The 138,056-nt window shown below is 43.6% G+C and overlaps 3 protein-coding genes and 1 long non-coding RNA gene across 4 annotated transcripts; all 4 read right to left on the reverse strand.

Annotated features, from left to right (window-relative positions):
- Positions 1-13,714: 13,714 nt before the first annotated feature.
- On the reverse strand, positions 13,715-14,357 carry LOC115356465 (uncharacterized). The gene is made up of 3 exons (XR_003927971.1): positions 14,258-14,357; positions 13,895-14,008; positions 13,715-13,749 (listed from the first exon to the last, which is right to left on the reverse strand). It is a non-coding gene; the product is annotated as an uncharacterized LOC115356465 (long non-coding RNA).
- Positions 14,358-21,097: 6,740 nt separating this feature from the next.
- LOC115356555 (NLR family CARD domain-containing protein 3-like) lies at positions 21,098-59,401 on the reverse strand (the record flags this gene model as incomplete). Its single annotated transcript, XM_030047769.1, has 7 exons — positions 21,098-22,811; positions 27,134-27,164; positions 27,390-27,525; positions 28,188-28,361; positions 46,252-46,425; positions 46,528-48,298; positions 59,383-59,401. Coding segments are annotated over 7 exons (2,838 nt in total), but the record flags the coding sequence as incomplete, so codon positions are not given.
- A 5,503-nt stretch (positions 59,402-64,904) lies between these two features.
- On the reverse strand, positions 64,905-82,750 carry LOC115356557 (uncharacterized; the record flags this gene model as incomplete). The annotated part of the gene is made up of 9 exons (XM_030047773.1): positions 64,905-65,442; positions 66,694-66,740; positions 66,912-67,085; positions 67,240-67,413; positions 67,516-69,266; positions 72,387-73,270; positions 73,357-73,651; positions 81,438-81,656; positions 82,679-82,750. Coding segments are annotated over 9 exons (4,152 nt in total), but the record flags the coding sequence as incomplete, so codon positions are not given.
- A 13,518-nt stretch (positions 82,751-96,268) lies between these two features.
- On the reverse strand, positions 96,269-113,875 carry LOC115356559 (uncharacterized; the record flags this gene model as incomplete). The annotated part of the gene is made up of 9 exons (XM_030047775.1): positions 96,269-97,583; positions 98,069-98,195; positions 98,857-99,030; positions 103,012-103,426; positions 103,848-104,017; positions 104,276-104,608; positions 107,336-107,418; positions 109,812-109,899; positions 112,206-113,875. Coding segments are annotated over 9 exons (3,570 nt in total), but the record flags the coding sequence as incomplete, so codon positions are not given.
- Positions 113,876-138,056: the final 24,181 nt, after the last annotated feature.

Below are 138,056 nucleotides of genomic sequence, written 5' to 3' on the forward strand. Positions count from 1 at the left end.
AACTGCAGCTGCAGCATCTAAACAGCTGAATGTTTGCTGCTTTGTGTTCAGGAGCCAAACTAAATCCACACTTACACTTCCTCAGACCTGGTTTCAACCACTGCTCTCCACCATGGTCCACCCTGGAGGAAGAAACAGAGTCAGAGCAGCAGATTCTCTTTGAGGATGGAAACATGGGCAATAAATAACCTTCCTTATGAAGGATTTAGCAGACCACGTCACTCATATCCACCATTAAACATGAAACAATACTCCTCAGCCCTCTGTAAGACACTGTGTGTGTCTCTCCATACCTGAGAGCCTCCAGTCTCCAGGTTGGATCCTCCAGTCCAGCAGAGAGCAGCTTCACTCCTGAGTCTCCTGGATGATTGTAGCTCAGGTCCAGCTCTCTCAGATGGGAGGGGTTGGAGCTCAGAGCTGAGGCCAGAGAAGCACAGCCTTCCTGTGTGAGCAGACAGCCTGACAGCCTGCACACCATCACAAACACAATCAGTCCACCACATCATCTGCTTTGGGTTTTCACAAAAACCTACACAGGTTAGGAATCTGATCAGTGGCATGAAGCTGCATGTAAATCAGGTCTGAACTGGTCATGTGTTGAGCAGGTTAAGGAATCCTGACCTGAGAGCCTCCAGTCTGCAGTGTGGACTCTCCAGTCCAGCAGAGAGCAGCTTCACTCCTGAATCCTGCAGCTGGTTGTCACTCAGGTCCAGTTCTCTCAGACTAGAGGACTGAGAGCTGAGAACTGAGGCCAAAGCTGCACAGCTTCTCTCTGAGAGATTACACACACTCAACCTGAAGAGGAAGTAATGGTGACAATAGTGACTTTAAAATTATATTTTCCTTGTGTAGAAATCATTTTATGTGTGAGCTATGTCCAGTTATCAATGAACCTACACAGATTTCTTGGAGGCTTTGACCAGTGGCAGCAGCCCCAGAAGAGCCTCCTCTGAAGCAGAGTATTTCTTCAGGTCAAACACCTCCAGATCTTCTTCTGATGACAGTAAGATGAAGACCAGAGCTGACCACTGAGCAGGGGACAGTTTGTCTGTGGAGAGACGTCCTGAACTCAGGTACTGCTGGATCTCCTCCACTAGAGAATGGTCATTCAGCTCATTCAAACAGTGGAACAGGTTGATGCTTCTCTCTGGAGAGGGACTGTCCCTGATCTTCTCCTTGATGAACTGGACTGTGTCCTGATTGGTCTGTGAGCCACTTCCTGTCTGAGTGAGCAGGCCTTCTAGGAGAGTCTGATTGGTCTGCAGTGAAAGACCCAGGAGGAAGCGCAGGAACAAGTCCAGATGTCCATTTGGACTCTTTAAGGCCTTGTCCACAGCACTCTGGTAGAGGTGTTTTAGTTGGGAGGTTGATTGTCCTTCTGACAGCAGATTGACTCCAGAGTTGATGAATGTCACAAAGACATGAACAGCAGCCAGAAACTCCTGAACGCTCAGATGGACGAAGCAGAAAACCTTGTCCTGGTACAGCCCACGCTCCTCTTTAAAGATCTGTGTGAACACTCCTGAGTACACTGAGGCTGCTCTGATATCAATGCCACACTCTGCCAGGTCTGCTTCATAGAAGATCAGGTTGCCTTTCTCCAGCTGCTCAAAAGCCAGTTTTCCCAGAGACAGGATCATCTCCCTGGTCTCTGGAGTCCAGTGTGGATCTGTCGCAGCTCTCCCATGATACTTGACGTTCTGAACTTTGGACTGAACCACCAGGAAATGGATGTACATCTCAGTCAGGGTCTTGGGCAGGTCTCCTCCCTCACTGGTTTTCAACAACTCCTCCAGAACTGTAGCAGTGATCCAGCAGAAGACTGGGATGTGGCACATGATGTGGAGGCTTTGTGACGTCTTGATGTGGGAGATGATTCTGCTGGCCTGCTCCTCATCTCTGAATCTCTTCCTGAAGTATTCCTCCTTCTGTGGGTCAGTGAAGCCTCTCACCTCTGTTATCATGCCAACGCACTCAGGAGGGATCTGATTGGCCGCTGCGGGTCGTGTGGTTATCCAGAGGCGAGCAGAGGGAAGCAAGTTCCCCTTGATGAGGTTTGTCAGCAGAACGTCCAATGAGGTGGACTCTGTAACATCAGTCAGGATCTGGTTGTTCTTGAAGTCCAGAGGAAGTCGACACTCATCCAGACCGTCGAAGATCAACACAACCTGGAACTGCTCAAACCTGCTGATTCCTGCTTCTTTGGTCTCAGTAAAGAAGTGATGAATAAGTTCCACCAAGCTCAACTTTTTCTCTCTCAGCAGATTCAGCTCTCTGAAAGTGAATGGAAATGTGAAGTGGATATGCTGGTTGGCTTTGTGTTCAGCCCAGTCCAGAGTGAACTTCTGTGTTAAGACTGTTTTCCCAATGCCAGCCACTCCTTTTGTCATCACCATTCTGATTGGTCGATCTCTTCCTGGTAAAGGTTTAAAGATGTCTTCACATTTGATTGGTGTTTCTGGTCTGGCTTGTTTCCTGGATGCTGTTTCAATCCGTCTGACCTCATGTTCCTCATTGAGCTCTCCACTCTCTCCCTCTGTGATGTACAGCTCTGTGTAGATCTGATTCAGAGGTGTTGGGTTTCCTGCTTTAGCAATCACCTCCAACACACACTCAAACTTCTTCTTCAGGTTAGATTTGAGTTCACGTTGGGACCCTGCAAGAGTTCCTGAACGAAAAAACGAGAAAAAACATGAACAAAAGTTAAGTACATAACTCCACATGTGTTTATTCATAGTTTTGATTCCTTCAGTTAGAATCTACAATGTAAATCGTCATGAAAATAAAAAAAACGCATTGAATGAGAAGGTTTGTCCAAACTTTTGGCCTGTACTGTATATATATATACATATTATATATTATATTATAGGCGAGTCAATTCGGGAGGTGGAGCTGCATGTGTCCAAGTGGACGTGTCACAAGGTTGTACTGATTGAGTAAAATCCCCGGGTCACACCACACACACACAAGAGGCAGAGGTGGAATTATGTGTAAACTAATTTATTGACAAGGTAGATTGGGCAAATAAAATATTAAAAATAAAAATATAGCACAGCTGCTGGCTTATGATAAAACAATAAAACGTGCTGGCGTAAGTGTCCAATTAAAACAGTCTTTCCTCTAAACAGTCTATATGAGTAATATACTCAGTCCATTCCGGCGGTGTCCTGGTATCAGTCCGACCGTGTGCGTGGCGAGGCTCCATCGGGGCGTGCATTGAAGCCGCCTGGGCACGCTCTCCTAACAGCCCATAGCGGGTAGCGGGTGGTCCGGACCACCCGCTATCCGCTTTCCCTAAAGTGTGTGCGCAAGATAGCAATTTTAGGGATAGCGCATGAAACACGCCCACGGACACACCTCCAGGCGCTAATGACGGAGTTGGCATAAAGGATAGCGGGTAGCGTGGGCACAAGATACCGTTTAGGGATAGCGGAACTTCCTAAATCCGCAATTTGCGGGTAGCGGGTAGTGGCAGCGGGTAGCGGGTGGCACAAGATAGGGCCCATAATCTCCACACTGGCCTAGTGTGGCCTGCCCCACTGGCCACACTCCTCCCAGCTGGACATGCCAGGAATACCTCCCTTGGGAGGCGCCCTGGTGGCATCCTTACCAGATACACAAACCACCTAAACTGGCTCCTTTCCAGAGGAGCAGCGGCTCTACTCTGAGTCTCTCATGGATGACTGAACTTCTCACCTTATCCCTAATGGAGACACCAGCCACCCTCCTGAGAAAACCCATTTCGGCCACTTGTATCCGAAACCTTGTTCTTTTGGTCATGACCCATCACTCATGACCGTAGGTGAGGGCAGGAATGAAGACTGGTAGATCGAGAGCTTTGCCTTCTGGCTCAGCCCTCTTTTCATCACAACAGTGCAGCACAGCGAACGCAGTACCGCGCCTGCTGCTCCAATTCTCTGGCAAATCTCACGCTCCAATGTTCCCTCACTCGTGAACAAGACCCCGAGATACTTGAACTCCTTCACTTGGGGTAAGAACTCATTCCTGACCTGCAGTAGGCAATCCGTTGATTTCCTACTGAGAACCATGGCCTCAGATATAGAGGTGCTGATCTTCATCTCAGCTGCTTCACACTTGGCCGCGAACTGGTCCAGTGAGTGCTGAAGGTCACACACCAATGATGCCATTAGGACCACATAATTTGCAAAAAGCAGCGATGCAATCCTCAGCCCACCAAACTACAACTCATCTCCTCTATGACTACACCTCAATATCCTGTCCATGAAATTCACGGGATTGGTGACAAGGCACAGCCCTGGCATAGTCCCAGGCTGCTTCCAGAATACCTGCGAGAGAGAAGAGCTGGTCTGTTGTTCCACGACCAGGACGGAAACCGCATTGTTCCTTTTCAATCTCAGGTTTGACTATTGGTTGAACCCTCCTCTCCAGCACCTTAGAGTAAACTTTCTCAGGGAGGCTGAGGAGTGTGATGCCTCTATAATTGGCACACACCCTCTGGTCCCACTTTTTAAACAGGGGAACCACCACCCCGGTCCGCCACTCCTTTGGCACTGCCCCAACCTTCCACACAATGTTGAAGAGGCATGTCATCCATGACAGCCCCTCAACAACCACAGCCTTCAGCATTTCTGGACGGATCTCATCAATCCCTGGGGCCTTGCCCCTGCGGAGTTGTTTAACTACCTCAGTGACTTCCTCCCTAGAGATTGACATTGATCCCCCATCATCCTCCAGCTCTGCCTTGAACCTAGAGGGCAGGTTGATTGGGTTGAGGAGTTCTTCAAAGTGCTCTTTCCACCGCTCAACAACGTCCTCAGTTGAGCTCAACAGTGTCCCATCCCTGCTCCCCGAAAGTCCTTCTCCATGTCTTTTCCGAACGTCTCCCACACATGCTACTTTGCCTCCAGCACAGCTGAGGCTACCACCCTTCTGGCCTGTCAGTACCTTGCAACTGCCTCGGGAGTCCCCTGGGATAACATATCCTGGAAGGCCTCCTTCTTCAGTCGGACAGCTTCCCTGACCACCGGTGTCCACCACGATGTTCGAAGGGTACCGCCCATTGAGCCACCGAAGACCTTCTGACCACAGCTCACAACTGCAGCTTCAGCAATGTAAGCTTTGAATATTGCCCACTCTGGTTCAATGTCCCCAGCCTCCACAGGGATATGGGAGAAGCCCCGCTGGAGGTGGCAGATGAAGGTTTCTCTGACCAAGGCCTCATCCAGATGTTCCCAGTTCATCCTCACTATATACTTGGGCTTGCCAGGTCTTTCCAAAGGCTTCCCCTGCCATCGAACCAAACTCACCACCAGATGGTGATCAGTTGAGAGCTCTGCCCCTCTCTTCACCCGAGTGTCCAGAGCAAATGGCCACAGGTCAGATGATACGATTACAAAATCGATCATTGACCTTTGGCCGAGAGTGCTCTGGTACCAAGTACACTTATGAGCATCCCTATGTTTGAACATGGTGTTCTTTATGGACAATCCATGACAACTAATCGGGTTCAGGACTACAGAGTCCCCTACTGGAGTCCCACGAAGGACTCCATTCAGGGTCTCCAAGAAGGCTGAATACTCTGAACTGCTGGCACCTCACCCCCTGGGCAACTCCAGAAAAGATAATAATATGTACACATTACCCCTTACTCCTGGATAGGGGTAATGTGTACATATTTTTGTTTATTTCTTGTTTAACTGTCTATAAACATAACATGTCTTGTTAATGGAGGAACTGATGGCCTGTAGACAGCCAATGGTAGACCTATAGCCTGTTGTACTTGTAGTAGTGTGGCAGGGTCTAAGCTGCAGGCCAGGTCACGTACTTGTTTGGGCACCGGGAAAAGGGTAAGAACCAGGCCATCGTGACCTTCGTGAAGGTGTGATTGCCAAGCCATTGTGATCAGTACTGACACCAAAACAAGGCAAGTATAGGCTAAGAACATGAGTAGGAAACATCTGGAGATTCTGGGAAATAGGCAAGCACACCACACACACACACACACTCATGATGTGGAGTAATCAGAGGAAGCTGGTTGGAGTCCAAGTTAAGCGAGGTCGGGAAATGTTTCCCCATTAATGGGAAGTTAGGTCTGCCAAAACGTCATGAGATACTGTCCAAAACAACGCATAACCAATACACACCCAGGGTATAAAAAGTGATGGCATGATCTGTAATGTGGGCTTTTGGAAGAATTGTCTCTGATCTATGTTGTTAGTAGGGCCGCTGTGAATAAAGAGAACTCCCCATCTGACACCTGTGTCTCGACCATTTGATTCCTTTGTTGAACCACCACTTTCTGCCACGACATACTTTCTATAACATTCTTAAGGCTGATTTATGGTTCTGTGGACACTAGACGCAACGTGCACGCAGTTGCTACGCAGATGGTGTGTGCCTCTCGTGCTTCTGAGTCCTCTCGGTCTAGTATGCTATGCAATTCCCCGCCGATATATTATTATCATATTGTTATCCACACTGACAAGCCTTTTCAAAAACCTTATTTGTGGCATTGTAAATGAACAGTCATGTTTTTACAAAACTTACTTGTTTTAGTTCCTCAAACAAATAGTGCAAAACAAGGTGCAAAATAAAAGAAATGCACACTTTAAGTACAAATGGTGCAAAAGAATTGAAATGCGCAAATCAATACAAACAAAAGGTGCAAAGTAGTGAGGTGAAAACTATTGGAATGTGGTACTACAACAGGCAGTGAAGCCGGAGGAGCAAAATGCCAGAAATGATGTAGTTCGGCGAACCAATCATAGCTCTTGTGGTCTCTGTAGGGTCTGCGTAGTTCCAATGCGTAGTTACAATTTTTGGGAGGTGCGCGGCAAGTCTCTGCAGTGGTTGTAGAGGGCCTGCAAGGGACGCATTTGCTACGCAAACACTCCCTAAGCTACGTGTACACAGAACGCCGATATATTATTATCATATTGGCCATAATCGGCCTTTAGAGGGGTCGCACATTACTTTTCAAATTTTTCGTAGTATAGGCAAGACAATGAGTACTTTATTTGAATGGCAGAGAGATATAGTTGAGGAAATGATCTCTTTGCTAATGACATTTCACAGACCAATTTAATAATAGGAGGAGACCTGAATCTTGTTTAAGACCCATAACTGGACCATTCGTTATCTCGTAGAGCACCAAACTCCAACTCTAGCATTTCATGAGGGAATACTTTGAAAACATTCCAATTTGGTTGGTTGGAAGATTTTCCACCCACAAGAAAGAGTTTAATGTGTACATTTGAATTGACTACTCCTTGAAGGATGCCGAGTTGTTGCCATACACTGGTAACATAAAATATTACGATATAGTAATTTCAGACCACACCACCATCTCTCTGTCTTTAAATTTAGATAATTTGACTTAGTCTGAAAAGACATGGAGACTTGATCCACAACTGCTGAAAGAGTCAGAGTTCAATAAGTACATTAAGGAACAAGTCTCATTTTTCTTGGAAATGAATGACCTTCCTGAAACATCTCCCTCAATATTATGGGACATTCTGATCAATGCTGTGAAGAAGAAAAGAAAACAGGCAGAGTTAGTGGATTGGGAACAACAAATTCATAGTTTGGATAAAAAATAATGCTGCACATTGCTGCAGCCCAGAGGAGAGAGTGACCTCCTGGTTCACCCACTTCCAGGAAGAAGGAGCTCAGGAAGAGATACCTGCAGTCCTCACAAATCATGAGATTGATGATGGCCCCTTTACAGCCATAGAGTTCGCCGCGGTGAAGTCCACTCTGAAGCAGGGGAAAAGTGCTTGGCCGGACGGCATCCTCCCAGAGGTCCCTAAGAACTGCAATCTCGACAACATCATATTGAAGATCTGCAACCAAGCTCTGATAGAAAATATCAAGCCTGATATATGGTCCCTCTCCAACATCATCCCGGTGCCGAAGTCTGGAGATCTGTCTAAGCCAGACAATTATCGTGGCATTAGCCTGACCTGTGTCATAGCGAAAATGTACAATCGCATGATACTAATCCGGATGCGGGATGCCATTGACCCTCACCTGAGGAACAATCAAAATGGCTTCAGAAAGGAAAAGACCACCGTAGCCCAGATCCTGGCCCTAAGGAGGATCATCAAGGAGGTGAAAAAGAACAACCTAACAGCAGTCCTATGTTTTATTGATTTCAAAAAAGCATTTGACTCAATACACAGAGGCGTGATGGTGAAAATCCTTAAAGCTTATGGGGTCCCTCCTAACCTACTCCGGGCCATAGAGGCCATGTACAGGAGCCAAAGTGGTTACCCCGGATGGCAACAGTGAGGAGTTTGACATCCTAGCAGAGGTGCTGCAGGGGGACACTTTTACCCCCTTCCTCTTCATTGTAGCCCTGGACTATGCCATCAATGGGTGGGAGCAGGAGCTTGGCTTCACAATCACTTTATTCGGGATGAATAAAGTATCTATCTATCTATCTATCTATCTATCTACCTAGGAAGTCTAGAAAAAACCCTGCTGTAGTCCTGGCAGACCTGGACTATGCAGATGACATCTGCCTGATGTCTGACCATGTGGAGCATAGCACAGGAGCTCTTGAACAGAGTGGTGGCAGAATGTGCCAGGGTTGGCCTCAGGTTGAATGCAAAGAAGACTAAGGCAATCACTTACAACATCCCCCGGACCACCCACCTCTCAAGACAGCAGGAGGCAATGCTCTGGCAGAGGTTAGCGACTTCAAGTACCCGGGTTCCTGGGTCAGCTCAACAGAACGGGACCTTAAGGTGAGAAAGGCGCTAGCATGGAGGGCCCTGAATGGCATGACTAGTGCGTGGAACTCCAGTCTCCCTCGACACATCAAGCTGAGCTTCTTCCATGCAACAGTGGAGTCTGTCGTCCTATATGGCTGTGAAACCTGGACCTTGAAGCCACCCATCCAGAAGTCCCTGGATGGGTGCTACACCAGAATGCTGTGTGTGGTACTAAATATCAACCAGAACGAGCATGTTACCAACAAGCATCTGTATCTGTATCTGCATCTGGCTATCAAGGCTGAGTGAGAGAGTGACATCCAGGAGGATGAAACTTGCTGGCCACTGCCAGAGACACTAAGAACTCCCAGCTAGCAAGCTGGTGCCCTGGAAGCCAACACACGGGCACCAATTAAGAGGACGTCCCACACCAACATACGTGGACATACTAAGGAGGGATGCAGGAGTGGAGAGTTCTGCAGAACTAGAACCAAGATAACTGGAGACTCCGTTGACAAGCTTGTCTGAGGACGACATAATGATGACCAATCTAAAAAAAAAAAAAAAAGAAAAAATATATAAAAAATCTCTCTCTTGCATTCTTTAAAAAAAAAAAAAAAAACATATTTTGAGTTTGGTGGAAAACCTCACAAGTTATTAGATACTTGCCAAAACTCTGGCTTCAAGACTCAGCTCTCTAACTGTTAACCTATCCTAACCTATCCCTCCTGACCAGACAGGCTTTTCAATATAATTTACTCAGAACAAGAGGACAAATGATCTGCCTCTCCTCTCTCTCTTTGCAGCCCCGAGAAGATATGATGTTGGAAAACAATTTGAAAGATGGCTAAAAATGCTCCATCATGAGCCTTGTGCTAGAATTGTGACTAATATAAGATTCTTTCCCCACCATTTCAACTGCACAGATGAATGAGAATAAGATTGTTCCTTATCTCCTCATCAATGATTTTTGCTTTGGCCTTTGAGACTCTTGTTCAAGTCATTAATTCCAATCCCCACATACATGGATACAGTACAAAAGATATTATAAGTAAAATCTCACTACATGCAGATGACATCCTGCTGTACATAAGAAGTTCACTGTCATTGTAATTTCTACAACAAAACTGAGTTTGGCACTCTCATAAAAGCAGCAAGGCACAAGATTAAAAGATTAAAAGTATGCACAACAAAAGTCTATTAGGTCTATAGCATGGTGTCATTATCAGGGAGATGTAGTCTGACAAGCCGAGGTATGGAGCTTTTAGTGCAGCTTTGTATGCTCCCGACATGTTTGTGTACACCTGGTCCTGATATTTTTTGCCTCTGGTCAAGAAGACTACATTTTTGAGGAGCTTGGGCAGCACTGCTTTCAGTTCTGCAGGGAACTCCTCATCTTTCCCTTCTATTTTAAATTCAGCTTTTACACAGTGGAAAAAATGGGTATCCAGACTGTTGGAGACCTCATTGTGGATGGGAGTTATGCCTCCTTCAGTCATCATAAGGTCCAGTCCAGGCTCCATAGCAACAACCTCTTAACATACTTGCAGATCAAGGATTATGCCGCGCAAAGGAAAACAGAACCAGCAAAGTCTGACGAACGCTTTGAGACGGGAGGCAGGGAAAGACGTCTGTTTTCTCTACTCTATAAACTCTATCTTTTCTCTATCTTTCTTTGTTTCTTTCTTTCTTTCCGTCGAGGATGTTGAAGACGTCTACATGATTGGATTTATGATAACAGGATTTCTGCTGTTTGGAGCTGGTGGATTCCTGATTTATCGCAAAGTTCAGAGGGTGTTGGCAGCGCTTTTGGCTCTGGAGAAGCTGCCAGCCATAGAAGGTTTGTGCCGTGCTAACAACACTCAGACTCATGCGTTGCGCGAATTGATTGATTGAATCAATTCGCAAGCAGGAAGGAATTCCTGGACTTTTACGCCAGATGGGTAACAACTTGGAGAAGTTGGAAGCTCGACTCTGAGGAAATGTGCTATAATTCGAAATTATTCAGAATCACCGAGAGAACCACAGAGACTTAAGGCTGATGGAAATTGCAGAATCAGCCTGACCAAAACAATCACCTTATCCACAATTCGGCGCCCCAGCGACCTTGGAAGGCCGCTATCTTCAGTTTCTCCTGGATGTTTATGCAGACAGCCGCTCCCCCCCTTCCCTCCCCATCTCCCTTACCCGGGAACTTCAACTCTGTGCAGGACTCTCGAGGCCGTCTCCCGGGCAACGGCCGGGGGTGTCATCTAATCAGACGGCAGAGACAATGTGTAGTCTGTATGGGGAAGATGGTCCTGGACGTACGCACACACATACACAAGGACACATATACACACATTCCTTGAAATTCAACGCCTCGTTGGCCCCCCACCCCCTCTCCCTCCCGTTTTCAGTGCAGCTCGTGGGTGCGGAGCACCACAGTGGATGCATACGCCCCTCGTCTGTGCTGGACATCTCCCCCTTCCTTAATCCCTCCCCCCTTCCACATGTGCAATGTCTTGAGTCATGTTGTTTATTATGTGCTCATTGTGCTGGGGTGTGTTTTTTTGCCAATGCCATGTTGTGCTCCCTTTGGAGCCCAGTTTGACATTTGACCTTTTTTTTCCCCCCTCTCCTTCCCTAATGTCCTCCTTTCTCATCTAATGTAAGGGGCGCCACGCAAGGTGGCTGACCCGAAGTTCTCCTGATCCTGTAACCCTGTATTTGTCATGTCTTTTGGTGTCTCTTGGACGGGATGTAACTTAAATTGGAATTTCCTCTTGTGGGATTAATAAAGTGTACTTAACTTAACTTAACTTACTTATCAGTCAGAACCTCACCTTGTGTGTAGGGCATAAAATCACACTGGGAACACGAACTTAGTACGGAGGCAGATGGTGAATTTTGGGATTAGGCTCTAGATAACATACATAAATGTTCTGCCAACGCTAGGCACTGTCTTTTCAGTTAAAGATTAAGGGGTGAGTTGTTTACAAGTCCAGTTTTTTAAATCTCTCTCTTCTGTTCTATTTTCTTTAGGTTCACTTGTTATGTTCTTAGACTTGGGGCCCTATCTTGTGCCACCCGCTACCCGCTGCCACTACCCGCTACCCGCAAATTGCGGATTTAGGAACTTCCGCTATCCCTAAACGGTATCTTGGGCTGTTACGAGAGCGCGCCCAGGCGGCTTCAATGCTCGCCCCGATGGAGCCACGCCACGCACACGGTCGGACTGATACCGGGACGCCGCCGGAATGGACTGAGTATATTACTCATATAGACTGTTTAGAGGAAAGACTGTTTTAACTTGGACACTTACGCCAGCACGTTTTATTGTTTTATTATAAGCCAGCAGCTGTGCTATATTTTTATTTTTAATATTTTAGTTGCCCAATCTACCTTGTCAGTAAATTAGTTTACACATAGTTCCACCTCCGCCTCTTGTGTGTGTGTGGTGTGACCCGGGGATTTTACTCAATCAGTAACCTAATCAGAAATCAGTAACCTTGTGACATGTCCGCTTGGACACATGTGGCTCCACCTCCCGAATTAACTCGCCTATAATATAATATATAATATGTATATAAAGCCACCTTGCTTTAGCCTCAGTAGAACCGCTGAGAAAACCTCCCTCTCTCCATCACGGGTTTAGGATTTAGGATTTAGGATAGCGCAGCCTGCCCTTAAAGGCAATGGCACCTGGCACACTGATTGGTTTAACTGGAATAACACCCAAAACACGCCTATGCATAATGTAACGGGTAGCGCAAGTGTTTTACGGATAATGGGAGGTGCGCAAGATAGCAACTTTTGCGGGCGAACGCCTCTTGCGCAATGCTAAATCCCTAAATAACGGGTTTAGGGACTTCGTCTTGTATCAAACAAGATCACAAAGCAGGCTGCAAAATAATCATACCAGGCAGGGAAGAGGAGGAGGACAAGTTGCCCCCTGCTGGCCAGAAGAGAAATATTCATGTGTAAAAAGTGTCAGAGGCTGATATAATCTAATTTAAAGGTTTACGGTGTTCAGCAGAGCTCAATTTGGCTGGTTTAGGTGAAAAACTGAATTAAAAAAAATCTCAGAGTTTAGGAGATCCGGGCATCGAGTGCAAAGCCAAATAGAGAGAAAAAATGAAGCAAGATTAATAACAGATTAAAGCTGAGATTTTTTTTCTCTGGGCACTTCTTGTCCCTCATTGTTAGTTCCTCAATCAATAGAAAGAGGAGACAAAAAGCAGAACTTAAACTTCACAGATTCTGAGGAGTGCCAGGTTATGGAAAGTTCCAGATTATCCTTGATAGTGATTTAGCTCATAACTGCTGGTGGAAAAATGAGTCCTGACTGTGTGCAGCCAAATGTGAAAAGCAGCATTTTTCATGTGACCTTTGTGTTCAGCTTTTTACACAAATATTACAAATCAACACTTTAACCAGGTTATCTGTGGGGATTGTGCTCATTTCCCTTCCAATCTGGAATGATGAGATCTCGTTTTAGAAATGTCTGTATTTACAGCAGAGGGTAGAAATACAAACATTTCCATTTTCCCATCATTCCTCCTTTCCATCCTGTTAAAGGAGTTGAAAGCCTCTTACTGCTCTGCAGACGCTCAGCCAGCTCCTCCTGCTTCATTCTCCTCAGGAAGTGCAGTGTGATCTGCAGAAAAGCCTCTCTGTTGCTCCACCTCTGCTCTTCCTCCTCACCGTCCAACACCTCCTCATCCTCCCTCTGCCTCTCTAAGCATTCTGGGTAATCTGGACACAGAGACCTCTGGAGGTTTTTCAGCTCCTTCTTCACAAAGGTGACCATGTTCTCCTCCAGCAGCTACAACAGAAACATAAAAGAATCAGACTTCCACATTAAAATCTGGACACAAAACACCAAATCAAATCCAGGTCAAAGAGGCTGAAAGATGTAAAGAGAGCAGCACGGAGACGATTCTGAGCAGAATGGTTGTTTTTCAGTTGGTATGTTGTTGTACATTTACACACCATAAATATGGAGGCCAGGTCTGTTTGATGCTGCTGGGCAGACTGAGCACTGGGAACCTCTGAGCTCTGCTGGTGGACTCTGTGGAGGACACACACACACACACACACACACACAGAAAACTCAGTCAACAAAGTCTGAAGGTTGGAATCAATTCTGTATCTCATGACTGTGAATCTGAAAACAGAAAAAAACATCTGTTTTATCATCAGTTTGAAATAATTACCCATAATCCACAGGGTGCTGTTTGTCTTCAAAGACAATAAGATGACGCATAGACCGTTCACTCTTCATGGACACACAGCTGGGCTCAGGGGAGTCTGCTCTCTGCTGCTGGATCCTGATAGAAACATCAGGAACACAGTGAAGGGATCTTCAGCGAGCGAGTCCTCATTAAAAAATAACTGTAACTTTAATTTCTCAATAAAGTTGAAATGCTAAGACAATAATGTCTTACTTATTTTTAGAGGCATATTTGTCTAAAACGTGTACAGAAAGTAAAGAGATTTTCCCAGAGATGAAAGATATAAAACTGTGAATTTTAATAACAGAAAAAACATCTGTTGTATCATCAGTTTGAAATAATTACCCATAATCCACAGAGTGCTGTTTGTCTTTGAAGACAATAAGATGACGCATAGACCGATCACTCTTCATGGACACACAGCTGGGCTCAGGTTCAGGTTCAGGTTCAGGTTCAGGTTCAGGTTCAGGCCTTCAACACAACACACACAGAGCTTTTCCTGTGAATAATGCTGCTGTGCTGATTTGCCTGCTGAGCTCTGAGATGGAGAACAGTCATGGACAGTCAGAGATCCTCGTCTTACCTCTGAGCTTTGGTCTGGCTGTCATGTTCTCCAGACAGAGTGGTTCTAGAGGCGGGGAACCTCCTCTTCCTCTTCCCAGCCGGTTCCATAGCAGAGCCAACACCTTGACACAAACACAGCGGCTGATTGATGACAACAAGCTTTCCATGACGGGATATACGATATTGATATTTAGTTTCCTGGAGTTACATTTGTGATAATTCTTAATTTAGGAATTATTTTTTAAATATATATTCTTTTAACTGCTTACTAATTTCGTGCTGCATTTCTCATCACCTTTTTTTTGTTTTTTAAAATCCTAATCCATTTGTTCAGGTTCCAAAGGGTTAAAACTGAAATAGCTCTTGGTGAATCAACTGCATATAAACAACTCCAGTCATGTTGATCTGAGATGTCAGACTGGTTCTGTAACTCTGTGCATATTTCATGGATGAAGAGTTGAGATTACATTCTACCTGACTCTGACTTCTGTCACCAAGAAAAAACACATTTAAAACATTTGAGACAAAACTGATTTTCTCATCAATGTCAGACATCAGTGTTATGACACAATGAATATTTACACGTGGAAACACAGAAATCAGGTTTGGAAAGACTTCCCAGCTCCTTGTGGTCCCAGTCTGCTCTCAGTTGTCCAGCTCTGAAACACAATGTAGGAGCCTGTTCATCAAACATCTCTAATGATCCCTGGTCGGCTCTTTACCTGCTGAGTCACATCTACATCAAATCCAAGAGACTTTCAGCTTCACCTGGAGAGGAAACCCAGAGAGAGAAGACGCTGCTGACTCTCCTGAGACAGTCCTGAGTGTGTGTGTGTGTGTGTGTGTGTGTGTGTGTGTGTGTCTGATCTGAGGGTGCAGTCACTTCCTCATACTGAGGCATCTGTCTGCAGCCTGCAGGCAGTTCAACACACACGCCCCCAACAGAGCAGGAGACGCCCACCCCACTCAGGTAAGGTGATCTGAGGGTGCGGTGACTTCCTCATAAATTCATCAGGTGATATTAAACCACCTGGTTCACCCAATCAGAGATGAGTTCATTTAAAGCTTTGATTAAAAACATACAAATTGTTATGACCCCATCTCGGGGTAACTGGGGACACAACACCTTCCTCCACTCCCAAGCCAGGGTAACACTAAATAGAATACAGTTGGCAAGTGAATCACACATGTTTATTTTACAGTTGTGAGGTGAACTATGTACAGATCCAGGAAATAAGGAGGATAGCTTTGGGGCGGACCTCGGCCAAAATAACAAACACAACAACACTAACTCAGAGACGGGAGATAACCTACAAAAGAAAGAGAAAAGAACAGAGAACGTAACTAATCTCCCTGACTTCACAAAACCAGCACAGAAGGAAACCACAAAGAAAAATGGCAGCCCATCCCTACTGTTACTTATCTCATGGTATGTTGAACAAGAACAATATCTAAAGCTCCCCCCCACACACACACACACACATACATGCCACACATGGCAGACAGTCGGCAGTCGGGTTGGGAGTGGAGGAAGGTTCCTCATTCCTCCTCCACTGGTCCCCTTTTATAATGCCGCCCGCTGGCTGGTCCAATCACAGCCATCACACAAATCACGACACCAACACACATACATTAGACACAGCAATAGGACCATAGGAATCAAACGCTGCCCTATCATGTTTAATTACAAAGAAAAGGGTCAGTAAACAGAAACAATCAAATCAACACAGGAGAGATCTGCCAACACATGATCAACTCCCTTTTTGTGGCAGATTTGCAAGTTAAACCAGGGGACTGTGCTCAGTAAAAACCTGAACTGGCTGGGCACTAGAGCCTAGATGCACTTCAAAATGGTCGACCACGAGCAGAAGAGCAAGGGCTTCCTTTTCAATGGTGCTGTAATTGTGTTTGTCAATTTTTTTTGTGAGAAATAACAAACAGGATGATCTACGCCCTGTGCATCATCCTGAAGCAGGACAGCACCGGCACCACAGCCACGAGCATCCACTTCCAACTTGAAAGGCCGCTGGAAATTTGGGGCAGACAACACCGGAGCGCTGCACAGCAAAGCTTTAGCAGCGTTAAAAGCACACTGACAAACTGGAGACCACACAGATTCCACTGTGGGGCTAGAAAGACTTGTGAGAGGAGCCACCACATCAGAGTAATTTTGGCAAAGTGCCCTGTAGTATCCACACATGCCTAAAAAACGGCACAGTGCCCTTTTGGTATGAGGAACAGGCAAATCAATCACTGCCTGCACTTTGAGCCTGTAGGACACACCTGACCTTGTCTGACCTGCTTGCCTAAATATGTGACAGTAGCTTTACCAAATTCACATTTCGCCAAGTTTAGCACGAGCAAAGCATCACTAAGATGCCTAAAAATCAGAAACAGTGTTTCCAAATGATCAGACCAAGTATCAGAGGAGGCCACAACATCATCTAAAAAAGCCTCACAATTTCTTTTACACCAAAAAGGACCTGGTGCATTTAATGCTGAAATGTAGCAGGGGTGTTTCTTAAGCCAAAGGGCATCACAGTGTATTGCAAAAAGAGGTCAGGCATAACAAAGTTAGAAATTTCTGATGCCCGCTTGGTTGAGGGGACCTGCCAATACCCTTTCAGTAAATCCAACTTTGTGACAAATTTTTCTGCACCCACCCTCCATCCATCCATCCATCTTCTGCCGCTTATCCGGGGCCGGGTCGCAGGGGTAGCAGTCTAAGCAGAGACGCCCAGACTTCCCTCTCCCCAGACACTCCCGCCAGCTCCTCAGGAGGAATATCAAGGCGTTCCCAGGCCAGCCAAGAGACTTAGTCCCTCCAGCGTGTCCTGGGTCTTCCCTGGGGCCTCCTGCCGGTGGGGCACACCTCCCCAGGGGGGCGTCCATGGGGCATCCGAAACAGATGCCCGAGCCACCTCAACAGGCTCATCTCGATGGGGAGGAGCAGCGGCTCTACTCCGAGCTCCTCCCGAGTGACCGAGCTCCTCACCCTATCTCTAAGGGAGTGCCCGGCCACCCTGTGAAGGAAACTCATTTCGGCCGCTTGTATCCGCGATCTTGTCCTTTCCGTCATTACCCAAAGCTCATGACCATAAGTGAGGGTAGGAACGTAGATCGCCTGGTAAATCGAAAGCTTCGCCTTTCGGCTCAGCTCCTTCTTCACCATCGGTGAACGTACACTGACTGCATCACTGCTGAGGCTGCACCGATATGCCTGTCAATCTCACGCTCCATCCTTCCCTCACTCGTGAACAAGACCCCGAGATACTTGAACTCCTCCACTTGAGGCAGGCCTTCTCCACCAACCCGGAGAAGGCATACCACCTTTTTCCGGTCGAGAACCATGGCCTCGGACTTGGAGGTGCTGATTCTCATCCCTGCCGCTTCACACTCGGCTGCAAACCGCTCCAGTGTCTGCTGAAGGTCCTGCTTCGAAGGAGCCAACAGGACATCATCCGCGAAAAGCAGCGATGAAATCCTGTGACTCCCAAACAGGACTTCCTCCGCCCCCCGGCTGCACCTAGAAATTCTGTCCATAAAGATTATGAACAGAACCGGTGATAAAGGGCAGCCCTGCCGGAGTCCAACATGCACCGGGAACAAGTCCGACTTATTGCCGGCAATGCGAACCAAGCTCCTGCTCCGGCCGTACAGGGACCGAACAGCCCTTAGCATGGCCCACCTGAGGCCACAGGTGAAGGAGCTGCTAGACCCTCTACAGTTGCCTATGAGCCCCATTTGGGAGTTGACGACGCCGTCATCTACCTGCTGCAACGAGCTCATATGCATCTGGATGGTGGTGGCAGCACTGTGAGAATCACATTCTTTGATTTCTCCAGTGCTTTTAACACCATCCTGGACGCAATCACCTGAGGCTGAATGTCAGCAAGACCAGAGAGATGGTGACTGACTTCAGGAAGAAGAGGATGGCTTCACAGTCACTGTGCATTCTGGGAGAGGATGTGGAGGAGGTGGAGGACTACAAGTACCTGGGCGTCAACATCAACAACAGACTGGACTGGAAATCCAACACCGAAGCTGTGTACAAGAAGGGGATGAGCAGACTCTACTTCCTGAGGAAGCTGAGATCCTTCAATGTGTGCAGCAAGATGTTGGAGATCTTCTATCAGTCTGTTGTGGCCAGCGTACTTTTTTTTGCCGTGGTTTGTTGGGGGAGCAGCATCGGAGCCAGCGACATCAACAGACTCAATAAACTGATCAGGAGGGCTGGCTCCGTGATTGGCTGCAAACTGGACACTGTGGAGGCTGTGGTGGAGAGGGGGACACTGAACAAACTGTTAACCATCATGGATAACCCTGACCACCCTCTCCACCACACACACACACACACACACACACACACACACACACACACACACACACACACACACACACACTGGACAGACAGCGGAGCTTCTTCTCCAACAGATTGTTACAGCTCCGCTGTCCAAGGGACAGATACAGGAAATCATTCCTGCCACAAGCCATCACACTGTACAATAACACACATCTGTCAGACAGAGACTCACAACTCTCTGCAGTATAGTTCTGTTTTTAACACTCCACTACCCAGCACCTTAAATTGTTTGTTTATTTATTATCCACTACTCAGCACCTTACTTACTTGTTTAGATTATTTTATTTTATTATCCATCACTCAGCACCTTAACTGTTATTTATTAGAAGTGGTGATTCCATGGGACCAAATCAAGTCAGTCAGTCGCCGAATCCCAGTACCGGGCGTCGGGTTCTGCCACTTGGTTTTCCTGGTTCCATGGTTTCAAGCTTACCCTGTGCCATACCATCTACTATCTGTATTTTTCATTTTTCATAGTTATTATTTAAACATCTCATATTCCCAGGCTACTTTATTGTATATACTTAGCCCTTATTGTCTTTAGTGTATATATTTCGCATATTTAGTCTCTATTGTATATACTTTTAATTTTAATTTTAATTTTTTTGTTTTTATTGATGATGCTGCTGTAACGTGTGAATTTCCCAGTCTGGGATCAATAACGTATACCTATCTATCTATCTATCTATCTATCTATCTATCTATCTAACACACCCTCCGGTCCCCCTTTTTAAAAAGAGGGACTACCACCCCAATCTGCCACTCCAGAGGCACTGTCCCCAACCACCACGCAATGTTGCAGAGGCGTGTCAGCCAAGACAGCCCCACAACATCCAGAGACTTTAGATACTCAGGGTGGCTCTCATCCACCCCCTCCGCCCTGCCACTGAGGAGCTTGTGAACCCCCCCAGTGACCTCAGCTTGGGTGATGGATGCTTCCACCTCAGGAGTCCCACAGGCCAACATGGACCTGTAGGACTCCTTCTTCAGCTTGACAGCTTCCCTTACTTCTGGTGTCCACCACCGTGTTCTGGGATTGCCGCTACGACAGGCACCAGAGACCTTGCGGCCACAGCTCCAAACAGCTGCGTCGACAATGGAGACCGAGAACATGGTCCATTCGGACTCAATGTCCCCAGCCTCCCTCGGGAGCTGGGAGAAGCTCTCCCGGAGGTGGGAGTTGAAGACCTCCCCAACAGAGGGTTCGGCCAGACATTCCCAACAGACCCTCACAATATGTTTGGGCCTGCCAGGTCTGTCAAACTTCGCCCTCCACCAGTGGATCCAACTCACCACCAGGTGGTGATCAGTTGACAGCTCAGCCCCTCTCTTCACCCAAGTGTCCAAGACATACGGCCAGAGATCAGATGAAACGACAACAAAGTCGAGGTGGTGGGCAGATTCACAACTGCCTCAGTGACCTCAGCTTGGGTGATGGACAAGTCTACCTCTGGGTCCTCAGCCTCTGCTTCCTCAGCGGAAGACATGACGACGGGATTGAGGAGACCCTCGAAGTACTCCTTCCACCACCCGACAATATCCCCAGTCGACGTCAGCAGACCCCCACCTGCACTGTAAACAGTGTCGGCAGAGTACTGCTTCCCCCTACTAAGGCGCAGGACAGTTTGCCAGAATTTCTTCGAGGCTGACCGATAATCCTCCTCCTTGGCCTTACCGAACTCCTCCCAGCAGTTGTTGTGTATATTTGTTATAAATAAAATACAAATTGACATTGTTGTATTTAAAAAAAAAAAAAAAAAGAAGAAATAGTCAACTGCAGATACAGATAGGTGGTGTTGACAATGAAAGAGTTTATGGGGGGAAACAAGTTTCTCGGTGTGATAATAGATGATAAAATAAGCTGGACATCTCACAAAACATCTACAAAATAAACTATCAAGAAGTGTTTCAATATTGAGCAAGGCAAAACACATTCTGGACCACAAATCACTTCACACTCTCTACTGTTCACTGGTCTTACCATATGTAAATTACTGTGTCGAAGTTTGGGGAAACACTTTAATGCACTTTAATGTTTAATAAATGTACACTAAAACCACTATCCATACTGCAAAAAAGAGCCATAAGATTAGTTTACAGTACCGGTTATAGAGAGCACACAAATCCACTATTCTTAAAATCAAAAACATTAAAACTCACTGACCTGGTTCATTTTCAAACAGCACAAATAATGTATAAAACAATAAACAACTCACTTCCTGGAAACATCCAGAATTGTTTTTAATAGACAGGGAGGTTATCATTTCAGTGGGGAGTTACATTTAAAACATCCACGTGTACGTACAACCTTGAAAAGTTTTTGTGTTTTTGTGTGTGGAGTGAAGCAGTGGAACAGACTTAGTGGGGGGATAAAGCAACGTCCAAGCATGCTCCGGTTTAAACAGCAGTACAAACATATGGTTTTCATGGGGTACAGGAAGGAAGAAGGGCTATGACAATCACCAGGTGTTAGGGTTCACCCTAACCCTCACAGATTATTTATTTATTTATTTTTGGTCTATTTTGCTCTGTTATTTTTTTTATTGTTTATTCACATTATTTTTACTATGGGTAAAAATGCACAAACGATCATATGATAACACGTTTGTGTTATCATATGATAACACAATACAATTCTGTATTGTTTTTGCATTGTGTTTTTTTTTCACATGTTCAAAATAAAGCCTTCATTCATTCATTCAAAAGCACTTCATCACCACAGAGGTCAGTGCTACAGGACGGCAGTCATTTAAGCAGGCTGAGTTGGTCTTTTTAGGCACATGGTTGACTTTTTGAGGCCGGTGGGGATGACAGAGTGGGACAGATTGAAAATAGAGGTGAACACTGGAGCTGGCAAGCGCAAGATTTTAGCATATTTGTAATATGTGGAGCCAATAATGTAATAATCAGGATCAGGATAAACTTTATTGTCCCTTGTGGGAAATTTGTTTTAGACAATAGTGCAACATGAGCTGCCAAACACATAATTTAAACAGACTGACAGGGGTTGAACAGACACAGAAAAAATAGACGTGTACAAAAAATAGGAGTCATGTACATATGTCACTTTAAACAGCTTCATTCCTCGGGCTGTCAGGCTGAACAACGGGCTGTACCCCCTCCCTACACTTGCACTCACACACACCCCACCCACTTCTGACAGTTAGTCATCTGTCAAAGGCAACATGGACAATATTACACAGTCAGCACTTTATCTATGAGTTGATGGTGTGTATTTGCATGGCATTCTGTTATTTTAGTTTATTTATATTATCTTGTTTTTAATCTTAATATTTTAGATTTTTTAACTTATTTTACTGACTTTTTAATGCACTGTCACTGATGACAAACAGTTTTTCGTTTTTCTCTGTGTATGCAGGTCAGTGAAAATGACAAAAAATAAATCTTAGATTTTGTTTCTCCACACTGGAGGTGACTCTCAAATGTCACACAGAGACACTGAGGCGCTGGGCCCAAATGAAATCCTGAACCCCGGGTACAGAGGCTCAGTGAAGGTGCTGTTGAAGGTGTGGAGGTGGATCAGTGTGTCAGAGGAGACGATGTAGAAGGACAGAGAGCCAGCTGGCCAGTCCAGATACACTGCCACTCTGTTAGAGGGGGGGCAGACAGGAATGACTTTTGTTCTGTTACTGTGTCTGGCATAAAAACCATCTTCAGAGCAGGAAAGACTCCAGGACTTGTCATTCCTACCAAGTGCACACTCATCACTGTTTCCTTTCCTGCTGATTCCTCTGTAAGTCACTGCCATTGAAACTCTTCCCTCCCACTCGACCTCCCAGTAGCAGCGACCAGTCAGACCATCACTACACAGGATCTGTTTCCATTCCTCAAACCTCTCTGGGTGATCAGGATATGGCTGCTCCTCTGTCACATGCTTCGCCTTCCTGTTGTTCTCAGACAGGACGAGGTTTCTGTTTGCTGTGTTTGCGTCCAGTTTGAGTTCACAGGAATCTGATGGAGAGAACAAGACACAACAGACCTGCTGTGGTTATTATCTGCTGATTTATTAACAGTTTGATTATTGATTTGTTAACACTTTGATGATGACATATTGTGTCAGCCAGCCTCTTCATTCACAGCAGGATCTGAATGAATGGACGTCACAAACTTGTGGGCCGCAGCATGAAGACAGACATCATTTTATTTCAATAAATAAATAACTTCAGTTAAAATGTAGGGGAGGAGTACAAAAAGCAAAGCAGAAAAGCTGCATCTTAGACACTTATTAACAGTTAATTCAGTTTAGCCCATGCACCACTCCAATTAATAATGAATAATAAAGAGATCAAAAAATAGAGATGTAATTATTTTTTTCTTGGTATTATTTTTTAGTTTTATTCAATTGGCATAACCTCTATGCTCAAAATGCTTCATGCATAATCCCAGTTGCCTGAAATTAATGTTCTTCAATTATCAGTTCAAAATTACAGCAAAGAGCTGTGATTGGCTGTCAGGTTTGTTTAATTTAGTGGAGAGAAGAAGCTGTTAAAGAGGGAAAACACCAGCTGCTGCAGTGCTGTATTGTTTTGTTTTTTTATTCTCGCAATACTAATTCAAAGTTTTTTCATTTACATTTGTCCAAACTAATATCTGGTCAGGTCTACCGGATCTGGTTGATTAGCGGCTCAGTTAATCGCGCTGCGCGCATTAAACTATTTTGCGGAGGCAGGAAGACGGCATGATTTACGTCGTATACACGTTCGCGCGCTGCGTGCGTGATCGTGCATGTGCTCGTGCATGAGCGCCCGTGCCGTGAGCACCCGTACCGTACTGGAGCACACCCCCTCCAACGGTGGTTAAGTTGATTTAATTAAACAGACAAATGTTACTTTGGTGGTCCGTGGATTAATTTTTATCATGTGGATTGAAGTTTGCATAGCCCATATAAATGCTCGGGAAATCTCTTGTTCAAATGAAATTAACCTGCTCCATAGGGGCATTTTATGTAAATATCCTACATTAAGATACTAATGGTATCACCCGTGTGCAACGAATTTTTTGATTTTTATTATTATGAATTTTTATAATCCTATGTCTGTTCTGTTGTAGGATATTAATGCAATGACCAGCAGTTATACAGCGTTAGTAAGAGGTGTAGGCTATTAATTCAGGCATAGGACTGTAGGCTATGCAGTACTATTGTTAAGGTAGGCATATGAAGTGGTTCACCCCCTGTGCCCCCTAGCCCTGTGTCTCTGCAGTAAATCCAGCCTTGTGATAATGATGGTGTGCAGTGACTGCTCTGCTCTTGCAGACAGGCTGTCTCCACTAGAGAGACATGTCTATTATTTAGAGCTGCTACTTTCAGCTAGGAACACGCTAGATGTCACAGGCACTCCAGATAGCCTCAGTCTTAGGCCTGACAGCAGGCCCTCTCGCGTTACCACTAGCTTAGCCTCGTCGGCAGAGGCGGCGGAGTTTGTCTCTGTTCGCCAGCATGGGAAGGCTCGCAAGAGCAAGCCATCGGTTGTGTGGCCTGCTTTGCAGTCACCCCCTCAGACTGCAAACCGGTTCTCGCCCCTCTTCAGGCCTCCAGCCTAAGAACTCACCTGCCGACGAGATTATAGATTATCAAGATCCAAATATCTATCATCTTGTTATCACGTATGACTAACGCCCCCCTTGTCTCTCTCCCAAATGGTTTGCTGTGAGTCTCCCCTGTGTGCTAGTGTAGTCTAGCCTCCATTATGTGTTCTGTTCTGTGCTTTCATCATCCATTGCACATCTGTTCATCCTGGGAACAGATCCCTCCTCTGTTGCTCCCCTGAGGTTTCTTACGATGTTTTCTCCCTTTTTTTTAGGGAGTTGTTCTAATCTGATGTGAGAGTCTAAAGACAGAGGATGTTGTATTGCTGTAAAGCCACTTGAGAAAAAATTGTAATTTGTGATATTGGGCTATATAAATAAAATAGACTTGGCTTGACTTGAAAATGTACAGATGGTGTAATAAAATGATCAGAGCATCAGGTGATTCAACAGTACTTACATTAGTTTGGAGTAATGTGAAACAATCAGTTGAGAAAATGTGTAAATATTAAAGGAATAAAGATTGTCTTTATGGTTGAGCATCAAATGTGATTTTGTTTGGTTCAACAGGTAAAAGCAGCTGTTTGCTGCTTTGTGTTCAGGGGCTCTATTTTCCCGGCGCAGTGCAGGGTGGCGCAGTGAGGCGCACCCCGCGCAAAGCTATTTTCGACCAGCGCAACCCATGGGGCGCACAGTTTCTTATTTTCCCAGACCGAGGTTCGCCGAGATGGGAGTGGCGGCGCAGCAGGGGGAGGTGCCGACAGATTCAACCTGGCGCAGTGACATTTTCGTGCCAAAAAGCTTCGCCGAGGTGCGCCAAAAGCTCACCTCCTGAAACCACGTCTACTTTCGGCGCAAGGCGCAGCGGGGCCGGCGCAGTGGAATTTTGGCTGGCAGGCGGGCAGTGCGCACACGTCACCAAAACCTCACAGATTGTCAGGCACAGTAACAATGCAATAAATAACCACAAAAAACACAATTCAATGCTATAATCTCAATCAGCACATAAATGTATCTCCATATCGACTGTCCCGACACAACTGATGTCAGATCAAAGGAGATTGGCACCGTTTGGCATGCGCAATGGAAACCCAACCTGATCACCTGTCAGTCAAACAATGTGTCCAGTATGGTGATGTCTTTTTTCCAGTCATGGTGTCTGGCGCTGCTCCTGTTAACTACACAGTTCTTCTTCCATATATATAAATATTCCACACTGGGTTTCCGTTATCCGGTAATCACCGGACTATGACTGGTAGCCTAAAATCAGCCAAAGTCCGGTAATTTTTAAATGCCCGGTGAAAATATTCCCTCTAAGCACAATTTGAATTTTATTAAAACAGTCAATTTTCACGTAATTTTATTTATTTATTTATTTAAAAAAAAAAAATAGCCTGCGTGATCCCTGTCTCCAATGTACCAGAGAGAGAGAGAGAGAGGTTTTTCTCTGCAGAACCGGATCAAAACAGCGCAGCAAAGTTGCCTGGGGGAGAGCAAGGTCACAAGACTGATGCCATTGCAAGTTGCGGAGTTGCTTGAGACTTTTGATTTTAATTCAGCTGCTGAATTTAGTTTTTATTGCATCTATTTGATTTCAAGTTGGCAGCAGCCGCGTTATTAAAATGGTATGAGCCAGTTTTTTTTTTTGTTTGCAAATTGTAGTTGCAATTGTATGCAATGTTCATGTTAAAAGAGCACAGGCTTGTGCAATATTTATTTATTTATTTTTTTTTTTATTTTAGACGTTACGCACTTGAGTCAATTGACGGCACTAATTTTATTTGATATAGCCTACTTTTCAATAAAAATATTACGCTATAAATTGACATGCCTTGATGTCATTCTTATGTAGCCTGCATATAATTTTAAGCTCAATAAATTCTGATAATATTTGACCGGAATTTCAAACATTTGTCCGGTAAATTGAAAACCTGCCGGTCACATTGTCCGGTGCCAATCTTTTTTTTTTCTAGTGGAAACCCTGATTCCACACATATCGAAAATGTAAAATGCATCGGTTCCTTGCCAGACTCTGGGCGTTTAGAACAGCGAATGTAAAAGCTTTCATGAACCGGATTTTGTTTTAATCTCTAGTGTGTTGTTGCATCAGTAAGTGATGGGAGTCAAAAGTTGCAAAACAAATATGTAGGCTATTTATATGAATATGGCGAGGATTATCCTTTGCGGTAAAAACATTCATTAAAAATGGGGGCTTCACAGTTAAATTTATATTTGCTTGTAAAAATCAATAACTTTAACAGATGGTGACAGAGCTGGAAAAAGAGAGATGCGAGGCAGGTAGGTAATGGAAAGACAGGGGAATTTAAGGATAGATGCATGGATGGATGGATGGATGGATGGACAGATGGATGGCAGGTAGCTCCAGCGACATTCCAGCAGCCAAGACTGGTCTCTTTGTCCTTAGTGTGTGTCGCGGCTGCTCTCTTTCTCCATGTCAATTGTGTGAACGTTCATTACGCCTTCGCGCAGCGCATTTTAAAGGTGAGGACAGGGGCTCATTTGATTGGTTTAAAGTGAATCGGCTGTGTCAAACCCACTCCACGCCTTCTCTCCTCCCTTGCGCCGGTAGGAGGAACGGCGCAGTAGTTGCGCCAAGGCGCACAGCGTGCCAAAATAGCAAAATCCACTTGGCCACTCCCAGTTGGCGCAGCGCAGCTGCGCTGCGCCTCCGCCTCGCCTGGTCTGCGAAAATAGAGCCCCAGGAGTCAAACTAAATCCACACTTACACTTCCTCAGACCTGGTTTCAACCACTGCTCTCCACCATGGTCCACCCTGGAGGAAGAAACAGAATCAGAGCAGCAGATTCTCTTTGATGATGGAAACATGGGCAGTAAATAACCTTCCCTATGAAGGATTTAGCAGACCACATCACTCATATCCACCATTCAACATGAAACAATACTCCTCAGGCCTCTGTAAGACACTGTGTGTGTCTCTCCATACCTGAGAGCCTCCAGTCTCCAGGTTGGATCCTCCAGTCCAGCAGAGAGCAGCTTCACTCCTGAGTCTCCTGGATGATTGTAGCTCAGGTCCAGCTCTCTCAGATGGGAGGGGTTGGAGCTCAGAGCTGAGGCCAGAGAAGCACAGCCTTCCTGTGTGAGCAGACAGCCTGACAGCCTGCACACCATCACAAACACAATCAGTCCACCACATCATCTGCTTTGTGTTTTCACAAAAACCTACACAGGTTAGGAATCTGATCAGTGACATGAAGCCTCATGTAAAGCGAGATTCAAAAGTACAGTGTAACATTTTCTTTGTTAAATATGAAAATGACCAGAACACAGCAAGAATGGTTCAAGAATGTCTCTGACCAATTTCAGTCACGCAACTATTACCTCTGCTCAGATTTCTGCTCTGAAAATGTCCAAATCGGTTTCGCACTTTGTTTTGTTTTGGGCAAAAACAATGTACATGTCTTGGATATTTTTCCTGCTGGTGGTGCTAGGGGAAACATCATAGGATGACGCAAACTGGGACATTTCATGCTCTAAGAAACATGAATGTTGTCACCAAGTTTCATGGTGATGCACCACAAAGCTTTGAAGATTTGCTGCTCTGCACCTAACTGCTGAGCGACTGACACAGTGACGTACAGGCCTCTGTTTCACAGCAGGGCAAGAAGGCATGAAGACAAAAACACTGAACAGATGATCCTGATATGGATCTTATATGGTTACACTTTGCAGATTCAGGATCACTGAGCTGAGACAAACTTTAAGTGAATGGACCTTAGTGTGAAATGTGATGAATCAGTCATCACTGTAAATGGACATTACCTGAGAGTCTCCAGTCTGCAGTGTGGACTCTCCAGTCCAGCAGAGAGCAGCTTCACTCCTGAATCCTGCAGCTGGTTGTTACTCAGGTCCAGCTCTCTCAGACTAGAGGACTGGGAGCTGAGAACTGAGGCCAGAGCTGCACAGCTTCTCTCTGACAGATTACACACACTCAGCCTGAAGAGGAAGTAAAGATGAAAACAATAATATTAAACCTATTTGTCTCTTGTGTAGATAACAATATGTTATGTGGTAAATATGCCCAGTTATCTATAAACTTACACAGATTTCTTGGAGGCTTTGACCAATGGCAGCAGCCCCAGAAGAGCCTCCTCTGAAGCAGAGTATTTCTTCAGGTCAAACACCTCCAGATCTTCTTCTGATGACAGTAAGATGAAGACCAGAGCTGACCACTGAGCAGGGGACAGATTGACTGTGGAGAGACATCCTGAACTCAGGTACTGTTGGATCTCCTCCACTAGAGAATGGTCATTCAGCTCATTCAGACAGTGGAACAGGTTGATGCTTCTCTCTGGAGAGGGATTGTCCCTGATCTTCTCCTTGATAAACTGGACTGTTTCCTGATTGGTCTGTGAGCTACTTCCTGTCTGTGTCAGCAGGCCTCGTAGGAGAGTCTGATTGGTCTGCAGTGAAAGACCCAGGAGGAAGCGCAGGAACAAGTCCAGGTGTCCATTTGGACTCTGTAAGGCCTTGTCCACAGCACTCTGGTAGAGGTGTTTTAGTTGGAAGGTTGATTGCCCTTCTGACAGCAGATTGACTCCAGAGTTGATGAATGTCACAAACACATGAACAGCAGCCAGAAACTCCTGAACGCTCAGATGGATGAAGCAGAAAACCTTGTCCTGGTACAGCCCACGCTCCTCTTTAAAGATCTGTGTGAACACTCCTGAGTACACTGAAGCTGCTCTGATATCAATGCCACACTCTGCCAGGTCTGCTTCATAGAAGATCAGGTTGCCTTTCTCCAGCTCCTCAAAAGCCAGTTTTCCCAGAGACAGGATCATCTCTCTAGTCTCTGGAGTCCAGTGTGGATCTGTCTCAGCTCTCCCATGATACTTGATGTTCTGCACTTTGGACTGAACCACCAGGAAGTGGATGTACATCTCAGTCAGGGTCTTGGGCAGGTCTCCTCCCTCACTGGTCTTCAACACGTCCTCCAGAACTGTAGCAGTGATCCAGCAGAAGACTGGGATGTGGCACATGATGTGGAGGCTTCGTGACGTCTTGATGTGGGAGATGATTCTGCTGGCCTGCTCCTCATCTCTGAATCTCTTCCTGAAGTATTCCTCCTTCTGTGGGTCAGTGAAGCCTCTCACCTCTGTCACCATGCCAACGCACTCAGGAGGGATCTGATTGGCTGCTGAGGGTCGTGTGGTTATCCAGAGGCGAGCAGAGGGAAGCAGTTTCCCCTTGATGAGGTTTGTCAGCAGAACGTCCACTGAGGTGGACTCTGTAACATCAGTCAGGATCTGGTTGTTGTTGAAGTCCAGAGGAAGTCGACACTCATCCAGACCGTCAAAGATCAACACAACCTGGAACTGCTCAAACCTGCTGATTCCTGCTTCTTTGGTCTCAGTGAAGAAGTGATGAAGAAGTTCCACCAAGCTCAACTTTTTCCCTCTCAGCAGATTCAGCTCTCTGAAAGTGAATGGAAATGTGAAGTGGACATGCTGGTTGGCTTTGTGTTCAGCCCAGTCCAGAGTGAACTTCTGTGTTAAGACTGTTTTCCCAATGCCAGCCACTCCCTTTGTCATCACTGTTCTGATTGGTTGATCTCTTCCAGGTAAAGGTTTAAAAATGTCTTCACATTTGATTGGTGTTTCTGGTCTGGCTGGTTTCCTGGATGCTGTTTCAATCTGTCTGACCTCATGTTCCTCATTGAGCTCTCCACTCTCTCCCTCTGTGATGTACAGCTCTGTGTAGATCTGATTCAGAGGTGTTGGGTTTCCTGCTTTAGCAATCCCCTCAAACACACACTCAAACTTCTTCTTCAGGTTAGATCTGAGTTCACGTTGGCACCCTGTGAGAGTTTCTGGATGAACAAACAACAAGAAACAACAACAAATGGATCTTTTATTAAATGTGAAACATGTAAATGTTCCTTGGAAATGTATTTGTTGGCCCCTTTCAGCTGTCAGCCAAACAACAGTCTTCAAAAACAAAGAGCTGCACATCCAGATCAGGATTTGGGGAGAATAAAGTTCATAGTTAAAAAACAACACAGCGTTGCCTCAGCCGGAGTGCTGCTGCTGCTGTCCTGGAGAATTCAGCGGGATGTGACGAGAAAACAGGAACTTTTCACCAGGCAAGCAGGAAGTGGTAAAGCCGCCCACTGAGAAAAATGCTAATGTGTAAAAAGTGTCAGAGGCTGAAAAAACTGAATTGATGATTTATGATATTCAGCAGATCTTGACATGAAAAAGTGAATTGCAAGGCCAAACAGAGTGTGAAAATGAAACAAGACCACAAAAAGAGAATTCCTTGATTTTAAAAAGGTTTGCAGTGGCATTAATGGCATTGTGTGCATAAAAAAATAATAATTTTCATTCTTTTGTTTTTCACAAGGTGGACATCAGGGTACAAACATTTAGCATTTTAGAACTGATGAATATGTTAGATAGAAAGCAGGTTTATTCTAATCATTAAAACAGTTCCTTACTAAAAATAAAAAGCTTATTTACTGCCTCGTGAAATTATGTTTTAATTTAGACACAGACATGAAAGCCTACTTAGGGTCACCTTACGGTGACCCTTTAACATAAAATCTACAACAACACTTGTTTTAGAAATGTCTGAATTTACAGCAGAGGGTAGAAATACAAACATTTCCATTTTCCCATCATTCCTCCTTTCCATCCTGTTAAAGGAGTTGAAAGCCTCTTACTGCTCTGCAGATGCTCAGCCAGCTCCTCCTGCTTCATTCTCCTCAGGAAGTGCAGTGTGATCTGCAGAAAAGCCTCTCTGCTGCTCCACCTCTGCTCTTCCTCCTCACCGTCCAACACCTCCTCATCCTCCCTCTGCCTCTCTAAGCATTCTGGGTAATCTGGACTCAGAGACCTCTGGAGGTTTTTCAGCTCCTTCTTCACAAAGGTGACCATGTTCTCCTCCAGCAGCTGCAACAGAAAAATAAATGAATCAGACTTCCACATTAAAATCTGGACACAAAACACCAAATCAAATCCAGGTCAAAGAGGCTGAAAGATGTAAAGAGAGCAGCACGGAGACGATTCTGAGCAGAATGGTTGTTTTTCAGTTGGTATGTTGTTGTACATTTACACACCATAAATATGGAGGCCAGGTCTGTTTGATGCTGCTGGGCAGACTGAGCACTGGGAACCTCTGAGCTCTGCTGGTGGACTCTGTGGAGGACACACACACACACACACACACATTAAATGTTGTTTTGAAAGTGGAAACTCAGTCCACAGAGTCTGAAAGTTAGAACCAATTCTGTAAAAAGAACATCTGTTTTATCATCAGTTTGAAATAATTACCCATGATCCACAGAGTGCTTTATGCTTTTGAAGTCATTACGATGACCCATTGACCAGTCGCTCTTCATGGACACACAGCTGGGCTCAGGTCCAGGTCCAGGTCCAGGTCCAGGTTCAGGTTCAGGCCTTCAACACAACACACAAAGAGCTTTTCCTGTGAATAATGCTGCTGTGCTGATTTGCCTGCTGAGCTCTGAGATGGAGAACAGTCATGGACAGTCAGAGATCCTCGTCTTACCTCTGAGCTTTGGTCTGGCTGTCATGTTCTCCAGACAGAGTGGTTCTAGAGGCGGGGAACCTCCTCTTCCTCTTCCCAGCCGGTTCCATAGCAGAGCCAACACCTTGACACAAACACAGCAGCTGATTGATGACAACAAGCTTTCCATGACAGGATGTGTGCTGTCTTCCTGTCAGCACCATGTCACATATACAGAGTGGACGTAACACTCAGAGCAGCCGCCCTTTACATCAAACCCACTGAGCAGCTTCATCTACAGAGGACTTTGAATCCTCTGGGACTCTTCACACATGGACTGACAACAACTGACAGGCAGAAACGTTTCATTTCATCATCTCAACAAAATTCACTTTGTTTTATTTTTACTTTTCCAGGAGTAACTTGTCATTTTCTTGTCATTTAATTTTGCATGTGCATCTATAATAAATATAAATTGTTGTCTTGTACGTTTTTTTTTAATGATTCCCTGATGATTGTGTTCATTTTCTGATTTCTTTGTGTACAACATTTTAAACCAGTTTTCAAAGATGTTTCATGTACCTGAGTACTAATTTTTGTCAATTTTTAATCAACCTTTTTTTTTCCTTGGTTGTTTTTTAAGATGCAGATGCTCAGGTTACAAACAGTTAGTACTGAAACAGTAGGTGATCGTTGGGTAAAAAAACAATCTATCACGTGAAACAACAGGTCATAATATTTCCTCTTTTGGTGTGTCGACAGCAGAAAAAAGGAACTTCAGCCAAGTTGATGCAAGGTGTCAGACCGGCCGTTTGCTGCATTTTTCATCAGTGAAATGAGTCCAGATCACAATCTGCCTGAGTCTGACTCTGTTCACCACTAAAACATGACAGCTACAACAGTTTAGACAAAGCTGATTTTGTTCTCAGTGTCAGAGATCAGAGATGAAGTGAGCCAGATGCAGCATCATTCTCTTCCATTTTTCTGTTCACAGGAAAAATAAGAGAAGTCGCCTCCAGATTCACCAAACCTTCTCAGCCAGAATGATGAAGCCCAGCAGGATGTAAAGTGGAGGAGTGTGTCTGAGCCTGTCAGCAGCAGAAGGAAACGCCTCCTGAACACAATTTAACGGCAGCTGTTGCTCCGTGTGCAAAACCCTCTGGCACATGGCCAGGAACTACAGACTGCAGGAACTCACTGCCAGGCCACATTTCACATTTAGGGATGTTATAACGTGAAACATTTCACTTTCTAATATGATAAATCATGTATTGTTATAACAAGAAAAGATTCTTGATTAAACATGAAAATATCTTGTTATAACACGAAAAACATCAATAAACTTTTCACATAATAACGTGATACTAATACATTTTTCTTTTTCTGGCGTGGCAGCGATACACTTCTGTAATAAATCACTGGATCACTGACAAAAAATTAAAACTGTAGATAGGAAAAGAAAACTAGGAAGAAATGTGTTGGTATGTCGCTTCCTGTATCAGGCTTACTTAGCGGGGCTTTTAGATATAGAAACACGGAAATCCAGTTTTGACAGATCTTGTGACCCAGTCTGCTCTCAGTTCTCCAGCTCTGAAACATAATGTAGGAGCCTGTTCATCAAACATCTCTAATGATCCCTGGTCGGCTCTTTACCTGCTGAGTCACATCCACATCAAATCCAAGAGACTTTCAGCTTCACCTGGAGAGGAAACCCAGAGAGAGAAGACGCTGCTGACTCTCCTGAGTGTGTGTGTGTGTGTGTGTGTGTGTGTGTGTACTTCTGATCTATGACATCACTTCCTCATAAGTTCAGCCTCAAACCTTCACACATGCGTACTTGATTCAGCACAGTAGTGCTTGCTGTGCTCTGATGGTAACCTTGGTACGGTGAGCAGAGACAGTTAGTATGGTGGCTGGCTCAGGTGTGACCAGGTGAGTCTCTGTGGTGTCGCTCAGGACGCAGCTCTTTTTCTTTCCCTTTACTCAACAAACTTGTGCATCCTTGGCAGGTGTGGTTTATGGAACAAATAAGGATATTTGTTTGTCTTCAAATCTCTATAATAACAAGGCCATTTAAATTACAGGCCATTTTATTTGCATAATAGTAACAGTACAACAGTAAGATAATAAAAATAGTACTACTTATACTGATGACAAAATGTAAAGGATATAAATTCTCTACACTCAGAATAACAACACCACTGGTCAACAGGCAGGAATAACAGGCAGTGCAGTGCACCTCAAAGCTTATAGGCATGAACAGGCAGAATTATCAAGGTCACAGTGCCCCCTTGTGGCGACACGTAATATAAATTCCACTCCAACTGAGCGATGTGTTTCCAGCACAAAACATTTTAAACTGTCTTAATACAGGAAGTAATGCACAGTAGATTAGTAGAATAATACGCAGAATAACCCAGACAGTGACTGGCGAGCTGAAAGGAGAATTATTCACTCGGCAGCAACAGATTAGAAAGTTTCCCCCGCAGCGCCGAGGTGCGCTCCTGAGGATTTAAAGTGCGTCACAGTCACAACATGGAGGAAAATACAACAAGGAAATATCGATTTACCTTCTGCCGTCTCTATGTAATTATATTAGCAACACAGGCCGATATGTAATATCTAACATCTGAAACAACATTTCAGTTTTCACAGAACTAAGTAAATAAACAACAGGTTCTTACTTAAAGGTCAGGGACTCACAGCGAAGGGAAAATATGATGCACCGAATTCACCTTCACACAAACTCATTACTCTAGCGGGCCAAACGACTAATTATGTATTCAATTAAGGAAACATGGACTACATTATATTTTGTGAGCACTCTTTTGAACAGAGACACTTTCACAAATCTAGGGTTACCGTCTGGACAGGCGAGAGAGACTGGGGGAGGGGCGAGAGAGAGAGAGATGGTAGAGCGAGGTAGACAGTGAACAGAGAGAGCGAAAGTAGACAAAACAAACGTCTTATTCAAAGATTTTGAGCCACAGCAACCAGGAGAGGTTCTCTCTCTCTCTCTCTCTCTCTCTCTCTCTCTCTCTCTCTCTCTCTCTCTCTCTCTCTCTCTCACTCACTCACACACACACACACACACACACACACCGAGCGGCCTGTCCTCACCTGCAGTGAGAGCGGGGAGTCCAGTGGAGTCCAGCTGCTTCACAGTCTCTGCTCTGCTCTCCTGTTCACTTTCTGACTGCTGAGCACTTTCACACAACTCCCATTAAAAAGAGTCAACTTCCTGTTTCCACACAGCGGCTGCTAACACAGGACACTTTGGAGTCAACTGGACAATCTGCACTTTGAGCACAGAGGGAGCGGCACGGCGGATTCAGAGCAGGACGAGGCTCTGCTTTCACTTTCCATTCTGTTTACAGAGCAGGAGCGCCACCAAGTGGACATGAAGGGAACTTCTCTCAGTCCTTTCCATCAGTCCAGACAATATAAACCTGAACACCACGCCTCTCACCTGGGTACGACGGTGTCCTGGAGTCACTGTAAGGGACAAAATGAAACTGGGGTGTGTGTGCAGAGGTGGGATGGGGTGGGGTGTAATATTCCTAAAATTATGAGAAGAAAAACTAAAATATTGTAAGATTATAAAGTCACAAATTTACAAGAATAGATATTTTTCTGTCCACAGGAGAATCAGCAGATTGTTTTCTTCTGAATCGGCCCAAGTCACAGCAACGTCTCTTCAGAGTCCAGATGCTGAGGAGGAGGTTGGGGTTCTGGACTCAGACCAGCAGGATTTCCCTCTGACTGGATCCCACAGGAGGAGAACAAACTGGTTCCATTATTTATTTATTTATTTTTGGTCATAATTTTCTGACTTTATGATTTCAGAATTTCCAAGTTTTTGTGTCATCATTTTTTTTTTTTTTTTTTTTTCATAAATTTAAGAGATTAAAGAAGAAAGTTTAGATTCTGGTGAACGAGGCCCCCAGCCAGAGGAGCAGCGAAGCCGCGCCCTCCACATGTAGGCCACCCAGTCCTGCAGAAAGTGCCGCTGTACAGAAAAAAAAAAAAAAAAAAACGGGGCCAAGGAAGGCAGGTGGGTAATATTCTGAGAAAAAAACTTGGATATTCTGTCAGATTAAAGTCGTAAATTTATGGGGCAAAACCTCACAAATATATGAGAAATAATCTCAAAAATTCTGAGATTATAAAGTGAGAAATTTTGCAAGAAAAAAAACAACAACAGTGAAACCAGTTTGTTCTCCTCCTGTGGATCCAGTCAGAAGGAAATCCTGCTGGTCTGAGTCCAGAACCCCAATCTCCTCCTCAGCGTCTGGACTCTGAAGAGACGTTGCTGTGACTTGGGCCGATTCAGAAGAAAACAATCTGCTGATTCTGGGCTCAGATCAGCAGGATCTCCTCGTTCCTGAATCCCATGTCAGAGTAGAATCTGCTGAGGGGATCAGCTGCAGGCCTGAGACACGGCCAGCAGGGGGCAGCACATGTGGAGCCGCCGACAGGAAAAAGATCTTTTCTTGTAAATTTGTGACTTTATAATCTCAGAATTTATGCCGTCGTTGTGTTTTGAAGGTGTTGCTAAAACTTTAATGACATCAAACTTTGATCGTCACTCTGGGAAACTGGGATTTGAAACATTGAAGCCTCTGTTGTTTCAGTCATGTACATGGTGTGTGTGTGTGTGTGTGTGTGTGTGTGTGTGTGTGTGTGTGTGTGTGTGTGTGTGTGTGTGTGTGTGTGTGTCGCCACGGTCCGCTGCCCAGTTGGCTGCCGTAACCCATGGCAACAGCGTCTCTCAGGCGTCCCGAGAGAGCAGCACTGAGCGGCGTCCTGACATTTTGGGTCTGTCATCCCGATGCTAGTGGGCGGTGCCTGGCGGCTGAGGGGTGTGGCGTCGTCCGGGCGGGGTGTCCTGCTGGACGGTGACGCTCGGGTCAGGACGCAGCGCTGAGGCTGGGAAACAGAGACGATTGGTCAGATGAAGAAGCTCCGCCTCCCACTGTGACTTAATTAAAGTGAATGAGTCTCTGTTTTATCCTCAGTGCAGCTCCTTCAGGCTCCAGGTCTCTGCTGCTGTCTGAACGCTGGAAACATGCAGTGAACCAATCAGAGGCCGTCTCCCGTCCCCTTTAACAGCCAGGTGTGTCACACCTTGGTGGGCTGCTGTTCTAATGGAGGATTCTCCAGGTAAGAAGGAAGGAGACGGATCTGCTCGTGCACCGAGTGAAAGCTCACGAGCAGATCATCTACGGCGACAGCAGCATCAACATTTGTCCTGTAACTTAAGTTTAAATATATAATTATAACAAATATAAACTTAAATAAATTCATAAACAATCCTCTTTTTTCAGTTTCATGGCATTTTTTCCTTTCAATCACTTTCTTTGTTTTTAGTTTTCTTTTTTTTTTTTTTTTTTTTAAAGCTAATTTCCAGCTCATTTTCCTTATTTATCATGAAACCTGTCGTCCGTCTCGGTTCAGGGGCGCCGCCAGGGATTTTGGGCCCCATGAAAAGAAATTTTACTGGGCCCTTGTATAGCCGGCCAATAGGCCGGCGAAAAAATTTGATGCTGTTTTATATAAAACTATGCATTTTAATGATATTTTTGATTATCATTCCCATATTTGTGAAAAGAACAACATGACAGTTACTTGGTTACTGCTCACTGTCTCCCTTGTAGTCCCGCATGCAGGTCTAATTTATCTCCAAAACTGTAAACTCACAGGTGGTGACATTGGATTTGGGGTGAAAAAATACATATATGAGGCTATATGGTCATTGCAATTTAATCTTCTGATTTCCAGAAAAAAAAAAAAAAAAAATATATATATATATATATATATATATGTATATATATATATATATAAAATAATTTAGCACCTGGGTTACAATAAAAATTCACAAAAAGAGTACAGAAATGAAAATTACAGAAACCCTAAATGTCACTGTGTATGTCATCTAGCCAATGACAGGCAGAATAATAAGAATCACTTCATTGTCATGGTTAACAACAAAGTGAGGTAGCTAATAAAGTAATAATCTCCTTTTGTGCGGGCGGGGAATTGAACCCGTGGTCTCCTGCACGGCAGGCGGAGACACTATCCGCTCTGCCATCAGAGCTTATATACATAAAGTATAGTTGGGCGGATATTCCATTCATGTTGATAACTTCGGAAAAACCGCCAAGTCCGACCAGCTTGAAGAGCTAGCGCGGCTGCAGGACCAAACCATTTCATGCAGATAGGGGGGAGGGTTACTTTGTGGTCAATGAGGATTTTTAACTTTTACTGCCAAAAACAAGTAAAAACAAAGAGATCATAATGATAGTATTATTTCTGAAATATATATAGGCTATATTTACTCGATGATGGTTTAATAATTTTATATTCGTTTTTACCTAGTTTTTGGGGCCCCTGTCAGGCAAGGGCCCTTGGAATTGTCCTAACTTTTCCCCCATATATGGCGCCCCGGTTCCAAAGAGTTTAACTGAGTTTAAAGGATTTCTTGCTCCTCTCTGTCTGCTGCCACAAGGTGGCGTCCTAACACACTGATGGACTCCTTCATCAAAGCACTTTCAAACCCATGAGGGAAAGAAGGCAACAGTTGGTTTAAAGTCGCCTGAAAGAGCCAAAACTAGAGGGGGGGTTACTTCTACCAACAAAATAAAATGTAATTAAAATGTATTCATACTGTGTGCATTCCACTCTCAAAATATAAAACTTTTTTTTTTTTTTTTTTTTTTTTTGCTAGTATTCTCTCCGTTTCAGCTGAAATACATGAGATCTGATGTTAACTAGTCCTTGTCAGCCAACTTGGGCTTATCATGTTTTCTAGACAGCTGATTTTTATCTACAACCAACTTATATTAACAGTTATATTTAAATACAGGCTACTGCTTTCCAGTGTCGGCACCAGAACAAACAATTATCTTTTCATAAACTCACCGGCAGATGTTTTATTTCAGCTGGGGGTGTGTCACTCCAAGTTAACGTCAGCTCCGATTAATGTGGCTAAGCAGCAAAAGTAAGAACAGTAAGCAGTCACATTAAGGCTGAACAGAGTTATAGAATCACCTTTTCAGGCTGTTTTCAATTTACCTCTGAAATAAAGACCACAGCTTTCACAGATGTGTTGATTTATTAAATGTTCATTTCAATGTACAGATGCAAACAAATTGACAAATTAATTAAATCAATGGCCTAGGAAACTCATAAAGAATAAACAAATTAATAACAATTAATAGGCTAATTAATACCTGATAACATTAACGCATTAATAACAAGAACAAAGTTATAGCCGCACATCTCCGTGGAAAATCTGACAGGTACTGTCCGTGGTGCTGAATCCACCTCAGCAGGCACTGTCCGTGGTTCTGAATCTGCCTCAGCAGGTACTGTCCGTGGTGCTGACTCTGCCTCAGCAGGTACTGTCCGTGGTGCTGAATCCGCCTCAACAGGTACTGTCCGTGGTGCTGAATCCGCCTCAACAGGTACTGTCCGTGGTGCTGACTCTGCCTCAGCAGGCACTGTCCGTGGTGCTGACTCTGCCTCAGCAGGTACTGTCCGTGGTGCTGACTCTGCCTCAGCAGGTACCATCCGTGGTGCTGAATCTGCCTCAGCAGGTACCGTCCGTGGTGCTGACTCTGCCTCAGCAGGTACCGTCAGTGGTGCTGACTCTGCCCCAGCAGGTACTGTCCGTGGTGCTGAATCTGCCTCAGCAGGTACTGTCAGTGGTGCTGAATCCGCCTCAACAGGTACTGTCCGTGGTGCTCATACCGGCTTCATTTCCTGATCTCTCCATTATGCAGGCTAACAAAGTTGACAGCGGCTTTGGATGCGAGTTTCAGTGTTGCCATGGAAACCACACAGACTTGGGCAAAAAGATATAGGCGGAGTAATATTTTCAGTGATGAGGTATTTTTCATTAGAGCACAGCTAGCCGTGCTGTCATGCTCATTTGAGCACATTCTAAACGTCTGATTGACCAATCAGATTGCTCGGTCGGATCTACGATCTAGGTTACTCAGGTTGTTGTTACTCAGGTCCAGCTTCTGGTCGTTCCTTCAGTCAACAAAAAATCAGTCGGCTGCAGAGAATTTGACCACTGAGCCCCTTTTCTCTGCAGTGGCCTCCCATTACATGTTAAGGAAGCTGGTTCAGTTCAAATCTCCACATCAAGACTGAAAATCTCCCTTTATTCACTTCAGTGCAGCGTATACCCAAGAGCTGTTATTGTGATGTGACAGGACTTACCCAGGATCACATGTATGAACTTAATAGAAGGAAACAGAGGTTTTTGTCCCAACACTCAAAAACTCTTTATAGATAAAACTGTAAAGAATGGCCATCTGAAAAGGCCATCTATATTCAGTGTCGTGTCAAAAAAATGTTTTCACCTCCAGAATCGTACTAATGACAGCCTGTGCCCTCCTGGCCTTAATGAGAATGGACTCACAGGGAGTCCACCAGAGCAGAAATTAGGATTCAGTCACATGCCTTTTCCCCCAAAATAGTTCTGGTTCTTAAATTGGTTTGGCTCAAGATTCCTGGAACCAAGGTGCAAACTAAGGGACTGGCCTGCATTTCAACCAGTTTTTGCAGCTGAACTATTGAATCATCAATGGAGGGCGTGCACGATAGAATGTAATACTGTGGCAGTGCGTGACCATGGAGTCATGGTGACCCTGCCAACCTGCTGTCACCTACAGCACAGAGCTAGAGTTCTCATCGGGCCTGAAAATTAAGACCCGACCCGACCCGGGCGCGACTGGGCCAGCCCGAGGCCCGACCCGACCCGACTAATTAGCCGAACTTTAGGCCCGACAGCCCGATAAAGCCCAAAAAAAAAAAAAAAAAAAAAAAAAAAAAAATCGCCAAATTCCCCATTATTTAGCAGAGCCGGTCGGCCGCGGCACCGGGGCACCATCAGTCGGTATGAGGCGGGCCATCAGGCAGCTCACCTGTCAGATCCGGCAGACCTGACGGGTGGGCGCGGTATCGGACGGTGCCGCGGCCGGCCCGCCTGATACCGACTGATGGTGCCGCGGCATGTGCGGGTCAATACGGTAGTCTAGAAAACTGGAGATTTTTTTTTTTTCTCGTGCGCCCCCAAGTAGATTGCGCCCTGGGCAGTTGCACTGCCCATAGCAAAACCCGTCCCTGCTGCCGAGTCTGCCAGCACAGCGGGATACTGCTGCAACTCTCTCTCACTTGTTTGCGCTGCGCTCGCACAGCTGGTTGTCTGTCTGTCACTGAAAGTTTAGCCTCCAAATCCAATCCAGTCTCTCACTCTCTCCACCAGTCACATAAAAATGAAACGTCATAATCAATAACACAACACATAATTCTATTTTTTTTTTATTAAAAAAAAATAATAATAAATAAAAATCCCCCACAGAACCCGAAGCCCGACCCGACCCGCCCAATTCACGTAAATTTTAGGCCCGACCCGACCCGAAAATGTCGGGTCGGGTCGGGTCGGGTCGGGTTCGGGCAGAATATGAGAACTCTACACAGAGCCCGACCCCTCATACGTGTTGGAATAAATAACCTATGCTATCTGAGCCTGATAGGGTTCAGATTGAGAATAATAAACTGTAAATCCTGCCAGGAGTTATTCCGCCCCTTAACTCTGTATCTGCGGAAAGGGCTGTCTATCTACGATAGAACTGAATCCATCATAAAAAAAAAAATTCCAGGCTGTTTCAACATCAGGAATAAGTTGTATCCTTCTCCAGTTAAAATGAGACAAATCTTGTAAAAATCCCTGCTCTATAAAATGCTTTAAATTTCTTTTATAAATCAAACAGGGTTTTGTCCTGGGGATCTTAGTATTTCTAATAGCAGCAACAACACAATGATCACTCAAATCATTGTAAAAGACACCTGTGACAGCAAATTTGTGGTCAAGATTAAATCAATAAGAGTCGCCTTCTCAGGGTATTTAAGATTTGGGCGTGTTGGTGCATTTATCACCTGGGACAAATGTACTGAGTCACAGTATGATTTAAATATCATTTGACACTGGTTTTAACCAATCCCAGTTCAGGTCACCAGCCATAATTACTTCATTATAATGCAGCTGAGACAACAGCTGAGTCAGGGATGATAGGCTATCTTTGATGGCAGATGGAGGTCTGTAGCAGCCAACTATAATTATACAATGTTCTTTAGCTATTTCAAGATTTAAAGCTAAAAATTCAAACTGCTTGGAGACAGATTTGGAAAGTATGATATTCACACAGAATTTTGACTTTACATAGATAGCTATACCACCCCTCTCTTAGGTCGATCTGTACGGAAAACATTGTAGCCAACAATAGCAATGTCATTATTTACAATACTCCTGCTAAGCCATGTCTCTGACAAAATGATAATTAACAATAACCAACTCAATTTTTGGAAGTAGGCCGCACACACTTAAATAAATTACTCCAAGTCCAGACCTACATTTAAAATCACCTGGAGTAGCACAAACATTTGTATAAAAAAAAAAAAAAAACTACCATCAGGTCCAGGATTTGGTTGTACATCTCCAGAAATCAATAATAATAAAAGAACCAAGTATCTCCGTTTCATGTTTGTTCTGCAAGATGATATAGAGTGCAGCCTGCTTATAAAGACTGGAAGAGAATTTTCAGTAAATACAAAGCAGCTTTGCAAAACATACACACACAAAGGCCGAAGCAACAACTGATTTGAGTCCACAGGATTAACAAGAAAATGTTTTGGTAACTGCTTGTGCGGTTTAGAGAACAAGCCTGTAATCGCGTTGGGCAAAATCGGTGGGGAGCGCACCTGTCCCGGTACACTCTCCCAGCGCGAGACCGAGAGCGCATAGCCCCAGAAAGCTAGTGCCATGATCAGAGCAAGTAGGCATTTCATTGTCAAAAATAAAGTTTAAACACGCGAGCAGTTTATTCATGCAAACAGATCAAACACGCATGCAGTTCAAACACACAGCAGGTTATGTGAGCTGTTTTGTGTGTATGTGTATAATGAGAGAGAGAGAGAGAGATAAGAAGGGAGAGTGGGAAACCTGGGGCAGCGAAATAAGGAGCGGGAGGAGGGGGAGCGGAGCAGCTGGGCAGTAGATCAGGGGAGGCAGGCAAGCAGGCAGAGGAGCAGGCAGGTGAGGAGTTGGGCTTGAGCAAAGGCTATAATCCAAATAGAGAAGATAGTTGACAGCCAGTATGGTCTGTGGTGATTGTGACCAGATAATCCCAGAACTTTTTGGAGCCAAAATCCAAATCAATCACATAACTTTAGCACCAAACACACGAACATTGCAGGACAAACAAATCTGGAGACGCACATGCGGCCATCTTGGATTTCTAGCTAGCGTTAGCTAACAGTAACGCAAGTGTCCCTAGCAACACGACCAACACTACCAAGCGGGATGAGGAAAACCAGCCAATAACGCCAATATCTAACACTTTGATGAGATGCATTACAGTACCATTTATCATTCAATAACACAATGTTCACCCGCAACGCTCTATGCCACCTAACTAACTTATAAAGGGTACCGTTAGCAGATGAGTCTCAAAACTGAAGTTACTCATCTCCACACTAGTTTGTTAGGTTATCCAAACTGTTAAAGTAAATGTAGTTAAGCAAATATTACCATCAGAAAAAACCTCGTCGGAACAAGCCATCGACACGCCACTGATGTCCTCCAAAGCTAAAGTTGTGAACTGGTTTGTGGTCGACGGCTGCGGCAGTGGAGCGGAGTCCTTTGTTCCCGGTGTAAGCTGCCCAATGTCCAAGTATGGCATCTAACTGCGCGTACCATTTGTTGACTTTACTGTTGGCACCGCTTCTATTGTTGTGGTCCTTCAGCTTTTTGTAGTCCTGCTTCAATTTCTTGAGCTTCTCGCGGCACTGCTTTGCCGTGTGGTGAATGCCCAGGGAACGTAAATGTGCGGATATCTCCTGATAAATCTTCTCGTTTTGCTGAGAAGACTCAAACCCCCGCTGTATCTCATCGTTGCCATAAAATGCCAGCAACGCCTGGACCTCTTTGTCGGTCCATTTATCATACGCTTTGTCTTCCATTTCTTGCTGATCTTCTTAGAACTCCTTTTAAAAATGCGACTCCTCGTCGTCTGCTGAGTTTTAAAAATGCCGGCTATTTTGTCGCTTTCTGTTGAAAGCGTAAAGTGAGTAAATCCAATCGGCGCCAAGTAAACCCCAAGCCCCACCCAGGAGTTTTTCGGGGCCGTTCAGAGTACCTACCCCGAGGCAGGGACTTGTTTAGCCCCTGTAAAAGTTCCGGAACTCTGTCCTTAGGGGGTGGTTCCTGCGGTGGAGACACGCAACAGCAGCCCCGTAAAATTACCCCAAAGTTCCTACTTTTGTGTTCACTGCTTCACTGTTTGAACTTTGTAGATGTTTCAGCGACATGTACCAGGCCACAAGGAGCAGCAGATAAATCACATGGTGGAGGCTGAGGTGATGCTACTGCCAACAGGACACGATTTCCCTACATGTGGGCATGAAAACACCACGTGATGTGTGTGTGTGTGTGTGTGTGTGTGTGTGTGTGTGTGTGTGTGTGTGTGTGTGTGTGTGTGTGTGTGTGTGTGTGTTTCTCCACACAGGAGATGACTCTCCCTCCTCAAATGTCACACAGAGACACTGAGGAGTCATATATCCAGAGCTCAAACCCCGGGTACAGAGGCTCAGTGAAGGTGCTGCTGAAGGTGTGGAGGTGGATCAGTGTGTCAGAGGAGACACTGTAGAAGGACAGAGAGCCAGCAGGCCAGTCCAGATACACTGCCACTCTGTTAGAGGGGGGGGGGAAGGGATGGATGGGGATCCGTTATTGTGTCTGACAGTGAAACCACCCTCATGGCAGGCCAGAGTCCAAGACTTGTCATTCCTTCCAAATGCACAGTCATCACTGTTTCCTTTCCTGCCGATTCCTCTGTAAGCCACTGCAATAGAAACCCATCCTTCCCACTCGATCTCCCAGTAGCAGCGACCAGTCAGACCATCTCTACACAGCATCTGCCACCAGGAGTCAAACCTCTCTGGGTGATCAGAATATGGCTGCTCCTCTCTCATCCATGTCACCTTCCTGTTGTCCTCAGACAGGATGAGGTTTCTGTGAGCTGTGTTTGAGTCCAGTTTGAGTTCACAGTAATCTGATGGAGAGAACAAGACACAACAGACCTGCTGTGATTATGCATAAATACTAAAGGAATAAAAGATTGTCTTTGTCGTTGTCATTGGTTGTTTTGTTTGGTTCAGCAGGTAAAAGCAGCTAAGAGCAAACAGCAGAAACTGCAGCTGCAGCATCTAAACAGCTGAATGTTTGCTGCTTTGTGTTCAGGAGTCAAACTAAATCCACACTTACACTTCCTCAGACCTGGTTTCAACCACTGCTCTCCACCATGGTCCACCCTGGAGGAAGAAACAGAGTCAGAGCAGCAGATTCTCTTTGATGATGGAAACATGGGCAGTAAATAACCTTCCCTATGAAGGATTTAGCAGACCACATCACTCATATCCACCATTCAACATGAAACAATATTCCTCAGGCCTCTATAAGACATTGTGTGTGTCTCTCCATACCTGAGAGCCTCCAGTCTCCAGGTTGGATCCTCCAGTCCAGCAGAGAGCAGCTTCACTCCTGAGTCTCCTGGATGATTGTAGCTCAGGTCCAGCTTTCTCAGATGGGAGGGGTTGGAGCTCAGAGCTGAGGCCAGAGAAGCACAGCCTTCCTGTGTGAGCAGACAGCCTGACAGCCTGCACACCATCACAAACACAATCAGTCCACCACATCATCTACTTTGGGTTTTCACCAAAACCTACACAGATTAGGAAGCTGTTCAGTGACATGAAGCTGCATGTAAAGTGAGATTTAAACATTTAAACAATATGTAATATTTTCCTTGGTGGTCTAAATGATCATAACTCAGCAGTGGTGGTTCAAGTGCTGTTGATCAATAGCAGTGTCTGTTGAGATTTCAGCTCTGAAAAGAGCCAATCTGATTTAGCACTTCATTTTGTTTTGGAGAATTAGAGCAGACACTTTGGGAAAGATTTTGCTGCTTTCACCAAAACTAGGACATTTTTATTCTATTGGCAACATGAATGTTGTCATCAAGTTTCATGGTGATCCACCACAAAGATTTGGAGATTTGCTGCTCTGGACCTAACTGCTGAGCGACTGACGCGGTGACGTACAGGCCTCTGTTTCACAGCAGGTCAAGAAGGGATGAAGACAAAAACACTGAACAGATGATCCTGATATGGATCTTACATGGTTACACTTTACAGATTCTGGATTACTGAGCTGAGACAAACTGCTTTGAGTGAATGGACCTTAGTGTGAAAAGTGACAAATCAGTCAACCACTGTAAATGGACATTACCTGAGAGCCTCCAGTCTGCAGTGTGGACTCTCCAGTCCAGCAGAGAGCAGCTTCACTCCTGAATCCTGCAGGTTGTTGTTACTCAGGTCCAGCTCTCTCAGACTAGAGGACTGGGAGCTGAGAACTGAGGCCAGAGCTGCACAGCTTCTCTCTGACAGATTACACACACTCAGCCTGAGGAAGAAGTAGAGATGAATCCATTATTTATTTACTTATTCTTCTGTATACAAAACACCAGGTTTTGTGTTAAATATGTCCAGTTCTCTATGAACCTACACAGATTTCTTGGAGGCTTTGACCAGTGGCAGCAGCCCCAGAAGAGCCTCCTCTGAAGCAGAGTATTTCTTCAGGTCAAACACCTCCAGATCTTCTTCTGATGTCAATAAGATGAAGACCAGAGCTGACCACTGAGCAGGGGACAGTTTGTCTGTGGAGAGACGTCCTGAACTCAGGTACTGTTGGATGTCCTCCACTAGAGAATGGTCATTCAGCTCATTCAGACAGTGGAACAGGTTGATGCTTCTCTCTGGAGAGGAATTGTCCCTGATCTTCTCCTTGATGAACTGGACTGTTTCCTGATTGGTCTGTGAGCCACTTCCTGTCTGTGTCAGCAGGCCTCGTAGGAGAGTCTGATTGGTCTGCAGTGAAAGACCCAGGAGGAAGCGCAGGAACAAGTCCAGGTGTCCATTTGGACTCTGTAAGGCCTTGTCCACAGCACTCTGGTAGAGGTGTTTTAGTTGGGAGGCTGATTGTCCTTCTGACAGCAGACTGACTCCAGAGTTGATGAATGTCACAAAGACATGAACAGCAGCCAGAAACTCCTGAACGCTCAGATGGACGAAGCAGAAAACCTTGTCCTGGTACAGCCCACGCTCCTCTTTGAAGATCTGTGTGAACACTCCTGAGTACACTGAGGCTGCTCTGATATCAATGCCACACTCTGCCAGGTCTGCTTCATAGAAGATCAGGTTGCCTTTCTCCAGCTGCTCAAAAGCCAGTTTTCCCAGAGACAGGATCATCTCCCTGGTCTCTGGAGTCCAGTGTGGATCTGTCTCAGCCCTCCCATGATACTTGACGTTCTGTACTTTGGACTGAACCACCAGGAAGTGGATGTACATCTCAGTCAGGGTCTTGGGCAGGTCTCCTCCCTCACTGGTTTTCAACACGTCCTCCAGAACTGTAGCAGTGATCCAGCAGAAGACTGGGATGTGGCACATGATGTGGAGGCTTCGTGACATCTTAATGTGGGAGATGATTCTGCTGGCCTGCTCCTCATCTCTGAATCTCTTCCTGAAGTATTTCTCCTTCTGAGGGTCAGTGAAGCCTCTCACCTCTGTCACCATGCCAACGTACTCAGGAGGGATCTGATTGGCCGCTGCGGGTCGTGTGGTTATCCAGAGGCGAGCAGAGGGAAGCAGGTTCCCCTTGATGAGGTTTGTCAGCAGAACGTCCACTGAGGTGGACTCTGTAACATCAGTCAGGATCTGGTTGTTCTTGAAGTCCAGAGGAAGTCGACACTCATCCAGACCGTCAAAGATCAACACAACCTGGAACTGCTCAAACCTGCTGATTCCTGCTTCTTTGGTCTCAGTGAAGAAGTGATGAAGAAGTTCCACCAAGCTCAACTTTTTCCCTCTCAGCAGATTCAGCTCTCTGAAAGTGAATGGAAATGTGAAGTGGACATGCTGGTTGGCTTTGTGTTCAGCCCAGTCCAGAGTGAACTTCTGTGTTAAGACTGTTTTCCCAATGCCAGCCACTCCCTTTGTCATCACTGCTCTGATTGGTTGATCTCTTCCAGGTAAAGGTTTAAAGATGTCTTCACATTTGATTGGTGTTTCTGGTCTGGCTGGTTTCCTGGATACTTTTTCAATCCGTCTGACCTCATGTTCCTCATTAAGCTCTCCACTCTCTCCCTTTGTAATGTACAGCTCTGTGTAGATCTGATTCAGAGGTGTTGGGTTTCCTGCTTTAGCAATCCCCTCAAACACACGCTCAAACTTCTTCTTAAGGTTACATCTGAGTTCACGTTGGTACCCTGCAAGAGTTCCTGAAAGATAAAACGAGAAAAAACATGAACAAAATAGATGCTCTATTAAATGTGAGAAATGTGAATACATTCATTCATCTTCTAAACCGCTTATCCTCACTCGGGTCGCGGGGGAGTGCTGGAGCCTATCCCAGCGCTCATAGGGCGAAGGCAGGGAAACACCGTGGACAGGTCGCCAGTCCATCGCAGGGCAGGAAATGTGAATATTTCATGGTAAAGGTGTCTATTGTCCCATTTCAATTGTTGGCAAAGGTTATTTTAGTTTTTCTGCAATAACTTCCATACCAACAATTCAATGACATGGTTACAGATTAATTCTTGTATTTTTAAACCCGGGCTCTATTTTTCCAGCTTTTGTGGTCCCAGTGGCTAATAGGGGCTATATTTTTTGGAATTGAGGGGACGCTATTGAGAAACGAGTCAGTAGGTCACGCTCCCCAGTAGCTCCTGTAAATTTTAATTATATTTGGCATTAATTTAACATATTGACAATTAGGCTTGGGTACCAAAACCCAGTGCCAATAGGGCACCAGTAATGAGAGTAATGAGACCGAATAAGAATGAAAATTTCGGTGCCTCATTTCGGTGCCGCCCCTTGGTGTTCTGGCATCAACTTGCAGTTGCTGAACGTGACGTCAGTGCTGCTACTCAGCACACTTGTTGATCAGAACTGATAGTGAGGGGATCAATAAAGATGCCGAAGGCAAAACGCTCTAAGGTTTGGCTACATTTCACGTCTAAGGAGGATGCAGACGTGCAACAGATGCCTTAACCCTTTCACGCATAGCGGTCACTACAGTGGACAGCTTAAAAGACAGTTTAAAAGTCATTTTCTCCTAAATGCAATGGTTTCTATGGTGGAATTGCATATCAGCTGTTAGAGTGCTCTCTGCTGCTCCCCTGCATTGAGGTTTATGCAGAGACTGTCAGTTCTTGGTGCTGATAACGTAATACTAGTAGAATGACATGGTAATACCAGTCCTGCATCCTGAAAGAAGTATGGAGACTCACAGAAATATTCATGCCCTAAGAAGAGTAAAAACACATAAGAAAAAAATCTGGACTCAGACTTTCATAATTCATGCATGAAAGGGTTAAAGCAATGTCATGCAAGGTAGGTAACACGTCGAATTTAATGAAACATCTGGCGACACATGGAGTTTATTTAAAAGCCGAACAATGCACCGTGTTTGATAATCTACGTCAGTGTTCCCAACCACCGGTCCGCGGACCGGCACCGGGCCGCGAGACATTCCCGACCGGGCCGTGCAGCCCGACTGTAACCCCCCCTTCCCCGCGGTTGCGCACAAATGGCACAACTTTATTAGTACCATCTGTTACTTGTATTTATATTATATTTAAGTTAATATTGTGTTCAATTTGGCCCTGGAAATAAAAGGGTATTGTTTTTTGAGTGTGTGCGTTTTCGTTTTTTTAAGTACCGGTTTGAGAACTGTTTAAGCACCAGAACCGTTTAAAAAATACAGAGTAGGCACCGGTATTGGATAAAACCCAACCGATACCCAACCCTAATGACAATTCCCACTACACGTCAGGCCATCATATATCTTAAGGAACAGCCCAGACATCATTTATGCACATTAGGCCAGGATGAATGGAAGTTTGAGGATGCATTCCTCTAAAGACAAGAAGCTGAGAGAGACGGGCCCTGCCGCCCTGGACTCCCTTGAAGTTAGCTATGAGACAGCTGATACCACTATTCTAGAGGCCATCACTGCGCTACCTGCTGATCTGCAAACAACCAAGATCGAGATTTGCCATACAATTGATACTCGGATCAATGAGGCTGCCACCACGATTAGAGGAGAACTGTCTGCTCTTAAGACTGAAACTCAGAGCCCCATCCAGGCCTTGTAAACATCCAGTGACCAAACACGGCTTCGCTATTACAGAGCTGGAACGTGCAGCCATGTACAAGCTGCAGTCAGAGGGGAAACGTTTATGCACAGAATTTTTTTTTTACAAGTGAACACAAGATACAGATGGTGGACAGACAATACACACCACCACAGACAATAACATAAAGTTGTGATGGTATGTATGTGTGTGTGTGTGTGTGTGTGTGTGTGTGTGAGCCTGTGTGTTGATAAGAAAACAGAAGATATAGTAATATAATGAAAATAACTAAAATAATAATAGTAATAATAATAATAATGAAATTAAAAAAAAAAAAAAAATATATATATATATATATATATATACATACATACATACATACATACACTATATTACCAAAAGTATTCGCTCACCTGCCTTTACTCATACTATGAACTGAAGTGCCATCCCATTCCTAACCCATAGAGTTCAATATGATGTCGGTCCACCTTTTGCAGCTATTACAGCTTCAACTCTTCTGGGAAGACTGTCCACAAGGTTGAGGAGAGTGTTTATAGGAATTTTTGACCATTCTTCCAAAAGCGCATTGGTGAGGTCACACACTGATGTTGGTCGAGAAGGCCTGGCTCTCAGTCTCCGCTCTAATTCATCCCAAAGGTGTTCTATCGGGTTCAGGTCAGGACTCTGTGCAGGCCAGTCAAGTTCATCCACACCAGACTCTGTCATCCATGTCTTTATGGACCTTGCTTTGTGCACTGGTGCACAGTCATGTTGGAAGAGGAAGGGGCCCGCTCCAAACTGTTCCCACAAGGTTGGGAGCATGGAAATGCATGGAAATGTTTTGGTATCCTGAAGCATTCAAAGTTCCTTTCACTGGAACTAAGGGGCCAAGCCCAGCTCCTGAAAAACAACCCCACACCATAATTCCTCCTCCACCAAATTTCACAGTCGGCACAATGCAGTCTGAAATGTACCGTTCTCCTGGCAACCTCCAAACCGAGACTCGTCCATCAGATTGCCAGATGGAAAAGCGTGATTCATCACTCCAGAGAACGCGTCTCCACTGCTCTAGAGGCCAGTGGCGGCGTGCTTTACACCATTGCATCCGACGCTTTGCATTGCACTTGGTGATGTGTGGCTTGGCTGCAGCTGCTCGGCCATGGAAACCCATTCCATGAAGCTCTCTGCGTACTGTACTTGGGCTAATCTGAAGGTCACATGAAGTTTGTAGCTCTGTAGTAATTGACTGTGCAGAAAGTCGGCGACCTCTTTGCACTATGCGCTTCAGCATCCGCTGACCCCTCTCCGTCACTTCACGTGGCCTACCACTTCGTGGCTGAGTTGCTGTTGTTCCCAAACGATTCCATTTTGTTATAATAGAGCTGACAGTTGACTGTGGAATTTTTAGGAGCGAGGAAATTTCACGACTGGATTTGTTGCACAGGTGGCATCCTATGACAGTTCCACGCTGGAATTCACTGAGCTCCTGAGAGCGGCCCATTCTTTCACAAATGTCTTGTTTCACAGTCTGCATGCCTGAGTGCTTGATTTTATACACCTGTGGCCAGGCCAAGTGATTAGGACACCTGATTCTGATCATTTGAATGGGTGAGCGAATACTTTTGGTAATATAGTGTACATACATGCATACACATACACACCTAAGCATACATACCCATATACACATATATAATATAATACGAGCTGATACGACACATCATGATGCAATATAACAGAATATGTAGTATAATATCGCATGATATAATTTATCATGGCATAGTAATCTATTATTATATGATATATATATATATATGATATTATATGATATGATAAGATACATAACATAATCTGATATGAGCCGATATATCCTGACACTCATAAGAATAATAATTGATGATATATATTGCAATGAGGGGTGAGGCCAGACTGGGGCATCAGGGAGGCGAGCAAGAGGGCCCCCCACCAGGCCCCAAGCAGCACAGCTGGAGGCCCCAGCGGGAAACGGGGGCGAGACAGCAGTGAAAGAAACCCACCCCACCACCCACCTTTTTTTTTTTATTTTTTGTAAACATCCAGTGACCAATCACGGCTTCGCTATTACAGAGCTGGAACGTGCAGCCATGTACTTTTCAAATGCAATAAGCAAGCTGCAGTCAGAGGGGAAACGTTTATGCACAGAATTGACTCAACTCACAGACAAGAGTATGGATCTTGAAAGGCAGTCTAGAGGACAAAATGTGCACATTACAATGGAAGGGAAGGGACTGAGAAAGGTCATTAGACAAATACATTTGTGTCGCAGCTCCTCAAAGATATGCTGTCTCTGGGTGACGCACCGCTTACTGATCAGGCACACAGGGTGCTGCAGAGACGCCCAGAGGATACAGAACACACTTCGCCACTTGTTGTGCAACTCGCATCTTCCCCAACATCAGAAAATGCAGAGCAGCATTTAACAGAGCAGAGGGATACTTCGGGACAAGCCAGGAGTTTGGTATGTTGTATCCAGTGAAGCTGAGAGTGACGTTCAAAGGCACTGAGACTGTGTTTACTGTCCCAAGGAAAGCCTGCAAGTTCCCCAAGCTTCATTTTGGCACAGGCAAAGAGGATACAGAAGATCCTTTGATGACAATGCTGCAAATGCTGGGATTAGAACTTGGTGGTAAAGTAGAGCAAGGTACTCTGGATAATGGCATAACATTTAGTCACTTAATGTGTATATGTTTTTGTTTATTTCTTGTTTAACTGTCTATAAACATAGCGGGCTCTAGTTTCCCGGCGCAGCGCGGGGTGGCGCAGTGAGGCGAACCCCGCGCAGAGCTAGTTTCGACCGGCGAAGCGGCAGAGGCGGACAGTGTCCAAGTTTCGCAGGCGGAGGTTCGCCGAGATGGGAGTGGCAGCGCAGCGGGGGGAGGTGTCGACAGATTCGGCTTGGCGCAGTGACAGTTTCGTGCCAAAAGGCTTCGCCGAGGTGCGCCAAAAGCTCGCAATCTGAAACCACGTCTACTTTCAGCGCAAGGCGGAGCGGAGCCGGCGCAGTGGAAGTTTGGCTGCCTGGCGCACATTACCAAAACCTCACGATCAGCACAAACGGTGCCAATCTCCTTTGATCTGACATCAGCTGTGACGGGACAGTTGATATGGAGATATATGTATGTGCTGATTGTGATCGTAGCATTGAATAGTGTTTTTTCCGGTATTTATTGCATCGTTCATGTGCCTGACAATTCCGGAAGCCTGCCTGTGAGGTTTTGGTGACGTGTCCGCACTGCTCGCCGGTCTCCGCTCCGCGCCTGTCTCCTGAGCTCCGCTCCGCCTGCGGCAATAGACCTCCATGTCAGCTGTGTAAACTTTCATTACGCCTTCACGCAGCGCATTTTAAAGGCGAGGACAGGGGCTCATTTGATTGGTTACATGTGAATCGGCTGTGTCAAACCCACTCCACGCCTTCTCTCCTCCCCTCCGCCGGTAGGAGGGACGGCGGAGTACTTGCCCCACCGAGAACGGCGTGCCAAACTTGGAAAATCCGCCTGGCCACACCCAGTTGGCGAAGCGCATCTGCGCTACGCCCCCGCCTCGCCTGGTCTGCGAAACTAGAGCCCAGCATGTCTTGTTAATGGAGGGACTGATGGCAATGTCCTGCAGACATCCAGTGGTAGACATATAGCCTATTGTTTTCTCTATAACTTTCTTAGAGGGGTCACACATTACTTTGCAAATTATTCTTAGTATAAGCAAGACAATGAGTACTTTATTTGAAGGGCAGAGGGAGATAGTAGGGGAAATGTTCTCTTTGCCCATGGATTTGCCCTCATTTTACAAACATGTTCTAGTTCAGATTCTTGACATTTCACAGACCAATTTAATAATAAGAGTAGATCTGAATCTTGTTTAAGACCCATATCTGGACCATTCGTCACCTTGTAGAGCACCAAACTCCAACTCTCGCATTTTCATGAGGGAATACTTAATAAAACACTCCAATTTGGTTGAAATCTTGAGGATTTTTCACCCACAAGAAAGAGCCGAATGTGTACACTCGAATTGACTACTCCTTGATGGATGCCAAATTGTTGCCATAGACTGGTAACATAAAATATTACAGTACAGTAATTTCAGACCACACCACCATCTCTTTGTCTTTAAATTTAGATCATTTGACTTAATCTGAAAAGACATGGAGACTTGATCCACAACTGCTGAAAGAGCCAAAGTTCAAATTAATGCCAAAGTACATTAAAGAACAAATCTCATTTTTCCTGGAAATGAAGGACCTTCCTGAGACATCTCCATCAATATTATGGGAAGTTGTTACTGATACATCATTTGAGAGGATGCATTGTATCTTTACACACCGTGAGGAAGAAAAGAAAATAGGCAGAGTTTGGTGAATTGGGAACAACAAATTCATAGTTTGGATAAAAAATAATGTTGCACACCACTCTAAAAAAAAAAAAAAGAAAAGAAAAGAAAAGAAAAAAAAACATTAAAAAAAAAATCTCTCCCTTGCATTCTTTAAAAAAAAAAAAAAACAACAACAACAGCATATTTTGAGTTTGGTGGAAAACCTCGCAAGTCATTAGCTAGACAATTAAGGAAAATAGAAAGTGACCATACAATTAACAAGGTGATATCATATGATGAGACATGTTAACATCTCAAAAAGACATCAGTCACAGATTCAAACAATTTTATGAATCACTTTACTCCTCTGAGCCATACAGCATGATTCAGTTATACAAAAGTTTCTTGACAGCTGTAACTTTCCAACCCTAAATCAGGAAGACAGAGATTTCCTGAACGCAGATCTCTCATTTTCAGACATACAACTTACAATTAAAACATTGAAAAGTGGAAAGGCAGTTGGGTCTGATGGTAATCCTGGTGATCTTTTTTTTTTTTTTTTTTTTTTTAAGAATTAAGTCATCTCCTTTAACCTTACTTGTTAAAATGTACACGCAAGCCCAGATTACACCCTGCCACCCACTCTGAAGGAAGCCATTATAACAGTTATACCTCAAAGGGGAAAAGATCCAGAGGAAGTAATTAGTTACAGACTGATATCCCTCTTGACATATGATCAAAAGATACTTGCCAAAACTCTGGCTTCAAGACTCAGCTCTCTAATTGGTAAACTTATCCATCCTGACCAGACAGGCTTCATACCAAACAGGCATTCATGCTTTAATCTAAGACACCTTTTCAATATAATTTACTCAGAATAAGAGGACAAATGATCTTCCTGTCCTCTCTCTAGACACAGAGAATGCTTTCAACCAATTGGAATGGCCTTTTTGCTGCCCCGAGAAGATATGATGTTGGCAAGCGATTTGAAAAATGGCTAAAAATGCTCTATCATGAGCTTTGTGCTAGAGTCGTCACTAATATAAGATTCTTTCTCCACCACTGCACATGAGAATGAGACTGTTCCTTATCTCTTTATCAATGATTTTTGCTTTGACCTTTGAGCCTCTTGCTCAAGTCATCAGTTCCAATCCCCACATACATGGATACAGTACAAAAGATATACTAAGTAAAATCTCACTACATGCAGATGACATCCTGCTGTACATAGGAAGTTTATTGTCATTGTAATTTCTACAACAAAATTGAGTTTGGCACTCATAAAAGCAGCAAGGCAGAAGATTAAAAGATAAAAAATTTTTGGGGGGATTTTTATATTTCTTTTGTAAAGTGTCTTTAAGTTCTTTGAAAAGCTCTATATAAATAAAATGCATTATTATTATTATTATTATTAAAAGTATGCACAACAAAAGACTATTAGGTCTATAAAATGGTGTAATTATCAGAGAGATGTAGTCTGACAAGCCGAGGTATGGAGCTTTTAGTGCAGCTTTGTATGCTCCCGACATGTTTGTGTACACCTCGTCCAGATTTTTTTTTTTTTTTTTTTTTTTTGCCTCTGGTCAGGAAGATTACATTTTTGTGGAGCTTGGGCAGCACTGCCTTCAGTTCTGCAGGGAACCCCTCAACTGTCCCCTCTACTTTAAATTCAGCTTTTGCACAGTGGAAAAATTTGGGTACGCAGACTGTTGGAAACTTCGCTGTGGATGGGAGTTTTGTCTCCTTCAGTCATCATAAGGTCCAGTCTGGTCTCCATAGCAACAACCTCTTAACATACTTGCAGATCAAGGATTATGTTAGAAAGTACGTAACCACTCGAGGGAAAATAGAACCAGCAAAGTTTGTCGAACCCTTTAAGTTGGGAGGCAGGGAAAGACGTCTGTTTTCTCTACTCTATAACTCTTTATCAGTCAGAACCTCACCTTGTGTGTAGAGCATAAAATCACACAGGAACTTAGTACAGAGGCAGATGGTGATTTTTGGGATTAGGCTGTCTATCACATACACAAATGTTCTGCCAAGACTAGGCACTGTCTTATTCAGTTCAAGATTAAGGGGTTAGTTGTTTACAAGTCCAGTTTTTTTTTTTTTAACTCTCTCTTTTTTGTTCTTCTTTCTTCTTTAGGTTCACTTATTAAGTTGTCCTGTATCAAGCAAGATCACAAAACAGGCTGCAAAGTAATCACACCAGGCAAATTCACCCGTCTAATTGTGTCCACTAATACTGCTATTGTTGCAGAATCAAAAAATATAATTATTAGCTGTCCATACAGAACACCTGGAACTTGTATAGATACATTTAATCAGAAAATAGACAGCATGTTTGGTAATGTAAGCAACAAGGTACACATATTTTGTGGGGACCTCAATTTGAACCTCCTGAACCCCCATGGGAATGCTAAAATAACAGATTTCATAAATGCAGTGTACAGCAATAGTTTATTCCTAGTTATCACCAAACCAAGCAGAATTACAGTAGATACAGCTACTTTGATAGATAACATATTTATAAATGCAATAGAATGTTACACCACAGCTGGATTACTTCTAAATGACATCTCTGATCATCTACCCGTCTTTGGAATTTTTCAACAACTTCTAAAAAAGGAAACTAATATAAATACACACAACCATATATTGAGTAGATGCAGAACACCGGGAGCTGTCTCTGCCCTTGAGGCGGACCTAAACTCACAAAATTGGAACAACGTTTTTGCTACTAAGGACCCAGATCAGGCCTATGAGGTCTTTCTGTCCACCCTACTTAAACTCTATGACAAGCATTGTCCACTAAGAACATCTACAAATAAAAATAAAACCAGACAAGATAGGCCATGGATCACAAAAGGCTTTGAAAATGCATGCAGAAAGAAAAACTTATTATACAAACTATTTATGAAGCATAGAACGAAGGAAGCAGAAAATAGATATAAAACGTATAAAAATAAGCTAATAAGTATTATAAGAGTAAAAAAGAAGGAGTATTACCACAAGCAATTATAACAGCATAGGAGTAACATCCAAGGGACTTGGAAAATAATTAAAAAAGGTAAAGTAAAAGCTGACTATCCAAACCAATTTATCAAAGATAATAAAATTATAATTGAAACAAAGTAAATAGTCAATGAATTCAACAACTTTTTTGTGAATGTGGGACCTACTCTAGCAAGTGAAATTGTGGAGCCAAGAGACACCGACGGCCTTAATGAAAAAAATATCAGAACGAATCCTTGTTCTATATTCATTAAAAAAGTACATGAAAATGAAATCCTGGAAGTTGTTGGAAAATTCCAAAACAAAAGGTCTTCAGACCACACAGATATAGACATGATGCTTGTTAAAGAAATAATAAATAGTATAGTAACACCACTCACCTACATCTGTAATCTATCCTTTCTAAGTGGCATTTTCCCAAGCAATATGAAAACTGCTAAAATAATTCCGATTTTTAAATGTGGAGACAAACATCAGTTTACAAATTACAGACCTATCTCTCTGCTCTCTCAATTTTCAAAGATTTTAGAAAAACTGTTTGTAGCCAGGCTTGACAATTTCATTGAAAAACACAACTTAATCAGCGTCCATCAGTTTAGATCAAATAGGTCCACCTCAATGGCAGTCATGGATCTGGTGGAACAGATATCAACGGCAATAAATGATAAGTTATATACAGTAGGGGTATGTATTGACCTAAGAAAGGCATTTGACACGATCCACCATGGTCTGCTTTTGAAAAAAATGGAAAGATACGGTGTCAGAGGAATCGCAAATAAATGGCTTAAAAGTTATCTTAGTGAAAGACTACAGTATGTACATATGAACAGTGTCGATTCTGACATGAAACACATTTCATTTGGAGTCCCTCAAGGCTCGGTACTGGGTCCAAAACTGTTTAGAATGTACATAAATGATGTTTGTAATATATTAATAAAAATGAGCTGTGTTTTGTTTGCCGACGACACCAGTCTGTGCTGCTTTTTGGTCTGTTCTCTCTATTTCTCTCTATTTCTCTCTATGAAAGTGAAAGAAAATTGCATTGTATTAATTTACTTTTAAATGACCAAATAAAACTACTACTACTACTACAACTACAACTACTGCTTGTTTTTGACACTGACAGGCCAAGATTGTGATTATAAGTGTCTGACAACATCATGGAAGATGGGAAATGGTACAGAGTGAGGAAAAGATTAGGTGTAGGCCAAAATGGTCTCACTTCACACGGGAATTGAACTCCAGTCCAGCACATGAAGCAGTGCACCAAGCCCACTATCCACCCCCACCGCCTCCCTACGTGGATGTTTCAGCTCTTAATACTCTGTCATGTCATGATATGATCTAATTTAAAGGTTAGAGTGTTCAGCAGAGCTCAACTCGGCTAGTTTAGGTGAAAAACTGAATTTAAAAAAATCTCAGAGGTTAAGAGATCTGGGCATCAAGCGCACAACCAAATACACAGAAAAAATGATGCAAGATTAAAAACAGATTAAGGCTAAGATTTTTTTTTTTTCTGGGCGCTTCCTGTCCCTCATGGTTGGATCCTCATTAAAAAGAAAAAGGAAACAAAAAGCAGAACTTGAACTTCACAGATTCTGAGGAGTGCCAGGTTATGGGAAGTTTCAGAAAGTTCCAGATTAGTCCTGACTGTATGCAGCCACATGTGAAAGGCAACATTTTTCATTACAAATCAACACTTTAACCAGGCTATCTGTGGGGATTGTGCTCATTTCCCTTCCAATCTGGAATGATGAGATCTAGTTTTAGAAATGTCTGTATTTACAGCAGAGGGTAGAAATGCAAACATTCCCATTTTCCCATCATTCCTCCTTTCCATCCTGTTAAAGGAGTTGAAAGCCTCTTACTGCTCTGCAGACGCTCAGCCAGCTCCTCCTGCTTCATTCTCCTCAGGAAGTGCAGTGTGATCTGCAGAAAAGCCTCTCTGCTGCTCCTCCTCTGCTCTTCCTCCTCACCGTCCAACACCTCCTCATCTTCCCTCTGCCTCTCTAAGCATTCTGGGTAATCTGGACTCAGAGACCTCTGGAGGTTTTTCAGCTCCTTCTTCACAAAGGTGACCATGTTCTCCTCCAGCAGCTGCAACAGAAAAATCAAAGAATCAGACTTCCACATTAAAATCTGGACACAAAACACCAAATCAAATCCAGGTCAAAGAGGCTGAAAGATGTAAAGAGAGCAGCACGGAGACGATTCTGAGCAGAATGGTTGTTTTTCAGTTGGTATGTTGTTGTGCATTTACACACCATAAATATGGAGGCCAGGTCTGTTTGAGCACTGGGAACCTCTGAGCTCTGCTGGTGGACTCTGGAGGACACACACACACACACACACACACACACACACGCTTTGAAAGAGGAAACTCAGTCAACAGAGTCTGAGGGTTGGAACCAATTCTGTATCTCATGACTGTGAATCTGAAAACAGAAAAAAACCCATCTGTTTTATCATCAATTTGAAATAATTACCCATAATCCACAGAGTGTCGTCCGTCTTTGAAGACAACAAGATGACTCATAGACCAGTCACTCTTCATGGACACACAGCAGGGCTCAGGTTCAGGTCTAGGTTCAGGTCCAGGTTCAGGTTCAGGTCCAGGTTCAGGTTCAGGCCTTCAACACAACACACACAGAGCTTTTCCTGTGAATAATGCTGCTGTGCTGATTTGCCTGCTGAGCTCTGAGATGGAGAACAGTCATGGACAGTCAGAGATCCTCGTCTTACCTCTGAGCTTTGGTCTGGCTGTCATGTTCTCCAGACAGAGTGGTTCTAGAGGCGGGGAACCTTCTCTTCCTCTTCCCAGCCGGTTCCATAGCAGAGCCAACACCTTGACACAAACACAGCGGCTGATTGATGACAACAAGCTTTCCATGACAGGATATACGATATTGATATTTAGTTTCCTGGGGTTACATTTGTGATAATTCTTTTGTCTGGGTGTAATTTATGAACTATTTTTTAAATATATATTCTTTCAAGTGCTAACTAATTTCGTGCTGCATTTCTTATCACCTTTTTTGTGTTTTTTAAAATCCTAATCCATTTGTTCAGGTTTCAAATGGTTAAAACTGAAATAGCAGGCACAGGTGAAAATAGTGTAAAAATAATATAACAGGGCTCTTCACTCTTGGTGAATCAACTGCATCTAAAAACAAACTCCAGTCAAGTTGATCCGAGCTGTCAGACTGGTTCTGTAACTCTGTGCATATTTCATTGATGAAGAGTTGAGATTACATTCTACCTGACTCTGACTTCTGTCACCAAGAAAAAACACATTTAAAACATTTGGGACAAAACTGATTTTCTCGTCAATGTGAGACATCAGTGTTATGACACAGTGAATATTTACACGTGGAAACACAGAAATCAGGTTTGGAAAGACTTCCCAGCCCCTTGTGGTCCCAGTCTGCTCTCAGTCCCCCAGCTCTGAAACACAATGTAGGAGCCTGTTCATCAAACATCTCTAATGATCCCTGGTCGGCTCTTTACCTGCTGAGTCACATCCACATGAAATCCAAGAGACTTTCAGCTTCACCTGGAGAGGAAACACAGAGAGAGAAGACGCTGCTGACTCTCCTGAGACAGTCCTGAGTGTGTGTGTGTGTGTGTGTGTGTGTGTGTGTGTGTGTGTGTACTTGTGATCTGAAGGTGCGGTGACTTCCTCATAAATTCATCAGGTGATATTAAACCAGTCTTGAGGCCACACAAACACTAATAATAATAACCTACAAAAGAAAGAGAAAAGAACATAGAAAGTACAGTTGAGGACAAAATTATTAGCCCCCCTATGAAATTTGAGTTTCTTCAAGATTTTCCCAAGTACTTTTTTAACAGAGCACGGAATTTTCAACATAGCATTTCTTAACATACTAGTTTTCTTTAGAAGGCACAAATTATTTATATTTGCACACCAAAACAGATTTATTTAAGAAAAAACTAAAATGACAAGGGACATTATTATTAGCCCCCTTTAAGAAAAGACCATTTATTAAGTCATTGCACAAACCACTTTTGTGCAATGATGTGCTTTAACTTCACAGGTGATGTGAAGTTAAAGGTGATCAGGTGAATCAGGTGTTTTCACTCAACAATTAAGTTACAACATTGTTCAAAAGCCTCAGTATGGTTTAAAAGCAGGAGAAGGATATGCAAAGCTATCCAAGCCTTTCCAAGTGTCAAGAACTGGAGTGAGAAGTATAATCCAGAAATTCAAAGACAGCCACACAGTACAGAACAAGCCTGGCAGAGGTAGGAAGCAAAAGATTTCAAACACCCTGGAAAGAAAACTAGTGAGAGATGTGTCTAAATAAAACTGTCAGGCAAACAGAGAGTCAGGCAAAAAATGTTCCGTTCAATAGTTGATGAAACTGAGCTCTCTCTGCTTTGGACTGACTAGTGGACTGATGAGTTTCTTGAGCAGTTTTGCAAGCGTGATGCAGACGGTCATGAAAAGAGCTTACATAATCTAACACATTGTGTTAAACACGCTCAGCCGTCTGATAGCCATTTATTTTTTAAAAAGCATAAACCTAAAGGTCTGTGCACCGTATGACCAAAGATGAGATCCACCAGGCTGAAACTGAGGGACTCCTGGGTTGATTCCCTCACGGCAAACAGCAAGAGTGAGAGACTCTCATCCCACTCTTTGTCTGATTGGAGGCAGAACTTTGGGAGTATCTGGATGGTATGAACTGGATTTCTGATGCTTTACCCTGAGCTCTGACATGACCTGCGAAAACATTTTCAACATGAAGTTAGACCCCTGATCGGTCTGGACACATGTTGGCAGTCTGCAAGTGGAGAAAATTTTGACCAGAGCCTTCACAGCAACTTTGGATTTAATGTGGCACGGCCTGTGGATAGCGCCTAGCAGCACACATTATTGTCAAGATCATTTTCAAGACAAAATAGCTTAAGACTGATTTAGTATTTTTTTTTTATTATTTTCATTTGAAAATATATTTGTTGTTCCTTAGTCAACCATTCTGTTCCAGCAGTCCTGTGTGTTTTATGTGTGGGCTGGAGGTCTTCCTGCTCTTACTGCCAATCTCGTTATTGAACTTAGTGAATTAGTGACCCAGAACCTTGAACAAACTGTACTGCACAGAGCTGTGAGATTGTGAGGTGATATACTTTGAGAATCCCAGATTTTGACATTGCATGGTCAGGCACAGCTGAGACTGAGCCCAGGACCAGCAACACCGGTGTTAATACATGGTTATACACATGCAGGTAACACTAACATAGCAACTTAGCAAAGAGTCTTAATTGTTTGCATTCCCTTGGGGCATCTGCAGTAACTTGTAACTTGTATTGTCAGAGTTTTCTCCAGTTTCAGAGCAGCGGGTTTAAACTGATCAGAGATGGCTCAGGGTCTCTGAGGGTAAGGTTAGGGCAAGGGGCCTGGGCCTGTTGGAAATGATCCGCCTGCTTCAGAGACATTTTCAGCTCTGCTTTAAACTGCTGCCTCTCCACCTGCAGCTCCATCTATCTCACATAATGGAATGACAAGGAAACAGCGCCCTCCACTGGCTGAAAAGTAACACTGTAACAAAAACACAGTAACAGCTCACCAGACTGCTCAGACACATGGAGCTGCAGGCCTGGAGAAGCACTGCAGCTTCAGAGCAGCAGTTTCAGACAGAGCTGGAAATGATTTACAGCTGGTCCAGATCCTTAACCCAACCTTCACCCCCCAGAAACATGCCGAGACTGAACCGTCTCTAAACAGTTTAAGAGCGTTGGTCCAGAACTGTTGGTGTAAACCTGCACATGCTGAGACTGTGGGACTGAAACTGTTGGCCTCCACAGCATCGAGCAGCAGGTCTGGAGAAGCCCTGCACTTCTAGACCATTTCACACACACATGAATGCAGTTTACAGGGGAGCAAAGGGGACATGTTCACCCTCATTTTTGCAAATGACCATTATGTCCTAAACACACACACACACACACACACACACACACACACACGGCTTAATGCAGTGGGGGTGTCAAGGAGACGGCACATAGAAATCATAAAGAAAATCCCACACACCGTCTCAAACTCGCAGCTTGAACTTTATTAAACAAGATGACGTTACAGTCTGCTCAGGATCTTCCTCAGGTGTGAGCAGCAGGTGACTGATATGTTCTCATGAGGGGCACAGTCACCTGTCAAAGAAATCTGAAGCACCACAGAGGTTTATTATCAACATGAGTAGTAGTAGTAGTAGTAGTTTTATTTGGTCATTTGAGAGTGAGTTAATACACTACAATTTTCTTTCAGTTTCTTAGAAAGAACAGACCAAAAAGGTGTAGGCTGAAGCCTAAGCTTATTGTGCCTACTCTTTAGACCCTTAAATATCTTCTTACTAGAAAATACAACAACACAATCAGAACAAGAACTGAAAACAAACAGTAAACAGAGACTAACACAAAACAAAACAAAACACAACAAAACAAAACACAACAACAACAAAAGAAAAAAAAAAACAAAACAAAACAACTAAAAGGAAATGAAACAATATATCACTGGAATTTACAAGACAAGAGAGAAATACAGAAAAGTACTAGAAACTAGCCTTTACGTTATGTATATCACACTATTGCTCTATATCTGGCTATTATATTTGATCTGTACACCTTTTTAAATTTATTTATTGAACTACAATTTTTCAATTCATTATCTAGTCCATTCCATATTTTTACCCCTATAACCGATACACATCTATATTTGTTATTTATTCTTGCATTAGTTTATGATTAACGGAATACACAGTCAAATATATGTATCAATAACATATAGCATTACAATATATATATAAAAAACAAACATCTCAGAATATTTCCTATGATTAAACTATAAACCCTCATAGAACAGAACCTGTCAAGTCGTCAGATATAAGCATCAAGAAAAACAGGAAAATCACGGCTATTCTGGAGCCTGCAGGGCTGGCTGCTCGCTCCGTAGCACTGAGCGTTTGTTTGGAAGTTCATGACAGCTCCAAGAGCAACAATGATCATAAACAAGACAATCAAAAAATACATGATGACTCCACGATTTTGGCCTCTAGGTGGCAGACCGACCTGTTCTATGCCAATGAAACCTAGACTAGAAATATGACTGGAGTCACTGAGGTGGACAGCTACTGGATCTTCCTGTCATTCGTCCAGACGCTACTTTTGTGTTCACTGCTTCACTGTTTGAACTTTGTAGATGTTTCAGTGACATGTACCAGGCCACAAGGAGCAGCAGATAAATCACATGGTGGAGGCTCAGGTGATGCTGCTGCCAACAGGACACGATTTCCCTGCATGTGGCCATGAAAACATGACGTGGTGTGTGTGTGTGTGTGTGTGTGTGTGTGTGTTTCTCCACACAGGAGGCAACTCTCACTCCTCAAATTCACACAGAGACACTGAGGAGTCATCTACCCAATACCCAAACCCCAGGTACAGAGGCTCAGTGAAGGTGCTGTTGAAGGTGTGGAGGTGGATCAGTGTGTCAGAGGAGACGCTGTAGAAGGACAGAGAGCCAGCAGGCCAGTCCAGATACACTGCCACTCTGTTAGAAGGGGAGGGGGCAGGGATGGCTGTTCCTCCGTTATTGTGTCTGGCAGTGAAACCACCATCGTGGCAGGCCAGACTCCAGGACTTGTCATTCCTGCCAAGTGCACAGTCATCACTGTTTCCTTTCCTGCTGATTCCTCTGTAAGTCACTGATATATAAACTCTGCCTTTCCACTCGACCTCCCAGTAGCAGCGACCAGTCAGACCATCTCTACACAGGATCTGCCACAAGGAGTCAAACCTCTCTGGGTGATCAGGATATGGCTGCTCCTCTCTCACCAGTGTTGCCTTCCTGTTGTCCTCAGACAGGACGAGGTTTCTGTGAGCTGTGTTTGTGTCCAGTTTGAGTTCACAGGAATCTGATGGAGAGAACAAGACACAACAGGCCAGCTGCTGATTTATTAACAGTTTGATTATTGATTTGTTAACACTTTGATGATTAATAGTTTGTTACTTTTGTATTCACAGTATTTGTCTGAGCACAGACACATTTTTCTCGATCCGATTATTTCCCATTAAAACGAGGCACTCGCCAAGGCAGTCCATTCCCCTCACTTCTTTTTGCAAACACAGCTAAGTCTCTTTCTATTTCACTTAAGTCAACCACGTTATTCCACTGCACAGGGAGAGGGCGTGTAGAACAGTGTGTCTATGCAATGTAAATGAATGTATTCCACTGTAATTATATGTGGTCACATCCCTTGGAAAAACAGATGTATGGCTGTGAAAATCTGAACTTGTATCTGTGAAATGTATTGGGAACACATGAGCTGGCCAGGTGTGCTCAGGGAGAGAGAGAGAGAAAAATCATGTTTAAAGGACAGAAAGGTGGAGCAAGAAACGAAGGAGGGGCAGGAGAAAAATGAAAAAGTTCAGATTGTTTTAGAAGATTATATGTGGAGGCTCCAAAAGCAAACTGTGAACCTATAAGGCTGTGTTCACAGTGAATCTGAATGTTTTATTCGTGAAATAGAGCATAACAGCCGTGAGAAAAGGAGAAAACGTTTTATTTGTCTGATTTGCTGAGCTTGGGACTCTTCTGGGCGTCAGCCCTTGGGCAGTGGGTGTGTTGCTCCCAGCCAATCACAGAGAACCACAATGCCAACTCGATAGATCACAACCAATAGGAAGGTACAAAAATTGTGGATGTGGAAAAAAGTAAAGGAGAAACAGTGGGTGGACAAAGCTTGTTCAGTGAGAGTGAATCTGGGGTTGGCTTTCAGCTGCTGGCGAACACCGAGGGAAAGGAGGAGGATGAAGAGCGACGCACTCCTGGCCTGTTTTCTGTTGGACAGGGAGGTGCCGGTGGGACAATTTTTTTCCTCGGACAGTGATGACATTCCTTCTGTCACCATTCTAGAAACGAAAACTGTGTTCACTGCGTTGACTGTATGGACATTCATTTGGAGAAATGTGTAAGAATTAGTTTGTAAAATGTGTAAATATTAAAGGAATAAAGATTGTCTTTGGGGTGGAGCATCAAATGTGATTTTGTTTGGTTCAACAGGTAAAAGCAGCTGAGAGCAAACAGCAGAAACTGCAGCTGCAGCATCTAAACAGCTGAATGTTTGCTGCTTTGTGTTCAGGAGTCAAACTAAATCCACACTTACACTTCCTCAGACCTGGTTTCAACCACTGCTCTCCACCATGGTCCACCCTGGAGGAAGAAACAGAGTCAGAGAGGCAGATTCTCTTTGATGATGGAAACATGGGCAGTAAATAACCTTCCCTATGAAGGATTTAGCAGACCACATCACTCATATCCACCATTAAACATGAAACAATACTCCTCAGCCCTCTGTAAGACAGTGTGTGTGTCTCTCCATACCTGAGAGCCTCCAGTCTCCAGGTTGGATCCTCCAGTCCAGCAGAGAGCAGCTTCACTTCTGAGTCTCCTGGATGATTGTAGCTCAGGTCCAGCTCTCTCAGATGGGAGGGGTTGGAGCTCAGAGCTGGGGCCAGAGAAGCACAGCCTCTCTGTGTGAGCAGACAGCCTGACAGCCTGCACACCATCACAAACACAATCAGTCCACCTCATCATCTGCTTTGTGTTTTCACAAAAACCTACACAGGTTAGGAATCTGATCGGTGACATGAAGCTGCATGCAAATCAGGATTGAACTGGTCATGTGTTGAGCAGGTTGAGTAATCCTGACCTGAGAGTCTCCAGTCTGCAGTGTGGACTCTCCAGTCCAGCAGAGAGCAGCTTCACTCCTGAATCCTGCAGCTGGTTGTTACTCAGGTCCAGCTCTCTCAGACTAGAGGACTGGGAGCTGAGAACTGAGGCCAGAGCTGCACAGCTTCTCTCTGACAGATTACAGCCACTCAGCCTGAAGAGGAAGTAAAGATAAACCCATCATTTACTTACTTATTCTTTTGTATACAAAACACCAGGTTATGTCTTAAATATATGCAGCTCTCTATGAACCTACACAGATTTCTTGGAGGCTTTGACCAGTGGCAGCAGCCCCAGAAGAGCCTCCTCTGAAGCAGAGTATTTCTTCAGGTCAAACACCTCCAGATCTTCTTCTGATGACAGTAAGATAAAGACCAGAGCTGACCACTGAGCAGGGGACAGTTTGACTGTGGAGAGACGTCCTGAACTCAGGTACTGTTGGATCTCCTCCACTAGAGAATGGTCATTCAGCTCATTCAGACAGTGGAACAGGTTGATGCTTCTCTCTGGAGAGGGACTGTCCCTGATCTTCTCCTTGATGAACTGGACTGTTTCCTGATTGGTCTGTGAGCTACTTCCTGTCTGAGTCAGCAGGCCTCGTAGGAGAGTCTGATTGGTCTGCAGTGAAAGACCCAAGAGGAAGCGCAGGAACAGGTCCAGGTGTCCATTTGGACTCTGTAAGGCCTTGTCCACAGCACTCTGGTAGAGGTGTTTTAGTTGGGAGGTTGATTGTCCTTCTGACAGCAGACTGACTCCAGAGTTGATGAATGTCACAAAGACATGAACAGCAGCCAGAAACTCCTGAACGCTCAGATGGACGAAGCAGAAAACCTTGTCCTGGTACAGCCCACGCTCCTCTTTAAAGATCTGTGTGAACACTCCTGAGTACACTGAGGCTGCTCTGATATCAATGCCACACTCTGCCAGGTCTGCTTCATAGAAGATCAGGTTGCCTTTCTCCAGCTCCTCAAAAGCCAGTTTTCCCAGAGACAGGATCATCTCCCTGGTCTCTGGAGTCCAGACTGGATCTGTCTCAGCTCTCCCATGATACTTAACGTTCTGCACTTTGGACTGTACCACCAGGAAGTGGATGTACATCTCAGTCAGGGTCTTGGGCAGGTCTCGTCTCTGTCTGGTTTTCAACACGTCCTCCAGAACTGTAGCAGTGATCCAGCAGAAGACTGGGATGTGGCACATGATGTGGAGGCTTCGTGACGTCTTGATGTGGGAGATGATTCTGCTGGCCTGCTCCTCATCTCTGAATCTCTTCCTGAAGTATTCCTCCTTCTGTGGGTCAGTGAAGCCTCTCACCTCTGTCACCATGCCAACCCACTCAGGAGGGATCTGATTGGCTGCTGCGGGTCGTGCGGTTATCCAGAGGCGAGCAGAGGGAAGCAGGTTCCCCTTGATGAGGTTTGTCAGCAGAACGTCCACTGAGGTGGACTCTGTAACATCAGTCAGGATCTGGTTGTTCTTGAAGTCCAGAGGAAGTCGACACTCATCCAGACCGTCAAAGATCAACACAACCTGGAACTGCTCAAACCTGCTGATTCCTGCTTCTTTGGTCTCAGTGAAGAAGTGGTGAAGAAGTTCCACAAAGCTCAACTTTTTCCTTCCCAGCAGATTCAGCTCTCTGAAAGTGAATGGAAATGTGAAGTGGACATGCTGGTTGGCTTTGTGTTCAGCCCAGTCCAGAGTGAACTTCTGTGTTAAGACTGTTTTCCCAATGCCTGCCACTCCCTTTGTCATCACTGTCCTGATTGGTTGATCTCTTCCAGGTAAAGGTTTAAAGATGTCTTCACATTTGATTGGTGTTTCTGGTCTGGCTGGTTTCCTGGATGCTGTTTCAATCTGTCTGACCTCATGTTCCTCATTGAGCTCTCCACTCTCTCCCTCTGTGATGTACAGCTCTGTGTAGATCTGATTCAGAGGTGTTGGGTTTCCTGCTTTAGCAATCCCCTCAAACACACAGTCAAACTTCTTCTTCAGGTTAGATCTGAGTTCACGTTGGCACCCTGTGAGAGTTCCTGAAAGAAAAAACGAGAAAAAAAAACATGAACAATATGGATGTTCTATTAAATGTGAGAAATGTGAATATTTCCTGGTAAATGTGTCTATTGACCCTAGGGAACAGCCCAGACATGATTTATGCACACACGAGAGAGACAGGCCCTGCCGCCCCAAACTCTCCTGAAGTTAGGTATGAGACAGCTGATGCCACTATTCTAGAGGCCATCACTGAGCTACCTGCTGATCTGCAAACAACCAAGATCGAGATTTGCCATACAATTGATACTCGTATCAATGAAGTTGGCTGCACCATTAGAGGAGAACTGTCTGCTCTTAAGACTGAAACTGAGCCTCATCCAGGCCTTGTAAACATCCAGTGACCAACACAGCTTTGCCATTACAGAGCCAAGAGAGACAAGAGTATGGATCTTGAAAGGCGGTTTAGAGAACAAAATGTGCACATTACAATGCTGCAGGAAGGGACTGAGAAAGGTCCTTAGACAAATACATTTGTGTTGCAGCTCCTCAAAGATGTGCTGTCTCTAGGTGACGCACCGCTTACTGATAAGTAAAGTTCTCATCGGGCCTGAAAATTAAGACCCGACCCGAACCGGGCCCGACTGTGCCAGCCCGAGGCACTACCCGACCCGACTAATTAGCCGAACTTTAGGCCCGACAGCCCGATAAAGCCCGAAAAAAAAACAAAAAAAACCCCGCCAAATTCGCCATTATTTAGCAGCGCTGGTCGGCAGTAGTCGGCATCAGGTGGCACCATCAGTCGGCATCAGGCGAGCCGGCTGCGGCACCGGCCGGCATCAGGCAGCTCACCTGTCAGATCCGGCAGACCTGACCGGGTGGGCGCGGTATCGGACGGTGCTGCGGCCGGCCCGCCTGATGCCGACTGATGGTGCCATGGCATGTGCGGGTCAATATGGTAGTCTAGAAAACTGCCGATTTTTTTTTTCTTGTGCGCCCCCAAGTAGATTGCGCCCTGGGCAGTTGCACTGCCCATAGCAAAAACCGTCCCTGCTGCCGAGTCTGCCAGCACAGCGGGATGCTGCTGCAACTCTCTCTCACTTGTTTGCGCTGCGCTCGCACAGCTGGTTGTCTATTTGTCACTGAAAGTTTAGCCTCCAAATCCAATCCAGTCTCTCACTCTTTCCACCAGTCACATAAAAATGAAACATCATAATCAATAACAGAACACATAATTCAATTTTTTATTTAAAAAAAAAAAAAAATCCCCCACAGAACCCGAAGCCCGACCCGACCCGCCCAATTCACGTAAATTTTCGGCCCGACCCGACCCGAAAAGCAGAATATGAGAGCTCTACTAATCAGTCACACAGGGTGCTGCAGAGACGCCCAGACAATACAGAACACACTTGGCCACTTGTTGTGCAACTCATATCTTCCCCGACATCACAAAACACAAAGCAGCATTCAACAGAGCAGAGGGATGCCTCAGGACAAGCCGGGAGTTTGGTATGTTGTATCCTGTGAAGCTTATAGGATACAGAAGATCCTTTGACGACAATGCTGCCAATGCTGGGCAAGATTAGAACTTGGTGATATAGTAGAGCAAGGTACTCTGGATAATGCCATAGCATTTAGTCACTTATTATGTACATCTTCTTCATCTTCATCCTCAACCCCTTATCCAGAATCGGGTCGCAGAGGAAGCAGTTTCAGCAGGGGACTCCAAACTTCCCTTTCCCCAGCAACATTAACCAGCTCTGACTGGGGGATCCCAAGGCGCTCCCAGGCCAGTGTGGAGATATAATATCTCCCCCTGCTTCTAGGCCTGCCCTGTGGCCTCCTCCCAGCTGGACATGCCAGGAATACCTCCCTTGGGAGGTGCCCTGGTGGCATCCTTACCACATACCCAAACCACCTCAACTGGCTCCTTTCCACGCAGGGAAGCAGCGGCTCTACTCCGAGTCTCTCATGGATGACTGAACTTCTCACCTTATCCCTAACGGAGATGCCAGCCACCCACCTGAGAAAACCCATTTTGGCCGCTTGTATCCGTGACCTTGTTCTTTCGGTCATGACCCATCGCTCATGACCACAGGTGAGGGTAGGAACGAAGACTGACCGGTAGACTGAGAGCTTTGCCTTCTGGCTCAGCTCTCTTTTTGCCACAACAGTGTAAGTAAGTAAGTAAGTAAAATTTTATTTGTATAGTGCTCTTCACAGTACTAATACACAGAGTGCTTTACAGTAAAACAAATAAAACAGAACAGTCAGGTGACCATCAACATCATAATCAAAATCGACATCATCACCAACACAACAACAAAAACAACATCAATAATAATAAAGCCATAGCTGTGTGACAGAGGCAATCCGATGTAGGGTGCAAGTGCATTTTTCACCAGCAATAAATAAGAAGACCGTACAGCTGTACAAATGAAAAATAAAAAGAGTCCCGGAGAGGGTGTAACCTCAGGCCTACGTTAAGAAGGCTTGCCGGAACATATGGGTTTTTAGCTGCTTTCTAAAGCTATCCACGGACTGGGCAGCTCTCAGAGCCTGAGGAAGCGAGTTCCAGAGGCGTGGTGCCACTGCTGCAAAGGCCCAATCACCTTTAGTTTTTAATTTATTGCGGGGCACTGCCAGGAGCCCCTGGTCTGCTGACCGCAGAGAGCGACTGAGGGTGTGATGGTGGATGAGGTCACAGATGTAGCTGGGAGCAGAGCCGTGGATAGCCTTGAAAATGAACAGTAATAACTTGTACTGGATCCTGAAAGTAACAGGTAGCCAATGTAGGGCAGCAAGTATTGGTGTGATATGACAAGATTTATTAGACCTGGTGAGTAATCTGGCAGCTGCATTTTGGACCAGTTGGAGACGGTTTATGGATGCTTGGTTTAGGCAAGAGAAAAGTGAGTTACAATAATCAAGCCTGGAAGAAGTAAATGCATGTATAGCCATCTCCAGCTCTGAGTGTGAGATGATGGAACGCAGTTTGGCAATGTTTCTTAAGTGAAAGAAACAATTACGACTCAGAGATTTTGCATGAGTGTCCAGGAGCATTAAATTATCAAAATGTACACCAAGGTTCCTGATACTAGGACGGGAGTTGTTTTTGAGGGGGCCCAGATGATCTACTACCCTGGCTGTGACACTGTCAGAGGCAATGACTAGCACCTTGGTCTTGGCCGCATTTAACTGAAGGAGGTTGTTCACCATCCAGCCCTTGATGGCGGCCAAACACTCCAGCAGTACAGTGCAGCACAGCGAATGCAGTACTGCCCCTACTGCTCTGATTCTCCAGCAAATCTCACACTCCGATGTTCTCTCACTCATGAACAAGACCCCGAGATACTTGAACTCCTTCACTTGGGGTAAGAACTCATTCCCAAACTGCAGTAGGCAATCCACTGTTTTCCTGCTAAGAACCATGTTCTCAGATATAGAGATGCTGATCTTCATCCCAGCCGCTTCACACTCAGCCACAAACTGGTCCAGTGAGTGCTGAAGGTCACAGACCGATGATGCCATTAGGACCACATCATCTGCAAAAAGCAGCGACGCAATGCTCTGCCCATCAAACTGCAACCCCTCTCCTCCATGACTATGCCTCGATATCCTCTCCATGAAATTCACGAACGGGATCGGTGACAAGGCACAGCCCTGGCATACACCCAGACCCCTTCCAGGATACCAGAGCTGGTCCGATGTTCCATGACCCGGATGGAAACCGCATTGTTCCTCTTCAATCTGAGGTTCGACTATTGGTTGAACCCTCCTCTCCAGCACCTTAGAGTAAACTTTCCCAGGGAGGCTGAGGAGTGAGATGCCTCTATAATTGGCACACACCCTCTGGTCCCCCTTTTTAAACAGGGGAACCACCACCCCGGTCTGCCACTCCTTCGGCACTGCCCCAACCTTCCACGCAATGTTGAACCTCTCCCATACCCGCTTCTTTGCTCCCCCACAGCTGAGGCTGCCGCCCTTCTGGCCTGTCAGTACCTCGCAACTGCCTCGGGAGTCCCCTGGCATAACATATCCCGGAAGGCCTCCTTCTTCAGTCGGAAAGCTTCCCTAACCACCGGTGTCCACCACGATGTTCGAGGGTTACCGCCCCTTGAGGCACCTAAGACCTTCAGACCACAGCTCACAACTGCAGCTTCAGCAATGGAAGCTTTGAACATTGCCCACTCTGGTTCAATGTCCCCAGCCTCCACAGGGATATGGGAGAAGCCCTGCCGGAGGTGGCAGATGAAGGTTTCTCTGACCGAGGCCTCATCCACACGTTCCCAGTTCACTCTCACTATACGCTTGGGCTTGCCAGGTCTTTCCAAAGGCTTCCCCTGCCATCGAACCCAACTCACCACCAGATGGTGATCAGTTGACAGCTCTGCCCCTCTCTTCACCTGAGTGTCCAGAACATATGGCCGCAGGTCAGATGATACAATTACAAAATCAATCATTGACTTTTGTCCAAGAGTGCTCTCGTACCAAGTACACTTATGAGCATCCCTATGTTTGAACATGGTGTTCTTTATGGACAATCCATGACAACTAATCTGGTTCAGATCAGATCGGGGAGGCCGTTCTTCCCAATCACACCCCTCCAGGTTTCTCCATCGTTGCCCACAAGTGCGTTGAAATCCCCCAGTAGGACTACAGACTACTAGGACTACACATTACCCCTTACTCCTGAATGGGGTAGTGTGTAAATATTTTTGTTTATTTCTTGTTTAACTGTCTATAAACATAATTCAATTCAATTTTATTTATTTATATAGCCCAGAATCACAAATTACAAATTTGTCTCAAAGGGCTTTACAGGAAATACAACATCCTCTGTCCTTGGACCCTCACATCGGATGAGGAACAACTCCCTAAAAAATCCCTTTAACAGGGAGAAAAGTAGGAAGAAACCCCAGGGCAGCAACATAGGAGGGATCCCTCAGAAGCAAACAGAAGCACCTTCAAGTCAGATCTAATATGGACAGGAAGCCAATGAAGGGAGGCAAGAATTGGGGTGATGTGATCGAATTTTCTTGTTCTAGTTAAGACCCTAGCTGCAGCATTTTGAACCATCTGGAGACTTTTGGTGCTGGCCCGTGGCAGACCTGAAAACAGAACACTGCAGTAATCAAGTCTGCCTGAAACAAATGCATGAATTAAGGTCTCTGCGTCAGCCATGGACAGGTAAGACTGAATTTGTGCTGTATTAAGTAAATGACTAAAGGCAGTCTTGGTAATATCCTTAATGTGCCTGTCAAAGGATAAGCAGAGATCAAAAGTAACACCAAGATTTTTGGCTGCCACACTTTGTGAAATCACACAGTTGTCGAGGAGTAATGTTAACTGTTCAAAACGGTGTCCATGTCTGGGAGGGCCGACTACTAACATCTCAGTTTTATCTGAGTTTAATAGCAGGAAATTTAGTGACATCCAATTTTTTACCGCAGCCAGACAGACCTCTAATCTACTGATCTGTGTCGGCTCGTCATCCTTTATGGGCAAATATAGCTGAGTATCATCAGCATAACAATGGAAATTTATACCATGGCTACGAATACTTTGTCCAAGTGGCACAATGTATAGGGAGAAGAGAAGAGGACCAAGGACTGAGCCCTGAGGTACCCCGCATTTAACATTGGAAAATTTAGATTTAGTATTGTTGTACATGACACACTGTGTTCTTTCAGATAAGTATGAGTTAAGCCATGAAGGAGCCAGGCCAGTGACACCAAAATTCTCAGTTAGTCTATCTTATAGAATGCAGTGATCAACAGTATCAAAGGCTGCACTGAGGTCCAGTAATAGAAGCACAGAGGTAGAGTCACCATCAATAGCCAATAGGAGATCATTGGCAACTCTAGTAAGTGCTGTCTCAGTGGAATGACAGGCCCTGAAAGCTGATTGGAAAGGTTCATAAAGCTGATTTACTGCCAGGATTCTTTATAAAGTTTAGCAGGTAGCGGATCGAGAAAGCAGGTTGTCGGTTTAGAGGCTATCACAAGCCAAGGTATCAAGTGAGACAGCCTCAAAAACCGTGTTAATAGGGACTGTTGGTGAGTTAGAGTATACAAGTGAGATTGAATTTGGTAAAATACAATCCGCAGGAGCAGCGGCAGATGCAGAACTAATTTTGCACCTGATCTCATCAACCTTGTTATCAAAGAAGTCCAGAAATTCATCCGCTGTAAATGATGAGCTAGTAGCAGATGGCTGTTTTTTTTTTTTTTGTTTGCTTTGCTACTGTCTCAAAGAGAAATCTAGGATTATGTTTATTAATGGTGATCAAGCGGGAGAAATACGCTGCTTTAGCGATGGCTAGGACACACTTATATTTCAGTAAACTATCATGCCAAGAAAGGTAAAAGACGACCAATTTTGATTTTCACCATTGTCGTTCCAATCTCCTGCAGGCCTGCTTCAAGGCTCGTATCTCTTCATTAAACCAAGGTGTGGATCAGATGTAAGACTAAAAACAGCTTTGTGAATTACGGCAACACCACCACCTTGTTTATGAGCCCAGGCTACATGGGCGTAGGAGTAATTAGGTGGAGTAGCCTCATTTAGGGGCAAGAAAACAGTTGGTTTCAGCCATGTTTCACACAGACCAATCATGTCCAATCCATGATCAAGAATTAGATCATTCAAAAGTAAAGCTTTTGTAGCTAGTGATCTAAAATTTATGAAAACCAAATTTTAGGTTCTTGCTGCCATGACCAGCGGTAGGCAGATCTGTAGACCTACCACTGGATGAGGTATTAATAGGGACTATACATCTTGTGTGATTAGCTGGCCGTTCTAAAGCTTTGCGCTTAAGACGATATGTAACCACAGGTTTAATGACATTAGGAGTTTGGCTTTGTAATTTATAAGGTGCTTTGTTACAGGATTCTACTAAAACAGCAGAAGGGGTGCCCTTACCAAAAAGAAGTAAACTTCTAGTTTACCTTTCCAAGTATACTTAAGTGGCGTTTGAGTATACTTTATCAAGTATACTTTCCTTACCAAGTATACTTGTATTTATGTACTAGTAGTGTACTTACATATGTACTAGTTAGTATACTTACAAAGTATACTTATACTAAAAGTACCCTGATTTGGCCCATTTTTGAGTATACTCGGGTAAACTTCAAGGTTACTTTACTTATATATAAGTATACTTAAATTATACTATTTCCTATGCTTGAGTTGTACTATTCTTTAGTTAAAGTAAACCATTCGTATACTCATTAGTGTACTTCAAGTACACTATTGCTTTACTTACTTTGCACTTTTATAAACTTAAAAGTGTACTTTACTTTAACTTATACTTGATGCATACTACAACCATATTTGAATTTGTTGACCCAGCCGGGGATTGAACTCCCGACCTCCCAGTCTCAGGGCGGACACTCTACCACTAGGCTACTGAGTTGGCACAGTCTGCTTTGAATCAAATTGCTGAGTGGAGAGGTATCTCATGTGAATAAACACCTCTTGGAAAAAAATGCACTTTAATGAACGAAGACCTGAAAAATGCGAGGTACTGAATGAAAGTGTTACAGGGTTTGGGCGCCAACCCTGTGAGAGCAAATGTGACAAACAGGCATGGCATTCAAAACTTGTGTCGATCTTTGGGTAACCGCTTTACTGTTGGTGACTGCTTTTGGTCATATCGATGTTTTTTGATTGATGGAGATCTAACAATGCGGCACGCTTGAATGATGGCACATTTTGCCTGCTTGGTGACCTTGTGGTTTTTAAAAGCAGCTGTGAACATCAAAGCCCTGCAACTTGTGAGTGTGAGAAAAATTGTTGTATTTTAGTTGAGATGCTGAAAACAAACAGAAGGCTAGTGTGTAAAGACCCGCAAGTTGGGGTAGAGAGTAATTTCATTAATGTTGTTAAGAATAGGATATTTTTATAAAAATAGAGGCATCTTCCCTATGTCCTGCAGGAAGCGGGTAGTTGAGGCAGTATTCCTGTCTGTCCTGGATTACGGTGACGTCATTTATCGCCATGCATCTGCTTCCACCCTAAAATCTTTAGATGCTGTTTACCACTCAGCCTTAAGATTCATTACTGGTGACAGTTATTTTGTCCATCATTGTGTCCTGTATGATAAACTTGGCTGGACTTCCCTGTCTGTCAGACGGAACAGGCATTGGCTTGTTTTCATTTATAAAGCCCTTATTGGAAGGCTTCCTCATTATCTGACCTCTCTATTGAGGTGGTCCAGTAGGAATTACTCCACACGCTCTTCCAATTTTTTGTTGCTCCAAGTACCGCGCCTACGTACTGAACTTGGAAAAACTGCTTTTAGCTTCTGTGCAGCTCACAGCTGGAACACTTTGCAATGTGACTTGAAGCTTGAATCAGTTGTACACCTTAACCAGTTCAAATCTCTGATTGCTGATTATTTTACTCATAATTGTAACTGCTTTTAATTTTGATCCTGTTTTATTCTGTTTTTATTCCCAGTTTTTTCTGTTTTAACCCCTGTTTTCTTTTGTTTTAATCCCTGTTTTATTCTGTTTTAATCCCTGTTTTATTCTGTTTTAGTCCCTGTTTTATTCTGTTTTTGTTATTGTATTGTAATTCCGTGTTGTTTTTATGGTTGTTGTACATTCGGCATCATTGTAAATGAGGGCTTGCTCTCAATGATTCTCCGAATCCAAATAAAGGTTGAATGAATGAATGAAAAAAGAAGACTGGTAATGTTTGTGCAATCTGGCCAAATATGGTCCCGAAAGATGTCCCTTACCAAAAAGTAGTATACTCAAGTATACTTATAAGTATACTTTTTATGAACCAAGTATACTTTCTGTGAACTAATACTTAGGTAAGTATACTTTTCAGATTACTTTGAATGTACTATCAGGAATATACTTAACAAAAGTATAGCCTACTTAGTTTATACTGACGAGTACACAGACAAAGTTTAAGTATAATCCAAGTATATCATACTTGATATACTTTAAGTATATTATCCAATAGTAGTTAAAACTTAGTACAAGTATATACAAATGTTGTACCTGCTTGCAACATGGAGTGTTATTTTACTGTATTAGCTGGCTTGTTGTATAGCTATTTTACACATTGGCTGCTTTGCCATAACACATACACTGTGAGTGAACCTGTAGTGTACTGCTTATACTTGACTACATTTACACTTAAATACTACTATATTTATGTATATACTGTTTATAGGTTCAAGGTTGCCAGTTGCCACACACAAGTACACAATGCTCAAATCAGAATTCAACTCATACTTAAAGTACCATCCATCTTTCTTTATAAAACACATTTAAAAACAACAACACTGTGCCAAAGTTCTTTACAATTAAAAAAAAGTGTTTTTAAATGTGTTTTATAAAGAAAGATGGATGGTACTTTAAGTATGAGTTGAATTCTGATTTGAGCATTGTGTACTTGTGTGTGGCAACTGGCAACCTTGAACCTATAAACAGTATATACATAAATATAGTAGTATTTAAGTGTAAATGTAGTCAAGTATAAGCAGTACACTACAGGTTCACTCACAGTGTATGTGTTATAGCAACTACCTCAAAGCAGCCAATGTGTAAAATAGCTATACAACAAGCCCGCTAATACAGTAAAATAACACTCCATGTTGCAAGCAGGTACAACATTTTTATATACTTGTACTAAGTTTTAACTACTATTGGATAATATACTTAAAGTATATCAAGTATGATATACTTGGATTGTACTTAAACTTTGTCTGTGTACTCGTCAGTATAAACTAAGTATACTTTTGTTAAGTATATTCCTGATAGTACATTCAAAGTAATCTGAAAAGTATACTTACCTAAGTATTAGTTCACAGAAAGTATACTTAGTTCATAAAAAGTATACTTATAAGTATACTTGAGTATACTACTTTTTGGTAAGGGGAGCCAGCAGTCTGATTATCTATACTGTGAGAGATATCCTGACCAATCACATTAACTACACTAGATGACAAAAGATCGGCGCCTTCCCCAGTAGGATGAAGGCTGTCTGCTTTCAGCAGGTGAGGGCGGCCCCAGAAGGAAGGCCAATTATCCACAAAGCTAAAATCATGCTCAGCACAGTGACGGGCCAGCCAGCGGTTCAACAAGGTTAACCTACTGTACATCTCAACAGGGCTGGAGAGGGGCGAGAACCGGTTGCAGTCGGGAGGGGCGACTGCAAACCAGGCCACACAACCGGTGGCTTGCTCATGCGAGCCTTCCCACGCCGGCTAACAGAGACAAACTCCGCCGCATCTGCCGACGAGGCTAAGCTAGTGCTAGCGCTAACGGGCCAGCTATCGGGCCCGGGACTGAGGCTATCTGGAGTGCCCGTGATGTCTAGCGTATTCCTAGCTCAAAATAGCTGCTCTAAATCACGGACACATCTCTCTAGTACAGACATCCTATCAGCAAAAGCGGAGCAGTCACTGCACACCATCATTTGTCACAAGGCTGGATTTACTGCAGCGACACGGAGCTAGCTAATAGCTAGCCTAAAGCTAGAGCTAGTGGATAAACCAATAAACAGAGTGCGAGTAGCTCCGCTTGTCTATCGACTAAGTAACAAGGTTATCAAGTTATCAAATTTACCAAAGATACAGATGATACGTAATTCGTATGGCTAAAAATTAATTTGAGCAAGAGAGAGAGCGAGAGAAACGGGTAGCAGAGACCTTACGAAACAGGAAACCGCGTCACAGCGTCACAACGTCAGCGTGACATAACATGTCTTGTTAATGGAGGGACTGATGGCGATGTCCTGTAGACATGTATATTTTAAGTTTTTAGTCTTTATAGTCTTTATTGTATATATTTAGCCTTTATTCTATTTAACTTTATTATATGTTTATACTGTTGCTGCTGGAACACCAGAATTTCCCTGGTTGGGATCAATAAAGTATACCTATCTATCTATCTATCTATCTAGACAGCCAATGGTAGACCTATAGCCTGTTGTTTTCTCTGTAACATTCCTAAGGCTGATTTATGGTTCTGCGGACACTAGACGCAATTTGACTTAGCGACTTCAAGTTCCCGAGTTCCTGGGTCAGCTCAACAGAACAGGTCCTTAAGGTGAGGAAGGTGCTAGCATGGAGGGCCCTGAATGGCATAATTAGTGTGTGGAACTGCAATCTCCCTCGACACATCAAGCTGAGCTTCTTCCATGCACTGTGCACCATAAAATCGCACTGGGAACAGGAACTTTGTACACAAGCAGATGTTTTTTTGGGATTAGGCTCTAGATAACATACACAAATGTTCTGCCAACGCTAGGCACTGTCTTCAGTTCACAATTAAGGGGTTAGTTGTCCAGTCCAGTTTTTTTTTTAATCTCTCTCTTTTGTTCTTTTTTCTTTAGGTTCACTTGCTAAGTTCTTAGAACTTGTCCTGTATTGAGCAAGATCACAAAGCAGGCTGCAAAGTAATCACACCAGGCAAATTCACCTTGTGTCCACTAAAACTGCTTGTTTTTGACGCTGACAGGCCAAGATTGTTATTAGAAGTGTCTGACAACATCATGGAAGATAGGATATTGTACGGAGTGAGGAAAAGATTAGGTGTAGGCACAAAACGGTCTCATTTTACACTGGAATTGAACTCCAGTCCAGGACATGAAGCAATACCAAAACACTGAGGAAACAGCAATCAAATTCTTGTGTCGTGGATTTAAGGTCCTGTGTCTTGTGCGCCCACCATCCACCCCGACCGCCTCCCTGCGTGGATGTTTCAGCTCTTAATACTCTGTCATGTTCCTCCTCTGCGCCCCCACACCTCATAGAGATGCCAAACGTTACGTTGTGCATCTTTATCAGATGCTGAAGGGACGTGACAAAGCGTCGGTATGAATGAGACCGGGAGGGGGAAGAGGAGAAGGAAAAGCTGCCACCTGCTCGATTTAGCTCATAACTGCTGGTGGAAAAACGAGTCCTGACTGTGTGCAGCCAAATGTGAAAGGCAACAGTTTTCATGGGAACTTTGTGTTCAGCTTTTTACACAAATATTACAAATCAACACTTTAACCAGGTTATCTGTGGGGATTGTGCTCATTTCCCTTCCAGTCTGGAATGATGAGATCTTGTTTTAGAAATGTCTGTATTTACAGCAGAGGGTAGAAATGCAAACATTTCCATTTTCCCATCATTCCTCCTTTCCATCCTGTTAAAGGAGTTGAAAGCCTCTTACTGCTCTGCAGACGCTCAGCCAGCTCCTCCTGCTTCATTCTCCTCAGGAAGTGCAGTGTGATCTGCAGAAAAGCCTCTCTGCTGCTCCACCTCTGCTCTTCCTCCTCACCATCCAACACCTCCTCATCCTCCCTCTGCCTCTCTAAGCATTCTGGGTAATCTGGCCTCAGAGACCTCTGGAGGTTTTTCAGTTCCTTCTTCACAAAGGTGACCATGTTCTCCTCCAGCAGCTGCAACAGAAAAATAAAATAATTAAGACTTCCACATTAAAATCTGGACATGGAATTTGCCAGGTTTAACTTCTTCTACACCCTGTTTCAAACTTTCTTTTTTGAACAAAAGATTTGAGTCTATCAAGATCCCAAAACATTTGTATTTTTTTGACTATTTCTAATGTTTCAGTACAAAGTGCACTGGTGTGTGAGGGGTTTACTGCCACTTATGAATCTTAATGCTCTGTGATGGACAGCATCCAACAAATGAAGAGAGTGAGCAGAGGCGCTCATGTGAATAACATCCTCATATTCAAGAAGAAGCAAGAAGGTGGCAGCAGCAAGCCGCCTCCTGACAGTAAGTGATTTGTTTCTAAAAAAGAAACCCAGTTTTCATTTCACTTTCTTTAAAAAGATCAACAATGTGAGGTTTCAAAGAAATGAGTGTTCTGTCATCAAACCCTGACCCATGGTTGGGTCAGCCAAAAGCCTGTGGGAGAAGAAGATCCACCTATTGATCGGCTGTTGAGCATCCGTTTGGATCAAACAAATTAGGAAACACGACCTGGTGGGAAAGTGAAACATTAGAACGTCTTAATGAGGTTTTTAAAACATTTTGGGAGGTCAGGATCCTCGTTTCACACGTTTCCTATCTTAAGTTGGGATAGGAGCGCTGACTCGGCTCTGAGTGCTGCTGGACGTTCAGGGTCATGCTGGTGAGAGAGTATGATAGCAGGCACAGGCTCGGATAAGGAACAGAAAGTTAACTAACAATAAAACAGGTCAGGTTGGTTTATTGCTTTATCATTGCTGCTGTGCTGCAGCTTCAAAAGAGAAAACAAAAGGGTTTGTGTGAAGCTGCTCTGCAGATGGAGTTGTGTGTTTAAGAAGAGAAGCACTCTATTTCTGCTCTATCTCTCTATTTCTTTGTAACTTTCTGATTTAAAAGATGAAATATGAATAAAAGTCACTTCCTTATTTATTTACAACAACAGAATAAATCAGGAAGGTGTAAATACTGCAGGAGAACATTTACACACCATAAATATGGAGGCCAGATCTGTTTGATGCTGCTGGGCAGACTGAGCACTGGGAACCTCTGAGCTCTGCTGGTGGACTCTGTGGAGGACACACACACACACACACACACACACACACACACACACACACATACACACACACACACACACAGGAAACTCAGTCAACATAGTCTGAAGGTTGAAACCAATTCTGTATGTCATGACTGTGAATCAGAAAACAGAAAAAAACATCTGTTTCATCATCTGTTTGAAATAATTACCCATAATCCACAGAGTCTTTGAAGCCAATAGGTTGACGCATAGACTCATCACTCTTCATGGACACACAGCTGGGCTCAGGTCCAGGTTCAGGTTCAGGTCCAGGTTCAGGTCCAGGTTCAGGCCTTCAACACAACACACACAGAGCTTTTCCTGTGAATAATGCTGCTGTGCTGATTTGCCTGCTGAGCTCTGAGATGGAGAACAGTCATGGACAGTCAGAGATCCTCGTCTTACCTCTGAGCTTTGGTCTGGCTGTCATGTTCTCCAGACAGAGTGGTTCTAGAGGCGGGGAACCTCCTCTTCCTCTTCCCAGCCGGTTCCATAGCAGAGCCAACACCTTGACACAAACACAGCGGCTGATTGATGACAACAAGCTTTCCATTACAGGATGTGTGCTGTCTTCCTGTCAGCACCATGTCACATATACAGAGTGGACGTAACACTCAGAGCAGCCGCCCTTTACATCAAACCCACTGAGCAGCTTCATCTACAGAGGACTTTGAATCCTCTGGGACTCTTCACACATGGACTGACAACAACTGACAGGCAGAAAAATTTTATTTCATCATCTCAACAAAATTCACTTTGTTTTATTTTTACTTTTCCAGGAGTAACTTGTCATTTTCTTGTCATTTAATTTTGCATGTGCATCTATAATAAATATAAATTGTTGTCTTGTAACTGTTCTTAATAATTCCCTGATGATTGTTGTGTTCATTTTCTGATTTCTTTGTGTCCAACATTTTAAACCAGTTTTCAAAGATATGTTTCATGTAATTGAGTACTGATTTCTTGCCAATTTTCTAATCACCCTTTTTTTCCCTTGTTATTATTATTTTTTTTTTAAGATTGCTCAGATGCTCAGGTTACAAACAGTTAGTACGGAAACAGTAGCTGATAGTTGGGTAAAAAAAAAATAATATATCAGGTGAAACAACAGGTCATAATATTTCCTCTCTTGGTGTGTCGACAGCAGAAAAAAGGAACTTCAGCCAAGTTGATGCAAGCTGTCAGACCGGCCGTTTGCTGCATGTTTCATCAGTGAAATGAGTTCAGATCACAATCTGCCTGACTGTGACTCTGTTCACCACTAAAACATGACAGCTACAACAGTTTAGACAAAGCTGATTTTGTTCTCAGTGTCAGAGATCAGAGGTGAAGTGAGCCAGATGCAGCATCATTCTCTTCCATTTTTCTGTTCACAGGAAAAATAAGAGAAGTCGCCTCAGATTCACCAAACCTTCTCAGCCAGAATGATGAAGCCCAGCAGGATGTAAAGTGGAGGTGTGTGTCTGAGCCTGTCAGCAGCAGAAGGAAACGCCTCCTGAACACAATTTAATGGCAGCTGTTGCTCCGTGTGCAAAACCCTCTGGCACATGGCCAGGAACTACAGACTGCAGGAACTCAGTGCCAGGCCACATTTCACATTTAGGGATCTTATAATGTGAAACATTTCACTTTCTAATATGATAAATCATATATTGTTATAACAAGAAAAGTTTCTTGTTTAAACATGACAATATCTTTTTATAACGCGAAAAACATTAATAAACTTTTCACATAATAATGTGGTACTAATACATTTTTCTTTTTCTGGCGTGGCAGCAATACGCTTCTGTAAGAAATCACTGGATTACTGACAAAAATTTAAATTGTAGATAGGAAAACAAAACTATGAGGAAATGTGTTGGTATGTCGCTTCCTGTATCAGGCTCAGTTATAAAGTATTTTTAAATATATTAAATATTATTAAATATTCTTGTAACTGATTACTAGTTTCTTTCTACATTTCTCATCACCTTTTTTGTGTTTTTTAAAATACTCATATTTGTTCCAAAGTTTCAAAGGGTTAAAACTTTAAATAGCAGGCACAGGTAATAATAATGTAAAAATAATTTAACAGGTGAAATAACTGGTCAAAGTGTTTTTCTCTCTTGGTGAATCAACTGCATATAAAAACAAACTCCAGTCATGTTGATCCGAGCTGTCAGACTGGTTCTGTAACTCTGTGCATATTTCATGGATGAAGAGTTGAGATTACATTCTACCTGACTCTGACTTCTGTCACCAAGAAAAAACACATTTAAAACATCTGAGACAAAACTGATTTTCCCGTCAATGTCAGACATCAGTGTTATGACACAATGAATATTTACATCTGCTAACACAGAAATCAGGTTTGGAAAGACTTCCCAGCTCCTTGTGGTCCCAGTCTGCTCTCAGTCCTCCAGCTCTGAAACACAATGTAGGAGCCTGTTCATCAAACATCTCTAATGATCCCTGGTCGGCTCTTTACCTGCTGAGTCACATCCACATCAAATCCAAGAGACTTTCAGCTTCACCTGGATAGGAAACCCAGAGAGAGAAGACGCTGCTGACTCTCCTGAGACAGTCCTGAGTGTGTGTGTGTGTGTGTGTGTACTTCTGATCTGTGACATTACTTCCTCATACTTGATTCAGCACAGTAGCGCTTGCTGTGCTCTGATGGTAACCTTAGTACGGTGAGCAGAGACAGTTAGTATGGTAGGATGGGCGCATGCGCACGCAGCGACTGGCAGTGAGTGAAAGTTTGGGGTGCTTGTGTTCTTGTATTTTAACGTTGTTTTTAAAGTTTTGTAAATGTTTTAACTGCATGGAATAAGTGCTCCGGGGTCTTCACCAATTCGATATGGATTTCCTTTCACTTGTCGTGCTGTGGTGTCTCCTGATCGGCCCTTTTACCGGCAGCAATGTCACCGAGGCAGTAAGCCAGACGGCGAGGATCAGGTACTCCAGAGACACACTACTGCAGCTAAACACCATAAGTTTGGCCAAGGTGACAGGCTTGACAAATCGGATACCGGATTTTATTTGGAAAGACTCAAATGGTCCGGGAAGATTAAAGCGGGACAAGAAGAAAAGGAAACGGGGTAAACGAGGAGGTGTCAGACTACGCTTGAGTAAAAATTCACTTCAACGGATTCCTCTACCTCCGCTCATCATGGGAAACGTCCAGTCCCTGAGAAATAAGCTGGACGAACTGCAGGGAAACGTTCGCTACCAGAAGGACTTCGGGGACTGCTGCATCATGGCCTTCAGTGAAACGTGGCTTTCTGAGCATGATCAGGACTCCGACCTGTTCATAGATAGCTTTGGGGCTCCGTATCGCCTAGACCGGTAGAAACAGCTGACGGGGAAATCACATGGAGGAGGGGTATGTTTATATGTCAACAGACGCTACTGCACTGCTGTGACTGTCAGAGAGCGTATCTGTACGCCGAACATAGAACTCTTGTCTGTATCATTATGCCCTTTTTATTTACCCCGTGAGTTTCCTCAACTTTTTATTACAATTGTGTACATTCACCCGAAAGCAGACTCTGCCACTGCCTCCAGCACCGTCTTTGAGGTGGTGCAGAGATTACAGGCAATTTCTCCTGATGCACCAAATTGTATTTTGGGTGATTTTAATCATGTTTCTCTCAATAAGACTCTTAAAAAATTTTACCAATATGTCTCCTGTCCGACCAGACGGGATAAGACACTGGATCTATGTTATGGATCACTAAAGCACGCATACAAATCTCTTCCACTTCCCCCCCTGGGCTCAGCTGACCATAACTCCGTGCATCTGCTCCCCACGTATAAAACTGTCCTCAAAAGAGAAAAGACTACGACTAAGGACATAAAGGTCTGGTCCGAAGAATCAGTTCTCTCCTTACAGGAATGCTTTAATTGTACTGACTGGGACATTTTTACACAGTCCTGTGGTGATGATTTGGACTCATTGGTCGATGTAACATGCTCATACATCAACTTCTGCAGTGACATGATCATCCCATGTAAGCGGGTTAAAATATATCCCAATAACAAACCGTGGGTCAATAAAGCAGTAAAATCATGTCTTCAGAGGAAGTCTCTTGCTTTTAAGCAAGGAATTGCTTCAGATCTGCATTCAGCCACTAACGAATTAAAAACTGAAATTCTACAGGCAAAGCAAAATTATAAATCAGATTTGGATTGGAAATTGGCAGCAAATAAACTAGGGTCAGCTTGGGTGAGCATGAAAACCATTGCAGGCCTTCACAACCCAGAGAGCAGCACCCGGGTCACTCTAAATGGGTTTACTTCTGACTTGGATCTCGCAAATGCTTTTAATAGTTTTTACTGTCGTTTCGATGCCTTGGATTTTAGCAAGGAAATACAAGAGCAGAGTGATAAATTGAAGGATAACCAGCATTTTTTCATTGGCCTGCAAGATGTTAAAAGGGCTTTTTGTTCAGTTAAAACACAGAAAAGCCATGGTCCTGATAATATCTGTGGACGCACTGTAAAATATTGTGCCAATGAGTTGAGTCCTATCTTTCACCACATTTATATTAAGTCACTTCAGACACAGCATGTATCCACCACCTGGAAAGACGCGGTAGTAGTTCCTGTCCCGAAATCTAATTGCTCAAAAACTGTTGGAGATTTCAGACCAGTCGCTCTGACATCAGTTCTCATGAAAATCTTTGAAAAACTGGTCAGGACTGAGATCTTAAGGCAGATCGAACACATCTTGGACCCTTTGCAATTTGCATATAGGTCTCACAGAGGGGTGGAGGATGCAACACTCACTCTGCTAAATAAGCTTTTTAAACATTTGGATCTTAAAGGGACTCATGCCAGACTTTTATTTGTGGACTTTTCCTCTGCTTTCAATACAATCCAACCTCACATTCTAACCAAAAGGCTACATGAACACTTTCAGCTGAATAACAACTTGGTGGGTTGGATTTTAAACTTTTTAACTAACAGATCACAGAGGGTAAAAGGAAATGGTGTCCTCTCTGACCGGAAATGCTCATCCACTGGTTCACCTCAAGGCTGTGTTTTGTCACCACTGTTATACATTCTGTACACAAAAATGTGCCAAAGCAGACATGACAACAGATTCATCATTAAATATGCAGATGATTCGGTTATTCTCAGCCTACTGCAGGAACATGAAACCAGCCATGGTCCAGTATTAGAGGATTTTTTGCACTGGTGTGAGCAGTCCTTTCTCCAAATTAACATCACAAAAACTAAAGATATGGTGATTGACTTTAGGAGGAACACCCCCGTGCACAAAGACACTCTTATTAAAGGTCAGACTATCGAGGCGGTGCAGTCTTATAAATATTTGGGGACTGTCATTGATGACAAATTGAACTTTGTAGCCAATTGTAGAGTTCTCATCGGGCCTGAAAATTAAGACCCGACCCGACCCGGGCCTGACTGGGCCAGCCCGAGGCCCGACCCGACCCGACTAATTAGCCGAACTTTAGGCCCGACAGCCCGATAAAGCCCGAAAAAAAAAAAATCGCCAAATTCGCCATTATTTAGCAGAGCCGGTCGGCCACGGCACCGGGGCACCATCAGTCGGTATCAGGCGAGCCGGCCGCGGCACCGGCCAGCATGAGGCAGCTCACCTGTCAGATCCGGCAGACCTGACGGGTGGGCGCGGTATCGGACGGTGCCGCGTCCGGCCCGCCTGATGCCGACTGATGGTGCTGCGGCATGTGCGGGTCAATACGGTAGTCTAGAAAACTGGAGATTTTTTTTTTTTTTTTTCTCGTGCGCCCCCAAGTAGATTGCGCCCTGGGCAGTTGCACTGCCCATAGCAGAAACCGTCCCTGCTGCCGAGTCTGCCAGCACAGCAGGATACTGCTGCAAATCTCTCTCACTTGTTTGCGCTGCGCTCGCACAGCTGGTTGTCTGTCTGTCACTGAAAGTTTAGCCTCCAAATCCAATCCAGTCTCTCACTCTCTCCACCAGTCACATAAAAATGAAACGTCATAATCAATAACAGAACACATAATTCTATTTTTTATTTAAAAAAAAAAAAAAAAAAAAAAATCCCCCACAGAACCCGAAGCCCGACCCGACCCGCCCAATTCACGTAAATTTCAGGCCCGACCCGACCCGAAAATGTCGGGTCGGGTCGGGTCGGGTCGGGTTCGGGCAGAATATGAGAACTCTAGCCAATTGTGAAGCTGTGTCCAAGAAGGGTCAACAGCGTTTGTACTGTTTAAGGAAGCATTTGCACTTTCATATTGACCGAACTATTATGACCATGTTTTACCGCGCATTTATTGAATCAATTTTATCATTTTCTTTGGTGTCATGGTTTGGTCATATATCTTTAAAGGAGAGGAATGCCTTGAACCAAATAGTTAAATGGTCCTCTAGACTGATTGGCAAGGTTCAGCTTTCCCCAGCATCCCTGTACGCCAGACAGCTACAGAGGATTGCTTCCTCGATTCTAAATGATGACTCTCACCCCTTAAATTGTGAATTTCAGCTTCTCCTCTCCGGATGCAGGTATTTGGTCCCTAAATGTAAGACGAAACGTTATAGGAACAGTTTTGTTCCTGCTGCCATCATAGAGCTGAACAAGCTATAACTAGATGCTGTGCACAGGCCTTATTTATTCATTATTTATTTATTTATTTATTTATTTATTTTTAATCTTTGTTATCTGATTGTATTTTGGTATCCAGGTTTTTAAACTTTTTGTATTCTTGTTTTAAACCAATTTTCCCTTCATCATTTTGTGAGTTAGGAAATTCGAGTGTTTATTGATGGAGCCTTGATCTATGTAGCACTTTATTACCATGGTTTCTGGTTATTATGTTTGTTTGATGCTATGTTTGGATGTGTATGTGGATGTGTATGTGTGTTTGGACAACTCACTGCAGGACAAATCTACCTACGGGTACGAATAAAGTAACCTGAACCTGAACCTGAACCTGGCTCAGGTGTGACCAGGTGAGAGTCTCTGTGGTGTCGCTCAGGACGCAGGACGCAGCTCTTTTTCTTTCCCTTTACTCAACAAACTTGTGCATCCTTGGCAGATGTGGTCTATGGAATAAATAAGGATATTTGATTGTCTTCAAATCTCTGTAATAACAAGGCCATTTAAATTACAGGCCATATTTGCATACCCAGCAAGCAATAGACGTCATGTAAACGCCTTGGCTAGATGTAGCCTTAATTTAGCCCGGCTAAGTGTAACCTACATTTAGCCGACGTAATTTTGAAATTGTTCAAACATAGTTTTTGCCAACGCAACTTGCAAAATGTACAGTATTCAATCAGGTAAGCAAAGTCAGTGATTGCAACAGTGTTTAGATTAATTTTTTGACATGTTCTATGCATAGCCCCAATTTAGCTCACAATTAGACTGGATATTTGTAGCCGACTTCTAGACAGTACTGTTTCATTGTAGTTTAAACTGCTGTATACTACGTATACTACTGCATAGTGAAAATTTTCACTATGCAGTTTTTGAGATTGATAATATCCCATCATGTCTGCAGTGTCAACAATACATAAAAGTGGTCAGTACCATTTATTTCATATGGTTTATGTGTAGCCACGATTTAGCCTTGAATTTGACTGGCTACGTGTAGCCTGTTCTTAGCCCATCTGGCGAAATCGAGGCAAGCAGTTGTTGTGATTTCAACGGCCCTGATAGACCGGCTATGTGTATCCCACTTCCAGCCAAAGCACTGTTAAAATTGGTTACATGTAACGTTAGCTTTGGCCACAGGACCCTTCTCGATGTGCATGCCATAATTTCATGTCAGCATCTATGAAAACAAATTTCCATGAAGTGGTCTACTTTTAGCCACGATTTAGCTCTGAATTTAACATAGCAAATCCCATTTTGCGAATTAATATTAACTTATTAATTGATATTTTTGCTGTCACACATATTAATACACACCATTCTCAGTATTTTACTTTTTCAGTTTAAAAGTAACATAATGAAATTACGATTCTCAACCGCTAGAGGGTAGTTGAGCTGCGTCAGAGACAGGACGACTGACATCGCGAGACACCGCAATAATAGGCTGGAAGTGTCGGATGACAAAGAAGGAGAGCCATTTTGTGAGCAGCCCACGCCACGCCGCTGCGACGTTGTTATTGCGAGTAAGTGTGTCTTTGTCTCGTCATGTGTTCATTATTTATGTACATTATTTGATATATGTGCAGGAACCGTGCTTATATATCGGGAATGTTCGCAGTTTAGACTAAGCCAGTGTACCTTACCTTAACAACACGTGGCTTTTTTTCCTTTCCTTTTTTTTTTTTAACCTAACTTATCTAATAGTTAGAAGCGCATGTGCTGGCAATATTCACGCCCATTTCGCATAAACAGATGATGGTCATTCAAGTTGCATATGTTTCCGTATTTCCCAAAGTAACTGCAGTGCCCGTTCTTGGCTGAACGGTTACCTCCGCCATAGGTTCTCGACAACCTACTCATCCCGAAAACGGGTGACTCTGCACAAAATCTTACACAATTAAGGGAATTGGTTGGTCTTTTAAATTTATACACTCTCAAAAATGCCGCCTTTATCTGGGAAGCCGTGTTTGGCCAGTAATATCCGCGAAACTATTGTTTCTAGCTTCAGCAAACATTGAACGATGGAAGAGGAAGATGTTCTCAGTAAGGTATGATTGAACTGTTAAGTTTTTATTGCGTGCCTACTTTTCTACGGCCCTAGATTTGGGGAGGGAAAAAAAAACGAAATTCCTCAAAGAGAGTGAGTGTGTTTACATGTGCATTAGTATCCTGGTTTTGAGCCTTATCCATTTTTTTTAAATTAAGTATACGTTGTTTATATGGATAATAATAATAATAATAATAATAATGTACCTTTGTCCACAATTAATAACTTCCTTAATATGTATCTTGTTTTAGGGTTTTAACCAATGGCCTGATGGCAAAATGTAACATGAAGGGTGGTGGGCCAATCGAGAAGCTGCCTTTTGAGAGGACCAGGCTATTCACAGTCATGAAATAAGAAATAAGTAGGGTGGCTTCCCATTGTTTTGTTTTTTGTTGTTGTTGCTGTTGTTATTTTTAAGGTATCTTTAAGTTTTTAATTTTTTAAAATTTTAATTATTGTAAATCTTGTTCTTGTTTTCCTGTTAAATATTGTATTATTTCATTATATATTTTTTTTGTATTGTTTTAAAATGATCCTAATTTGAAGTGTTATATAATTTATATCTTCTATCATTGTTTTTGTTAAGTGTTTTACAAGTTCTAATAATAAATTCTTTACATTTAATCTGTCTGGATGGTTTTCCTTGTATTTGAATAAATAGAATCCTCAGTCCATTATTTTTTAGTCTGTTAGATGTATATAGTAGTTGTTCAGTAGCTGTGTCTAACTGATGGCTAAGCTGCATTCGGGCGACGGTTAGACATCTACTAAATTTTCACTGACAGCCCAAATTTTGCCGTGTTTTAGCCTAGATGTTATTTTGGCCTCTATTAGACGTACATATGTAGTCGTTCATTGGACGTCTAATTGATGACTAGGCTATACTTGGGTAATGGCTAGACGTCTACTAAATTTTCACTGACAGCCCAAATTTTTCCGTGTTTTAGCCCAGACGTCAGGTCTACGTATAGACGTCTATTAGACATCTTTTAAACTAAAAAATGCTTGCTGGGTAATAGTAACAGTACAACAGTAAGATAATAAAAAAAATGTAACTACTTACACTGATGACAAAATATAAAGGATATAAATTATCTACACTCAGAATAACAACACCACTGGTCAACAGGCAGGAATAACAGACAGTGCAGTGCACCTCAAAGCTTATAGGCATAAACAGACAGAATTATCAGGGTCACAGTGCCCCCTTGTGGCGACACACGTAATACAAATTCCACTCCAACTTAGCGATGTCTTTCCAGCACCAAACATTTCAAACTGTCTTAATACAGGGAGTAATACACAGTAGACTGGTAGAATAATACACAGAATAACCCAGACAGTGACTGGCGAGCTGAAAGGAGAATTATTCACTCGGCAGCAACAGACTTATAAAGTTTCCCCCGCAGCGCTGAGGTGCGCTCCTGAGGGTTTAAAGTGCGTCACAGTCACACACCTTCTGCACGAAACTAACTACATCCTCACAAACAGCATTAACATGGAGGAAAATACAACGAAGAAATATCGATTTACCTACTGCCGTCTCTATGTAATTATATTAGCAACACAGGCCGATATGTAATATCTAATATCTGAAACAACAACATTTCAGTTTTCACAGAACTAAGTAAATAAACAACAGGTTCTTACTTAAATACAGGCTACTGCTTTCCAGTGTCGGCACCAGAACAAACATCTGTCTTTTCATAAACTCACCTGCAGATGTTTTTTTTTCAGCTGGGGGGGGTGTCACTCCAATTTAACGTCAGCTCCGATTAATGTGGCTAAGCAGCAAAAGTAAGGACAGTAAGCAGTCACATTAAGGCTGAACAGAGTTATAGAATCACCTTTTCAGGCTGTTATCAATTTACCTCTGAAATAAAGACCACAGCTTTCACAGATGTGTTGATTTATTAAATGTTCATTTCAATGTACAGATGCAAACAAATTGACAAATTAATTAAATCAATGGCCTAGGAAACTCATAAAGAATAAACAAATTAATAACGATTAATAGGCTAATTAATAACTGATAACATTAATGCATTAATAACAAGAACAAAGTTATAGCCGCACATCTCCGTGGAAAATCTTACAGGTACTGTCCGTGGTGCTGAATCTGCCTCAGCAGGTACTGTCCGTGGTGCTGAATCTGCCTCAGCAGGTACTGTCCGTGGTGCGGACTCTGCCTCAGCAGGTACTGTCCATGGTGCTGAATCTGCCTCAGCAGGTACTGTCCGTGGTGCTGAATCTTCTGAGGCATTTCATTCTCTTTATTATAGAAATTAAAGCTCCATAAAATTCACGGAGGATCTTGTTCAGCTCCTCTTTCCTTACAGGTGAGAAATCAGCTGTTTGCCAGGTGTTTGTCAGGTAGTCTTGTAGACATTTGACGGCCCAAGACGTTGACTGGGCCGTACCGGCTTCATTTCCTGACCTCTCCAGCTGATCCAGCTCTTCACTCGTCACTCTCGCGTATCTCTCCTTTTTCTCTACTGTCTTGTCTTCCTCGTTCTGCCATTCATCCAAACTTAGGTCGGCAAATAAATCAAAATTGACAACAAAACGGTCCATTATGCAGGCGAACAAAGTTGACAGCGGCTTTTGATGCGGGTTTCAGTGAAACGCCGTCTCAGCGTGTCGCCTCGTTGACCTTCAGTCTGCAGATATGGAGGCGAGCTGCCGGATGACGGGCCCTGAGCGGGCAGCTGGTTTTGACCACCTGAGCCGTGTAGGGCCCGCTGTTGCATTGGATGCAGCGCTGCACGGGGCCTGGAGGGTCCAGAGGGCCGCTCAGCCACTCTGCCTGCACTGTGATGAGGACAGCAAGGTATTAAAAAAAAAAAAAAAAACACCTGTGGGATTAGATAATCCAACAATAACAACAAATATAATTTCCAGAACTTTCTTGAATCAAGTGTTTTCTTGATCGTCGAGGTGATCTGCCTCGTTCTTCCTCATCTCAACACTTTCATGCTGAAGCAAGTGCAGTGACTCCTGAAGCTCTGTCTCTGACACCTTTAACAGTTTTAGGCGCTACATTTACCAAGAGAGCCACACACACTGTAATGCACACACACAAACCAAACTGTAAACACCACAGGGAAACATCTGGAATGAAGAACGGAGGCCAGAGGACAGAGGAAGAGGAGAGAGAGGGATAGAGGAGGAAGATGAAGTGGCCAGACCCACAAAAAAAGATTTTGCCTAATTTTTATTTTTTCTCTTCTTTTTTCTTGTACAAATGTTCTTCTTCTGTGTGTGTGTTGATGCAAAAACATAAGTTTTAAAAAAGGGTTTGCAGAGATCTGCAGGAGGTGCTTGTTTTGACAGATATATCACGTGTAGCTGGTTTGCTGTGAGGTTTTGTGTTTTCCTGTGTGGAGTTTTGCAAAAAAATAGCAGCCAGATTCAGAAATAGCGCCTGAGAAAAAAGAAACAAATGTAAAATATGGGTTTTGACTTCTACTCACTCTTCATCCACCTCATTCCTCCTCCTCCTCCTCCTCCTCCTCTCGTCTCCTCCGCTCTTCCTGACCATGTATCTGTCGTCAGTCCTGTGTCGCCCTCTGCTGGGGACAGTGGTAGCACACCGCTTACACCTCCCAGCATTCATTGTTTTACTTTTTTTTCTGTCAGTGAATCTTGGAGCTCTGTCTCTGAAACCATGATTGTTTTTCTGATTGCTTAGGCACTATCTGTGAAACTCAAGGCTATTTTTGCAAAATTCTACACACTAAACCACAAAACCACACACTAAACCTGCAAAACATAACACATCTCTTGTAGAAGCTGCTCATGTAACCATTTAACTGTGCAATCATTTATTCCTGTAGAGTCCTAATGATAACAGTCCAGCAGTGCAGTGCCCCTCGCACAGGAGTCCAACGACAAAGCACCGCTCAGGTTCAGATCAGGCAGGCTGTTCCTCACAATCACCCCCCTCCAATATTGTTTCCCCAATATTGCCAGCATGAGCATTGAAGTCGCCCAGTAATACCAGAGTCCCATGATGGTGCCTTCACAGGACACTTCCCAGCGCTTCTAGGAAAGCTGCGTGCTCTGAGCTGCCCATCCAGGAGTTTGGTTCCAGAGCCAAGGCTGTGTGTAGAAGTGAGCCCGACTATATGTAGTCAGTAAGGCTCCACCTCCCGCACAAACTCCAGCTCCTTCCCCCCCAGAGAGGTGACATTCCACGTACCAAAAGCCAGTTTCTGCACTGTAGGTCCGGTCTGTCAGGGGCTCCATCCCAACCCATGTCCTCTCACAGGTGGTGACCCGTGGGAGGATGTTCCCCAAAGACATTCAAATATCTAGTCCCTCAGCTGATTTAACACATAAGACTCACATTCCATTCATGCATCCCATTCATACATTGCTAGCACACACAGCTTCTGGCCAGAGTCACCATCCTTAAAGGCCACTTAGCGACTGACCCTAGTTTGCCATCCCAGAGGCCCCTTAGCAAACTTTTAGTTAAATTCTCTGTCGAGCCATAACTTTCCTTGTTCCCTAAAGCAGATAAAGCTCTCTTAACCTCAAAGAGACCTCTTATGATTCACTTCCTCTGCTACAAAAGAGCGGTAAACAACAACCACAACTCTACATACCTGAGAGGAATATGTCGGCACCAATCAGATCAATTCTTCAAAAAACACAATACATCAGATTTACCTTTTATTAACTTCTAGGTTCTCTGTAGGCTGAGGTATACAGTTTCTCATCTGGGGGGGAAACACTCAGTCTCCTGGATTCAACTGTAATGTGCAGATTTTAAAAGGCCCTGCTTACTTTCTTACAGTGGCCACCGTTAGTTCATGAGTCAGAGGTAAAGTTCAAGCATTTGGCACCCCAACTCCTGGCTGGCTCGCCAACAAATGTGGTTGAAAATCCACCACTTAGGCAAGATGAGTGATGGTCCCCTTTTACCCATTTAGTTCTTCAATAACTCTGTAAAATAACTCTGAATGAACTCAAATCTGAAGCAGTGAAGTGGTTTATTATATCATTTTGGTTACTAGTCAGAGTTCCATAATCTGAGCTGGTCCAAAGAGCAGTGGGGCCAAGATCAGTTTTTATTTTTACAGTCAATCTGAGTTTTACATCATTAAAATGTCTTAATCAACATTGGAGTTACATAATAAATTTGATTTACATAATGGTGTCTATAGGGATTGAATCCCCTACTAAAAAAAAAAAAAAAAAATGTATGTTTAATAACATTAATAAATTGTCAGGTTACATATCATGAGTTCTATGTGAAAAATTCCATACTTTAGTGAAATTATTTTCCACAATATGGGGACTGACAAAAAAGGTAAGGCTTAAAATATATTACTGTGGCACCAAAAGACAACCAGTAATGTAAGACACACTGTAGATGTAATTGCCAATAGCATAATAACTTTTCTATTTTTACTGTAGTAAAAGTCAGTAAAGTGATAACTGGTCAATAATGTCATAATAATTCTGAACTAATTATGTTATCATGCTTTATCACATCACATATTTTAATAAGGTATTAGCCTGCAACGGTGGGTGGTTATTACATTATTAGCTGGGTTAAAAATATATAAAAAAATGTTGAATGTGGAGCCAATAATGTAATAATGTACTTATGTCATTTTTTATTTACAGTGTTTCTTCACACAGGAGGCGACTCTGACTCCTCAAATGTCGCACAGAGACACTGAGGAGTCAGCCCAAACTCTAAACCCAAAGTACAGAGGCTCAGTGAAGGTGCTGTTGAAGGTGTGGAGGTGGATCAGTGTGTCAGAGGAGATGCTGTAGAAGGACAGAGAGCCAGCAGGCCAGTCCAGATACACTGCCACTCTGTTAGAGAGGGGGACAGGGATGACTTTGTCTACGTTATTGTGTCTGGCAGTGAAACCATCATCATTGCAGATCAGACTCCAGGACTTGTCATTCCTGCCAAGCCCACAGTCATCACTGTTTCCTTTCCTGCTGATTCCTCTGTAGGTCACTCCCATATAAACCCTTTGCTTCCACTCGACCTCCCAGTAGCAGCGACCAGTCAGACCATCTCTACACAGGATCTGTTCCCAGCAGTCAAACCTCTCTGGGTGATCAGGATATGGCTGCTCCTCTCTCACTGTCACCTTCCTGTTGTCCTCAGACAGGACGATGGCTCTGTGAGCTGTGTTTGTGTCCAGTTTGAGTTCAGAGGAATCTGATGGAGAGAACAAGACACAACAGACCTGCTGTGGTTATGCAATATTTAAGGAACAAAAAATTGCCTTTGTCATTGTCGTTGGTTGTTTTGTTTGGTTCAACAGGTAAAATCAGCAGAGAACAAGCAGCAGAAACTGCAGCTGCAGCATCTAAACAGCTGAATGTTTGCTGCTTTGTGTTCAGGAGTCAAACTAAATCCACACTTACACTTCCTCAGACCTGGTTTCAACCACTGCTCTCCACCATGGTCCACCCTGGAGGAAGAAACAGAGTCAGAGCAGCAGATTCTCTTTGAGGATGGAAACATGGGCAGTAAATAACCTTCCCTATGAAGGATTTAGCAGACCACCTGACTCATATCCACCATTAAACATGAAACAATATTCCTCAGGCCTCTGTAAGACATTGTGTGTGTCTCTCCATACCTGAGAGCCTTCAGTCTCCAGGTTGGATCCTCCAGTCCAGCAGAGAGCAGCTTCACTCCTGAGTCTCCTGGATGATTGTAGTTCAGGTCCAGCTCTCTCAGATGGGAGGGGTTGGAGCTCAGAGCTGAGGCCAGAGAAGCACAGCCTTCCTGTGTGAGCAGACAGCCTGACAGCCTGCACACCATCACAAACACAATCAGTACACCACATCATCTACTTTGTGTTTTCACAAAAACCTACACGGGTAAGGAATCTGATCAGTGATATGAAGCTGCATGTAAAGCGAGATTCAAAAGTACAATGTAACATTTTTCTTTGTTAAATATGAAAATGATCAGAACACAGCAGCAATGGTTCAAGAATGTTGCTGATCAATTTCAGTCACTCCACTGTTACCTTTGCCCAGATTTCTGCTCTGAAAATGTCCAAATCGGTTTCACACTTTGTTTTGTTTAGGACAAAAACAATGCTCATGTCTAGGATATTTTTCTTGCTGGTGGCGCTAGAGGAAAGGTCATAGGAAGACGCCAACTGGGACATTTCATGCTCTCGGAAACATGAATGTCACCAAGTTTCATGGTGATCCACCACAAAGCTTTGGAGATTTGCTGCTCTGGACCTAACTGCTGAGCGACCGACACGGTGATGTACAGGCCTCTGTTTCACAGCAGGGCAAGAAGGGATGAAGACAAAAACACTGAACAGATGATCCTGATATGGATCTTACATGGTTACACTTTGCAGATTCAGGAACACTGAGCTGAGACAAACTTTAAGTGAATGGACCTTAGTGTGAAATGTGAAAAATCAGTCAGTCACTGTAAATGGACATTACCTGAGAGTCTCCAGTCTGCAGTGTGGACTCTCCAGTCCAGCAGAGAGCAGCTTCACTCCTGAATCCTGCAGGTTGTTGTCACTCAGGTCCAGCTCTCTCAGACTAGAGGACTGAGAGCTGAGAACTGAGACCAGAGCTGCACAGCTTCTCTCTGACAGATTACACACACTCAGCCTGAGAAAGAAGTAGAGTTGAACCCATTATTGACTTACTTATTCTTTTTTATACAAAACTCCAGGTTTTGTCTCAAATATAATCAATTCTCTATGAACCTACACAGATTTCCTGGAAGCTTTGACCAGTGGCAGCAGCCCCAGAAGAGCCTCTTCCCAGCCGGTTCCATAGCAGAGCCAACACCTTGACACAAACACAGCGGCTGATTGATGACAACAAGCTTTCCATGACAGGATATACGATATTGATATTTAGATTCCTGGGTTTGCATTTGTGATAATTCTTTTGTCTGGGTGTAATTTAGGAATTATTTTTTAAATATATATTCTTTTAACTGCTTACTAATTTCGTGCTGTATTTCTCATCACCTTTTTTGTGTTTTTTAAAATCCTAATCCATTTGTTCAGATTTCAAAGGGTTAAAACTGAAATAGCTCTTGGTGAATCAACTGCATATAAACAAACTCCAGTCAAGTTGATCCGAGCTGTCAGACTGGTTCTGTAACTCTGTGCATATTTCATCGATGAAGAGTTGAGATTACATTCTACCTGACTCTGACTTCTGTTACCAAGAAAAAACACATTTAAAACATCTGAGACAAAACTGATTTTCTCATCAATGTCAGACATCAATGTTATGACACAATGAATATTTACACCTGGAAACACAGAAATCAGGTTTGGAAAGACTTCCCAGCTCCTTGTGGTCCCAGTCTGCTCTCAGTCGTCCAGCTCTGAAACACAATGTAGGAGCCTGTTCATCAAACATCTCTAATGATCCCTGGTCGGCTCTTTACCTGCTGAGTCACATCCACATCAAACCCAAGAGACTTTCAGCTTCACCTGGAGAGGAAACACAGAGAGAGAAGACGCTGCTGACTCTCCTGAGACAGTCCTGAGTGTGTGTGTGTGTGTGTGTGTGTGTACTTGTGATCTGAAGGTGCAGTGACTTCCTCATAAATTCATCAGGTGATATTAAACCAGTCTTGAGGCCACACAAACACTAGTGTGGCACAGTTCCACCTGGTTCACCCAATCAGAGGCGAGTTCATTTAAAGCTTTGATTAAAAAAAAAAAAAAACACAAATTGTTATGACCCCATCTCGGGGTAACCGGGGACACAACACCTTCCTCCACTCCCAAGTCAGGTAACACTAAATAGGATACAGTTGGCAAGTGAATCACACATGTTTATTTTACAGTTGTGAGGTGAACTATGTACAGTTCCAGGAAATAAGGAGGATAGCTTTGGGGCGGACCTCAGCCAAAATAACAAACAAAACAACACTAACTCAGAGACGGGAGATAACCTGCAAAAGAAAGAGAAAAGAACAGAGAACGTAACTAGAAGGAAAGCACAAACAAAAATGGCAGCCCATCCCTACTGTTACTTATCTCATGGTATGTTGAACAAGAACAATATCTAAAGCCCCCCCCCCCCCCCCCCCCCCCCCCCCCCACACACACACACACACATACATGCCACGCATGGCAGACAGTCGGCAGTCGGGTTGGGAGTGGAGGAAAGTTCCTCATTCCTCCTCCACTGGTCCCCTTTTATAATGCTGCCCGCTGGCTGGTCCAATCACAGCCATCACACAAATCACGACACAAACACACATACATTAGACACAGCAATAGGACCATAGGAATCAAACGCTGCCCTATCATGTTTAATTCCAAAGAAAAGGGTCAGTAAACAGAAACAATCAAATCAACACAGGAGAGCACATCTGCCAACACATGATCAACTCCCTTTTTGTGGCAGATTTGCAAGTTAAACCAGGGGATTGTGCTCAGTAAAAACCTGAACTGGCTGGGCACTAGAGCCTAGATGCACTTCAGAATGGTCGACCACGAGCAGAAGAGCAAGGGCCTCCTTTTCAATGGTGCTGTAATTGTGTTTGTCAATTTTTTTTGTGAGAAATAACAAACAGGATGATCTACGCCCTGTGCATCCTCCTGAAGCAGGACAGCACCAGCACCACAGCCACGAGCATCCACTTCCAACTTGAAAGGTCGCTGGAAATTTGGGGCAGACAACACCGGAGCGCTGCACAGCAAAGCTTTAGCAGCGTTAAAAGCAAACAAACTGGAGACCACACAAATTCTACTGTGGGGCTAGAAAGACTCGTGAGAGGAGCCACCACATCAGAGAAATTTCAGCAAAATGCCCTGTAGTATCCACACATGCCTAAAAAACAGCACAGTGTCCTTTTGGTACGAGGAACAGGCAAATCGATCACTGCCTGCACTTTGAGCCTGTAGGACGCACCTGACCTTGTCTGACCTGCTTGCCTAAATATGTGACAGAAGCTTTACCAAATTCACATTTCGCCAAGTTTAGCACGAGCAAAGCATCACTAAGATGCCTAAAAATCAGAAATCCATCCATCCATCCATCCATCTTCTGCCGCTTATCCGGGGCCGGGTCGCGGGGGCAGCAGTCTAAGAAGAGATGCCCAGACTTCCCTCTCCCCAGACACTTCCACCAGTTCCTCAGGAGGAACACCAAGGCGTTCCCAGGCCAGCCGAGAGACATAGTCCCTCCAGCGTGTCCTGGATCTTCCCCGGGGCCTCCTCCCAGTGGGGCATGTCCGGAACACCTCCCCAGGGAGGCGTCCATGGGGCATCCGAAACAGATGCCCGAGCCACCTCAACTGGTTCCTCTCGATGCGGAGGAGCAGCGGCTCTACTCCGAGCTCCTCCCGAGTGACCGAGCTCCTCACCCTATCTCTAAAGGAGCGCCTGGCCACCCTGCGAAGGAAACTCATTTCAGCCGCTTGTATCCGCGATCTTGTCCTTTCGGTCATTACCCAAAGCTTATGACCATAGGTGAGGGTAGGAACGTAGATTGACTGGTAAATCGAGAGCTTCGCCTTTCGGCTCAGCTCCTTCTTCACCATGACGGACCGGTACACCGACCGCATCACTGCGGAGGCTGCACCGATCCGCCTGTCAATCTCACGCTCCATCCTTCCCTCACTCGTGAACAAGACCCCGAGATACTTGAACTCCTCCACTTGAGGCAGGACTTCTCCACCAACCTGGAGAGGGCATGCCACCTTTTTCCGGTCGAGAACCATGGCCTCGGACTTGGAGGTGCTGATTCTCATCCCCGCCGCTTCACACTCGGCTGCAAACCGCCCCAGTGCCTGCTGAAGGTCCTGCAACGATGGGGCCAACAGGACAACATCATCCGCAAAAAGCAGCGATGAAATCCTGTGGCTCCCAAACAGGACTCCCTCCGGCCCCCGGCTGCTCCTAGAAATTCTGTCCATAAATTCTGTCCCATTATGAACTGGTGATAAAGGGCAGCCCTGCCGGAGTTCAACATGCACCGGGAACAGGTCTGACTTATTGCCGGCAATGCGAACCAAGCTCCTGCTCCGGTCGTACAGGGACCGAACAGCCCTTAGAAAAGGGCCCCGGACCCCATACTCCTGGAGCACCCCCCACAGGGCACCACGAGGGACCCAGTCGAATGCCTTCTCCAGATCCACAAAACACATGTGGACTGGTTGGGCAAACTCCCACGAACCCTCAAGCACCCTCCGGAGGGTATAGAGCTGGTCCAGTGTTCCGCGGCCTGGACGAAAACCGCATTGTTCCTCCTGAATCCGAGGTTCGACTATCGGCCGAAGCCTCCTCTCCAGCACCCTGGCGTAGACCTTCCCGGGTAGGCTGAGAAGTGTGATCCCCCTGTAGTGTGATCCCCCTCCGGTCCCCCTTCTTATAAAGAGGGACCACCACCCCGGTCTGCCACTCCAGAGGCACTGTCCCCAACCGCCACGCGATGTTGCAGAGGCGTGTCAGCCAAGACAGCCCCACAACATCCAGAGACTTGAGATACTCAGGGCGGATCTCATCCACCCCCGCTGCCCTGCCACTGAGGAGCTTACAAACCACCCCAGTGACCTCAGCTTGGGTGATGGACGAGTCCACCTCTGGGTCCTCAGCCTCTGCTTCCTCAGCGGAAGACGTGACGACGGGATTGAGGAGGCCCTCGAAGTATTCCTTCCACCGCCCGACAATATCCCCAGTCGATGTCAGCAGCTCCCCACCTGCACTGTAAACAGTGTCGGCAGAGTACTGCTTCCCTCTCCTGAGGCGCCGGACGGTTTGCCAGAATTTCTTCGAGGCTGACTGATAATCCTCCTCCATGGCCTCCCTGAACTCCTCCCAGCTCCAAGTTTTTGCCTCCGCCACTGCCCAAACTGCGGCACGCCTGGCCTGCCGGTACCCGTCAGCTGCCTCAGGAGTCCCACAGGCCAACATGGACCGGTAGGACTCCTTCTTCAGCTTGACGGCATCCCTTACTTCCGGTGTCCACCACCGGGTTCTGGGATTGCCGCCACGACAAGCACCAGAGACCTTGCGGCCACAGCTCCGAACAGCTGCATCGACAATGGAGAACGAGAACATGGTCCATTCGGACTCAATCCCCCGCCTCCCTCGGAAGCTGAGAGAAGCTCTCCCGGAGGTGGGAGTTGAAGACCTCCCTAACAGGGGGTTCAGCCAGGCGTTCCCAACAAACCCTCATAGTACGTTTGGGCCTGCCAGGTCTGTCCAGCTTCCCCCTCCGCCAACGGATCCAACTCACCACCAGGTGGTGATCAGTTGACAGCTCAGCCCCTCTCTTCACTCGAGTGTCCAAGACATACGGCCGGAGATCAGACGAAACGACAACAAGGTCGATCATCGACCTTCGGACTAGGGTGTCCTGGTGCCACGTGCACTTATGGACACCCCTATGCTCGAACATGGTGTTCGTTATGGACAAACTGTGACTAGCACAGAAGTCCAATAACAGAACACCACTCGGGTTCAGATCGGGGAGGCCGTTCCTCCCAATCACCCCACTCCAGGTATCACAGTCGTCGCCCACGTGAGTGTTGAAGTCCCCCAGTAGAACAGTGGAGTCCCCAGTCGGAGCACTATCCAGTACCCCTCCCAGGGACTCCAAGAAGGCCGGGTACTCTGCACTGCTATTCGGCCCATAGGCACAGACAACAGTGAGAGTCCTCCCTCCAACCCGAAGGCGCAGAGAGGCGACCCTCTTGTTCACTGGGGTGAACCCCAACACATGGTGGCTAAGCTGGGGGGCTATAAGCAAGCTCACACCTGCCCGCCGTCTCTCACCGAGGGCGACTCCAGCGTAGTGGAGGGTCTAGCCCCCCTCGAGGAGCTGGGTTCCAGAGCCCAAGCTGTGCGTGGAGGTGAGCCCGACTATTTCTAGCCGGTACCTCTCGACCTCCCGCACAAGCTCAGGCTCCTTCCCCCCCAGCGAGGTGACATTCCATGTCCCCATCGCCAGCCGTTGCATCCGGGGATTGGGTCGCCGAGGCCCTCGCCTTCGACTGCCGCCCAATCCACAAAGCACCGACCCCTCACGGCTTCCCTTGTGGGTGGTGAGCCCGCAGCGGGTTGGACCCACGTCGTCGGTTCGGGCTGGGCCCGGCCGGGCCCCGTGGGCAAAGGCCCGGCCACCAGGTGCTCGCTCACGAGCCCCAACCCCAGGCCTGGCTCCAGGGTGGGGCCCCGGCTCCGCCGTACCGGGCGACGTCACGGATCTTGATCTTCTTGTCATCATAAGGGGTTTTCGAACTGCGCTTAGTCTGGCTCATCACCTAGGACCTGTTTACCATGGGAGACCCTACCAGGGGCGAAATGCCCCCGGCAACATAGCTCCTAAGATCATGTGGGCACACAAACCCCTCCACCACGGTAAGGGGACAGTTCAAGGAGGGGAAAATCAGAAATAGTGTTTCCAAATGATCAGACCAAGTATCAGAGGAAGCCATAACATCATCTAAAAAAGCCTCACAATTTTTTTTTTTACACCAAAAACAACCTGGTGCTTTTAATGCTGAAATGTAGCAGGGGCGTTTCTTAAGCCAAAGGGCATCACAGTGTATTACAAAAAGTGGTCAGGCGTAACAAAGGCAGAAATTTCTGATGCCTGCTTGGTTAAGAGGACCTGCCAATACCCTTTCAGTAAATCCAACGTTGTGACAAATTTTGCTGCACCCCCCCTGTAAACACAATCTTCCATTCTGGGAAGGGGAAATGAGTTGGGTTTATTGACAGAGCTGATTTTTCTGTAATCATTTCAAAAAGATGATGTTCTGTTTGAGAACAAGCAGGCAGGGGGAGCTCCAAGCACTCAAACTAGGCAACGCTAAGCCAAGCTCTAGGAGGAAGGAGACTTCCTAGTGCATCAGAGCTCTTTTGGCAGGAGTTACTCCATATGCATGCTGTTTAATTGGGGCGTGACCCTCGACATCTATGTCATGGTACAAAACAGATGTTTGACGAGGGTGATCTGAAAACAGCAACAGATGGTCAATCAGCTTAATAATATCATGGCTAGCAGGTTCAGAGAAGTGAGACAAGAAAGACTCTAAATCACTCAACATTTCATTTCTCAGACGAGCGGTTGGAGTGACACTACTTTTCTAAATGAGGCCATCCACCGCTAACTGATAGGGAGGCGGGGCCACAAACAGTGGCAACAGGTGCAGCAGGGACAGGTGGAGCGACATCTCTGGAGAGATAATGTTTTAGCATGCTAATGTGACAAACACGTGATTTTCGTTTTCTGTTGGGAGTTTGCACCACACAGTCTGTCTCAGAAAGCTCGTGTTCTACTACTTAGCTACCAGAAAAATGGGCTTGCAACCCAGAACCAGGAATTGGCAACAGAACCAAAGCCTTGTCACCTGGCTCAAACACTCTGTCAAACTGCCGCTTCATTGTGGACTGACTAGTGGCAAGAGGTCATGAAAAGAGCTTACATAATCTAGCACATTGTGTTAAACACGCTCAGAGTCTGATAGCCATTTATTTTTTAACAAGCGTAAGCGTGAGGGCCCGTCCACCGTATGACCAAAGATGAGATCCACCAGGCTGAAACCAAGGGACTCCTGGGTTGATTCCCTCACGGCAAGCAGCAAGAGTGAGAGACCCTCATCCCACTCTTTGTCTGATTGGAGGCAGAACATTGAGAGTATGGATTTTAGTGTTTGGTGGAATCGCTCTAAAGCACCTTGTGACTCTGGATGGTATGAACTGGATTTCTGATGTTTTACCCTGAGCTCTGACATGACCTGCGAAAACATTTTCAACATGAAGTTAGACCCCTGATCTGTCTGGACACATGTTGGCAGTCCACAAGTGGAGAAAATTTTGACCAGAGCCTTCACAACTACTTTGGATTTAATGTGGCACGGCCTGTGGATAGTGCCTAGCAGCACACATTATTGTCAAGATCATTTTCAAGACAAAATCACTTAAGACTACTGATTTTGTATTTTTTTTTTTTTTTTTTTTCATTTGAAATCAAAATATATTTGTTGTTCCACAGGTGTAACACAGGTGTTAATACATGGCTATCCACATGCAGGTAACACTAACATAGCAACTTAGCAAAGAGTCTTAATTGTTTGCCCTCCCTTGGGGCATCTGCAGTAACTTTTAACTTGTACCTTACATTGCCCTGCCAGCCAGAGTTTTCTCCACAGTTTCAGAGCAGCGGGTTTGAACCGGTCAGAGATGGCTCAGGGTTTCTCAGGGTAAGGTCAGGGCAAGGGGCCTGGGCCTGTTGGAAATGATCCGCCTGCTTCAGAGACATTTTCAGCTCTGCTTTAAACTGCTGCCTCTCCACCTGCAGCTCCATCTATCTCACAAAATGGAATGACAAGGAAGCAGCGCCCTCCACTGGCTGAAAAGTGGCACTGTAACAAAAACACAGTAACAGTTCACCAGACTGCTCAGACACATTGAGCTGCAGGCCTGGAGAAGCACTGCAGCTTCAGACCAGCAGTTTCAGACAGAGCTAAAAATGATTTACAGCTGGTCCAGATCCTTAACCCAACCTTCACCCCCCAGAAACATGCCGAGACTGAACCGTCTCTAAACAGTTTAAGAGCGTTGGTCCAGAGCTGTTGGTGTAAACCTGCACATGCTGAGACTGTGGGACTGAAACTGTTGGCCTCCACAGCATCGAGCAGCAGGTCTGGAGAAGCCCTGCACTTCTAGACCATTTCACACACACATGAATGCAGTTTACTGGGGAGCAAAGGGGACATGTTCACCCTCATTTTTGCAAATGACCATGATGTCCTAAACACACACACACACACACACACACACACACACACACACACACACACACACACACACACATATAAACAAGGCTTAATGCAGTGGGGGTGTCAAGGAGAAGGCACATAGAAATCATAAAGAAAATCTCACACACCGTCTCAATCTCGCAGCTTGAACTTTATTAAACAAGACGACGTTACAGTCTGCTCAGGATCTTCCTCAGGTGTGAACAGCAGGTGACTGATATGTTTTTATACAGGGCACAGTCACCTGCCAAAGAAATCTGAAGCACCACAGAGGTTTATTATCAACATGAATATTATTAACGGAATACACAGTCAAATATATGAATCAATAACATATAGCATTACAATATATATATATATATAAAAAAACATCTCAGAATATTTCCTATGATTAAACTATAAACCCTCATAGAACAGAACCTGTCAAGTCGTCAGATATAAGCATCAAGAAAAACAGGAAAATCACGGCTATTCTGGAGCCTGCAGGGCTGGCTGCTCGCTCCGTAGCACTGAGCGTTTGTTTGGAAGATCATGACAGCTCCGAGAGCAACAATGATTATAAACAAGACAATCAAAATATCCACGATGAATCCACGTACTTAGAAGTAGTTAGAAAGATTGTTAGAAACACCATTCACACAAGTTTTTAGAGGCAGTTCATGATTTTGGCCTCTAGGTGGCAGACTAACCTGTTTTATGCCAATGAAACCTAGACTAGAAATATGACTGGAGTCACTGAGGTGGACAGCTACTGGATCTTCCTGTCATTCCTACAGACGCTACTTTTGTGTTCACTGCTTCACTGTTTGAACTTTGTAGATGTTTCAGCGACATGTACCAGGCCACAAGGAGCAGCAGATAAATCACATGGTGGAGGCTCAGGTGATGCTGCTGCCAACAGGACAGGATTTTTCCCTGCATGTGGTGTATGTGTGTGTGTGTGTGTGTGTGTGTGTGTGTGTGTGTGTGTGTGTGTGTTTCTCCACACTGGACATGACTCTCACTCCTCAAATCTCACACAGAGACACTGAGGAGTCATCTACCCAGAGATCAAACCCCGGGTACAGAGGCTCAGTGAAGGTGGTGTTGAAGGTGTGGAGGTGGATCAGTGTGTCAGAGGAGACGCTGTAGAAGGACACAGAGCCAGCAGGCCAGTCCAGATACACTGCCATTCTGTTAGAGGGGGGGGGGACACGGATGGCTACCTGTCTGTTATTGTGTCTGGCAGTGAAACCACCATCATGGCAGGTCAGACTCCAGGACTTGTCATTCCTGCCAAGTCCACAGTCATCACTGTTTCCTTTCCTGTTGATTCCTCTGTAAGCCACTGCTATATAAACTCTTCTTTTCATCTCGACCTCCCAGTAGCAGCGACCAGTCAGACCATCAGTGCACAAAATCTGTTTCCAGAAGTCAAACCTCTCTGGGTGATCAGGATATGGCTGCTCCTCTGTCACATGCATCGCCTTCCTGTTGTCCTCAGACAGGACGAGTTCTCTGTTTGCTGTGTTTGTGTCCAGTTTGAGTTCACAGGAATCTGATGGAGAGAACAAGACACAACAGACCTGCTGTGGTTATTATCTGCTGATTTTTTAGCAGGATCTGAATGAATGGACGTCACTAACTACTATGGAAATTCACTTTACATTTGTAAGAGTCATCTATACAGAACTAAACTACATCTATACTTCATGTATTTCTTTATAGGTACAGTCATGGATATGAAAGACATCAAATACGAGAGATAATTATTTTTCTAATATTTTTCTATCTATTTCTATGTCTCATTTTGAAGTTAGATCCACTTGATTGTAACCTTTACTCATAAAATGTGTCATGCATAATCTTAATTGCCTTAAATTAATGTTCTTCACTCACTGGTTCAAATTACAGCAAAAACTGTTATTGTCTGTCAGGTTTTTCTAATTTAGTGGAGAGAAGAAGATGTTAAAGAGGGAAAACACCAGCTGCTGCAGTGATTCATTGTTACTGTTGTCATCAATGATTTTTCATTACCAAGCCTTTTATCTAATTCTTAGACCCTTCATTAAAAGTTCTGATAGTTTGCACAATTACAAAACTTAAGATTGTTTGGTGAACTTTTCCAAGAGCTTGGATCTCAGTTTGAACAGTTTTCTGTGTTGAGTTTTGAAAATACTACAGATGGTTGAATGGTCAAGGGTTTAGGTGAGTGAGTTAACTGTATATGGGTGTATTGGATCTTAGTTTACCTGGTTCAACAGGTAAAAGCAGCTGAGAACAAGCAGCAGAAACTGCAGCTGCAGCATCTAAACAGCTGAATGTTTGCTGCTTTGTGTTCAGGAGTCAAACTAAATCCACACTTACACTTCCTCAGACCTGGTTTCAACCACTGCTCTCCACCATGGTCCACCCTGGAGGAAGAAACAGAGTCAGAGCAGCAGATTCTCTTTGATGATGGAAACATGGGCAGTAAATAACCTTCCCTATGAAGGATTTAGCAGACCACGTCACTCATATCCACCATTCAACATGAAACAATATTCCTCAGCCCTCTGTAAGACATTGTGTGTGTCTCTCCATACCTGAGAGCCTCCAGTCTCCAGGTTGGATCCTCCAGTCCAGCAGAGAGAAGCTTCACTCCTGAGTCTCCTGGATGATTGTAGCTCAGGTCCAGCTCTCTCAGATGGGAGGGGTTGGAGCTCAGAGCTGAGGCCAGAGAAGCACAGCCTTCCTGTGTGAGCAGACAGCCTGACAGCCTGCACACCATTACAAACACAATCAGTCCACCACATCATCTGCTTTGTGTTTTCACAAAAACCTACACAGGTTAGGAATCTGATCAGTGACATGAAGCTGCATGTAAAGTGAGATTTAAACATTTAAACAATATGTAATATTTTCCTTGTTGGTACAAGTGATCATAACTCAGCGGTGGGGGTTCACAACTGTTGTTGATCAATAGCAGTGGCTGCTGAGATTTAATCTCTGAAAACAGCCAATCTGATTTAGCACTTCATTTTTTTGGAGAATTAGAGGAGACACCTTAGGAAAGATTTCCCTGCTTTCACCCAAACTAGGACATTTTTATTCTATTGGCAACATGAATGTTGTCACCAAGTTTCATGGTGATCCACCACAAAGCTTTGGAGATTTGCTGCTCTGGACCTAACTGCTGAGCGACCGACACAGTGACGTACAGGCCTCTGTTTCACAGCAGGGCAAGAAGGGATGAAGACAAAAACACTGAACAGATGATCCTGATATGGATCTTACATGGTTACACTTTGCAGATTCAGGATCACTGAGCTGAGACAAACTTTGAGTGAATGGACCTTAGTGTGAAATGTGACAAATCACTTAAATTCAAGTTCAAGTTCAAGTTTATTGTCAGTGTCCCCGTAGGACAATTGGTTTTGCAAGCAAGCAAACAGAAACACACAGGTACATACAAACGCGGTTCGGGGTGGAGGGGGGAGTGTGCCGAAGCAACAGCAGTAGACACTGGGACATAGCCAATAATAAGAAAAATATGCCAAGTGCGTAGGAAGTAGCCTAGTGTCCAAAAACAGCCTACACGGAGTAGGAAAAGTGCATAATGTCAGTATGAACATCTTCATCATCATCAACATCAACAACAATACCATCAATAACAACAGCAACACCATCATCATGACATTTAAAAATAAGGATATGAAAAACCAAAGTCATCAAAATCAGATTCAGCAACAGATGAGCCAAGTGAGTAGCCACAGAATATAAGTCAAGTACGACTCCTCTCCGGATCCGCATTCAAAAGTGAAATGGCTGTAGGGATGAGGGAGTACTTATATCTGTTACTCTTGACATGGGGAAACCTGAGCCGGGACCCAGAAGGCAACAACTGGAACTCCGAATGTAAAGGGTGGGAGCTGTCAGACCGAATGACATTGGCCTTCCTAAATATCTGCCTATGGAACAGGTCAGATAGTGTACACTGATTTACTCCCAAAATCTTATTGCTCATTTTGACTATTCTGCGAAGAGCATTTTTGGACCTAGTGTTAAGGTTACCAAACCAGCAGAGAAGAGAGAAAGTCAGGACAGATTCAATATATGATTTATAAAAAAGGACCATGAGGGACTTGTCGACCTGAAACTTGGACAGTTTCCTCAGGCAGGACAGATGTTGCTGGCCTTTCTTACACAAAGCATCAGAGTGGCAAGTAAAATTAAGCTTGTTGTCCAAAATAGTCCCAAGATATTTATAATTTTCAACGACATCTAATGCATGTCCCTTGATAATGGTTGTCTGATTAATATTAGAGGGCTTGTGTCTAAGCTTGTGTACATGTCCTTAGTTTTCTTCACATTTAGTTGAAGGAAAGCATTACAGGACCATGGCTATTTTCATTGTCGCTAAGGAGACTGACTATTACTGAGTCATCAGCAAACTTTAAGATCAACCTGTTTTCCTGCTGCCTGCGGCATTCATTGGTATATAAAATGAAAAGGAGAGGGGAGAGGACGCAGCCCTGGGGAGACCCAGTGGATGATGTCAGTTCCGCCGACATGCATCCATTTACTCTCACTCTCTGTGTTCTCAATGTTAAAAAATCAAGGATCCAGCCCACAATGCTAAGATCTAAGTTAAAATTGTTAATGAGTTTATCAATTAAAATGTGAGGCTGGATTGTGTTAAAAGCTGATCAAAAATCTGCAAATAACAGCATGGCATGGTTTTTGTTTCCTTCGAGGTGTTTGAAAACAAGATTTAATAAGCAGGCAGTAGCATTCTCTACTCACTGTAAATGGACATTACCTGAGAGTCTCCAGTCTGCAGTGTGGACTCTCCAGTCCAGCAGAGAGCAGCTTCACTCCTGAATCCTGCAGCTGGTTGTCACTCAGGTCCAGCTCTCTCAGACTAGAGGACTGGGAGCTGAGAACTGAGGCCAGAGCTGCACAGCTTCTCTCTGACAGATTACACACACTCAGCCTGAGGAAGAAGTAGAGATGACAACAATATTAAACTGTGTAGAAAACATTATGTTATGTGTTAAAAATTTCCAGTTATCTATGAACCTACACAGATTTCTTGGAAGCTTTGACCAGTGGCAGCAGACCAAGAAGAGCCTCCTCTGAAGCAGAGTATTTCTTCAGGTTAAACACCTCCAGATCTTCTTCCGATGACAGTAAGATGAAGATCAGAGCTGACCACTGAGCAGGGGACAGTTTGGCTGTAGAGAGACGTCCTGAGCTCAGGTACTGTTGGATCTCCTCCACTAGAGAATGGTCATTCAGCTCATTCAGACAGTGGAACAGGTTGACGCTTCTCTCTGGAGAGGGATTGTCCCTGATCTTCTCCTTGATGTACTGGACTGTTTCCTGATTGGTCTGTGAGCTACTTCCTGTCTGTGTCAGCAGGCCTCGTAGGAGAGTCTGATTGGTCTGCAGTGAAAGACCCAGGAGGAACCGCAGGAACAAGTCCAGGTGTCCATTTGGACTCTGTAAGGTCTTGTCCACAGCACTCTGGTAGAGGTGTTTTAGTTGGGAGGCTGATTGTCCTTCTGACAGCAGATTGACTCCAGAGTTGATGAATGTCACAAAGACATGAACAGCAGCCAAAATCTCCTGAAGGCTGAGATGGACGAAGCAGAAAACCTTGTCCTGGTACAGCCCACGCTCCTCTTTAAAGATCTGTGTGAACACTCCTGAGTACACTGAGGCTGCTCTGATATCAATGCCACACTCTGTCAGGTCTGCTTCATAGAAGATCAGGTTGCCTTTCTCCAGCTGCTCAAAAGCCAGTTTTCCCAGAGACAGGATCATCTCCCTGGTCTCTGGAGTCCAGTGTGGATCTGTCTCAGCTCTCCCATGATACTTGATGTTCTGCACTTTGGACTGAACCACCAGGAAGTGGATGTACATCTCAGTCAGGGTCTTGGGCAGGTCTCCTCCATCACTGGTTTTCAACACGTCCTCCAGAACTGTAGCAGTGATCCAGCAGAAGACTGGGATGTGGCACATGATGTGGAGGCTTCGTGACATCTTGATGTGGGAGATGATTCTGGTGGCCTGCTTCTCGTCTCTGAATCTCTTCCTGAAGTATTCCTCCTTCTGTGGGTCAGTGAAGCCTCTCACCTCTGTCACCATGCCAACGCACTCAGGAGGGATCTGATTGGCTGCTGCGGGTCGTGCAGTTATCCAGAGGCGAGCAGAGGGAAGCAGGTTCCCCTTGATGAGGTTTGTCAGCAGAACATCCACTGAGGTGGACTCTGTAACATCAGTCAGGATCTGGTTGTTCTTGAAGTCCAGAGGAAGTCGACACTCATCCAGACCGTCAAAGATCAACACAACCTGGAACTGCTCAAACCTGCTGATTCCTGATTCTTTGGTCTCAGTGAAGAAGTGATGAAGAAGTTCCACCAAGCTCAACTTTTTCCCTCTCAGCAGATTCAGCTCTCTGAAAGTGAATGGAAATGTGAAGTGGACATGCTGGTTGGCTTTGTGTTCAGCCCAGTCCAGAGTGAACTTCTGTGTTAAGACTGTTTTCCCAATGCCAGCCACTCCCTTTGTCATCACTGTCCTGATTGGTTGATCTCTTCCAGGTAAAGGTTTAAAGATGTCTTCACATTTGATTGGTGTTTCTGGTCTGGCTGGTTTCCTGGATGCTGTTTCAATCTGTCTGACCTCATGTTCCTCATTGAGCTCTCCACTCTCTCCCTCTGTGATGTACAGCTCTGTGTAGATCTGATTCAGAGGTGTTGGGTTTCCTGCTTTAGCAGTCCCCTCAAACAAACACTCAAACTTCTTCTTCAGGTTACATCTGAGTTCTCGCTGGCAGCCTGCGAGAGTTTCTGGATGAACAAACAACAAGAAACAACAACAAATGGATCTTTCATTAAACGTGAAACATGTGAACGTTCCTTGGAAATATATCTGTTGGCCCCTTTCAGCTGTCAGCCAAACAACAGTCTTCAAAAACAAAGAGCTGCACATCCTGATCAGGATTTGGGGAGAATAAAGTTCACAGTTTAACAAACAACACAGCGCTGTCTCAGCCGGAGAGCTGCTGCTGCTGTCCTGGAGAAAAATTATAATGTGTAAAAAGTGTCAGAGGCTGATATAACTGAATTCATGATTTATGATATTCAGCAGATCTTGACATGAAAAAGTGAATTGCAAGGCCAAACAGAGTGGAAAAATGAAACAAGACCACAAAAAGAGAATTCCTTGATTTACAAAAGGTTTGCAGTGGCATTAATGGCATTGTGTTCATCAAAAATAATAATTCTCATTCTTTTGTTTTTCACTCCTAGATTTTGCGAGTGCAACTGAAGGTGGACATCAGGGTACAAACATTTAGGATTTTAGAACTGATGAATATGTTAGATAGAAAGCAGATATTCAGGAGGGGTTTATTCTTATCATTAAAACAGTTCCTTACTAAAAATAAAAAGCTTATTTACTGCCTCGTGAAATTATGTTTTAATTTAGACACAGATATGAAAGCCTACTTAGGGTCACCATAACATAAAATCTACAACAACAATTGTTTTAGAAATGTCTGTATTTACAGCAGAGGGTAGAAATGCAAACATTTCCATTTTCCCATCATTCCTCCTTTCCATCCTGTTAAAGGAGTTGAAAGCCTCTTACTGCTCTGCAGACGCTCAGCCAGCTCCTCCTGCTTCATTCTCCTCAGGAAGTGCAGTGCGATCTGCAGAAAAGCCTCTCTGCTGCTCCACCTCTGCTCTTCCTCCTCACCGTCCAACACCTCCTCATCCTCCCTCTGCCTCTCGAAGCATTCTGGGTAAACTGGACTCAGAGACCTCTGGAGGTTTTTCAGCTCCTTCTTCACAAAGGTGACCATGTTCTCCTCCAGCAGCTGCAACAGAAAAATAAAAGAATCAGACTTCCACATTAAAATCTGGACACAAAACACCAAATCAAATCCAGGTCAAAGAGGCTGAAAGATGTAAAGAGAGCAGCACGGAGACGATTCTGAGCAGAATGGTTGTTTTTCAGTTGGTATGTTGTTGTACATTTACACACCATAAATATGGAGGCCAGGTCTGTTTGATGCTGCTGGGCAGACTGAGCACTGGGAACCTCTGAGCTCTGCTGGTGGACTCTGTGGAGGACACACACACACACGCACACACACACACACACACGCACACACACACACACACACACACACACACACACACACAGAAAACTCAGTCAACAGAGTCTGAAGGTTGGAACCAATTCTGTATCTCATGACTGTGAATCTGAAAACAAAACAAAACAAAAAAAAAACATCTGTTTTAACATCAGTTTGAAATAATTACCCATGATCCACAGAGTGCTGTATGCTTTTGAAGTCAGTAGGTTCACTCATAGACCGTTCACTCTTCATGGACACACAGCTGGGCTCAGGTTCAGGTTCAGGTCCAGGTCCAGGTCCAGGTCCAGGTTCAGGCCTTCAACACAACACACACAGAGCTTTTCCTGTGAATAATGCTGCTGTGCTGATTTGCCTGCTGAGCTCTGAGATGGAGAACAGTCATGGACAGTCAGAGATCCTCGTCTTACCTCTGAGCTTTGGTCTGGCTGTCATGTTCTCCAGACAGAGTGGTTCTAGAGGCGGGGAACCTCCTCTCTCTCTTCCCAGCCGGTTCCATAGCAGAGCCAACACCTTGACACAAACACAGCAGCTGATTGATGACAAGCTTTCCATGACAGGATGTGTGCTGTCTTCCTGTCAGCACCATGTCACATATACAGAGTGGACGTAACACTCAGAGCAGCCGCCCTTTACATCAAACCCACTGAGCAGCTTCATCTACAGAGGACTTTGAATCCTCTGGGACTCTTCACACATGGACTGACCACAACTGACAGGCAGAAAAGTTTCATTTCATCATCTAAACCAAATTCACTTTGTTTTATTTTTACTTTTCCAGGAGTAACTTGTCATTTTCTTGTCATTTAATTTTACATGTGCATCTATAATAAATATAAATTGTTGTCTTGTAACTGTTGTTAATAATTCCCTGATGATTGTTGTGTTCATTTTCTGATTTCTTTGTGTACAACATTTGAAACCAGTTTTCAAAGATATGTTTCATTTAACTGAGTACTGATTGTTTTCTAATCAATCTTTTTATCCCTTGTTATTTTTTTTTTTTTAAGATGCAGATGCCCAGGTTACAAACAGTTAGTACTGAAACAGTAGGTGATCGTTGGGTAAAAAATAATATATCAGGTGAAACAACAGGTCATAATATTTCCTCTCTTGGTGTGTCGACAGCAGAAAAAAGGAATTTCAGCCAAGTTGATGCAAGCTGTCAGACCAGCCGTTTGCTGCATGTTTCATCAGTGAAATGAGTTCAGATCACAATCTGCCTGACTGTGACTCTGTTCACCACTAAAACATGACAGCTACAACAGTTTAGACAAAGCTGATTTTGTTCTCAGTGTCAGAGATCAGAAGTGAAGTGAGCCAGATGCAGCATCATTCTCTTCCATTTTTCTGTTCACAGGAAAAATAAGAGAAGTCGCCTCCAGATTCACCAAACCTTCTCAGCCAGAATGATGAAGCCCAGCAGGATGTAAAGTGGAGGTGTGTGTCTGAGCCTGTCAGCAGCAGAAGGAAACGTCTCCTGAACACAATTCAACGGCAGCTGTTGCTCCGTGTGCAAAACCCTCTGGCACATGGCCAGGAACTAGAGACTGCAGGAACTCACTGACAGGCCACATTTCACAGTTAGGGATGTTATAACATGAAACTTTTCACTTTCTAATAATGATAAACTAATGATAAATCATATATTGTTATAACAAGAAAAGTTTCTTGTTTAAACATGAAATATCTTGTTATAACGCGAAAAACATTAATAAACTTTTCACAGAATAACGTGGTACTAATACATTTTTCTGGCGTGGCAGCGATACACTTCTGTAATAAATCACTGGATCACTAACAAAAAATTACAATTGTACTAGGAAGAAAAAAACTAAGAAGAAATGTGTTCGTACGTTGCTTCCTGTATCAGGCTCACTTAGCGGGTTTCTTAGATGTGGAAACACGGAAATCCGGTTTTGACAGATCTTGTGACCCAGTGTGCTCTCAGTCGTCCAGCTCTGAAACACAATGTAGGAGCCTGTTCATCAAACATCTCTAATGATCCCTGGTCGGCTCTTTACCTGCTGAGTCACATCCACATCAAATCCAAGAGACTTTCAGCTTCACCTGGAGAGGAAACCCAGAGAGAGAAGACGCTGCTGACTCTCCTGAGACAGTCCTGAGTGTGTGTGTGTGTGTGTGTGTGTGTGTGTGTGTGTGTACTTCTGATCTGTGACATCACTTCCTCATAAGTTCAGCCTAAAACCTTCACACATGCGTACTTGATTCAGCACAGTAGCGCTTGCTGTGCTCTGATGGTAACCTTGGTACGGTGAGCAGAGACAGTTAGTATGGTGGCTGGCTCAGGTGTGACCAGGTGAGTCTCTGTGGTGTCCCTCTGGACGCAGGACGCAGCTTTTTTTCTTTCCCTTTACTCAACAAACTTGTGCATCCTTGGCAGGTGTGGTCTATGGAACAAATAAGGATATTTGTTTGTCTTCAAATCTCTATAATAACATGGCCATTTAAATTACGGCCATATTTGCATAATAGTAACAGTACAACAGTAAGATAATAAAAAATATTACTACTTATAATGATGACAAAATGTAAAGCATATAAATTCTCTACACTCAGAATAACAACACCACTGGTCAACAGGCAGGAATAACAGACAGTGCAGTGCACCTCAAAGCTTATAGGCATAAACAGACAGAATTATCAAGGTCACAGTGCCCCCTTGTGGTGACACATGTAATATAAATTCCACTCCAACTTAGCGATGTATTTCGAGCACCAAACATTTTAAACTGTCTTAATACAGGAAGTAATACACAGTAGATTAGTAGAATAATACACAGAATAACCCAGACAGTGACTGGCGAGCTGAAAGGAGAATTATTCACTCGGCAGCAACAGACTTAGAAAGTTTCCCCCGCAGCGCCGAGGTGCGCTCCTGAGGGTTTAAAGTGCGTCACAGTCACACACCTTCTGCACGAAACTAACTACATCCTCACAAACAGCATCAACATGGAGGAAAATACAACAACCCAGCAAGCAATAGACGTCATGTAAACGCCTCGGCTAGATGTAGCCTTAATTTAGCCCGGCTAAGTGTAACCTACATTTAGCCGACATAATTTTGAAATTGGTCAAACATAGTTTTTGCCAACGCAACTTGCAAAATGTACAGTATTCAATCAGGTAAGCAAAGTCAACAGTGATTGCAACAGTGTTTAGTTTAATTTTTTGACATGTTCTATACATAGCCCCAATTTAGCTCACAATTAGACTGGATATTTGTAGCCGACTTCTAGATAGTACTGTTTCGTTGTAGTTTAAACTGCTGTATACTACGTATACTACTGCATAGTGAAAATTTTCACTATGCAGTTTTTGAGATTGATAATATCCCATCATGTCTGCAGTGTCAACAATACATAAAAGTGGTCAGTACCATTTATTTCATATGGTTTATGTGTAGCCACGATTTAGCCTTGAATTTGACTGGCTACGTGTAGCCTGTTCTTAGCCCATCTGGCGAAATCGAGGCAAGCAGTTGTGATTTCAACGGCCCTGATAGACCGGCTATGTGTATCCCACTTCCAGCCAAAGCACTGTTAAAATTGGTTACATGTAACGTTAGCTTTGGCCACAGGACCCTTCTCGATATGGATGCCATAATTTCATGTCAGCAACTATGAAAACAAATTTCCATGAAGTGGTCTACTTTTAGCCACGATTTAGCTCTGAATTTAACATAGCAAATCCCATTTTGCGAATTAATATTAACTTATTAATTGATATTTTTGCTGTCACACATATTAATACACACCATTCTCAGTATTTTACTTTTTCAGTTTAAAAGTAACATAATGAAATTACGATTCTCAACCGCTAGAGGGTAGTTGAACTGCGTCAGAGACAGGACGACTGACATCGCGAGACACCGCGATAATAGGCTGGAAGTGTCGGTTGACCAAGGAGAGCCATTTTGTGAGCAGCCCACGCCACGCCACGCCGCTGCGACGTTATTGCGAGTAAGTGTGTCTTTGTCTCGTCATGTGTTCATTATTTATGTACATTATTTGATATATATGCAGGAACCGTGCTTATATATCGGGAATGTTCGCAGTTTAGACTAAGCCAGTGTACCTTACCTTAACAACACGTGGCTTTTTTTCCTTTCCTTTTTTTTTTTTTTTTTTTTTTTTAAACCTAATTTATCTAACAGTTAGAAGCTCATGTGCTGGCAATATTCACGCCCATTTCGCATAAGCAGATGATGGTCATTCAAGTTGCGTATGTTTCCGTATTTCCCAAAGTAACTGCAGTGCCCGTTCTTGGCTGAACGGTTACCTCCGCCCTAGGTTCTCGACAACCACTCATCCCGAAAACGGCACGGGCGACTCTGCACAAAATTTTACACAATTAAGGGAATTGGTTGGTCTTTTAAATTTATACACTCTCAAAAATGCCGCCTTTATCTGGGAAGCCGTGTTTGGCCAGTAATATCCGCGAAACTATTGTTTCTAGCTTCAGTAAACATTGAACGATGGAAGAGGAAGATGTTCTCAGTAAGGTATGATTGAACTGTTAAGTTTTTATTGCGTGCCTACTTTTTCTGCGGCCCTAGATTTGGGGAGGGAAAAAAAACGAAATTCCTCAAAGAGAGTTTGTGTGTTTGCATGTGCATTAGTATCCTGGTTTTGAGCCTTATCCATTTTTTTAAATTAAGTATACGTTGTTTACATGGATAATAATAATAATTTTGAAATGTACCTTTGTCCACAATTAATAACTTCCTTAATATGTATCTTGTTTTAGGGTTTTAACCAATGGCCTGATGGCAAAATTTAACATGAAGGGTGGTGGGCCAATCGAGAAGCTGCCTTTTGAGAAGACCAGGCTATTCAGTCATGAAATAAGAAATAAGTAGGGTGGCTTCCCATTGTTTTGTTTTTTGTTGTTGTTGCTGTTGTTATTTTTAAGGTATCTTTAGGTTTTTAATTTTTTAAATTTTTAATTATTGTAAATCTTGTTCTTGTTTTCCTGTTAAATATTGTATTATTTCATTATATATTTTTTGTATTGTTTTAAAATGATCCTAATTTGAAGTGTTATATAATTTATATCTTCTATCATTGTTTTTGTTTAGTGTTTTACAAGTTCTAATAATAAATTCTTTACATTTAATCTGTCTGGATGGTTTTCCTTGTATTTGAATAAATAGAATCCTCAATCCATTATTTTTCAGTCTGTTAGATGTATATAGTAGTTGTTCAGTAGCTGTGTCTTAACTGATGGCTAAGCTGCATTTGGGCGACGGTTAGACGTCTACTAAATTTTCACTGACAGCCCAAATTTTGCCGTGTTTTAGCCTAGATGTTATTTTGGCCTCTATTAGACGTATATATGTAGTCGTTCATTTGACGTCTAATTGATGACTAGGCTATACTTGGGCAATGGCTAGACGTCTACTAAATTTTCACTGACAGCCCAAATTTTGCCGTGTTTTAGCCCAGACGTCAGGTCTACGTATAGACGTCTATTAGACGTCTTTTAAACTAAAAAATGCTTGCTGGGAAGGAAACATAGATTTACCTACTGCCGTCTCTATGTAATTATATTAGCAACACAGGCCGATATGTAATATCTAACATCTGAAACAACAACATTTCAGTTTTCACAGAACTAAGTAAATAAACAACAGGTTCTTACTTAAAGGTCAGGGACTCACAGCGAAGGGAAAATATGATGCACCGAATTCACCTTCACACAAACTCATTACTCTAGCGGGCCAAACTAATAATTATGTATTCAATTAAGGAAAACATTTTTTGAGCACTCTTTTGTACAGAGACAGTTTCGCAAATCTAGGGTTACCGTCTGGATAGGTCAGGGTTGCCAGGTCTGTGAGACAAAAGCAGCCTAACAGCAACTCAAAACCAGCCCAAAACCCGCCCAACCTGGTATAAAAAGGACCCAAAAATCAGCCCAATCCCAGAACTCAAAATATGCCCATAAAAATCCATATATGTTGCTTTTAATGTCCAACAGCATTGCTATAATTGCAAAATGCACTATAATATCGATAAAATAACACCATAAACATTAAAGGCAATTTCCTGAAACAGTTCTTTTACCTATTTAATTTACAGTATATCAGAACTTACAATATAATATGGGATACCTTACTTCAGCTGACAGGCACTGGGCACGAGTGGTGCTGATGATGTGATTGGTCATGTGCTGAGTGGCCTCACACAGCATTGGCATGTTATTTGTCTGTGGAGCATGTGACATATGTGGATAGTTTATATGCTGATCTGGCCCTGAGTCAGTTTGACAGGATTTGGGTATAAACATTAGTCATTCAAAATATGAATCTTTATTCATGTCTGCCCAAGCCCAACCCGCGGACAAAATTTGTTACCCGCGGCAACACTTAAAAAGTAGTCCAATTTGGCGGAAAAAACGCGGACTTGGCAAAACTGGGATAGGTGAGAGAGAGTGGGGGAGGGGCAGTGAGAGAGAGATGGTCGAGCGAGGTAGACAGTGAACAGAGAGAGCGAAAGTAGACAAAACAAACGTCTTTCAAAGGTTTTGAGCCACAGCAACCAGGGGCCTATTCCATCAAGCTGGCTAACGGGATAGCCTGGCTTATTTCGATGAGTCTCGCTAATTTAAGTGGGAGTTCCGTTCCATCAAAGTGGCTTATATGAGTTGCAGCTCAATAACCATGGCAACTTAGCCAGCAGAACTAGCCTGCTCCGTGGCAGGCTTACAGCCAAGCTTAGCTCAGCTGCGTGTCAGAGAATGTCCGACGGACGCAAACAGACCCCCAAATGACGGCTCCGTCACGTCTATATTGTTGCCCCGGCATCACATATTCAATTTAATTAAGTTCAAATTTAATTATGTAGCACCATGTCCGTGTTCGGAAATATAAATTCAGACTTAGCCTATTTCCCACAATGTGACCAAGCATGAATGTAGCCTACGTGTTTACTTAATAAAAATAAACCTAATGAAAATCATGTGTTATCACTGTCAGTCTCCGAAATCAACCGAATAAACAATCAATTACTCAATCAAATTTTATTCATATAGCACAAGTCATACATCAAATGCAACAACAAGCGTTGAACATAAAAGGGTTGAAAAGAACATGAGGTTAAATAAAAAAAGACGTCTTATTTTATTTCCCACCCACAATTTGCGATGACCCGCCTCTATTCTGCCCGAAGCCAATAGATTAGTTGACATAGGTGAGGGACGTAAGAACACATATTTCAGTTAATCCCAATTGGATTCATGGTCATCCCACTTTTTGAATGATCCCTTTATATTTGGATTTTTACATGTAGCCTACCTATAATTTCATATGTAATGTAAATTCCTAAGTTTTGAAATCATTTAGCCTATTAACCATTAAAAAAACAACAACAAAACAAACTCAATAATCATCATTTTGTTCAAGCTGTGAAGACAAAGAATGAAAGCATTAAATACAGTCCAAACCATGGCTTTCTGTTGTGTTTAAATTTATAGGCTACTTAGCCTACTTCCTTCTCCAGTTTTTTGATTTCCATATCCCGACGGTGTCGCGCCGGTCAACAATTCTGCTTCCGGCGCCCCCCTGGCCACTAGCGGCGCCCCTCCAGCAGATGGCGGCCTAGGCAATTGCCTATACCGCCTATGCCAAAAACCGGCCCTGTTTGTGATGATTTCTCTATATTCTTCATATAGTTCCATCAGCAGTGTCTGCTCCGCCGCTGAAAATGTCGAGGCTCTCCTTTTCCCCTCCTTTTGAGACAGTTGTATGATCGTTTCGACAATCGACTGTTCTGGGCTGCTTATGTGCCCCGTGAACGCGCGCACTTGAGGCTTGTTCAAACGTGGCTAGAATTAGCGCTGACTTGACGCAGCTGAATCGCGTTAGTGGAACGGGTTGAGGCTTTAGTGAAAGTTGACGCTAATTCAAGCCAGGCTATATCACGTAAGCGCAGCTTTCTTTAGCTGCTTTCATGGAATAGCCCCCAGGAGACGTTCACACGCACGCACAACCTTGCTTTTCATTTACTCTGTAAAACAGTGGTTTTCAGCCAGTGGTCCATGGCCCCATGGTGGTCTTTGAAGGTATTACAGGTGTTCCCTGAACATGTATGTTTTTCCACTTACCTCTTGTTTGTGAATACTCAAATTCATTCAAATATATAGCATTTAGAAAAGTCAAGGTGACTTCTCTTTAGGTCTGGGCGATATATTGATATTATATCAATGTCATGATATGAAACTTAATATCATCTGGGATTTTGGATATCATGATACGGCATAAGTGCTGCCTTTTCTTGCTCCTCAAAGCAAATAGGTCTGATCAAGTCCTGGATAATCTGTGTCTGGTTGATGCTGGAATGCGTTACCTGCCTGTAAACAAATAGTTGATTTTGCTGATGAAAAAGCCTCATTGTAAGTTTCATGTTGAGTTTTGTTATTGTGCGTGTTGTCTCGTGGCTTCCTGATTTATTTTGAAATCTCACTCTCCACTCATGTCAGGTCACTTGCCTTTCCCCTTGTGTGTTTCCCACTGGTCCAATTGCCTGCCCCGCCCTGATTGTTTCCACCTGTTTCCCATTACCTTGTGTGTGTGTGTGTGTGTGTGTGTGTGTGTGTAGTCTGTGTTTTCCTTTGTCCTGTGCCAGTTTGTCTTGTGTTGTCTAACCAGCAAACCCACGCCACGTCAAGTCAGGTTGAAATTTTGATACTTACCATTATTTTTGTCTTAGTCAAGTTTTATTTTACTATATTACTTTATAGTACTTTGTCTTGCCTAATCCTAAATTATCATAGTAGTTTTCCTAGAAAAAGTGTATTTTGTTTCTCAGTATTTTTCCTCTGTACAAGTGATTTTTCTGTTGATACTTTCATCAAGAGACTGTCGTCTGGAGTCGTGCATTTGGGTTAAACTCCTTTTACTGTCAAGGAGGAATGATGGGAAAATGGAGATGTTTACATTTCTACCCTCTGCTGTAAATACAGACATTTTTAAAACAAAATCTCATCATTCCTGATTGGAAGAGAAATGAGCACAATCCTGACAGATAACCTGGTTAAAGTGGTGATTTGTAATATTTGTGGAAAAATCAGACCACAAAGTTCATATGAAAACTGTTGCCTCTCACATTTGCACACAGCACTTTATGACGATCAGACAGCACTTCCTCCTTTTTATGATGTCACACATAAGGTGACTCTGCCCACTTAAACTAACCGGCCTGCCTCCGCTCCCCTGATAACAAGCTAACAAGTTAGCCACATGTCGGAGAAACATTGCTGCTCCACAGACGGATGCAAGGAGACTCGTGATTCATTGCACACTCTTCCAAAAGAAACACATGTTACAGACCAGCGGCTGATGGTCATTTTTTTCCGCAGGGTTTTAGTCCAAATTCGGTCGTCTTTTCAGCTCATTTTAGCACCGACTGTTTTATCAGCCTGACACAATATATAATGCCGGTTTTGCAAAGAAACTATTGAGTCGGGCTCAAACATGCACGGTCGTACAACATTACACTTAGCAGTAGCCATGACAATCATACATAATAAAGATCTATATAAGATGATTATTCCCGTTTACCGGTGAGTACCGTTGAGCAGCGTAGGTTTCAGTGACTTCTGATTGGCTAACCAAACCAAGCTGCCAGAGCTCTGGGAGAAAGGCAAGAGAGAGGAGCTGTGAAACTATATTTAGCAGACCACAGGTACTCAAAACCACAAATACATCTTGCAGGGAAAAGTGGACAGCATTGGGCCTATTAACACATTAACATGAATCCAACATATTATAGCGAATGGATAAATGGAGACAAAATACATTATCTTTCAGTCAGCAGTTCACACATTCAGTGACATGTGGCTTGCATGCATGTTATGCATGTTACAGATAGGTTTATTCATGGCAGTGGAACTAATAGGCTGTCACTTATTTTTGTTTCCACTTTACCTTTTGCTGTCACTTTACCTTGCACGTTTAAAATAAAAACTTGAATAAATAGACCTGTGTATTATTTGAATAGCTTAGTCTTGAATGCACAATAACAGGGTACATTTATACATGTCACTAGGCCCAGTTTAATATAAAAATACAATTTTCTACAATATATAGTATTGAAGGGGGGCCCGCTCCATCACTCGATCAGTTTGGGGGGCCTTGGCTTGACCCCTGATCTATTGTGATATGAGACCAGATCTGCTGTGGGATTTTGGATATGCTGATATGTCATTCTTGAATCTCGTTGTCCAGGGGCACAGTGAGGTGTTAATATGGTCCTGGCTACGATGAATGTTAATGTCAGACTTTGGAGAACATTTAAAGTTAGATGGAAAGAATCTGTAATTATAGATCTGCATTTTTACCGATCATTTTTCTGTTTCACAATGTTGGGAACATAAGATACAGAGTCTTATCTCGTCATCAGTCTGTAAGAAGCTCAAACTGCAGAACTGGAAAAATAAGACACCTACGTTTCACGAATGGAAAACATTAATGAAATATTATCTGAGTGTTGAAAAGACAGTGTTGGAGGAGAGCAGCAAATAGAACAATTCAGCAAAATTTGGAGCTTATTTTATGAAACTCCGTAGAGAAATGAAACCTCAGAAGCAGAACCCATGACATTTAAGGAACCCTATCAATCTCTCTTCCCTCTTTTTTTTTTTAACTGTCTGTGTCTGTGTGTCTGTGCGGTGTGAGAGTGTGTGTGTGTGTGTATGCGTGAGTATATGTGGGTTTGTGTGTGTGTGTGTGTGTGTGTGTGGGAATCGTGTGAGAGTTTCACAGATCTAGGGTTACCATCTTCACATGATCCTTTGAGACTGACTCAGGGTACATGATCCTCAGATCAGCTGATGTCACACAAACACACACACACACACACACACACACACACACACACACACAAACGTTTGTTTTGCTATGCTTGTGGGGACATTGGATTGACTTACATTCCTTCTCTCCAGCCTTTCCCTAATTTTAGCCATAACCAAATTCTCCTTAAGCCTAACTCTTATCTTAACCATAACCTAATCCTAATCCTACCCCCCCAACCCCCCTCACCCGTTTCCTCACCCTAACCCTAACACCTAAACCCACACTCTAAACCCAAACCCCAACAGGTCCTCCCCAAAAACACACCTTAACCCAAAGCAGAATACACCCACAATAACCAATAACTGATTACCGCCCTCTAATCCGTCTCCTCATTACTTACTAATAGTCCAGTAATTTTAGGCCAAAATTGCGGTCAACCTAGGACAAATTGCAAGAGAAGCAAACTCAACTGATTTTGTATCCTCAGTTTGTCCTGAGTGAGGGGAAAAAAGTCCCAAGAAATCCTATTGGTGGAAAGTTTTGAAAATCACCTATTTATGACCACATATTACCAAAAAACACTGTTTTTAACACACAGGGGAAAGGGGTTCCAAATTTTACTTTCAGATATCACTATAAAAATTCACAAGTTAATTACACACATAAAGACAAGAAAAAAAGTAAATTACAAGTTCTTTGAATTATTCTGTTTACACATGCATATCACACATTATCTGATTTGATTTCCGCTAATAAGGAATATAAGGAATAAATGCAGGAAGAGACATTTAAACAGTGAATTAAAAGGTTACTATATATATAGTAACCTTGAATTAAAAGGTTACTATATAACAGTGAATTAAAAGGTTACTATATATATAGTAACCTTTTAATCCACTGTTTAAATGTCTCTTCTGGCATTTATTCCTTATATTCCTTATTAGAGCATATCAAATCAGATAATGTGTGATATGCATGTGTAAACAGAATAATTCAAAGAACTTGTAATTGACTTTTTTTCTTGTCTTTGAGTGTGTAATCAACTTGTGAATTTTTATAGTGATATCTGAAAGTAAAATTTGGAACCCCTTTCCCCTGTGTGTTAAAAACAGTGTTTTTTGGTAATATGTGGTCATAAATAGGTGATTTTCAAAACTTTCCACCAATGGGATTTCTTGGGACTTTTTTTCCCTCACTCAGGACAAACTGAGGATACAAAATCAGTTGAGTTTTCTTCTCTTGCAATTTGTCCTAGGTTTTTTCATAAAATGACTGGACTATAAAGTAATAACAACCAAACATCACCGACCGTTAGTAGTAGTAGTAGTAGTAGCGATAGTATTGGGGGATCGGGGGAGGCGGCACAGAGTTGAGGGATCTACACAGAACCCTCAACAAGGAGCCTGTTTTCCTAACAACCACAGAATAAATACTGACAATGCAGGTAACTTCTCCAAGAGCACTAGGGCCGCAGTTTGGTGCAATCCTTATTAAAGAAGCCTGGTTTGGACACTGACTCCTTAACAAATTACAGACCTGTCTCAGATTTTGCGTTTTTTGTCAAAGGTTATTGAAAAAGTGGTCTCAAATCAACTCTTGAAATATCTGCCATCAAATTACCTCCTTGAGCCATTTCAATCTGCAATCCCAGCGAATCACTCAGTTTGATTCATGCATGAATCAATATCTTTATATATATAGAGAGAGTATTTTTAAGGCTTCACACAAACATTATATATGTATATACAGTACAGGCCAAAAGTTTGGACACACCTTCTCATTCAATGCGTTTTCTTTATTTTCATGACTATCTACATTGTAGATTCTCACTGAAGGAATCAGAACTATGAATGAACACATGTGGAGTTATATACTTAACAAAAAAAGGTGAAATAACTGAAAACATGTTTTATATTCTAGTTTCTTCAAAATAGCCACCCTTTGCTCTGATTACTGTTTTGCACACTCTTGGCATTCTCTCGATGAGCTTCAAGAGGTAGTCACCTGAAATGGTTTTCACTTCACAGGTGTGCCTTATCAGGGTTAAGTAGTGGAATTTCTTGCTTTATCAATGGGGTTGGGACCATCAGTTGTGTTGTGCAGAAGTCAGGTTACTACACAGCCGACAGCCCTATTGGACAACTGTTAAAATTCATATTATGGCAAGAACCAATCAGCTAACTAAAAAAAACGAGTGGCCATCATTACTTTAACAAATGAAGGTCAGTCAGTCCGGAAAATTGCAAAAACTTTAAAAGTGTCCCCAAGTGGAGTCGCAAAAACCATCAAGCGCTACAACGAAACTGGCACACATGAGGACCGACCCAGGAAAGGAAGACCAAGAGTCACCTCTGCTTCTGAGGACAAGTTCATCCGAGTCACCAGCCTCAGAAATCGCAAGTTAACAGCAGCTCAGATCAGAGAGCAGATAAATGCCACACAGAGTTCTAGCAGCAGACCCATCTCTAGAACAACTGTTAAGAGGAGACTGCGCCAATCAGGCCTTCATGGTCAAATAGCTGCTAGGAAACCACTGCTAAGGAGAGGCAACAAGCAGAAGAGATTTGTTTGGGCCAAGAAACACAAGGAATGGACATTAGACCAGTGGAAATCTGTGCTTTGGTCTGATGAGTCCAAATTTGAGATCTTTGGTTCCAACCGCCGTGTCTTTGCGAGACGCAGAAAAGGTGAACGGATGGATTCCACATGCCTGGTTCCCACTGTGAAGCATGGAGGAGGAGGTGTGATGGTGTGGGGGTGTTTTGCTGGTGACACTGTTGGGGATTTATTCAAAATTGAAGTCACACTGAACCAGCATGGCTACCACAGCATCCTGCAGCGACATGCCATCCCATCCGGTTTGCGTTTAGTTGGACCATCATTTATTTTTCAACAGGACAATGACCCCAAACACACCTCCAGGCTCTGTAAGGGCTATTTGACCAAGACGGAGAGTGATGGAGTGCTGCGGCAGATGACCTGGCCTCCACAGTCACCGGACCTGAACCCAATCCAGATGGTTTGGGGTGAGCTGGACCGCAGAGTGAAGGCAAAGGGGCCAACAAGTGCTAAACACCTCTGGGAACTCCTTCAAGACTGTTGGAAAACCATTTCAGGTGACGACCTCTTGAAGCTCATCGAGAGAATGCAGTTGTTCTAGAGATGGGTCTGCTGCTAGAACTCTGTGTGGCATTTATCTGCTCTCTGATCTGAGCTGCTGTTAACTTGCGATTTCTGAGGCTGGTGACTCGGATGAACTTGTCCTCAGAAGCAGAGGTGACTCTTGGTCTTCCTTTCCTGGGTCGGTCCTCATGTGTGCCAGTTTCGTTGTAGCGCTTGATGGTTTTTGCGACTCCACTTGGGGACACTTTTAAAGTTTTTGCAATTTTCCGGACTGACTGACCTTCATTTGTTAAAGTAATGATGGCCACTCGTTTTTTTTAGTTAGCTGATTGGTTCTTGCCATAATATGAATTTTAACAGTTGTCCAATAGGGCTGTCAGCTGTGTAGTAACCTGACTTCTGCACAACACAACTGATGGTCCCAACCCCATTGATAAAGCAAGAAATTCCACTACTTAACCCTGATAAGGCACACCTGTGAAGTGAAAACCATTTCAGGTGACTACCTCTTGAAGCTCATCGAGAGAATGCCAAGAGTGTGCAAAGCAGTAATCAGAGCAAAGGGTGGCTATTTTGAAGAAACTAGAATATAAAACATGTTTTCAGTTATTTCACCTTTTTTTGTTAAGTACATAACTCCACATGTGTTCATTCATAGTTTTGATTCCTTCAGTGAGAATCTACAATGTAAATATGTAAAAATGTAAATAGTCATGAATAGTCATGAAAATAAAGAAAACCCTTATATATATATATATATATATATATATATATATATATATATATATATATATATTTACTTGATGATGGTTTAATCATTTTATATTAAACTAATAAACTAATAAACATAATCCTAGATTTCTCTTTAAGACAGTAGCAAAGCTCACAAAAAAACAGCCATCTGCTACTAGCTTATCACTTACAGCAGATGATTTTCTGGACTTTTTTGGCAACAAGGTTGAGGAAATCAGGCAAAAAATTAATTCTGAATCCGCTGCAGCTCCTGCGGACTCATTGGCAGTCGCTAGCTCACCAATAGTCCCTACTATCTCGGTTTTTGAGGCTGTCTCACTTGATACCTTATCTAAGCTTGTGATAGCCTCTAAACCGACAACCTGCTTTCTTGATCCGCTACCTGCCAAGCTTTATAAAGAATCCTGGCCTTTACTGGGCTCTACAATGCTAGATATTGTTAATTTATCTCTTAGTACTGGCATTGTGCCCAGCAGCTTTAAGACAGCTGTGGTCAGACCGCTTTTAAAGAAACCACATCTTGATTCTAGTTCTTTAAATAGCTATCGCCCAGTTTCCAATCTCCCGTTCATGTCTAAAGTGCTCGAGAGAGTTGTCTTTCAACAACTCTCCACCCATTTGGCAGTGAATCAGCTGTATGAGCCTTTCCAATCAGCTTTCAGGGCCTGTCACTCCACTGAGACAGCACTTACTAGAGTTGCCAACGATCTTCTGTTGGCTATTGATGCGGACTCTACCTCTGTGCTTTTATTACTGGACCTCAGTGCAGCCTTTGATACTGTTGATCACTCCATTTTATTAGAGAGACTAACTGAGAATTTTGGTGTCATGGGTCAGGCTCGTGCATGGCTTAACTCATACTTATCTGAAAGAACACAGTGTGTCATGTACAATAATACTAGATCCAAATTCTCCAATGTTAAATGCGGGGTACCTCAGGGCTCAGTCCTGGGTCCTCTTCTCTTTTCCCTGTACATTTCGCCACTTGGACAAATTATACGTAGCCATGGTATTAATTTCCATTGTTATGCTGATGATACTCAGCTATATTTGCCCATAAAGGCTGATGATCCCACAGAGATCAATAGATTGGAGGTCTGTCTGGCTGCGGTAAAGAATTGGATGTCACTAAATTTCCTGCTATTAAACTCAGATAAAACTGAGATGTTAGTAGTCGGCCCTCCCAGACATAGACACTGTTTTGAACAGTTAACAGTTCTACTTGACAACTGTGTGATTTCACAAAGTGTGGCAGCCAAAAATCTCGGTGTTACTTTTGATCCCTGCTTATCCTTTGACAGGCACATTAAGGATATCACCAAGACTGCCTATTTTCATTTACGTAATATAGCACAAATTCGGTCTTCCCTGTCCATGGCTGACGCAGAGACCTTAATTCATGCATTTGTTTCAGCCAGACTTGATTACTGCAATGTTCTGTTTTCAGGTCTCCCACAGGCCAGCACCAAAAGTCTCCAGATGGTTCAAAATGCTGCAGCTAGGGTCTTAACTAGAACTAGAAAATTTGATCATATTACTCCAATTCTGGCCTCCCTTCATTGGCTTCCTGTGCATATTAGATCTGACTTTAAGGTGCTTCTGTTAACCTACAAAATCTTAAATGGGTTTGCCCCATCTTATCTTTCACATATCCTTAAACCCTACATTCCATCGCGGGCTCTCCGCTCTCAAAATGCGGGGCTGCTTTGCTTACCTAGGATTAAGAAGAAGTCAGCAGGTGGCCGGGCCTTTTCCTATCGTGCCCCGCTGCTATGGAATAACCTCCCTGCTGACGTCAGGCAATCTGAATCTGTTGATTCTTTCAAATCTAGATTAAAAACTCATCTCTTCGGCCTAACTTATGGATGAACAGTTAGTGGTACGGTGGGCTGGTTCTCTGTCTCAATGAAGTAACCCAAGCACTCACTTGCCGACGAGATTATGAGATTATTGCTCTCACGGAGCTAATTATCAATTAGTCTTCTCCAGATAATTAATGTGGCACCTTTGTCTCTGTGTGAGTGTGTGTGAATGGTTGATGTGTGTTTGTCCGAGTGCATGCTCTGTCTACTTCTGATCCAGGTCGTCGTGGTGTAGGTGGCTGTGTGGCCCGGGTCCCTGGCTGCTCTGGTGCATCCAGCTTGCCTTTGCGTCATCATCCCTCATCCGCCACCTATCTATTCCCATACATTTTATTGTTTGTTATCTGTGTTTACAACATCTATTGCACGTCTGTCCGTCCTGGGGAGGGATCCCTCCTCTGTTGCTCCCCTGAGGTTTCTTCCTATTTTTCTCCCTGTTAAAGGGGTTTTTTAGGGAGTTGTTCCTCATCCGATGTGAGGGTCTAAGGACAGAGGATGTTGTATTTTTCTGTAAGGCCCTTTGAGACAAATTTGTATTTGTGATTCTGGGCTATACAAATAAATAAAATTGAATTGAATTGAATTGAATATTAGTTTTCCCCTATTTTTATGGGCCCCTGTCAGGCAAGGGCCCTTGGAATTGTCCTAACTTTTCCCCCATATATTATAATAATCCTATCATAGGATTATTATAAAGAGAAAATTTGTTGCCATTAATATCTTAATGTAGGATATTTACATAAAACGGCCCAGTGGATCAGGTTAATTTCATCTGAACAACAGATTTCCCGAGCATTTATATGGTGTTTTTATATGTTTGACTGTTTAATAAAATCAGCTTAAAATTACTCTGGCACGGTTGGAGGGGGTGTGCTCCAGTATGGTACGGGTGCTCATGCACGAGCACATGCACGGTCACGCACGCAGCGCGCGAACGTGGATACGACATAAATCATGCCGTCTTCCTACTTGTTTAATGCGCGCAGCGCGATTAACTGCGAATCGCGGCATTGCACAATCAATAATCAACTGATAATAATTATGATCAACCAGATCCGGCAGACCTGACCGGCTGGCCACGCACACCGCGCGGTGCTGGCTGGCACCGAGCAGGCACCGCTCCCCCAAAATTTCAGTTTCCAGCCAGGGGAGCTCATGTCACCACTAGGGGAGCTGTGCTCCCCTTAGCTCCCCCTTATCTCGCACACTGCATATAGCACTCAAAGGTAACAAAATGGTGCAAATGCAATCAATAATGCAATCACTAATCACCTGATGCCGGCCGGCATCAGGTCTGCCGGATCTGACAGGTGCACTGCGCACACAGACTGCCTTAGGCTACTTTCATTAGGGAGTTTAACGAAGGTGGATTGTGCAGCAGCTACTGCAACCGGATATGGCTCTCTCCCGACGCTCTTGCCGTAGCTGTCAAATCCACAGTAGTCATTAAGCAAACTGCCGCGACGGCGGCAGCGTTTTCCTCAGCGTTAACGCTATGCAGTTTTATTAATTAAAAGTGTTACACTCATAGTGTGCGCTTTCCAGGTTTTTTGCTATTCAAATGTAAAGCGGAAAGATGTGTGCATTTCGGACAATAATTTAAAGATTTAATTAACAACAACAACAACAACAACAACAATAATAATAATAAGATAATGATAATTAATTATTGACAATTAAGCAGACATCTGATCGGAGTGTGAAGGGATAGCTCAGTGCGTGACCTGCATGCCGTGCAAGAACATGTTTAATTTCAGAAATACGAGGAAAACTATTTAACTGACATGATTATATCACGCGTTGTAGCGACTACGTGAGAATGATCCTTTCGCCGTTGTAGATCAGGCTACTACGGCAGACAACAACGCCAGTCAGCTGATCACAGTATCCCGGAATTAGCCCAAATAAAACGGAATCTATTTTTAACTCGGAATTTGACATAATAACAACTGCACCGGCACCGCACGAGCTAAAAGGCAGAGAAACTCTCCAGCTACAGCAGCGCACTGACATAGATTTTGTAACAAAGTGAAGAGGTGCACACTCCGCTCTATTTTCACTGGCTAACAGCAGCACACTGGCTTAGCTTGTGTATTCAGAGAAGCTGCATCACTTCGGCTTATTTTTCATATTCAATCTGTGTTGGCATACTACCGCTCATTCACCGGTAGTTGAATTGTTAGGTCTGTTTGATAAGTAATTTACATTTTTAAAATTAAACATATTGTTAAATTAAGATAAGATAAGATAAGATAAGATATTCCTTTATTAGTCCCATGGTGGGGAAATTTCACATATTACAGCAGCAAAGTGGATAGCAAGATATGAAGCATAATTTACACTATAAACAGTATATACAGATAATAATAACCAAAGAGCAATATAAACATTATAAACAAGGAATGTAGAAAAATACTATATGAACAATTTAAACAATAGAAGAAAAATAACCTAAAACCTGGGGGACAACACACTCCACCGGAGGTTCAGGGTTAGTGTGAACCAGCTAGTGTGAATTAGCTGGGTTTAAAAAAAAAAAAAAAAAATTAAAAATGTTAAATGTGGAGCTAATAACATAATAATGTACTTATGTCACTGTACTGTTTAGTTCATAAGATTCAGAGTGTTATTTTCTTGATTTATTTATTTCGGTCAATTGAAGCAACAGAAAAAGAAAGAAAATATCAGCAACAATGCATAAGTAATCAAAACAAAGCCTGACCGAAAGGGTGTAGGCTGAAGCAGAGCTTATAACGCCTACCCTTATCACAAGTAAACAATTTACACACAATATGAGCTAATTCAACATAACTACTACCTAAGTGGTCAACCAATGATGCAGCTTTCATACAACAGATACAAACCTAACTAAGCTACTAATTAGTAAAATATATGTCAACCAGAACATCACACGCCAAAAGACCAAAAAAAAAGGCAGCATGGCATGGATTCGTCCACAAAAACAAAACAAAACAAAACAAAACAAAACAAAACAAAACAAAACAAAACAAAACAAAACAAAACAAAAAAAGCAGCATGGCATGGATTCATGTAATACAAGATGTACTTACTATTTTTTGACAGTGTACTGCATAATTAAAATATTCTTGAAAAGTTTTTTCAGACTGGCTAATGTAGTCGAGGTTTTTATGTTTTCAGAACAACTATTCCATACGTTCACCCCCTTAACAGACGGACAATGACCTTTTACATTTGTGCGGATCTTTGGTTTTTCCAAAACAATTGTTCCCCTGAGATTGTAACCACTGTCCCTCATTTTAAACTGCCTTTGGATACTTCGTGGTAGTAGTCCGTTTCTAGCTTTATACATAATCTGTATTATTTTGTAATCTACTACTAAAGTTTTGGAATTTGAGAATATTGTGATGAATAAACAATGAATTGGTTGGCTCATTATAGGTTTTTTTGCTTACAATACGTATAGCTTTTTTTTTGCAATAAAAAAATGGAGTTTGTGTTTGTTTTGTAAGTGTTCCCCCATATCTCTGCTCCATACGTCATGTAAGGGACTATGAATGAATGATAAAGTGTTGATTTGATTTAGGAAATCTTGAGCTTTGTACATGATTGCAATCGATTTTGACACTTTGGATTTGACAATGGTAACAATGAGATAGGTCTATAATTAGATAGCAGATGTTTATCACCAGATTTGTAAAGTGGAATGACTTTAGCTACTTTCATTTGATTGGGAAATTTCCCAGCCATCAGAGATCGATTACAGATATAATGTAGAGGTTTTATAATACAATCAATAATTTTTTAAATCAGTGACATATCATAACCATTATAATCTGTTGATTTTTTTTTATTTTTGCACTTATAAACAATATCAAATACTTCTTTTTCATCAGTTTCTCTGATGTACATTGACTGAGTAATTTTGTTGATAATATCACTATTTACACCATCTGTACTGCTTGGAGGGATAATGGAATTTGCTAAGTTTCTTCCTACATTAACAAAATATTCATTAAAACTATCTGCTATCTGTTTATTTTCATCAATCAAGTTATTGTCCAAATAAAAATACTGTGGGTAATTTCGTTTATTTTTTTATTTTTTAATGATTTCATTCAGAATTTTCCATGTGTTTTTGGTATTGGACCTGTTTTTTTCAAGTAGTTTACCATAATGTGTTTTTCTGCTATTTCTCATAATACTAGTTAGTTTATTTTTATATGTCTTGTACCTGTTTTCAGTTTCCTTTGTTCTATGTTTTATGAATTCCTTATACAATAATTGTTTCTTTTTACAAGCATTTTGTATCCCTTTTGTTATCCATGGCTTATCCACATATTTGTTTTCTTCAGTTTTAATCATAAGCGGACAGTGTTTATCGTACAGGTTAGATATAATTGAGTTGAATGTCTTATAAGATTCATCTACATCTTCAACATAAATTTCACTCCAGTCCTGATTAAATAAATCCTTCCTAAGATGGTCAATAGCACTCTCCGTTATTCGTCTAACCAATCTCTTGGGCTTTTTTCCTTCATTCTTTTTAACATTGGATTCAAAGGCTACAAACACAGGCAAGTGATCACTAACATAATTTATAAGTAAACCTCCAATTATATTTCCCTCAGTAACATTCGAAAATATATTGTCAATGAGCGTAGCTGTGTTTACAGTTATCCTGCTAGGGTGTGTGATTGAAGGATACAATCCCATACAGAACATTGAGTTTATGAAGCTGTGTTTACAGTTATCCTGCTAGGGTGTGTGATTGAAGGATACAATCCCATACAGAACATTGAGTTTATGAAATCTGTTATCTGAATTTGTTCATGAGGATTCAAGAGATCAATATTGAAATCTCCACAGACAAACAGCAGTTTCTTTTTATTTATTGAGCTGTAGATTTCAGATAATTTATCATTAAATATATTGATATTAGAGCCAGGAGCTCTATATACACAACTTATAATTATATTTTTTGATTTCTCTGATTTGATTTCAACTGTAATACATTCCATGATGTTTTCTATTGTAAAATACATAGTTTTAACAATTTCACAGTGGTAAGATGACTTAATATATAGTGCAACACCCCCACCCCTTTTGTTCAACCTATTCCTCGTAAACAAATCATATCCTTCAATTTGCACCATGGGAGTATGATCGTCATTTAACCAAGTCTCAGAGACAGCTATGACGGAGTAATTCTTGTTATACTGTTTCAGACAATCCTGAATTTTAGCGATATTCATACAGAGACTCCTACTATTGAAATGTATTATTGAAAAAGTCTGATCAATGATGACATTATTTCTAAATTGTTCCTCTGTAAAATAGTTACATTGTTGTGATCTATTTCGACCTCACTCAGACCGTCACCACGGTCTTCACCTTGAATGATGCCATCCTACTACCTATCCTCGAGACCTTATGTCAACAAAGTCATGTGACTGACCTCAGGAGGCGCGGCCCCGAGTCTATAAGAGGTTCCGGGTGACGTCGCCTCCGCCTCTTTGCCTTACTCGCCTCATCCGAGACCGTGAGTATTACTGTTTCCAGACCCCACCATCAATCCGTCACTACGGTGCAGGTGCCTAGTGTCCCTGTGGGTTGAATGGGCGTCGGTGAGTTTCTGGTGTTTAATAGCGCAAACGGCCGATGATGAGTCCGTGTTTATTCCTGCTCGTTACAGGTGTCTTCCAGTGTTACGTCTGGTTGGAGCACGGTGAGCGCTGGTGAGTGAATTATTACCGTTTTGCATAGCACGGTGTGCAGTTTTCGAAGTGTTCATTGACATTCTTTCTATTGTTTTGCCCCGCTGATTGGCTGTTCGCAGTGAGCGGGTGTCTGTGGGGACAGTCCCTCGTGCGTTCGCGCACGCGGCAGGGACGCCACATAATCAGTTTTCCTCAGGTAACGTCTCTTTGTGTTTATTAGCTGCCCGAGTAGCGTGATGAATCACTCAGGGCTTTGAAGTAAGTGATTAACTGATTAATTTTGTTGCTCTTCATACACAGGATTGTGTTGATTCACTTTGTTTTTGTTCCCCTGTTCGCAGTGGGTTCTCAGTTTAAAGCGAAATCCAGGTGATTTTTTGGCCTTGGAAAATCCCCCGCTGTCCGCAGTGTGGTGCGTTTTGTGTTGCATTTACATTGTCTGTTAACTGGGAGATGACCTCCCAGTGGTGCAGATACTGCCAGGTGGACATGGATCCCCGCGATGGCCACAGGG

This window comes from Myripristis murdjan, chromosome 24 (genome assembly GCF_902150065.1).
Source record: "Myripristis murdjan chromosome 24, fMyrMur1.1, whole genome shotgun sequence".
In the NCBI taxonomy this organism is placed as follows: domain Eukaryota; kingdom Metazoa; phylum Chordata; class Actinopteri; order Holocentriformes; family Holocentridae; genus Myripristis; species Myripristis murdjan.